General features: G+C 42.2%; 8 protein-coding genes and 1 long non-coding RNA gene across 10 annotated transcripts; 5 read left to right on the top strand and 4 right to left on the bottom strand.

Moving 5' to 3' along the window:
- The first annotated feature begins 13014 nt into the window (after window positions 1–13014).
- Window positions 13015–16680, top strand: LOC114427963 (uncharacterized). Its single transcript, XM_028396212.1, has 9 exons — window positions 13015–13070; window positions 13663–13852; window positions 14003–14161; window positions 14383–14470; window positions 14560–14715; window positions 14892–15101; window positions 15265–15436; window positions 15590–15669; window positions 15831–16680. Exons 2-9 carry the CDS (start codon window positions 13710–13712, stop codon window positions 16125–16127), a joined length of 1305 nt encoding a protein of 434 aa, XP_028252013.1. The 5' UTR covers window positions 13015–13070; window positions 13663–13709; the 3' UTR covers window positions 16128–16680.
- Window positions 16681–18530: 1850 nt separating this feature from the next.
- On the top strand, window positions 18531–22887 carry LOC114427964 (uncharacterized). The gene is made up of 7 exons (XM_028396213.1): window positions 18531–18854; window positions 20077–20367; window positions 20481–20519; window positions 20597–20641; window positions 20737–20915; window positions 21099–21195; window positions 21713–22887. The coding sequence occupies exons 1-7, from the start codon at window positions 18816–18818 to the stop codon at window positions 21839–21841; spliced, it is 819 nt and encodes a 272-aa protein (XP_028252014.1). The 5' UTR covers window positions 18531–18815; the 3' UTR covers window positions 21842–22887.
- Window positions 22888–41552: 18665 nt separating this feature from the next.
- LOC114427832 (homeodomain-interacting protein kinase 2-like) lies at window positions 41553–43688 on the top strand. Its single transcript, XM_028396038.1, has one exon. The coding sequence runs from the start codon at window positions 42354–42356 to the stop codon at window positions 43686–43688; it is 1335 nt and encodes a 444-aa protein (XP_028251839.1). The 5' UTR covers window positions 41553–42353.
- A 30538-nt stretch (window positions 43689–74226) lies between these two features.
- Window positions 74227–77081, bottom strand: LOC114426968 (interferon-inducible GTPase 5-like). The gene is made up of 3 exons (XM_028394632.1): window positions 76783–77081; window positions 75392–75954; window positions 74227–75029 (listed from the first exon to the last, which is right to left on the bottom strand). The coding sequence occupies exons 2-3, from the start codon at window positions 75948–75950 to the stop codon at window positions 74404–74406; spliced, it is 1185 nt and encodes a 394-aa protein (XP_028250433.1). The 5' UTR covers window positions 75951–75954; window positions 76783–77081; the 3' UTR covers window positions 74227–74403.
- Window positions 77082–77308: 227 nt separating this feature from the next.
- Window positions 77309–80029, top strand: LOC114426979 (uncharacterized). The gene is made up of 3 exons (XR_003669415.1): window positions 77309–77449; window positions 79442–79591; window positions 79679–80029. It is a non-coding gene; the product is annotated as an uncharacterized LOC114426979 (long non-coding RNA).
- Window positions 80030–81689: 1660 nt separating this feature from the next.
- Window positions 81690–89625, bottom strand: mocs1 (molybdenum cofactor synthesis 1). Of its 2 annotated transcripts, none has more exons than XM_028394616.1 (11): window positions 89364–89625; window positions 87459–87570; window positions 86917–87084; window positions 85827–85991; window positions 85002–85063; window positions 84541–84652; window positions 84266–84378; window positions 84080–84190; window positions 83877–83997; window positions 83743–83790; window positions 81690–83606 (listed from the first exon to the last, which is right to left on the bottom strand). In XM_028394616.1, exons 1-11 carry the CDS (start codon window positions 89550–89552, stop codon window positions 82552–82554), a joined length of 2256 nt encoding a protein of 751 aa, XP_028250417.1. In that variant the 5' UTR covers window positions 89553–89625; the 3' UTR covers window positions 81690–82551. The 2 variants fall into 2 exon arrangements, with proteins under 2 accessions (XP_028250417.1, XP_028250419.1); XM_028394618.1 differs by having other exon boundaries at window positions 83479–83606; window positions 83728–83790.
- A 20412-nt stretch (window positions 89626–110037) lies between these two features.
- On the bottom strand, window positions 110038–111357 carry kcnf1b (potassium voltage-gated channel, subfamily F, member 1b). Its single transcript, XM_028394629.1, has one exon. It carries the CDS (start codon window positions 111355–111357, stop codon window positions 110038–110040), a length of 1320 nt encoding a protein of 439 aa, XP_028250430.1.
- Window positions 111358–112996: 1639 nt separating this feature from the next.
- On the bottom strand, window positions 112997–118283 carry atp6v1c2 (ATPase H+ transporting V1 subunit C2). The gene is made up of 13 exons (XM_028394635.1): window positions 118155–118283; window positions 117688–117755; window positions 117136–117221; window positions 116883–116945; window positions 116592–116686; window positions 116232–116323; window positions 116061–116156; window positions 115918–115986; window positions 114991–115083; window positions 114812–114899; window positions 114637–114734; window positions 114436–114559; window positions 112997–113086 (listed from the first exon to the last, which is right to left on the bottom strand). The coding sequence occupies exons 1-13, from the start codon at window positions 118281–118283 to the stop codon at window positions 112997–112999; spliced, it is 1191 nt and encodes a 396-aa protein (XP_028250436.1).
- An 814-nt stretch (window positions 118284–119097) lies between these two features.
- On the top strand, window positions 119098–131628 carry nol10 (nucleolar protein 10). Its single transcript, XM_028394619.1, has 21 exons — window positions 119098–119262; window positions 119461–119506; window positions 119606–119704; window positions 119789–119866; window positions 119976–120013; window positions 120747–120883; window positions 121410–121475; window positions 121569–121629; window positions 121980–122065; window positions 122249–122327; window positions 122724–122873; window positions 123413–123479; window positions 124137–124189; window positions 127306–127432; window positions 129152–129231; window positions 129306–129404; window positions 129693–129785; window positions 129958–130134; window positions 130212–130516; window positions 130774–130876; window positions 131083–131628. Exons 1-21 carry the CDS (start codon window positions 119197–119199, stop codon window positions 131215–131217), a joined length of 2145 nt encoding a protein of 714 aa, XP_028250420.1. The 5' UTR covers window positions 119098–119196; the 3' UTR covers window positions 131218–131628.
- Window positions 131629–144179: the final 12551 nt, after the last annotated feature.

The raw sequence follows: 144179 nt of genomic DNA, 5'->3' as shown, positions 1-144179 counted from the left end.
CAGGCACAAAACTACGAGGAAGAGAGTAAACACATAGTATGAGCGATATTACCAGTATGAGCCAAACTAAGGAGAGTAGAGGAGAGGTCAGAGGGTGCTCAGTGGATCATGTTTGTGCCCCCCGACAACGTAGGCCTAGAGCAGCATAGCTGTGCTAAAAGTTAAGATTTTATCAGCCCTAACACCTGTTATACCTGTGGCTGAGGCAACTATAACTACACCTATCAGCCCTACACACAAAGTCTAAGGCTAACTGTACGCCTTACTAAACAGAAAAGTTTACGTCTAGTCTTAAAGGTGGAGGCAGTGTCCGCCTCTCAGACCCAGATTGGTAACTGGTTCCATAGTAGTGTGCCTGGTAGCTAAAAGCTGTCCTCCCATTCTACTTTTATGAATCCTAGGACTACAAGTAAACCTGCACTCAGAGATCTAAGTGTGTTAACGGTCAAACTGGTTGGATGTGGTGGAAAGGCAACAGGAACAGTTCTTAAGGCATGACAGGATTTACAAGAAGTATACAGTGGAGAGATGCTATATACAACATCCAGCTTTACTGAGCTTTGAAAGGACACCAAAGAATGAAGAATCTTTTTGTTTCTTCTCAATTAAGACTTGTTTTGTGGTCAACGTTTGATTTCATCTCACACGCACATGCAAGATTCTGGTCTAATAATCATGGGTGCAATGGTACTGTTTCTCTGGTACCTGCTGGAAAAAATGTAACTCATCAATATCATGTTCAGTTTACTGGTTTATGCTTTGTATATATATTGTTTTAGTGATATGCTGAGAGCCAAACAAATTAAACACATTAAAATGACAATCTGTGTATATGCGCACCGGGCCCATGTGTGCAGACAGCAGCAGTGAATTATAAAAAACACCACCATGTAGAGACAGAAACCACATGTCATCGTGCAAATAAGGTAAATAAGGTAAATAAGGTAAGTTGGAGGGGTTGGCTGCTCCCTAATTTCAAGGATGGGGAAACACTGCTTTGTGTGTGTGTGTCATGTCGTGGTTGTGTTGCAATATGGTGAAAAAGGCAGAGAAGCAGTCTAGCAGTTAAAAATAACTGGCTATTGAAAATAAAAATAATAAATGTATTGATAGGGAGAGATGGCACAAGCAAACTTGGCAAGAGAAACTGCATGAGGATGGATACTTATATAGTGGCACTGACGTCAGGACAAGGTTGTGGTTGATTTGTTTGTGTGTTATAAATAATTGTCCAAATGCTTGCATATGGGGCCAATCTGCTGCAGCTCCTTCAGACTTAATAGCCAGTGAATCTGCGATTTCTGGTGTTTTTTTTTCACCTCCCGTCCTGAGCTGGAGCCCTCCAGCTTTCTGTAACTTAATGGGGTTTATTTCTCGAAAGATACAGGCTGGGGTGTTAACCCAACCTTTCCCCCATGCACATGAAATGAGGCATTAGTCTGGGTCAGTGAGCACAGCTCTGACAGATAAATTAAAAAGCCTGATCGTGGATTGAAGGTGAACACTACCTGCAAGCTCACACCATTGCTTTAATTGCCTTTAATATCACCCCAGGTATATAAGTTCTAGTATTTGTAAACTTAGGCAGAAAAATCTAAATACATACTAAACACATACTTTAAATTTAAACTGTAGGTGTACAAGAATATTTTAATAACTTAATAATATTTTATTGTTTTACCCATGTTTCCTGCTGTGCCCTGTTGATGGCACATGTCAGTATTACACAATGATTTAATGCCATGCTGTGCTGTACAAGCCAATTACATGTTATTTGTAATTTGAAGGACTCTTGTGTTTTGATGGTTGTCATGGTTTTAGGAGAAAATTCTAGAATATCATCGGTTGTCATGACATCCTTAAAGTTATGATGTCATGCGTAACAACCGTTGTGTGTTTAAAACACAGAAAATGTCAGGGTACTTACTCACAAACTTCATCGGAGAGGGGAGCTTTGGGACCGTGTTGAATGGTTACAGGCTTCCCAGTCTGACAAATGTGGCAGTAAAATGTATTAGGAAAGAATATCGATCGATGGCCATGAGGGAGATAAACGTTTGAAGAAACTCAGATGTTTGGATCCGGACAAGTGCAATTTGGTAAAGTGTTATGGCTATTTCAAGCAAGGCAGCTACACTTATATTGCAATGGAAAAGTTAATACAGATATACACACTACATGGAAAACCACACATACCTACCTGTGGATGAGATTCGAGTAATCCTGCACCAGACCCTGGTGGCTTTGAATGCACTCAAGAGCATTGGTCTCGTACATTTGGATATCAAACCAGACAACATAATGCTTAGTCATGAAAAGCCGTTAAAGGTGAAACTGATTGATTTTGGTTTAGCCTCTGATGTGTCAGAAATAGAGCAAGGTTTCCACATACAACCTACTGGTTACAGAGCGCCAGAGGTAACCTTGGGCCTCCCAGTGACCACGGCTGTGGATATGTGGTCTCTCGGATGTGTGGCGGCTTTCATGTATATAAACTCCCATCTGTTTCCTATCCAGGATCCATTTGAGGAATTAAGCATCATTATAAGATGCAAGGTCAGCCAGCTAAACATGTGCTGGATAAAGGGATGTACACTAAAAGGTTTTTCTGGAAGAAAAAACATGGAAAGCAGCACACATGGCAACTGAAAACCAGGGATGAATACATGACCACAAACAGTATGCACAGCGAAGACTATGGTGGTATTTCTGAAGACTTTCGTTGTGTGGATGATCTGCTCAAGATGCGCCAAGACCCAGAAACAGTCAAGAAGTGGAAAGACAATAGGGCATTTTTAAGCCTTCTTAAAAGGATGTTACACACAGATCCTGCAAAGAGAATCACGCCCATAGAAGCTCTGGGGCACCAGTTTTTGACCATGAGACACTTTCCTAACAAGAGTCCCACAGACCCAAGTGAACTTCCAGATGTTGAAGAACCCACACCTTCAACTTCCTGCAGCTTTGTTGGTCAAAACAACATTGGCACTAATACAAACAACACAAACAACAGTACACCCAAAGGGAAACTCGAGAAGTCCACTCTGAAGAGGATGACGTGGAATATACCTGACAAGTCTAGACCTGGAGATAAACCTGACAAGGCTAGACCTGGAGATAAACCCAACAAGCCTCTTTGTGGTGATAAAACTGACAAGTCCTGTCTAGAAGATAAACCGAACAAGTACAGTCAAGAAATCCACAGTCAACAACACAAGTCAGGCAGTGACAGAGAAAATACAGGTTTTAGCACAAATAAAACCCAGAAGACACTGCTGACGAGGATTAGAAATTTCTTTTTCAGGATATTGAGGCCTGAAGATGAACTCAACAAGTCTTGCACAGAAGATAAAACGAACAGGTCTAGTACTGGACATCAACCCAGAATGTCTCAGTGAGCGATTCGTTCTCTCGCACACATGGCAGGCAGCCGCATAAGCTCAGTTGGCAGGACAGGAAACAGATATGATTCGTTCACGAGTCGCCCCCGGATCTTCGTTCTTTTGTCACATGACGACCAAGCCACTCAGGCTGTGTGGCATCTGACCAGCAGCAAATGATCAGCAAACGAACGGATCGTTCGTGGATCGTTCACAGATCATTCATAGATTGCTCATTTGCTGAAGCTCAGCTCCGGGGCTGTGTACTGAGAAACAAACAAGGAAATGAATCTGATATCTGACCTCCTTCATTTGTGACAACCGGCATACGCTATCATAACTAATTAGTGGTCTTTGGTTCTTGTTGATGTGTAGAGTTATTGTGTATATAATGTAAAGTGTGTCTGTATATAAATGCTTTCGAAAATTATATGTTTTAGTGTTATTCGCCATTAAATAATAAAATATAATAATACATACTTTAATAGTTCCTGTACTTCATCCTCTCCGCTGCACATATGTGTTCATTTAATGATAAATATTTTTTAACTTTACCAGTGTGTAAGAAGCAGTTCTCCTTCTCGTCCGTCGTTCATTTGTCATGCGATAGGCTGCTCAGGCTGCACAGATCAGAGCTGTGGATTCCTTCTCGTTCTCGTTCTTCGTTCATCTGTCACGTGACGGGCTCCACACACGCTGTGTGGGAAGCAGCACACTCTCGTTCATGGCTGTTTTAGAAATGAGAGAAAAGAGGTTATTATTTCTCATCACATATAAATGTCATGTATGTATATTTGTCACCTGCCAATCTACGCTGCGGAGGTGTGGGATATCTGTGCGGAACATTTAGATGTCTCTACGGAGGACACACGGGGGGAACTCAGGAGACACACGGAAGGCACAGGTGGACGAGTGGACCTTTTCCCTGGCTGGATTCACCGCGATCTAAGTGGAATCTACGGACAATGTAGATTTACCAAAGACAGTGGATTACCCCAGGACTAAAAAGGATTTACCCGAACGACTGGAGTTTGGTGAGATCGCGTTTTATTCTTTTTTTAATGGAGCGACGTCTCACCGAGGAACTGCTGATCTTGTCCTCACGGAGGGACACGGGTTCATTTGGACCGTTCTCTCGAACTCTGAACTATAAATATTCTGTATATATTATTTGGGAACTGATCGGGTTGCACTAAACTCTGGGGGTACAGGGGAGAAGCTTTGTGGAAAAAGACCGGTTGTGTCGCGCTGCTTGTGTGCGGAGCTGATCACCTGAGCTCTGCCTGCAACACAGCGTGAACTCTAAACAATCGATCTCTGGCTCCTCTGTGTTTTTGTAAATATTGTTGGGATTTTGGTGTGGTGTGTGTGGCCTAGCCTGGCGGTTTTTATTAACAGATAAACCAGCAGCAGCAAAATAAGACCCGCCCGTGAGAATAGTGCGTTGTGCCGTTTTCCTGATTTAAAAAAAAAAACAGGTGCTTTATTGTGGTGTGTATTTGCTCTCTTATGTTTTCACATGCTTTGAATTGCTTGTGGTAGTTGTGTATTATACTTTGTCAGCTGAAGCAAACCATGTTGTCTTCAGTATTTAGTGTTTGAGAACCGCGGCCAAGGCTTCTTCAGTTCTGTTTATTCACGCAAGACTTCCAGTTACCATAGCAACACACAACGCTTCACACCTAATGCACGTCGCCGCTTGACCTATATCAATGCGCGGCACTATACTACAGAGGAACATGCGCCATCGGCTATAAAAATGAACTAAATGACTCACAATAAGATTCGTTCACATTAGGGTTTGAGAGTAACTGAATCGAGTCAGTAACGAGTCGAACCTCCCAACACTACCATCCGCACTGTGTGAAGGAGCGCTCCTCCCTGCTGCTGTCAGACTTTACGATCAGGCCTGCTCACAGTAGACCATAACTTTTTCTGCTCTTCTGTGTGTAGGTTTAAAGGTGACTCAAGTACATTCATGGCAATTGATGCTTAGGTTAGACAGACTCTCTCCTCTGATCTCCTCCATACAGATAGGTCAGTCCTATGTACCCTTATGCTATGAACAGGTCTGCTCTACATCTGTGTTTTTAATTTGACGTTTTTTTGTTTACCTCATTTTATACAGGAGCCACACCTGTGAGAAATGTGAAAATATTTGAATAATATTGTAATATAGGAATTGATTGGACTGTTTGATTTTAGCATTACTACAAGCTAGAGACAAAGCGAGGTCTGTCAGTACCAGTATGGGAGGATGATGTATGACATATAAACAAGATGAGGCAAAATAAGGGAGAGCAGTATTAGTATTATCTAAGTGAGCTGAAAAACAACAGTAATGACAGAACTATATCCAAATGATTGTGTGCAGTATTAGCTGCTAGTAGTAGTGCGGTGACTTGTCGCCACCTTGTGGACTCTTTATCCTCAAACTCAAGGCCTGCGGGCCAAATCTGGCCCGCTGTAACGTTCTATCTGGCCCACACCAAGATGTCCAAAACATATATGATCCAGCCCAAATGTTTTTTATAAATATAAGAATTTATTTTTTATATATAAATTTAAACTACCCACAATATTCTGCTGAATAACACTACAGTAATATTAACAAAAAATTATTTATTTTGTGTCGTGCAGCTCAGAGATTTGTACGGCTGTGAACAAAGGTGTTAAAAAAACAAAAAGTGAATGGTGACCACAGGTTCAAAGACACAGCAGGATATTTTGGGGAATTGAACCTGCCTGAAGTGCAAAGAAAACGGCGTCCAAAGGGAAAATAATGTCAAGCGTGATTACTTGACTAAACACGGAGTACTGAAGGATCAGAGAAGAAGAACGAGGCACACAGCTACAGGAGGCAGCTTTGTGCCTCAGTTTTGTGGTGAGTGCAACTTCATCACGTTACTATTTGCCATTTATTTAAGGGGAGGGAGAGTTGTGCGCCGTGGTGTCAACTAGTCCTGGTACTGAGATACATTGACCAACGCCACAACATTCAAGAGAGTTTTTTTGAATTTTGAAAAAGTTGATCGCCCAGGCCTATGATGGGGCTTCAGTATGAGGGGTGCCACTGGAGGAGTGCAGCGTAAGGTACAGGACATCTATTCAAACGCTCACTACGTTCACTCTTATGCCCACCAGTTAAACCTGGTAAGGCAACAAGCAAACTCGCATCCCTTAGATCACTTAGGTCACTTTTTTTCTGACATGGGAGGATTTGCTTCTTTTTTTCACAAGATCGAGCAAGAGAACCGCAGTGCTTGATGAGGTGGTGGTGCATCGACTTCCAAGTGCATCATCAACACGTTGGAATTTCAACAGCCTGTTAACACAGTGTACGAGCACAAGGATGATCTAGTGAAGTGTTTTCAGACCATACGGAATGGAGAAGCATTTGATGGCCCTACGAAGAGAGATGCCGCTATGTGAGAATGCTGGAAGATGAAGCTTTTTGTTTTTTCCTAGTATTGTGTCACAAGATCATGCCACACATAGACATGCTGTATAACCAGCTGCAGAAGAGAAATATTCAATTCAATTAAATTCAGTTTTATTTATATAGCCATTTTACAATCAGAAATTGTCTCAAAGTGCTTCACAGTAACTCAGAGCGTGAGACCCAGAGCCTGAACCCTCTTAAAAGCAAAAAACTCCCTTTAAGAGGAAGAAACCTTGAGCAGGACCCGTCTATTTAAGGAGGAACCAGTCCTGCTGCTAGTCGGCCGGGTAGAGGAGGAGAAGAAGAGGGAGACAGGACAGAGAGGATGAAGGAGAGAGAGAGAGAGGAAAAGAGGGAGACAGAACAGAGAGGATGAAGGAGAGAGAGAGGAGCAAACATGCAGAAAACATGATACAGTACAGAGCAAACATGACAGCAAGATGAAACGGTGATTATATTATAATGGATATCTATATATATCGTCAGTCTACAAGTAGTAATAGTAATTTGATAGGAATCAAAGCAAAGATGAGCAGCAGAGGCTGATGAAGTCAATGAGCACAGGAGAGATCAGGGGCCGGACTGCAGGTCAGTATGCAGGTCTTGAGACCTGCAAACAAAGAGAGAGAGCGAGAGTCAGGCACAAAACTACGAGGAAGAGAGTAAACACATAGTATGAGACGATATTACCAGTATGAGCCAAACTAAGGAGAGTAGAGGAGAGGTCAGAGGGTGCTCAGTGGATCATGTTTGTGCCCCCCGACAACGTAGGCCTAGAGCAGCATAGCTGTGCTAAAAGTTAAGATTTTATCAGCCCTAACACCTGTTATACCTGTGGCTGAGGCAACTATAACTACACCTATCAGCCCTACACACAAAGTCTAAGGCTAACTGTACGCCTTACTAAACAGAAAAGTTTTACGTCTAGTCTTAAAGGTGGAGGCAGTGTCCGCCTCTCAGACCCAGATTGGTAACTGGTTCCATAGTAGTGGTGCCTGGTAGCTAAAAGCTGGTCCTCCCATTCTACTTTTATGAATCCTAGGAACTACAAGTAAACCTGCACTCAGAGATCTAAGTGTGTTAACGGTCAAACTGGTTGGATGTGGTGGAAAGGCAACAGGAACAGTTCTTAAGGCATGACATGATTTACAAGAAGTATACAGTGGAGAGATGCTATATACAACATCCAGCTTTACTGAGCTTTGAAAGGACACCAAAGAATGAAGAATCTTTTTGTTTCTTCTCAATTAAGACTTGTTTTGTGGTCAACATTTGATTTCATCTCACATGCACATGCAAGATTCTGGTCTAATAATCATGGGTGCAATGGTACTGTTTCTCTGGTACCTGCTGGAAAAATGTAACTCATCAATAATCATGTTCAGTTTACTGGTTTATGCTTTGTATATATATTGTTTTAGTGATATGCTGAGAGCCAAACAAATTAAACACATTAAAATGACAATCTGTGTATATGCGCACCGGGCCCATGTGTGCAGACAGCAGCAGTGAATTATAAAAACACCACCATGTAGAGACAGAAACCACATGTCATCGTGCAAATAAGGTAAATAAGGTAAATAAGGTAAGTTGGAGGGGTTGGCTGCTCCCTAATTTCAAGGATAGGGAAACACTGCTTTGTGTGTGTGTGTCATGTCGTGGTTGTGTTGCAATATGGTGAAAAAGGCAGAGAAGCAGTCTAGCAGTTAAAAATAACTGGCTATTGAAAATAAAAATAATAAATGTATTGATAGGGAGAGATGGCACAAGCAAACTTGGCAAGAGAAACTGCATGAGGATGGATACTTATATAGTGGCACTGACGTCAGGACAAAGGTTGTGGTTGATTTGTTTGTGTGTTATAAATAATTGTCCAAATGCTTGCATATGGGGCCAATCTGCTGCAGCTCCTTCAGACTTAATAGCCAGTGAATCTGCGATTTTCTGTGTTTTTTTTTTTCACCTCCCGTCCTGAGCTGGAGCCCTCCAGCTTTCTGTAACTTAATGGGGTTTTATTTCTCGAAAGATACAGGCTGGGGTGTTAACCCAACCTTTCCCCCATGCACATGAAATGATGCATTAGTCTGGGTCAGTGAGCACAGCTCTGACAGATAAATTAAAAAGCCTGATCGTGGATTGAAGGTGAACACTACCTGCAAGCTCACACCATTGCTTTAATTGCCTTTAATATCACCCCAGGTATATAAGTTCTAGTATTTGTAAACTTAGGCAGAAAAATCTAAATACATACTAAACACATACTTTAAATTTAAACTGTAGGTGTACAAGAATATTTTAATAACTTAATAATAATTTTATTGTTTTACCCATGTTTCCTGCTGTGCCCTGTTGATGGCACATGTCAGTATTTACACAATGATTTAATGCCATGCTGTGCTGTACAAGCCAATTACATGTTATTTGTAATTTGAAGGACTCTTGTGTTTTGATGGTTGTCATGGTTTTAGGAGAAAATTCTAGAATATCATCGGTTGTCATGACATCCTTAAAGTTATGATGTCATGCGTAACAACCGTTGTGTGTTTAAAACACAGAAAATGTCAGGGTACTTACTCACAAACTTCATCGGAGAGGGGAGCTTTGGGACCGTGTTGAATGGTTACAGGCTTCCCAGTCTGACAAATGTGGCAGTAAAATGTATTAGGAAAGAATATCGATCGATGGCCATGAGGGAGATAAACGTTTTGAAGAAACTCAGATGTTTGGATCCGGACAAGTGCAATTTGGTAAAGTGTTATGGCTATTTCAAGCAAGGCAGCTACACTTATATTGCAATGGAAAAGTTAAATACAGATATACACAACTACATGGAAAACCACACATACCTACCTGTGGATGAGATTCGAGTAATCCTGCACCAGACCCTGGTGGCTTTGAATGCACTCAAGAGCATTGGTCTCGTACATTTGGATATCAAACCAGACAACATAATGCTTAGTCATGAAAAGCCGTTAAAGGTGAAACTGATTGATTTTGGTTTAGCCTCTGATGTGTCAGAAATAGAGCAAGGTTTCCACATACAACCTACTGGTTACAGAGCGCCAGAGGTAACCTTGGGCCTCCCAGTGACCACGGCTGTGGATATGTGGTCTCTCGGATGTGTGGCGGCTTTCATGTATATAAACTCCCATCTGTTTCCTATCCAGGATCCATTTGAGGAATTAAGCATCATTATAAAGATGCAAGGTCAGCCAGCTAAACATGTGCTGGATAAAGGGATGTACACTAAAAGGTTTTTCTGGAAGAAAAAACATGGAAAGCAGCACACATGGCAACTGAAAACCAGGGATGAATACATGACCACAAACAGTATGCACAGCGAAGACTATGGTGGTATTTCTGAAGACTTTCATTGTGTGGATGATCTGCTCAAGATGCGCCAAGACCCAGAAACAGTCAAGAAGTGGAAAGACAATAGGGCATTTTTAAGCCTTCTTAAAAGGATGTTACACACAGATCCTGCAAAGAGAATCACGCCCATAGAAGCTCTGGGGCACCAGTTTTTGACCATGAGACACTTTCCTAACAAGAGTCCCACAGACCCAAGTGAACTTCCAGATGTTGAAGAACCCACACCTTCAACTTCCTGCAGCTTTGTTGGTCAAAACAACATTGGCACTAATACAAACAACACAAACAACAGTACACCCAAAGGGAAACTCGAGAAGTCCACTCTGAAGAGGATGACGTGGAATATACCTGACAAGTCTAGACCTGGAGATAAACCTGACAAGGCTAGACCTGGAGATAAACCCAACAAGCCTCTTTGTGGTGATAAAACTGACAAGTCCTGTCTAGAAGATAAACCGAACAAGTACAGTCAAGAAATCCACAGTCAACAACACAAGTCAGGCAGTGACAGAGAAAATACAGGTTTTAGCACAAATAAAACCCAGAAGACACTGCTGACGAGGATTAGAAATTTCTTTTTCAGGATATTGAGGCCTGAAGATGAACTCAACAAGTCTTGCACAGAAGATAAAACGAACAGGTCTAGTACTGGACATCAACCCAGAATGTCTCAGTGAGTGATTCGTTCTCTCGCACACATGGCAGGCAGCCGCATAAGCTCAGTTGGCAGGACAGGAAACAGATATGATTCGTTCACGAGTCGCCCCCGGATCTTCGTTCTTTTGTCACATGACGACCAAGCCACTCAGGCTGTGTGGCATCTGACCAGCAGCAAATGATCAGCAAACGAACGGATCGTTCGTGGATCGTTCACAGATCATTCATAGATTGCTCATTTGCTGAAGCTCAGCTGCGGGGCTGTGTACTGAGAAACAAACAAGGAAATGAATCTGATATCTGACGCTCCTTCATTTGTGACAACCGGCATACACTGTCAGAAAAAAGGGTACAACTGAGGTCCATTTTTGTTCCCTAAGGTACAACTGCCGATGATTTACCATCACAGGTTCCAAGCTGATCCCCATGATACTTAAATGTACCCTTTTTGTGTCAAAATGGTACATTTAAGATCCAAAATGATCAATGGTCAACATCTGTACCATTTTTTCCACAATCAGGGGTACAATTACAAGGTGAAGCTGCCAGTGACAGTTGGGGGACTGTATGGTTTGTGCACCAGAACTGGGAAATGTATTTTGTTCACACTTTTATTTTTAATCCCAAATTTCCAATATTAATCCCAATTTCCAAAATGTAGGTGATGCGGTTGGACTAAACTTAATATTCCAAGTCACACAAAAATAAAATAAAGAAAATCAGTGGTATCACACATTACTAATATTTAAGATGAACCCAGCTACAGAACCTATTAAAATTTTACAGTAAAAAGCCCAATTTCAAAAATGATCCTTGAGATATTATTAAAGGGTTGAATCACAATGATGTGACCAATGACCATGTGACCAATAACGGCTCACACAAGCGCGTTCCTTATGCAGCAGCATATGCATGACATGACACCCGAAGTATGTTTCTTATGTCCAGTCCACTCCGTAATTTTGTTTTGGCCGTCATTAATTGCTTCAGTCGTTCTTGTTCATGTTTTCTTCCATGGCTTGTCTTTTAATGCAGGGTGCTCGGTCTCGCAGTTTTGAAGGCTTCGTTGCCTCATTTGCGAGTCTGTCGCCACATCACTCAGAGCGGACTTGGTGTGTGAGAATCACCTGTTGCAATAAATCCGCATTTTAAATAGGACTCCTGATATAGTCTTTTAAATGCGGGTTTCTTTTTCTTTGAAGGGGTAGGCTCCTCTTCTTCTGTCTCCTCGTTAGGCCTTTTCCCCTTTCCGAAGAAGCTCTCCAAAGACGTTTGTTTTTTATTCATTTTTGCTGCTTGTGGGCTTAATTTTGGGGTTCCGTATCCCGTGACCGAGACAAGCGTCTGGGCAGGTGCTTAAAGGCACAGGTGGATGAATCTGATCGATTTATAAATGAAACAGCTTGCAGACTCAGATAATGAATAATATATTTTTTGCTCAGTCTTTCTGTGCGGCCCGGTACCAAATGACCCACGGACCGGTACCGGTCCCCGGCCCGGTGGTTGGGGACCACTGTGCTAGGTTACAGCAATATTAAATTTCAGTACGATCAGTGCAATCGTTTTAAATAATTTCTTATTAGTTAGTTTGAGTTTATTGATGGAAGCTAAATATATTTTCAAATCTGTTACTTTAAAGTTATGCCAAGAGGGTACTTTGTTATTCCATTTAATTTTGTGTATATAATATTTTGCAAGGATTATAATTATTTGCTAATGCTAATTGTTAGGTAGCTAATGTTAGCTAAAAATTGCTGACATCATTGCCTGGCTAGTTGACATACGTAGGGACGATCCATAAATGGAGGTTCTTGAGCAGAGCTCTTTAGTGCGCCAGTTTTGGTCGCATATGCCAGTGAATATGTTTTTTTCGCGATTGTCAGATTAAAACAGAATCTGTTTTAACGCGGAATATTGCGGAATTTGGCATAATTTGCAATGCTGTTTTCGTGTGGAAGAGGAACCCTTGTTTGGGTGCACGATGGGAAGCAAATCCGGGTGACACAGCAAGCCCCTTCCACAGACTGAGCCCCTCCCGCTTCATAACAATGTAAGCAGTGAAGTGTCTGTCGGCTCTGCCTTCGTCGAGGAAAAAAGCAAAACTTCGCGCTAACCCCTCCATACACCGCCTAGTACAATGATAATAGCTCTGATAGGTGGAACACTTGAAGAGAGAGTAGCTCACACTGTTCTCGTCGCTTGCATCGTTGCGTGTTTGTGTATGTATGTTGGAGGGTAAATTATTGGAGGAGTGAGAGCCCTTACGGTTCATACAAGATCTTTAAACAACGCGCACGTTTTTGGGCCATGACAGCAAAGCTGCTGCGCGCTGTGTTGATCTCAATCACGATCAAGGCGCGCTGCCTCCTTACTTTACCTTCCGTGAATGACTGTCTGCTAACATAAGTCCATCCGTTAATGTCGAGGTCATTCACATTAGAATACAGTATCAAAACTTTGCTTGCTAGTTTTACGAGTTAAAATACTTGGTAAAAAACGGGGGACGTTATTTTTGATTGTCTTTTATCATCATCCTAATGGGTCAGAGCATCGTGGACTGTCGGTATAATGTGTGTGAGGCTAAACTGTCTACCTCTACTGATAGACTTAATAAAAAGAACAGCAGGTAAAGGTTACATTTAGTAAGGGAGACACAGCTGATAAAGCTGAGGGGACAGAGGCAAAGAGAGGGTGAGGAAGATGAGAGAAAGAGAAGCCATTGTACACTGTATTGTATAAAACACCTAAAATGTTTACGTTTTTATGCTTTGAAAAATAACTGTCTCTCCCTCCCTCCTCTGTTGTTTTCAGACAATGAAGTGGATGGAGAAACAATAGAGTGTGGCTTGACAGACAACATGATAGCATTCCTTTTTTCTGGATCATTTAAAAAACAGGCCAAATTCAACAAATTTGTTAAGGAACTGAAGGATGACGTTGTCACACTAACTTTACAACCAGTACCTGAAGAGCTTTATGTACAACCTTTGGCTGAAGAGAGGTAAGTTTTGTATAAATAAATAATACTTGACTGACACTTGATTGGCTCCATATCAAATTTATACAAGATTGTTGGTAGATTAAATATACCATATTCCACTACTAATGTGTTGGTAACATAAGTTCCTCTCCCTTTCCCATCCTATGTCAGAAATCAGGCAAATAGGAGACTTCCTGCTGTTTTCGTGATTCCTCCTTTTCCTAGAGACATTCAGACCAGACTAGATAACAAGGAAGCATGTCAGAAGTCATCCAGAGATCGACATAAGATAATTCGCGTTCTCCATGAAGCAATGTTAGAATACACAATGTGAGTCATAAATGTCCACAATTTAGAAGTAGCCCATATATTTGTTATAGTGTCACTGTCAGTGCTATAAGTATATACTTCAAACTGTTGAGTTCTAGAGGCAGATTTGCTCCTAACAGGAAGATCAAGGCACATCCATGATGAAAGACACTTGTGACTTTTAAACAGTAGTTATATGGCAAAGTATTCATAACACTATTCTTTTTTTTTTTTAATCACAGGTATCCTACTAATGCGGAATATGTGCAAGTAGTTAAAGCACTTATTATGAAGTACCCTTTTCTCATAGATATGGAGGGAAATGGCTATGTAAGTTACAATGTTTTAATTCAGTAATGCTTGCATGTTAATCTAATTACATTTAATTGAGTTATCATTCTTTTACTTTTTCATATTAGGATACCTGGCATCAATCCCTCAAACGCAAATTCAAAGCAGAGCGTGCACCTTTGATTCACAACGACGAGGTGAAAAGAAGTAAGGAAAAATTTGGGAACAGAGGGTCAAGAGGGTCCACGGAAACTGCAGGAACCTGTCCCAGACCTGTGTCAGAGGTGGGTGGATTCATGTAGCTAAGTTATTGTGCACAAATGGAAATTCGTTTATATTATTTGTCAACAACAGGTTTCTTATGCTGACTTACATTGTGGGGTCCATGGACATCTATGCCAGTGAATTTTAAAGGACAATGAATTGGTGTTTTTGTTTGTTGTGTTTTTTTTTATTCCAGCAGGTGCCTGCTGTAATTGGTGAGGATGCAACCTCTATTGAGAGGCATGTGCATGATCTACATATGCAGTATGAAAAGATACAACCAGACAACTCTGTGGTCAAAGACCGGATGCAGCGTACTTTTGTATGGCGTCGAAAAGAGATCACGGATGGCATGAAAGTTGAGGATGTACTGAGGAAATACCCTTTTTTGGGAACACCTTCAGGCGTAAGTGATACAAAATCATATCACTTGGAATGCTAAAAACTAATGTAACTATGAAATACAGTTAAAATGCAATAGTTTTTAGTTTTTACTGGCCTTGTGCATGAATGTTTAGATTACTTGGTTAAATGAGCAATGAATTTCCCCTTACTATTAACTCTTTCAGCTGTGGGAAGAGGTTGACAGAATCCATCCATCTGCTGTGAACCTGTGCCATCGCTTGAAAGAGGGCTTTACCTGCATAGTACCAAAAGTGATCAAGCTGGTGGAAGGAAAATCCACATTGGCCAAAATTTACTCTGAACTTAGGGAGGAACTGCTGGCAGAACAACTACCAGGTATTCTCCTGTTATTTTCTTTTTGTTATGTTCTTTTTGTGCCTACGAGTAATTAATGTTTTTTTTTTAACTCACTTATTTATTAAAAATATTAATGTTAATTTACTAAGATCTACTAAACTGACTTTAAAGGCATTTCATTGTCTCTTACAGAAGTTGACTTTCGTGCAGCGCTAGTCATGCTTCCTCTCATCTTTAAAGAAAAGGTGGACCACTTCATTTCAGTAGGACAGGTAATATTGCCCTTCTGTTTTAAAGCAGGTTTACAAAGTGCTTTTCTAATCGCTATGCTTTCATATTTTTGGATAAATTATGAAGAAGGTTTAAAACTTTGATCATGAAGCTGTATCTGTTTAATTAATCTGTTTCACCACTGTTTTGACATTTTTTGCAGCGTGTTAGTTGGAGTCCCTATCCAACTGTACAACTGGGAGACAGTGACTGGAAAATGGCCTTTGCCAGGAAGGTTCCCATTTCAGTCAGGGTGGATGGTGTGGATCTGTGCCAAGGAACAGGAGTTGAAGAGGGGGTAATTGCAGCCTTCTGTGCCTACTTTGTTTTCAACCTGGCTTACCCACCCTACTTGAAGAAGACGCTGACCTTTCTCCAACGCACTATACTGAACATTACTGAGGTGGGTGACAAGGCCCTTCCAGTCACCATTACCAGAACAATCAATCTACTCTTCTAAATATGCCTCGACCATATAGATGTCCCAAGTGTAGAAGAACCACCTTCACCTTAATGAAACTGATTCAACATGTTGGTCTTATCCATGCACATGAATCCAACTTTAATATCAATTGTGGACTAAATGGCTGTAAGACATCTTTTAAATTGTATGAGTCTTACAGGCGTCATGTGTACCGTAAGCACAGAGAACATGTGCTACCTCAGAGCAACAGCAATGACACTGACCTAAACAATGGAAATAACACTGACCTAAACAATGGAAATGACACTGACCTATGTGAGGAGGATAACTTGGACAATGATTTGCAGCCTCAGGCAGATGTACCACCTACCATGGATGCACTATTTAGAAACTTTAAAGAAAATCTTTGCAGCTTCATTCTAAAATGTAGAGAAAAAAATAACATTCCACAGGCTGTCCAGCAGGAAATTTTAAATGATATAAATTTTCTATTTAGTTATTTTAAGGAAAATTACAATGCTTTTATTACATACCATCTTCAAGAAAATGGGTTCAGTATTTTGGAGTATCCTGAACTAAGAGATGTGATACAATCAAATGACTTTTTTGAAAAAGCATCAGCAGCTGTCAAATCACCATACACGTTGAAAGAACATTGTAAGTCTAAGCTAAATTTGGTTGAACCTGTGCATCACATTTTGAGGTCAGAAAGTGGACACAAAATAGGTACATATTCTTACGTGCCCATCACAAAGGTTTTGGCACACTACTGTTCACGTGAGGACATCTTTGATGAAATTCAGGCCAACAGGCATATGGAAAGAGACACTGAATACTTGAGCAACTTCTGTGATGGTAGTTACTTCATGGAACATCCCGTCTTCAAAGATAATCCAAATGCATTACGTCTTCATTTTTATGAAGATGAATTTGAAGTGACCAATCCTTTAGGCTCAAAGCGTACCAAGCATAAGCTATGTGCTTTCTACTATACTATAGGCAACCTTGATAACAAACATCAATCAAAGCTTAAGCATATTCATCTTGCTCTTTTAGTTCGTCAAACATTTGTGAAACGTTGTGGTTTACAAACTATTTTAAAACCCATGTTAGACGACCTTAAAAAACTTGAAAGAGATGGCATCACTATCACAGTTAATGGGATTGAGCAGACTTTATATGCTGCAATAGCAACATTTTCAGCCGATAACCTTTCGGCCCACATGTTAGGTGGGTTTACTATGTCGTTTAACTCACACAGAGTTTGTCATTTTTGCATGGCAACTTACACAAATATCAAAGAAAAATTCAATGAGAGTGACTTTGTCTTGAGAAGCCCAGAGGCACACGAGTATCATCTGAAATCGTGTACCGAAAACCCTGAGCATAAAGTGACATATGGAGCAACTGGTCCTTCTCCTTTGAGTGAGTTAAGCTATTTTGATGTGACAAAGTCATTTCCACCTGATATAATGCATGACTTGTTAGAAGGAGTCATCCCACTTGTACTGAAACTAGTTGTGTGCCAAGCACACAAAGACAAACACATAACTATACAAGAAATCAACGAAGAACTGCAACATCTCAAAATTGGTCAAAATGACCAAAAAACAAACCAGTACAACTGTCAGAGAGACTAATGCAGGGCTTAGGAATTTCAGGGTCTGCTGCTCAGAAATGGTGTCTTTTTAGGCTGTTGCCTCTTTTAATAGCACACCGCGTTCCACCTGGTTGCAGTTATTGGAATGTATTCCTGCTCTGTTGTGACATAGTTGATATAGTAACTGCCCCTAAAATCAAAAGAGAACATTTATCAGTTTTGAACTTGCTTGTTTGTGAATTTTTAACAAAACTTAAGGATGTTTTTGGCAATGTCATCGCTCCAAAATGCCACTACATGACACATTACGCAAGACTTATAGCCATGTACGGCCCCCTAAGAAGGGTATGGTGCATGCGCTTTGAGGCAAAGCACCAATATTTCAAGACTGTTGCGAGTAGCTGCAGAAATTTTATTAATGTAGCAAAAACCTTAAGTGACAGGCACCAGATGCGACAATGCTGGGAGTTTTCTCAAACCAACGTTCTTGATGAATTTGAGATTGTGATAGGGACAAGTACACATACCCTACTTTCATCGCTCCCACTTGGGCTACAGAGATGTCTTGTCGATATACAAGGAAGTGAGGATGCATTTAAAAACATGCAGCGTGTTTCAGGGGTCTTTGTTGACAGTGTAAAATATGCATGTAAAGATGTTTTCATTGTTGATTACTTGCATGCAGAGGATATTCCTCTTTTTTTCATGATCAAATATATTTTAAATGTTAACACACTGTGGTTTCTGTGTGGAAAGCTTCTTATCCCAACTGTTTATGATTCACACCTGCATGCATACAGAGTCAGTGTTGATCTGGAACACTCTCAGAAAGGATGTGTTAAAAAATAACACAAAAAATGTGTTGTCACATGTTTAACACTTTTTGTGTTGATTTCAACACAAAAAGTGTTAAGAAGCCTAAAATTATTAACACACTTACTATAATGGGCAGTTTAACACAGTCTGTGTTATTTTACATGACGGATTTTAAATTGATTTGACCTTTAGTTACAGTTAATCTAGAAGACCCCTGTGCTTCAGCCCAGGTAAACCCGTGCAGTAGCAGGTTTAGGCGGGAAGGGGGCGTCCTTTTTTAATCATTTGGCCTATGCGCCACAGAGAAGATGGAGGGTGCCTCGCTTGGTCTGCACCACTACCAATCGGTAAGTATTCATTAATATATTAACTTAATATATCATCCAACTGTAATGTGTCAGGGTAAATTTGGAATGTAAATAATCCACCAACTAAATCGCATTTTAAGGGAATTCATGATACAGTTTACGTTTTGTTCAGCAGGACTGCTTTCAAGCTAGCTAGCACAAGACAGACTTCTGTTGTGGTGTTATACCATATTAACGAAATTACACAACATAAATTCGACTTGAACTTTATATAGTCGCTCGTTTGAACACGGCATGAAACCCGGTGGATATTAACGATTAATCCCGACACCGCGGTGGGGATAGCTAACATTAAATTGGGACTGGTGGTGGTGTGTGTTTTTAACGGCGCTTCGTTTTTGAATTGGGTCTGGTTATCTCCCTTCTGTTAGCGCGAGCTCTCTCCGCCGCGGTGTTGGGGAGAGCGGTGGTGTGTGGGGGAGGGGGGAGTCGACCATGTCGTATAAGACATGAGAGCGTATGTCTTACAAAGTCGCTCATATCTCAGGAATGGTAATGGCTAGAGGCGTTCTGTTTTTTTTCCTCGAAAAGAGGACACTTCAGGCTTGTGCGTTGTAAATGGGCTGTTCTATGGGCAGGTCAGTGTCCAATCAAAACTATCGAGCGATATCACAAGGAGCTCAAATATCCAATTGTAGAGCCTTTGTGCTCTGACATAGTGTATCAAAGATGTCTTCTGAAGACGAGGAGTAGCTCCCCTGACTAGCTGGATCGTCGACACGTCTGAAAAGCGGCTCTGAATGCAATAATGGGGCATAGCGGACCGTTATCTTAGTCGGAATGTGCGTTGTTTTGTATACCCCTATTATACACTCTTATTTCTTACTGGAAACGTTTATTTGGCTTATTAGCGTTACTGTGTTTTGTTACGCTAACCCGGAAGTTACGTCGAAGACGTTCCGGGTGAACAGGAGAGTTATTACTCTCAGACGCTCACAGTAAACAGCGCTCTTTTGCCACACAAATATTTCAGTGACAAAACATTTAGACATTTTAGACACTTCTGAAAATTGATTTATATAGTGACAATAAGAAATCAAGTAATAATATTGTGTAAATAAGTAATTTGATATACTTATTTGTGTTTCTGACATTTATTTTATAGAAAAAAGTGTCCCAGTTGCATCATCATTCTTTTTATGTCTGTATGCTGTGTTGATAGTTCAGATTATCTTATTGTAACTATGTCTTCCTCTTCCAGAACACACAGGATAACCTGCAACCCAGCAAAGTCCTTGTAACCACTTTTAAAGATAAGACAGAAGTTGCTAAAAACATTTTCCATGTTAACAGTGCCAAGGATCTCATTGATCAAAGCCTAGCCCAGCAAACTGGCTGTGTGCTTGACAGGTTGTTAAAGTATAATACTGATTTCATGGAATACATTGATGTTGACATGAATGAGGAGGAATTGAAGGATTTGGATAGATATCACATCTTTCTATCAACACAAGGGACCCAAGTTGAATGTGTGGAGGCAAATCAAAATCAGGTACACTTTGTTACTCTATTTCCAAAAATGGCACAAAACCAACCTGAACCTGTGCACATTCTTTATAAACTCGGCCCCTCTAGGTCAGTTAATAACATCATCTTCTCTTTAAGGCTCAACCACACACTGAAGGTGCAGGCGGTCAATGGGAGGTACGTGTCATTATGATAATGAGTGTTTACAGTCACACAATCTTCACAATTAGCATTGACATTTATTTCTTTTAAAGACTGAACCTAGTGCTAGTGAAGCTTGTCAGAGTGGTCCACTGGAGGTATTTACAATATCTATTGGTTACAGATGTTGTTTTATTATATATGGAAGAGGGTGTGTATAATGCAATATGTGTGTTGTAATCTGCTTTCACAGAAATGCCAAGGAGAAAATGATGGCGTGCACAGATTTGATGCAGCCAATCTGGTGGTGCTAATTAATAACAAAGCCCCAAGTGTACTTGCCGAATATGAAAAATCTGGAACGCTCTCTCTGGCATCCAGAAAACTCCTTGTGAGAACAGGTGTCAGCGATCTGGTTGAGCGACGGGGATTGTGAGTTGATTGATCATTCATCTAGACCATCATTTTTTATAGTACATGTGCTCCAAAATGAAACATAATAAAGGATTATCTTATCTTATCTCATAACATAATACTAAAATTTGATGTAATCTTTATTACACTATTGCATTTTAAATTTTTTTCTGGGCTCAAAATCTTCTATTTTGCTTTCAGTTACCCCTCCAATGCTGACAAACTGATGTTGGCTAAAAGCATAACAACAATCTTCCCATCATTAAAGATCAAGATACAAGAGGCGAATGAAGGATTTGTAAGTGTGAACAAATGTCATTCAGTTGATTACAATTTTGCATAGCAATATTTAGTTAAGCTTACTGTACGACTTGTTATAAATCTATTGTTAAAGATAAGTTAAGGTTAGGTATCTCAGTTTTTGAGGTAATAGAGATTATTATTATAGAGCTATTAGTATTAATTTTATTGTGTTTTCCTCATCTTATTTTTTTCTTCCTTGATATTTGATATTTCAGTTGCACTGAAAATCAAGTGAGTTAAAATGAAATGCACTTTGAGATATTAATGTTTGTGAATGTATGTTTTTGCACATTTTTAAGATTAAGATTAACTTTATTAATTGCCGTGGAGAAATTAAGTTGAACAAACAAATTTAGTAGTGTTCAACATCAATAAATTAGTCAATTGATATAATAGGTACAGAAAACATTGTCTGAAATGAGCTCATAATAAAAGCAATAGCATGATACTCACATAAAAATGGTGAAAATGCCGTTTATAAAAACTATTTCCTTTGCTTAAATGTGTTCCAGGAGCACTTTTATGATCCAGTGTCCCACTGTGGATTCATTGAGTTGAAACTGAGGAACTGCGGAGAAACCTTCATGAAGATCAGAGACGCTATCGCAAACGCGGAAAGTCCAGTGAGGCTTCTGGAGTAGCTATAACATTACAAGCAATTTCAGAAGGGGAAGAAGAGTCCGCCAAGGATTGGATAACAGCTACCAAAAGGATCAGACCATCTCCTGAGAACCTCACATCTATCAAAATGGGCATGCAGACAGACCACTCACTCCAAAACATCATTTTATGACTCACTATTGGCGCATGATGATAAAGTTTGGCCCACTTTTAAAGTTATGGTGTATGAGATTTGAGAGTAAGCATGGTCCCCTGAAAAGGCATGCTCATGTTGTGTGTAATTTCATAAATATTTCTAAGACTTTGGCTTACAAGAATCAAGTTCAAAGTGTATAATTGGAAATTTAGTGATCCACTGATGAAAAAAATGACTGTACCAAGCGGCTTTCCAGTGATGGTTGGATCTTTGGAAAAAAGTAATCTGTTAATTGAAAATCTGAAACAACATGGGTATGATATTGGCACTTGCAACAAAATTCATGTGGCTCACTCTATCTGTTGGCATGGTCAGACATATAAAATGGGTTGTGTTCTTGCTTTAAACTGTGATGCAAGAGAGGAGCGTCTGTTTGGAGAGATTTTACATATGGTTCCCAATTGTGAAAAGGAAGAGGTGCTAATTTTTCTCAAAATTTTAACTGTTAAATATTTTGATGACCATCTATTTTCATATGTGGTGGAGCGGACTGATGAGTATGAAATGATAAATGTAAACGATATAGCAGACATCAGACCCCTAGACTTGCTGTCATCTTTCAGTGGAAATGCACTATATATTAATCCCAGATACAAATTGATTGTCTAAATTTGCATTACTGTTAACTGCTTTACCTGTGACACACCTGAGCCAGTTACTTACTTGCAAAATTTGGGAGAGGATAGTTAATGGTACTGCCTGTTATGTGGTCATGCAGTTTATGATGGTGTAACCTGATGTCCCTGCAGTGATCATTTACAGGTCATCCCATTGTTTAATGTTGATGTATGTTAATGTTTGCCATGAAATTATATTTCATGTTTTTTTGCAGTGACAGAATTATTTTGAATAAAGGTCACTTGAATTCAATGCAAATTTGAGTGTTCTAGTGGGTTTTGAGCATATAAATTCTGTATTAGAAAGTAAAACGAATTTTGTATAAATAGCACATCTTTGTGTTATTTTTAACACATCTTTGTGTTGACATATTTAACTCACAATGTGTGTTAGATGTGCTTACACACTGATTATGTTAAAAGCAACACAAAATGTGTTGTCCTTAACTAGACACGCTGATGTGTTAATTTTTAACACATGATATGTTATTTTTAACACATCTGTTTTGAGAGTGAATGGAGTGTAATCAAACCAGGACAAGAAATGGACTTTCAGTCCCTTGACATGTACCATATTGAAGACAAGTTATATGCCACCCCGAGACATGTTTGAAGAAGAGATTTATAAATGTGAAAATCTGATTGTTTAATATGTTTTAATAACTTTTTCAAATCAATAAACTGGATAAAATATGTTTGGACCATTTTGTGTTGTTTTAGTACAAATTTGCCATCATAAGGTACAAATTGTTTGTCACTGGGGCAGTACCCATTAGAGAACAAATTTGTACCCTTTTCAGGGGTACATATTAGTCCCTAGTCCATTTAAGTCCATTTTTGTACCCCAGGGTGCATAAATGTCTCTATGAGGTACAAACGGGAAAGGTACAGAAATGTTCCCGGGTTAAGGGGTACAATACGTGTACCTTTGAGGGTACTGCCCCAGTGACAAGCCATTGGACCCTTAAAGGTACAAATTTAACACATTATTTCTGAGAGTGTACGCTATCATAACTAATTAGTGGTCTTTGGTTCTTGTTGATGTGTAGAGTTATTGTGTATATAATGTAAAGTGTGTCTGTATATAAATGCTTTCGAAAATTATATGTTTTAGTGTTATTCGCCATTAAATAATAAAATATAATAATACATACTTTAATAGTTCCTGTACTTCATCCTCTCCGCTGCACATATGTGTTCATTTAATGATAAATATTTTTTAACTTTACCAGTGTGTAAGAAGCAGTTCTCCTTCTCGTCCGTCGTTCATTTGTCATGCGATAGGCTGCTCAGGCTGCACAGATCAGAGCTGTGGATTCCTTCTCGTTCTCGTTCTTCGTTCATCTGTCACGTGACGGGCTCCACACACGCTGTGTGGGAAGCAGCACACTCTCGTTCATGGCTGTTTTAGAAATGAGAGAAAAGAGGTTATTATTTCTCATCACATATAAATGTCATGTATGTATATTTGTCACCTGCCAATCTACGCTGCGGAGGTGTGGGATATCTGTGCGGAACATTTAGATGTCTCTACGGAGGACACACGGGGGGAACTCAGGAGACACACGGAAGGCACAGGTGGACGAGTGGACCTTTTCCCTGGCTGGATTCACCGCGATCTAAGTGGAATCTACGGACAATGTAGATTTACCAAAGACAGTGGATTACCCCAGGACTAAAAAGGATTTACCCGAACGACTGGAGTTTGGTGAGATCGCGTTTTATTCTTTTTTTTAATGGAGCGACGTCTCACCGAGGAACTGCTGATCTTGTCCTCACGGAGGGACACGGGTTCATTTGGACCGTTCTCTCGAACTCTGAACTATAAATATTCTGTATATATTATTTGGGAACTGATCGGGTTGCACTAAACTCTGGGGGTACAGGGGAGAAGCTTTGTGGAAAAAGACCGGTTGTGTCGCGCTGCTTGTGTGCGGAGCTGATCACCTGAGCTCTGCCTGCAACACAGCGTGAACTCTAAACAATCGATCTCTGGCTCCTCTGTGTTTTTGTAAATATTGTTGGGATTTTGGTGTGGTGTGTGTGGCCTAGCCTGGCGGTTTTTATTAACAGATAAACCAGCAGCAGCAAAATAAGACCCGCCCGTGAGAATAGTGCGTTGTGCCGTTTTCCTGATTTAAAAAAAAAAACAGGTGCTTTATTGTGGTGTGTATTTGCTCTCTTATGTTTTCACATGCTTTGAATTGCTTGTGGTAGTTGTGTATTATACTTTGTCAGCTGAAGCAAACCATGTTGTCTTCAGTATTTAGTGTTTGAGAACCGCGGCCAAGGCTTCTTCAGTTCTGTTTATTCACGCAAGACTTCCAGTTACCATAGCAACACACAACGCTTCACACCTAATGCACGTCGCCGCTTGACCTATATCAATGCGCGGCACTATACTACAGAGGAACATGCGCCATCGGCTATAAAAATGAACTAAATGACTCACAATAAGATTCGTTCACATTAGGGTTTGAGAGTAACTGAATCGAGTCAGTAACGAGTCGAACCTCCCAACACTACCATCCGCACTGTGTGAAGGAGCGCTCCTCCCTGCTGCTGTCAGACTTTACGATCAGGCCTGCTCACAGTAGACCATAACTTTTTCTGCTCTTCTGTGTGTAGGTTTAAAGGTGACTCAAGTACATTCATGGCAATTGATGCTTAGGTTAGACAGACTCTCTCCTCTGATCTCCTCCATACAGATAGGTCAGTCCTATGTACCCTTATGCTATGAACAGGTCTGCTCTACATCTGTGTTTTTAATTTGACGTTTTTTTGTTTACCTCATTTTATACAGGAGCCACACCTGTGAGAAATGTGAAAATATTTGAATAATATTGTAATATAGGAATTGATTGGACTGTTTGATTTTAGCATTACTACAAGCTAGAGACAAAGCGAGGTCTGTCAGTACCAGTATGGGAGGATGATGTATGACATATAAACAAGATGAGGCAAAATAAGGGAGAGCAGTATTAGTATTATCTAAGTGAGCTGAAAAACAACAGTAATGACAGAACTATATCCAAATGATTGTGTGCAGTATTAGCTGCTAGTAGTAGTGCGGTGACTTGTCGCCACCTTGTGGACTCTTTTATCCTCAAACTCAAGGCCTGCGGGCCAAATCTGGCCCGCTGTAACGTTCTATCTGGCCCACACCAAGATGTCCAAAACATATATGATCCAGCCCAAATGTTTTTTATAAATATAAGAATTTATTTTTTATATATAAATTTAAACTACCCACAATATTCTGCTGAATAACACTACAGTAATATTAACAAAAAATTATTTATTTTGTGTCGTGCAGCTCAGAGATTTGTACGGCTGTGAACAAAGGTGTTAAAAAAACAAAAAGTGGATGGTGACCACAGGTTCAAAGACACAGCAGGATATTTTGGGGAATTGAACCTGCCTGAAGTGCAAAGAAAACGGCGTCCAAAGGGAAAATAATGTCAAGCGTGATTACTTGACTAAACACGGAGTACTGAAGGATCAGAGAAGAAGAACGAGGCACACAGCTACAGGAGGCAGCTTTGTGCCTCAGTTTTGTGGTGAGTGCAACTTCATCACGTTACTATTTGCCATTTATTTAAGGGGAGGGAGAGTTGTGCGCCGTGGTGTCAACTAGTCCTGGTACTGAGATACATTGACCAACGCCACAACATTCAAGAGAGTTTTTTTGAATTTTGAAAAAGTTGATCGCCCAGGCCTATGATGGGGCTTCAGTATGAGGGGTGCCACTGGAGGAGTGCAGCGTAAGGTACAGGACATCTATTCAAACGCTCACTACGTTCACTCTTATGCCCACCAGTTAAACCTGGTAAGGCAACAAGCAAACTCGCATCCCTTAGATCACTTAGGTCACTTTTTCTGACATGGGAGGATTTGCTTCTTTTTTTCACAAGATCGAGCAAGAGAACCGCAGTGCTTGATGAGGTGGTGGTGCATCGACTTCCAAGTGCATCATCAACACGTTGGAATTTCAACAGCCTGTTAACACAGTGTACGAGCACAAGGATGATCTAGTGAAGTGTTTTCAGACCATACGGAATGGAGAAGCATTTGATGGCCCTACGAAGAGAGATGCCGCTATGTGAGAATGCTGGAAGATGAAGCTTTTTGTTTTTTCCTAGTATTGTGTCACAAGATCATGCCACACATAGACATGCTGTATAACCAGCTGCAGAAGAGAAATATTCAATTCAATTAAATTCAGTTTTATTTATATAGCCATTTTACAATCAGAAATTGTCTCAAAGTGCTTCACAGTAACTCAGAGCGTGAGACCCAGAGCCTGAACCCTCTTAAAAGCAAAAAACTCCCTTTAAGAGGAAGAAACCTTGAGCAGGACCCGTCTATTTAAGGAGGAACCAGTCCTGCTGCTAGTCGGCCGGGTAGAGGAGGAGAAGAAGAGGGAGACAGGACAGAGAGGATGAAGGAGAGAGAGAGAGAGGAAAAGAGGGAGACAGAACAGAGAGGATGAAGGAGAGAGAGAGGAGCAAACATGCAGAAAACATGATACAGTACAGAGCAAACATGACAGCAAGATGAAACGGTGATTATATTATAATGGATATCTATATATATCGTCAGTCTACAAGTAGTAATAGTAATTTGATAGGAATCAAAGCAAAGATGAGCAGCAGAGGCTGATGAAGTCAATGAGCACAGGAGAGATCAGGGGCCGGACTGCAGGTCAGTATGCAGGTCTTGAGACCTGCAAACAAAGAGAGAGAGCGAGAGTCAGGCACAAAACTACGAGGAAGAGAGTAAACACATAGTATGAGACGATATTACCAGTATGAGCCAAACTAAGGAGAGTAGAGGAGAGGTCAGAGGGTGCTCAGTGGATCATGTTTGTGCCCCCCGACAACGTAGGCCTAGAGCAGCATAGCTGTGCTAAAAGTTAAGATTTTATCAGCCCTAACACCTGTTATACCTGTGGCTGAGGCAACTATAACTACACCTATCAGCCCTACACACAAAGTCTAAGGCTAACTGTACGCCTTACTAAACAGAAAAGTTTTACGTCTAGTCTTAAAGGTGGAGGCAGTGTCCGCCTCTCAGACCCAGATTGGTAACTGGTTCCATAGTAGTGGTGCCTGGTAGCTAAAAGCTGGTCCTCCCATTCTACTTTTATGAATCCTAGGAACTACAAGTAAACCTGCACTCAGAGATCTAAGTGTGTTAACGGTCAAACTGGTTGGATGTGGTGGAAAGGCAACAGGAACAGTTCTTAAGGCATGACATGATTTACAAGAAGTATACAGTGGAGAGATGCTATATACAACATCCAGCTTTACTGAGCTTTGAAAGGACACCAAAGAATGAAGAATCTTTTTGTTTCTTCTCAATTAAGACTTGTTTTGTGGTCAACATTTGATTTCATCTCACACGCACATGCAAGATTCTGGTCTAATAATCATGGGTGCAATGGTACTGTTTCTCTGGTACCTGCTGGAAAAATGTAACTCATCAATAATCATGTTCAGTTTACTGGTTTATGCTTTGTATATATATTGTTTTAGTGATATGCTGAGAGCCAAACAAATTAAACACATTAAAATGACAATCTGTGTATATGCGCACCGGGCCCATGTGTGCAGACAGCAGCAGTGAATTATAAAAACACCACCATGTAGAGACAGAAACCACATGTCATCGTGCAAATAAGGTAAATAAGGTAAATAAGGTAAGTTGGAGGGGTTGGCTGCTCCCTAATTTCAAGGATGGGGAAACACTGCTTTGTGTGTGTGTGTCATGTCGTGGTTGTGTTGCAATATGGTGAAAAAGGCAGAGAAGCAGTCTAGCAGTTAAAAATAACTGGCTATTGAAAATAAAAATAATAAATGTATTGATAGGGAGAGATGGCACAAGCAAACTTGGCAAGAGAAACTGCATGAGGATGGATACTTATATAGTGGCACTGACGTCAGGACAAAGGTTGTGGTTGTTTTGTTTGTGTGTTATAAATAATTGTCCAAATGCTTGCATATGGGGCCAATCTGCTGCAGCTCCTTCAGACTTAATAGCCAGTGAATCTGCGATTTTCTGTGTTTTTTTTTTTCACCTCCCGTCCTGAGCTGGAGCCCTCCAGCTTTCTGTAACTTAATGGGGTTTTATTTCTCGAAAGATACAGGCTGGGGTGTTAACCCAACCTTTCCCCCATGCACATGAAATGATGCATTAGTCTGGGTCAGTGAGCACAGCTCTGACAGATAAATTAAAAAGCCTGATCGTGGATTGAAGGTGAACACTACCTGCAAGCTCACACCATTGCTTTAATTGCCTTTAATATCACCCCAGGTATATAAGTTCTAGTATTTGTAAACTTAGGCAGAAAAATCTAAATACATACTAAACACATACTTTAAATTTAAACTGTAGGTGTACAAGAATATTTTAATAACTTAATAATAATTTTATTGTTTTACCCATGTTTCCTGCTGTGCCCTGTTGATGGCACATGTCAGTATTTACACAATGATTTAATGCCATGCTGTGCTGTACAAGCCAATTACATGTTATTTGTAATTTGAAGGACTCTTGTGTTTTGATGGTTGTCATGGTTTTAGGAGAAAATTCTAGAATATCATCGGTTGTCATGACATCCTTAAAGTTATGATGTCATGCGTAACAACCGTTGTGTGTTTAAAACACAGAAAATGTCAGGGTACTTACTCACAAACTTCATCGGAGAGGGGAGCTTTGGGACCGTGTTGAATGGTTACAGGCTTCCCAGTCTGACAAATGTGGCAGTAAAATGTATTAGGAAAGAATATCGATCGATGGCCATGAGGGAGATAAACGTTTTGAAGAAACTCAGATGTTTGGATCCGGACAAGTGCAATTTGGTAAAGTGTTATGGCTATTTCAAGCAAGGCAGCTACACTTATATTGCAATGGAAAAGTTAAATACAGATATACACAACTACATGGAAAACCACACATACCTACCTGTGGATGAGATTCGAGTAATCCTGCACCAGACCCTGGTGGCTTTGAATGCACTCAAGAGCATTGGTCTCGTACATTTGGATATCAAACCAGACAACATAATGCTTAGTCATGAAAAGCCGTTAAAGGTGAAACTGATTGATTTTGGTTTAGCCTCTGATGTGTCAGAAATAGAGCAAGGTTTCCACATACAACCTACTGGTTACAGAGCGCCAGAGGTAACCTTGGGCCTCCCAGTGACCACGGCTGTGGATATGTGGTCTCTCGGATGTGTGGCGGCTTTCATGTATATAAACTCCCATCTGTTTCCTATCCAGGATCCATTTGAGGAATTAAGCATCATTATAAAGATGCAAGGTCAGCCAGCTAAACATGTGCTGGATAAAGGGATGTACACTAAAAGATTTTTCTGGAAGAAAAAACATGGAAAGCAGCACACATGGCAACTGAAAACCAGGGATGAATACATGACCACAAACAGTATGCACAGCGAAGACTATGGTGGTATTTCTGAAGACTTTCGTTGTGTGGATGATCTGCTCAAGATGCGCCAAGACCCAGAAACAGTCAAGAAGTGGAAAGACAATAGGGCATTTTTAAGCCTTCTTAAAAGGATGTTACACACAGATCCTGCAAAGAGAATCACGCCCATAGAAGCTCTGGGGCACCAGTTTTTGACCATGAGACACTTTCCTAACAAGAGTCCCACAGACCCAAGTGAACTTCCAGATGTTGAAGAACCCACACCTTCAACTTCCTGCAGCTTTGTTGGTCAAAACAACATTGGCACTAATACAAACAACACAAACAACAGTACACCCAAAGGGAAACTCGAGAAGTCCACTCTAAAGAGGATGACGTGGAATATACCTGACAAGTCTAGACCTGGAGATAAACCTGACAAGGCTAGACCTGGAGATAAACCCAACAAGCCTCTTTGTGGTGATAAAACTGACAAGTCCTGTCTAGAAGATAAACCGAACAAGTACAGTCAAGAAATCCACAGTCAACAACACAAGTCAGGCAGTGACAGAGAAAATACAGGTTTTAGCACAAATAAAACCCAGAAGACACTGCTGACGAGGATTAGAAATTTCTTTTTCAGGATATTGAGGCCTGAAGATGAACTCAACAAGTCTTGCACAGAAGATAAAACGAACAGGTCTAGTACTGGACATCAACCCAGAATGTCTCAGTGAGTGATTCGTTCTCTCGCACACATGGCAGGCAGCCGCATAAGCTCAGTTGGCAGGACAGGAAACAGATATGATTCGTTCACGAGTCGCCCCCGGATCTTCGTTCTTTTGTCACATGACGACCAAGCCACTCAGGCTGTGTGGCATCTGACCAGCAGCAAATGATCAGCAAACGAACGGATCGTTCGTGGATCGTTCACAGATCATTCATAGATTGCTCATTTGCTGAAGCTCAGCTGCGGGGCTGTGTACTGAGAAACAAACAAGGAAATGAATCTGATATCTGACGCTCCTTCATTTGTGACAACCGCTATCATAACTAATTAGTGGTCTTTGGTTCTTGTTGATGTGTAGAGTTATTGTGTATATAATGTAAAGTGTGTCTGTATATAAATGCTTTCGAAAATTATATGTTTTAGTGTTATTCGCCATTAAATAATAAAATATAATAATACATACTTTAATAGTTCCTGTACTTCATCCTCTCCGCTGCACATATGTGTTCATTTAATGATAAATATTTTTTAACTTTACCAGTGTGTAAGAAGCAGTTCTCCTTCTCGTCCGTCGTTCATTTGTCATGCGATAGGCTGCTCAGGCTGCACAGATCAGAGCTGTGGATTCCTTCTCGTTCTCGTTCTTCGTTCATCTGTCACGTGACGGGCTCCACACACGCTGTGTGGGAAGCAGCACACTCTCGTTCATGGCTGTTTTAGAAATGAGAGAAAAGAGGTTATTATTTCTCATCACATATAAATGTCATGTATGTATATTTGTCACATGCCAATCTACGCTGCGGAGGTGTGGGATATCTGTGCGGAACATTTAGATGTCTCTACGGAGGACACACGGGGGGAACTCAGGAGACACACGGAAGGCACAGGTGGACGAGTGGACCTTTTCCCTGGCTGGATTTACCGCGATCTAAGTGGAATCTACGGACAATGTAGATTTACCAAAGACAGTGGATTACCCCAGGACTAAAAAGGATTTACCCGAACGACTGGAGTTTGGTGAGATCGCGTTTTATTCTTTTTTTTAATGGAGCGACGTCTCACCGAGGAACTGCTGATCTTGTCCTCACGGAGGGACACGGGTTCATTTGGACCGTTCTCTCGAACTCTGAACTATAAATATTCTGTATATATTATTTGGGAACTGATCGGGTTGCACTAAACTCTGGGGGTACAGGGGAGAAGCTTTGTGGAAAAAGACCGGTTGTGTCGCGCTGCTTGTGTGCGGAGCTGATCACCTGAGCTCTGCCTGCAACACAGCGTGAACTCTAAACAATCGATCTCTGGCTCCTCTGTGTTTTTGTAAATATTGTTGGGATTTTGGTGTGGTGTGTGTGGCCTAGCCTGGCGGTTTTTATTAACAGATAAACCAGCAGCAGCAAAATAAGACCCGCCCGTGAGAATAGTGCGTTGTGCCGTTTTCCTGATTTAAAAAAAAACAGGTGCTTTATTGTGGTGTGTATTTGCTCTCTTATGTTTTCACATGCTTTGAATTGCTTGTGGTAGTTGTGTATTATACTTTGTCAGCTGAAGCAAACCATGTTGTCTTCAGTATTTAGTGTTTGAGAACCGCGGCCAAGGCTTCTTCAGTTCTGTTTATTCACGCAAGACTTCCAGTTACCATAGCAACACACAACGCTTCACACCTAATGCACGTCGCCGCTTGACCTATATCAATGCGCGGCACTATACTACAGAGGAACATGCGCCATCGGCTATAAAAATGAACTAAATGACTCACAATAAGATTCGTTCACATTAGGGTTTGAGAGTAACTGAATCGAGTCAGTAACGAGTCGAACCTCCCAACACTACCATCCGCACTGTGTGAAGGAGCGCTCCTCCCTGCTGCTGTCAGACTTTACGATCAGGCCTGCTCACAGTAGACCATAACTTTTTCTGCTCTTCTGTGTGTAGGTTTAAAGGTGACTCAAGTACATTCATGGCAATTGATGCTTAGGTTAGACAGACTCTCTCCTCTGATCTCCTCCATACAGATAGGTCAGTCCTATGTACCCTTATGCTATGAACAGGTCTGCTCTACATCTGTGTTTTTAATTTGACGTTTTTTTGTTTACGTCATTTTATACAGGAGCCACACCTGTGAGAAATGTGAAAATATTTGAATAATATTGTAATATAGGAATTGATTGGACTGTTTGATTTTAGCATTACTACAAGCTAGAGACAAAGCGAGGTCTGTCAGTACCAGTATGGGAGGATGATGTATGACATAAAAACAAGATGAGGCAAAATAAGGGAGAGCAGTATTAGTATTATCTAAGTGAGCTGAAAAACAACAGTAATGACAGAACTATATCCAAATGATTGTGTGCAGTATTAGCTGCTAGTAGTAGTGCGGTGACTTGTCGCCACCTTGTGGACTCTTTTATCCTCAAACTCAAGGCCTGCGGGCCAAATCTGGCCCGCTGTAACGTTCTATCTGGCCCACACCAAGATGTCCAAAACATATATGATCCAGCCCAAATGTTTTTTATAAATATAAGAATTTATTTTTTATATATAAATTTAAACTACCCACAATATTCTGCTGAATAACACTACAGTAATATTAACAAAAAATTATTTATTTTGTGTCGTGCAGCTCAGAGATTTGTACGGCTGTGAACAAAGGTGTTAAAAAAACAAAAAGTGAATGGTGACCACAGGTTCAAAGACACAGCAGGATATTTTGGGGAATTGAACCTGCCTGAAGTGCAAAGAAAACGGCGTCCAAAGGGAAAATAATGTCAAGCGTGATTACGTGACTAAACACGGAGTACTGAAGGATCAGAGAAGAAGAACGAGGCACACAGCTACAGGAGGCAGCTTTGTGCCTCAGTTTTGTGGTGAGTGCAACTTCATCACGTTACTATTTGCCATTTATTTAAGGGGAGGGAGAGTTGTGCGCCGTGGTGTCAACTAGTCCTGGTACTGAGATACATTGACCAACGCCACAACATTCAAGAGAGTTTTTTTGAATTTTGAAAAAGTTGATCGCCCAGGCCTATGATGGGGCTTCAGTATGAGGGGTGCCACTGGAGGAGTGCAGCGTAAGGTACAGGACATCTATTCAAACGCTCACTACGTTCACTCTTATGCCCACCAGTTAAACCTGGTAAGGCAACAAGCAACCTCGCATCCCTTAGATCACTTAGGTCACTTTTTTTCTGACATGGGAGGATTTGCTTCTTTTTTTCACAAGATCGAGCAAGAGAACCGCAGTGCTTGATGAGGTGGTGGTGCATCGACTTCCAAGTGCATCATCAACACGTTGGAATTTCAACAGCCTGTTAACACAGTGTACGAGCACAAGGATGATCTAGTGAAGTGTTTTCAGACCATACGGAATGGAGAAGCATTTGATGGCCCTACGAAGAGAGATGCCGCTATGTGAGAATGCTGGAAGATGAAGCTTTTTGTTTTTTCCTAGTATTGTGTCACAAGATCATGCCACACATAGACATGCTGTATAACCAGCTGCAGAAGAGAAATATTCAATTCAATTAAATTCAGTTTTATTTATATAGCCATTTTACAATCAGAAATTGTCTCAAAGTGCTTCACAGTAACTCAGAGCGTGAGACCCAGAGCCTGAACCCTCTTAAAAGCAAAAAACTCCCTTTAAAAGGAAGAAACCTTGAGCAGGACCCGTCTATTTAAGGAGGAACCAGTCCTGCTGCTAGTCGGCCGGGTAGAGGAGGAGAAGAAGAGGGAGACAGGACAGAGAGGATGAAGGAGAGAGAGAGAGAGGAAAAGAGGGAGACAGAACAGAGAGGATGAAGGAGAGAGAGAGGAGCAAACATGCAGAAAACATGATACAGTACAGAGCAAACATGACAGCAAGATGAAACGGTGATTATATTATAATGGATATCTATATATATCGTCAGTCTACAAGTAGTAATAGTAATTTGATAGGAATCAAAGCAAAGATGAGCAGCAGAGGCTGATGAAGTCAATGAGCACAGGAGAGATCAGGGGCCGGACTGCAGGTCAGTATGCAGGTCTTGAGACCTGCAAACAAAGAGAGAGAGCGAGAGTCAGGCACAAAACTACGAGGAAGACAGTAAACACATAGTATGAGACGATATTACCAGTATGAGCCAAACTAAGGAGAGTAGAGGAGAGGTCAGAGGGTGCTCAGTGGATCATGTTTGTGCCCCCCGACAACGTAGGCCTAGAGCAGCATAGCTGTGCTAAAAGTTAAGATTTTATCAGCCCTAACACCTGTTATACCTGTGGCTGAGGCAACTATAACTACACCTATCAGCCCTACACACAAAGTCTAAGGCTAACTGTACGCCTTACTAAACAGAAAAGTTTTACGTCTAGTCTTAAAGGTGGAGGCAGTGTCCGCCTCTCAGACCCAGATTGGTAACTGGTTCCATAGTAGTGGTGCCTGGTAGCTAAAAGCTGGTCCTCCCATTCTACTTTTATGAATCCTAGGAACTACAAGTAAACCTGCACTCAGAGATCTAAGTGTCCTATTAGGAACATATGGTACAATCAGGTTCTGCAGATACAATGGAACAAGTCCACGAAGAGCCTTGTAGGTTAGAAGAAGGATCTTGAAGTGTATTCTTGAGTCCACTGGGAGCCAGTGAAGAGACGCTAGAACAGGAGAGATATGATCCCTTTGGCTGCTTCCTGTCAGAACTCTAGCCGCTGTGTTCTGGATCAGCTGCAGACTGTTGATGGTGTAATGTGGACATCCAGACAATAAAGAGTTGCAGTAGTCCAGGCTTGAAGTGACAAAAGCATGGATGAGCTTTTCAGCATCACTCTGAGAGAGGATGCTCCTGATTTTAGCAATATTATGCAGGTGAAAGAAAGCGGTCTTGGAGACCTGTTTAATATGAGACATGTCTTGGTCAAAGATAACTCCGTGGTTTCTCACAGTCATACTGGAGGCCAAAGTAATTCCATCCAGAGGTCCAAAAACAATGACCTCAGTCTTGTCCGAGTTTAATAGTAAAAAGTTGGAGGTCATCCAGTCCTTCATGTCCTTTAGACAAGCCTGTAGTCTGACTAGCGGCTTCATTTTTTTCAGGTTTCATGGATAAATACAGCTGGGTATCATCAGCATAACAATGAAAGTTTATGCCGTGCTTCTGGGTGATGTTCCCTAGAGGGAGCATGTAGGGTGAACAAGATCGGTCCAAGCACAGAACCCTGTGGAACACCCTGATTAACCCTTGTACCTGAGGAGGAAACATCATTAACATGAACAAAGTGAAATCTGTCAGATAAATATGATTTAAACCAGCGCAGTGCTGTTCCTGTAATCCTGCCCTAATCTCATGTTCTAATCTGTGTAGCAGGATGCGATGATCTACTGTTTTGAAGGCAGCACTGAGATCCAGTAGAATGAGTACAGAGACGAGTCCATGGTCTGATGCCATGAGGAGGTCATTAGTGACTTTAAGCAGTGCTGTTTCTGTGCTGTGATGGGCTCTGAATCCAGACTGGAAAGCATCGAGCAGACTGTTCCTATGCAGGTGGTCATTTAGCTGACTTACAACAGCTCTTTTAAGTATTTTAGAAATAAAGGTGAGGTGAAGACGTCCGGGTCCAGTGAAGGTTTTTTAAGTATCAGAATGATCACAGCAGTTTTAAAAGCCTGCATATCATGTTTCCAGAGACAGGTTGATTTGTCCTAATATAGAGTCTCCGATCAGAGGAATAGCATCCTTGAGGAGCCGTGATGGGATCGGATCCAAAAGACAGGTAGTAGGTTTAGACTTACTGATGCTGGTGGTCAGCTCAGGGAGGCCGATGGGCACGAAGCAGTCCAGAGGTAGATCAGGATCTGTGTCCAGAAGTAGCTGTGTATCCTCGGTCACAGAGAGATTGTGGTTAATTATTCCTCTAATAGTGGTGATTTTATCAGTGAAGAAACTCATGAAGTCTTCACTACTAAGAGCTGCAGGAATGCGAGGCTCCACAGAGCTGTGGCTCTTCGTCAGCCTGGCTACAGCGTTAAAGAGAAAGCGCGGGGTAGGCTTAGGGTTTTCTTCTGTTAGTGATGAATAGTAGGCTGTCCTAGCTTTATGAAGGACCTTCTTATACGTCAGCAAACTGTCTCTCCAGGCCCTCTGGGAGTCATCTGATTTAGAGGACTGCCACTTCCTCTCCATCCTTCATGTAATCCATTTCAGTGATCGGATATTTGAGTTGTACCACGGAGCTAGCCTCTTCTGATTTGTAGTTTTCTTCTCCAGTGGAGCAATGCTGTTTAAGACTGAGTGTAATGTGTCTGCAGTGTTGTTGACAAAGCAGTCTATTTCTGCAGGAGTAATATTTAAGTTGCTACCCCCATCAGTACTTATACATGGGACTGTGGGGAGTACTGGTAGGATTGCTGTCTTAAACTGCGGCGTCTTCAGACAGACATCTGCTGTAGTAGACCATTTCCCCAGATGCTGATAGGTCTGAAAGAGAGAAGTCAAGGGTTATTAATGAGTGATCTGAAAGAACAGGATTTTAAGAGTATTGATAATATTGATGCTGTCTACATCACAGGAGCCAGATGTGCTTTCTAGACAGTTTTCCCTGACTCAACCACCTCAGAACCTGTGAGTATCCTGCCCCCCTCTTGTTTTGTGGCTGCGGCCACTTTTGATATAGAAGGAGGCCTCCGCTCTCAGCCATCACCCTCCTGTTGCCGGACAACTGCCTGTTTGTTCCTCACCTCTGGCCTGTCACCCAGGAATCCATTGCACCTACTACCTTATACAACATCCTGTCGCTGAGGATGTGACAGGACGTCCAGGAATTTGTCAAAGCCTGCTCAGTCTGTGCCCGTGGCAAGGCCTCCCATCTTCCTCCCGCCGGGCTGCTGCGACCTCTACCTATCCCTCACTGTCCCTGGTCCCATATAGATGTAGATTTTGGGTCACAACACGGTAGGCAAACTAGGAAATTGCTTAGGGCCCGAGCATGAGGGGGGCCCTAAGACGGTCTGTTAGCCCCACCATTCAACTACAGCTGTTTTGGCGGTTCTACATTGAATTACTCCCCGGGCGGAGGTCATTAAATCAGGGGGGAAGGCTGCAATTCAATTCAATTCAGTTTTATTAATATAGCGCATTTTACAATCACAAATTGTCTCAAAGCGCTTCACAGAGACCCATAGCCTGAACCCCCTTAAGAGCCACGGTGTCAGGAAAAACTCCCTTTTAACAGGAAGAAACCTTAAGCAGGACCTGGCTCATAAGGAGAACCTTCCTGCTACCAGTTGGCCAGGGAGAGGAGGAGAAGAAGAGGAGACAGGACAGAGAGGATGAAGAAGAGAGAGAGAGAGAGAGAGAGGAACAAACATGCACAAATATTATAGAAAACAAACATGACAGGTTGCAAAATATATAATATGATGATAAATGGTATAAAAAATAATTTCCCTAAACATGTCCTTATTCAGACAAAACATTTTTTAATAAGCAGCATACACATTGTAATGTGTAACACTTTGGGCAACTAGTAATTTTGATACCTGTGTGATGGTCCAGGCTGTGTGGGCATCAAGTGAAGAGAGGCTGAATGGATGATAAATATGGAGGATGAATAATAATCACTCCCACTTTTTACTCCGTATTTAACTCATAAAAGCAGCTGACAGTGAGCAGTATTCTTACTTTATTTTAACGTTAATCAGCCTGTCATTGATGGACGGACTTATGTTTGTTAGCTAACTGACGAGCCAGAGCAGCATCATGGATGGACATTATAAAAACACAGCGCACAGCATCAAACTCTCAGTCCAGCATCTGAATGAATGAATAAATCTTTAAGATTAAGATTATTAATCCCCCTAGGACAGGGGTTCTCACCCTTTTGCAAACTAGACCCCCCCCCCCCCAAAAAAAGTTCAGTGCAGTTTGCTTTCTGTAACTTAATGGGGTTTTATCTCTCGAAAGATACAGGCTGGGGTGTTAACCCAACCTTCCCCCCATGCACATGAAATGATGCATTAGTCAGAGAGCACAGCTCTGACAAGGACAGATAAATTAAAAAGCCTAATGGTGGATTGAAGGTACATATCAACAGGTATATAAGTTCTAGTATTTGTAAAATTATCCCAATAATGTATATGTGTAGGGACCAAGAAGGAATTTTTGGTGTTTTTCACCAAACATTTTCACATTTTCTGCACTAAACGGCACACGTAGATCAACATTCCAACTGAGCACACTGAAGACCATTCATTAGTAGAAAAACTGCCCTCGTTGATGCTACGGACCGTATGGAAACAAGGCCCTTGATCTGCGTGCAGTGCACTGCGCTGCATTGACCGTGAGACCGGGAGCGTGCATGGTGGCATCGCTTCATGGATTAAATCCCAGCGCTGAGGACTTTATAGCCGGAGCTTTCGAGACGCGGGGGGAGCACCTATAGTCCGCGTGGTGGAGCACGAGAAATCATGCAGCGTTGGCAAGAGGAGGAGGCACACAGAGGGAAACAAGGTGGCAAGCGACCAGTTACAAGTGGTCTTGTGGACGCTAAAGGCAAGCCATGTGATGGTACTGGGGCCAGAGGTGCAGACATTATTCTTCCCATTGTTCCAGTTAAAGTGAAGGCTATCAAAGGAAATAAAGTTGTTGAAGCATACACCGTCCTTGATCTAGGCAGTACAGCTACCTTCTGTACTGAAAGACTAATGAATATGCTGAAACTGCAAGGCAGAAAGATAAACATTCTTCTTACAACGATGGGGAGCAAAAGAGCTGTTCCAGCTAATGTGGTGACCGGGCTGGAGGTGGGCAGTTTGACCAGCTGCAACTTCATCCAGCTGCCAGAAGTCTTCACCCAAAAGAATATACCAGCACACCAAAGCAACATTCCCAGACAAGCTGACATAGACAGGTGGTCACATCTGAAGGGGTTGACTATTCCACATTTAAATGCTGGCATAGAGCTGCTGATTGGAACAAACGTCCCACAGTCTATGGAGCCACAAGAGGTCATCAAGAGTGTAAATGATGGACCGTACGCAGTGAGAACTCTTCTGGGTTGGACGATTAATGGGCCACTGCGGGAGGGCTACATTACAGACAGCAGGGCTACAGTGGCTGTTACGTCCAACAGACTATCTGTTGCCAAGCTGGACGACCTGTGGCACCAGCAGTTCAAGTGCGACTTCCCTGAAAGCCATGTTCCATCAAGTAAAGGTCCCACCTGAAGATGCTGACCTCCTCCACTTCCTGTGGTGGACCAACGGTGATCTCAACAAAGAGCTGTCCATGTACAGGATGGTTGTCTACATATTTGGTGCCACGCCATCACCAGCTTGCGCGAGGTACGCCCTTAGGCGCTCTGCAGAGGACAACAGAGACCAGTTTGATTCCACTGCAGTTGACACAGTGTTGCAGAACGTTTACGTAGATGACTGCCTGATGTCAGTGGGAATGGACACTGAAGCTATAAGGCTGTATCAAGACCTCAAAACTATCTGTCTGAAGGGAGGCTTCAAGCTAATGAAGTGGATCAGCAATAGTCGTACAGTGTTGGCAGCTATACCAGAGGTGGAAAGGGCAAAGGAAGTGTCAGAGCTGGACCTGGATCAAGATCATCTTCCTGTTGAGAGAGCACTGGGAGTCCAGTGGTGTGTCCAATCAGACCAGATCAAGTTCAAAATCACCATTCAAGACAGACCACCAACCAGACGAAACATTCTCTCTATAGTGAGTTCCATATACGACCCACTGGGAAGTCTCCCCAGTGGTGCTACAGGCCAAGAAACTCCTTCAAGAGCTCTGCAGGTTAAAGACTCGGTGGGATGACATTATCCACGGCAGCCTGGCACATCAGTGGTGTGAGTGGGTTGACAGCTTGCACCTGCTAAGCAACTACAACAAAGCCGGCAGATTTCGGAGAGGTAACTTCTGCCCAGCTGCATCATTTCTGCGACGCAAGCCAAGAAGGATACGGTGTGGTGACCTACTTGCTACAGCATAATAGCAGCAACCAGACCCACTGCTCCTTCGTTATGGGAAAGGCTAGATTCGCACCGCTCAAGCTCACTACCATCCCTCGCTTAGAGCTCACCGCAGCAACCATGGCAGTCCGCATAGACCACATGCTAAAGAAACAACTACAACTCAGAGACTTGGTCTTTTGGTCCGATAGCATGGCAGTGCTAAAGTACATCAACAACTAAACCACAAGATTCAGGACCTTTGTGGCCAACAGAGTGACAGAAATCCTCAAATTAACTACAGTATCTCAGTGGCGACACATCGGTACACATCTGAATCCTGCTGATTATGCATCAAGAGGACAGAAGGTAATACAGTTTGTCCAATTGTCCAAAGAGTTGGACCAATGGACCTCCATTCCTCACAAAGTCCACAGAGACTTGGCCACAAAGCCCAGGCGATCTCAAAATACTTCCAGCTACAGATCCTGAAATGAAAAGGAATGCAACAGTCAACATACTTACCATGAGCAGGACTGAGCCGATGGAGCAGCTGGTGCAGCACTTCTCCTCCTGGGACCAGCTGAAGAGGGCAGTGGCGTGGATCTTGAAGGTAAAGAACTTCTTGCTGCAGTCAGTCAAAGACTCCAAGGTCCTGCAGACTAAAAGGGCCACCAGGAACCAAACAAAGATTCGGAGCAAACAGTCTCTCACCGTGGCCGATCTTCAGGAAGCAGAGCTGGAGATGAACTGAAGAAGGCAATAAAGGAGTGGAACACATCAAAAATTGAACACACCTTACTGCAGCGAGGAATACAGTGGCAGTTCAATCCTCCATCTGCATCCCATCAAGGTGGAGTATGGGAGCAACTCATCAGAGGGGGCCGGAAATGTAGGGACCAAGAAGGAATTTTTGGTGTTTTTCACAGTTTGGTTCACATGGTTTGTGGCCTGTGTTTTTTGGTGTTGCCACACCCTTTCCGGTCTTCCTGGTCTTAGTTGGTAGGAAGGCACACAGTTTTTCAACCATAGCCATGACCGTAGCCACAGAAGTTTTAGTTTCATTAACAGTTTAGTTACTTTGACCGTGCCACTTTGTTTGTTGAAGCACCTTTGGAAATAAAGCAACAAAAACTCAATGGACACTGGATTTATTTTCTGCACTATACGGCACGTGTAGATCAACATTCCAAGTGAGCACAGAGAAAAAGACCATTCAGCCGGCAAGGATACTCGCCCTTGTGGTTGTTTTCAGTTTTGTCTCTAAGACTTTCGCCCTAGTGGTTGCCTTTTGTTTCTTTTGAATAAACTCCTTTTTGAAACCAGCACTTGGATCCGATTCTCATTGCCTCATACCAGATGGTTGTCATGGTTTTAGGAGAACATTCTAGAATGTTATCAGTGGCTGTGCTCACACACTGATGACATCACTAAAGTTATGACATCATGAGTAACATCATCCATACTACTACCATACCCTAATGATGTCATAGATGCCTTTGTGGCACCATAATGATGTCATAGATGCCTTTGTGACATCATAATAATATATATGCCTTAGTATAAGTGTAAGATAACTGGTGGTCAACCTTGACTGCAGCTATTATTTTTTTGTAAAACACAGAAAATGTTTAAGTACTACCTGACAGAAATCATTGGACAGGGGGTCTTTGGGACCGTGTTCAGTGGTTACAGGCTTCCCTGTGGGAGGATTGTGGCAGTAAAACGTGTTACGGATGAAGCGATAGCATTGAAGGAGATAAAAATTTTAAAAAAACTCAGAGGTTTGGATCCAGACAAGTGCAATTTGGTAAATTTCTATGGCTGTTTCAAGCAAGGCAGCTCCACTTATATTGCACTGGAAAGGCTAAATATAAATATTCACAACTACATGGAAAACGTGCATAAGACATACCTTCCTTTGGATGAGATTCAAGCAATTCTTCACCAGACCCTGGTGGCTTTGAATGCCCTCAAGAGCATTGGTATCGTACATTTGGATATCAAACCAGACAACATAATGCTTTGTTATGCATATCCGTTAAGGGTGAAACTGATTGATTTTGGTTTAGCCACTAATGTGTCAGAAATAGAGCAAGGTTCCTTCAAACAGCCTACTGGTTACAGAGCGCCAGAGGTAACCTTGGGCCTCCCTGTGACTGAGGCTGTGGATATGTGGTCTCTCGGATGTGTGGCGGCTTTCATGTATATAAACTCCCATCTGTTTCCTATCCAGGATTCATTTGAGGAATTAAGCATCATTATACAGATGCAAGGTCAGCCAGCTAATCACGTTCTGGATAAAGGGATGTTCACTGAAAAGTTTTTCTGGAAAAAAATCCATGGAGAGCAGCACACATGGCAACTGAAAACTAGGGATGAATACATGAGCACAAACAACACAAAGAGCAGAAAATATGGTGGCATTTCCAAAGACTTTCATTGTGTGGATGACCTGCTCAAGATTCGCCAAGTAACAGACATGAAGTGGAAGGAGAATAGGGCATTTTTAAGGCTTCTCCAAACGATGTTAGACACAGATCCTGCAAAGAGAATCACACCCACAGATGCTCTGTGGCACCAGTTTTTGACCATGAGACTCTTTCCTAACAAGAGTCCCACAGACCCAAGTGAAATTCAAGATGTTGAAGAACCCACACCTTCAACTTCCTGCAGCTTTGGTGGTCAAAACAACCCTGACAGTAATACAAACAACACAGCCACATCAGTACCCCAGTCAGTCAACCCAGAAAACAACCCTGACAGTAATACAAACAACACAGCCACATCAGTACCCCAGTCAGTCAACCCAGAAAACAACCCTGACAGTAATACAAACAACACAGCCACATCAGTACCCCAGTCAGTCAAACCAGAAAACAACCCTGACAGTAATACAAACAACACAGCCACATCAGTACCCCAGTCAGTCAAACCAGAAGACACTGCTGGCGAGGTTTAGAAATTTCTTTTTCAGGATGATGAGGCCTGAAGATGAACTCAACAAGTCTTGCACAGAAGATAAAACGAACAGGACACTGTTCAGCAAGACACTTCACCCTAGCCTGTGGCGCGCCTTGCTAGTCATTGTATGACACTGCTTGGCACCAGCTGTAAAGAATCCCCTCTGGGATTAATACAGTATCTAAAATAAAAAAAAATAAATAAATAAAATCAAGACCTGGAGTAGAGAGTTAAATCCAAAAAGGCCACTTTTGAAACAAATGAAGTCAACTCAGGCAGTGGAGAATATGTATGCCGTAATGTGTAGAAAGGTTTCTTGGTTGAAAAGGACCTATCAGGACTACCTCACCCTCTTTCTCTCTATCTACCTATCTATCTATGCACATAGAGATACGTAGATAAACACAAAAAATGTTATATACAATATAACATTTGATGTGCTGCAACTGCCCCAGTGCTCAATCTGAGATAAACTTGACAAGGCTAGATCTGGGATTAAACCCAAGTCTAGCCCTGAAGATAAATTCACATTCAGCAAAAAATTACATAGGCTTCGGTGATATAATGAATATACTCGATATATCGCGACTCTTCCCCTGTGGGATGTGGGAAAACACTGCATTTCACAAAATACAACAATTTCAGAAAACAGAAAGGGTAGGGCCAACACGTCTTGATCCTGATTCGACAGAACCCATGCTAAAATAGGCTGATGTGATTGGTTGTTTTGCTGCCAGTCAAGAAATGGCACTTTGTGAATGGTCAGCTACATGGAAGTGTAGACACTGTGACCAGAGCCAGAGTGCTGCTATCAAAATAGACAGGTGTCGCGGCATGTTTAATGTGAAGAATGAAGCGCAGAATGAAGTGAAGAATGAAAGAGGCAGAGGAAAAACGCAAACGAGAGAGTGGTAAGAGTCTTTAACCTATCATCTTATTTCACCCCACGTTATGTCTATGTCGTTTCACGTTGTATCACCTACAGCACTTTGAGAAGTAGCACTCGCGTTTAGTACACGGTCTCCTTTTGTACTGCAGCTTAAATGTTCACAGAGCCAAACCAGGCAGGCAATTAAGTTGCTCTGCATAAAAGCGTCTGCAAAAAGAACATACAGTAATATAGACATAAATATAACACTTAAACACTTGGCTGCGACTCCTCAGGAAGAAGCCACAACCTCCAGAGATGAAGGTATGTGCATTATGTTTGGATTATTTACACTTAATTTACATGTATTTTTAAGGCTAATTACTATGTTCTTATACAACACAGCTCATGGGGAGCCCTGTGAGGGAGCTCAAGAGGATGCCCCAGCCAGTCAATCATCTGAGAGCACTCCACCACCTCTACTGCAGCACCTGATTTGGCAACATTGGAAGGTACTCCTAGTTGTCTTCTGAGTGATGATCCAGCACTATGGCCAAACATCATTGATGATAATAGCCGTTGTCAGCTTGTAAAAAAAGGACCAGTTCAAATCATAGACTTTGATTTTCCCAAAAACTCAGAAATGCCCCCAAGGAGATTTACAAAAGAGAACTACATGATAACTATGAAAAATGGTGAAAAAATCCAGAGGTCGTGGCTTTTGTACTCAGTAAGCAGAGATGCTGTATTTTGTTTTTCCTGCCTGCTTTTTAGCAATCGAGACAATGCTCTTAGCAGTTATGGTTATTGTGCATGGAAGAACCTAGCACAACAACTTAAACAACATGAATACACAAAAGCACACTCAGAGTCAATGCAGAAGTGGCATGATCTGCAGAAAAGATTACAAACTAAGACAACCATTGACCAAACTCATCAAAATTTAATGCAAATTGAAATGGAACATTGGAAAGCTGTAATTGTCATTGCTAGCATTTGTCATCTTGCAGAACGTAACCAAGCTCTTAGGGGGTCTTCAAATGTGCTTTTTGACTCACACAATGGAAATTTCCTGTCATTAGTTGAACTAATAGGACAGTTTGATCCCATTATGACTGAGCATTTAAGAAGGATAAAAAACAAAGAATCAAAACTCCACCATTTAAGTCCTATGCTTCAGAACGAAATCATAGATTTAGTAGGAGAAAAAATCATTCAAGAGATCCCGAAGAGTAAAGGTAGCCAAATATTACTCTGTCATAATGGATTGCACTCCTGACATTAGTCACAAAGAGCAACTCTCAGTTGTTCTCAGAATTGTCAGTTGTGAAACATCTGTTGGTGCAGCTACTGCAGAGCATTTTGTTGGTTTCTTTGACGTTGAGGACACATCAGGGAGAGGTCTGACAGAGACTCTGCTAGGCTACCTCCAGCAGCTTGGCCTAAACATTTCTGACTGTCATGGTCAGTCCTATGATGATGGCAGCAACATGATGGGTCAAAAACAGGGTGTACAGGCAAGAATATTGCAAATGAACAGCAAGGCACTGTGTGTCCCTTGCAGCAGCCACACACTTAGACACCTAGTTGTGTCAGATGCTGCCAAGTCCTCATTTTTGTTCATGTCATTTTTTGGTGTCTTGCAAAGACTTTACAAACTATTTAGTTTTTCTGTGCAACGGTGGGCCATTCTGAAGCAGCATGTCACACAACTTACTTTAAAAATGCTATCAACAACAAGCGAATTGACAGCGTAAAGGTGCTGCGATACCACTTGCCACAAGTTGTGGAAGCACTTTCAGCACTTCAAACATTTGCCATTGGAAAAATGGATTCTGAGACCATGTCATCTGCCAAAAGTCTACTCACTGAACTGAGGAGCTGGCGTTTTCTGTTGTGCACCATCATCTGGTACAATATTCTGTACCAGATCAATCATGTGAGCAAGCTTCTGCAAAGTCCAAGTGTTTCCCTGCAAACACTCAAATCTGAAACACAAGGTGTTAGAGACTATCTCACAGACTTTAGGGAGAATGGCCTGACTTCCTGTCAGTCAGATGCAGTGGACATTGCAGATGAGCTAAACATTGAAAAAAGGCAAAAAAGGCAAAAAAACAACAATTTGACTATGGGAAAGCAGAAGAAGCACAGTGCAGTCCAGATGAGTCCTTCAGAAGGGAATTCTTTCTTCCTTTAGTGGACACGGCCCTCATAAGCCTCAATCACCATTTCTCAAAAATGGAAGATGTGTACGCGCTTTACAGTTTTCTGTTTTCCAAAGATAACATGATTCAAGCAATAAAGGAGGAAAAACTGCAGGGACTGTGCAAAACCCTTGAACAAACAGTGCATGACATTGAGGCAGAGGACTTGGTTTTGGAAGTTAGTTCTGCAATTCACACCTTTCCTGACAATGTCTCCATCTGCCCACAAAACATGTTGTTGGATTTGTACAGTAATCTCAGTATTGCATTGCATCTCCTCCTGATGCTTCCAGTCACTGTTGCATCGGGTGAAAGGAGCTTCTCTGCTTTAAAACGGATTAAATCATCTTAGGTCAACTGTGTCCCAAGAGAGGCTCAGAGGACTGGCACTGATTTCAATTGAGCGTAATGTTCGCAGGTGTTTAGACATGGAAGATCTGGTTACTGCATTTGCACAAGCTAAAGTCCGCAAGCATTTCTAAGATTGTTATTGTTGCTGGTCTTGATAAAACAGCAAACAAACAAAAATCAAGGTATTTTTTTCTGTTTTATACAAAATGTTGAAAATATTTCTGATTGTATTGTAGAGTTCACATGTTTGTTTACAAGAACATCTTGATCATCTTGTACAGAGAGTTCACATTTCTTTAACCCTCATGGACTGTTTGCAAACACTACCCTTATGTGTTGTTCGGGACAAAAACGTCCCCAACTTTAACAGTTTTAAAAATATATCAGATAAATATTTTTTTGAATTTTTTTTGCATAGACCTTTTAATTAACTTTAGTTCTAATCAACAGTAGTGAAAAAAATCACCTTTTCTTAAAACATAGTCAAGTTGTTGTGCTGGTTGTACTCTACATCAGTAAAGCTTGGTTAAATTATATTCTAGATTCAAGGACTGGATGGCTAATGGAATAGCAGCCTTATGTGGGGTAATGAAAAATGTTGATTAAGATTCTCAGTCATCCAGGTCATCATAGGTAGAGAAGATTGAAGCAAGGCGTCTGGACTTGTAGAGTTTTCTTGAAGACGTTTTGCTGCTCATCCAAGCAGCTTCATCAGTTCTAACTGTTTGGTGGGGAAACATGGTTTATATGTGGTTACAGACCTCAGTGGGTGGGTTTGGGTAAAACGTAAAAAACAATAGCACTAAATGTTTCCATACTTACCTGTGAAAGGCTGTGAATACTTATGTAAATGTGATTTCTTAGTTTTCTATTTTTAATAAATTCAAAAAATGTCAAAAAACTTTTTTGTAACATTGTCGTAATGAGGTATTGTGTGTAGAATTTTGAGATATGATATTAATTTAATACAATTTGGAATAAGGGCTGTAACATGACAAAATGTGGAAAAAGTAAAGCACTGTGAATACTTTCCAGATGCACTGTATGTTAAGTTCTGCTAGATGAGGACAGAAAAATTAAAAAGCCTGATGGCTGATTGAAGGTGTATGGTAAACACTGCCTACAAACTCACACTATTGCTTTATTTGTCTTTATGATCACCCTGTAATATCAACAGGTATATGTGTTATAATGTAACTAGAGAATCATTTGTTTTCTGCTGATACCTTAATTGCGATATCTGGTGATATTAATACACAGCTTTTATTAATAGAAGTTTTAGTAAATTAAAGCAAGCTTTGTAATTTGGAGGACTCTTGTGGTTTGATGGTTTGTTGGTTTTAGGAGAAAATTCTAGAATGTCATCAGTGACTGTCATCACACTGCTGACATCACTAAAGTTATGACATCGTGCATAACATCATCCATACTTTGTGACACCGATATGATGTCATAGATGCCTTTGTGACATCATAATGATGTTATAGATGCCTTCGTATAAGTGTGTAAGATGTCATCTGCCTTATGCTTAAAACACAGAAAATGACGCGGTACTTACTAACAGACGTCATCGGAGAGGGGAGCTTTGGGACCGTGTTCAATGGTTACAGGCTTCCCAGTTGGACAAATGTGGCAGTTAAATGTATTAGGAAAGAATTTCGAATGATGGCCATGAAAGAGATACAAATTTTAAAGAAACTCAGACGTTTGGATCCAGACAAGTCCAATTTGATAAAGTGTTATGGCTATTTCAAGCAAGACAGCTCCACTTGTCTTGCAATGGAAAAGTTAAATACAGACATACACAAGTACATGAAAAATGTGCATAAGACATACCTACCTATAGATGAGATTCGAGTAATCCTGCACCAGACCCTGGTGGCTTTGAATGCACTCAAGAGCATTGGTCTCGTACATTTGGATATCAAACCAGACAACATAATGCTTAGTCATGAAAAGCCGTTAAAGGTGAAACTGATTGATTTTGGTTTAGCCTCTGATGTGTCAGAAATAGAGCAAGGTTCCTTCCAACACCCTACTGGTTACACAGCGCCAGAGGTAACCTTGGGCCTCCCAGTGACTGAGGCTATGGATATGTGGTCTCTCGGATGTGTGGCGGCTTTCATGTATATAAACTCCCATCTGTTTCCTCATAACAATTCATATGAGGAATTAAGGATCATTATAAAGATGCAAGGTCAGCCAGCTGATCACGTGCTGGATAAAGGGATGTTCACTGAAAAGTTTTTCTGGAAAAAAATCCATGGAGAGCAGCACACATGGCAACTGAAAACTAGAGATGAATACATGAGCACAAACTACAAAAACAGCAAAAAATATGGTGGTATTTCCAAAGACTTTCGTTGTGTGGATGATCTGCTCAAGATGCGCCAAGACCCATTAACACACATGGAGTGGAAAGACCATAGTGCATTTTTAAGCCTTCTCAAAAGGATGTTACACACAGATCCTGCAAAGAGAATCACACCTATAGAAGCTCTGGGACACCAGTTTTTGACCATGAGACACTTTCCTAACAAGAGTCCCACAGACCCAAGTGAACTTCCAGATGTTGAAGAACCCACACCTTTAACTTCCTGCAGCTTTGTTGGTCAAAACAACCCTGACACTAATACAAACAACACAAACAACAGTACACCCAAAGGGAAACTCGAGAAGTCCACTCTGAAGAGGACGACGTGGAATATACCTGACAAGTCTAGACCTGGAGATAAACATGACAAGCCTAGTCCTGGAGATACATCCAAGTCTAGTCCTGGAGTTATCCAAAAAAAAAACACATTTTGAAATGAATGAAGTCAATTAAGGCAGTGGAGAGTATGTAATCACAGTCAAATGCTGGTGAGCAACAATAAAGAGGATTGGGACCTTCATCTGCAGGAAAACACCTTCTAATGCTGATGCCATGTAGAAAGGTTTCTTAGGTTGAGAAGGACCTGTCAGGACTCTACCTCACCCTCTTTCTCTCTACCTACCTATCTATCTATGCACATAGAGATACGTAGATAAACACACAAGATGGTATATAAAAATATAACCTTTGATGTGCTGCGTATGCTGTTTTGTAATATATTACATCTTACACAGCAAACAAAATAACGTCTTAGCATTCAGATGAACAGATCAGAAAATGTTATATGAATTTACAGCATAAATTTAAAACTTTCAGAAACTGTGTGGTTGTGATAACAGAGCAAGTCAAGTTATTGACTCTACTGTGAAGGTGAGATCTGATCATATGTGGCAGGTCTGGTTTAGGAGCAGCAGACATCAGTAAAATGTCTGGTAGACTAGGTGGGAGCCATTTAGTGCTGATCTCAAAGGGTCTGGTAATTTAATGTTTACACAGGTTTGCAGTGCATGTCAACGAGACGTAAAAACGTGATGACGTGCCTTACGACAGATGCGTACTGAATGACGGAGTCTTTTTGAGAGAAGTGCCGCGTCTCTGTACAGCTGACAGTTTAACAACAGAGAACATTAACAAGCAAAGGGACTGATCTGCTGCTCCAATAAAACATCACAGTTTATCACAGTCTGCTCACACGGCACAAACTAATTCATGATTTACAAATGTTCGCATTTCCTGAGAGTTGCTTTTATCCAGCCGCCGGTAAAAAGGCCCGAGCAGGCTGCCGGCCAGGACGCAGCCTCCCCGTGCAGCAGGGAGCAATGAGCGTCCCTCTCTCTCTCCATCATGTCGCTTTAACTTCTCTAACGGCTCTAGCATCGCTCCCTGCTGCCCGCTTCTGCCCGCACCGCAGGGAGCGACACGATGCACAGGGAGAGGGACGCTCCGCTCCACTCCCCTGCGCTCCTGGAGCCCCCCAGTACTCCGGCACGTTCCCCAGAGAGGGACGCTCACTGCTGCACGGGGAGGCTGCTCTCTGGTTGGGCCGCCCGCACCCATGCACCCAGTCCATGAATTCTAATAGGGCTACTATACTACAACTAATAATAACAATATTTCGTGCGCACGTTATAAATAATTCGTGGCCACAATTTATTTCTGTTTTTACCATGTAAGGAGGGGCTCCGTAGTTTTTGAGAACTTCTCTTGTACAGACGCTCTCTGATAGCAGGTTGTATGCAGAAGCATGTTTAGTCTCGTAGTGAATTGTGTCGAAGTGCTGAACCGGTGTTGTGCACCTTCGGAGCCCTCTGCGTAGCTGGAACCAACAACCAAGCCCTGCAGCACCGCGTGACACACCACGATGCAGACAGAGAGTGATAATGTTCTGCTCAGAGAATCATGATGCAAACATGACACAATGAGTTAAAAACAAAAATAAAAGAATTGCCAGTTGATTTTGTATGATTTACTCTGTTTGGCTGGCGGGCCAAAAATAACACATTTTAAGATAGAAGCCGCGGGCCATAGAAAATCCTGCTACGGCCCGCGGGCCGTAGTTTGGACACCCCTGGCTTAGCCTATCATAGTCATAGAGTTCAGGCTATCCAACTAGCATGTAATGACGGTGGACAAAACAACACACGTTCTCTGTCCGACGGTGGGAGTATCTGCGCATGTGTCTCTGTGTTTGTCTGTGCATATTCAATTCAATTCAATTCAGTTTTATTTATATAGCGCATTTTACTATCAGAAATTGTCTCAAAGCGCTTCACAGAAACTCAGAGCGTGAGACCTAGAACCTGAACCCCCCTAAGAGCACTGTGGCAAGGAAAAACTTCCTTTAAGAGGAAGAAACCTTGAGCAGGACCAGTCCTGCTGCTAGTCGGCCGAGTAGAGGAGGAGAAGAAGAGGGAGACAGGACAGAGAGGATGAAGGAGAGAGAGAGAGAGAGAGAGAGAGAGGAGCAAACATGCAGCAAACATGATACAGTACAGAGCAAACATGACAGCAAGATGAAACAGTGATTATATTAGCTTCCGGCGCGGCCTCGCGGTAGCAGCCAGCCAGAGAAGCTCCGCACACCGCGGGTGTATTAAGTTGTTTTTCGTAATTTATTTCTACTCTAAACACTCTACTTCGTACTAAATCGGAGTATAAGCGGTCAGGCACTTCAATAATGCGTCTTTTTCGGACTTTCTTCGTGGTCTTCATCGCTTTTGGAGCACTTTTATCATGCCGCGTCTCGGCCGTGACGGAAACACGCCAGGGCTCCATTGTTTACACCAGGGATCAGCTGATGAATCTCCAGCACAGCGGGATGTATGGCCAGCGACACGAAATCCCCAAAGAGCTAAGAAGGAAACAACGCGGAAGCAGAGGGGGCAAAAGAAGACAGCTGAGGAAAAGAAGATACAAGCCGTATCTTCCTTCTATCGTCATGGGTAATGTTAGATCACTGGGTAATAAGATGGAAGAGTTAACGTCTCTCACAAAGAGCGAGTGTGTGTTTCGTGAGGCGTCTGTAATGTGCTTTACAGAGACGTGGCTGCACGCAAACATACCGGACTCTACCGTGAGTTTAGCCGGCTTTCAGTTGGTACGGGCGGACAGGAACTGCACCGAGAGCGGCAGGAAGGAAGGAGGGGGACTGGCGCTCTACGTGAACAACCGGTGGTGCAGCCCGGGACACGTTACGGTAAAGGAGCGTGTGTGCAGCCCGGACATTGAACTGCTAGCGGTGAGTCTACGTCCGTATTATTTGCCCAGAGAGTTCTCTCACGCCATTGTACTCGTTGTTTACATTGCTCCCTCGGCTGAGGCGTCGCGGGCTACTGACGTCATCAGCTCTGCGACCGCGAGGCTTCAGACCCAGCACCCTAATGCCTTCATAGCGATTTCTGGCGATTTTAACCATGTTAATCTGAAATCAACTCTGCCCACTTTCAAGCAGTTTGTGGACTGTAAAACAAGAGAAAACAAAACTCTAGATTTACTGTATGCTAATGTTAAAGAGGCATACAGCTCCATAGCTCTCCCTCCCTTGGGCAGATCAGACCATAGCCTAGTCCACCTCAAACCCCAGTATATACCAGCAGTACAGCGGCAGCCGGTGACCACCAAAACTGTACGGAGGTGGACACCGGAAGCCCTGGAGACCCTGCAGGGATGTTTTGAGGTGACTGACTGGGATGTGTTCTGTGACACTCACGGTGAGGATGTAGACACACTCACAGACTGTATCACAGAATATGTTAATTTTTGTACAGATTCTCTAATCCCCACCAGGTCAATACGCTGCTTCCCAAACAATAAACCATGGGTGACAAAGGACATCAAGGCATCACTCAACAGAAAGAAGACAGCCTTCTTGAGTGGAGACAGAGAGGAGATGAGGAGGGCCCAGGCAGAGGTGAGGGAGAAGATTGGAGAGGGCAAGGAGAGCTACAGGAGGAAGCTGGAGAGCCAACTTGCCCGGAACAACTTGAGGGAGGTATGGAGTGGCATGCGAACCATCACCGGCCACAATAGGATCTCTGACCAGCTGATGGATGGAGATCTGCAGGAGGCCAACCAGCTGAACCTGTTTTTCAACAGGTTTGATAGTCCACTCCCTGACCACCCTCCCCCTCCCCCTCCCTGTGATGCACCATTAACACCTGTCTATAACAACAATGTACCTCCTCCTCCCCCTCCCCCTAACCATACTAACCAGTTTCACCTCCCCATCAATAACATCACCCTGCCCCCCTTACCCCACCTTCCATTAACAACCCCCCACCCTCCCCCATCAGATCTCTCTCTCTGCTCTTCTGTGTCCACAGTTACCATCACCACAGAAGATGTGAGGAGGGAGTTCAGTCGACTACGACCGGGAAAAGCTGCAGGACCGGATGGACTCAGCCCCAGAGTACTCAGGGACTGCGCCACACAGCTGTGTGGGGTCTTCCAGCACATCTTCTCCCTGAGTCTGAGCCTGATTACTGTCCCTGCCCTGTGGAAGACAACATGCCTTGTTCCTGTGCCCAAGACCAAACATCCAAGCACACACAGCGACTACAGACCAGTTGCTCTGACTTCACATGTGATGAAGTCTCTGGAGAGGCTGGTCCTGAAACACCTGCGTGCTGTTGTGGAACCATCGCTGGACCCCCTGCAGTTTGCTTACCAGCCCCGTATTGGAGTGGAGGACGCCATCATCTACCTGCTGCACAGAGCACACACCTATTTGGAGGAGGCAGGTAACACTGTTAGAATCATGTTCTTTGATTTTTCCAGTGCGTTTAACACCGTGCAGCCTGCCCTTTTGAATAGGAAGCTCCTGGACATGCAGGTAGAGACCCCACTGGTCACCTGGATCACTAACTATCTTACAGGTCGACCACAATTCGTGAGGCTGAGGAACACCATCTCGGACACGATAGTGAGCAGCACGGGGGCACCCCAGGGCACGGTACTGTCTCCATTCCTGTTCACACTCTATACATCGGACTTCAGACACTGCTCACAGTCCTGCCACCTGCAGAAGTTCTCGGATGACTCTGCCATTGTGGGCTGTACCAGCAGAGGTCGGGAGGCGGAGTATATGAGTGTAGTGGACAGCTTCGTGGAGTGGTGCGGACAGAACCACCTGCAGCTGAATGTCACAAAGACAAGAGAGCTGGTGGTGGACTTCAGGAAGCACCAGACACTCCCTAACCCGGTCAGCATCAAGGGTACCAACGTGGACATTGTGGACAGCTACAAATACCTGGGTGTCCACATTGACCACAAACTGGACTGGTCCACAAACGCAGAGGCAATATACAGGAAGGGACAGAGTCGCCTGTATCTACTGAGGAGACTCAGGTCCTTTAACGTCTGCCAGACCATGCTGCAGATGTTTTACCACTCGGTGGTCTCCAGCGTCATCTTCTACGCTGTAGTGTGCTGGGGCAGCAGGATGAAGGCGGCCGACACCAACAGACTCAACAAGCTCATTAGGAAGGCTGGCTCGGTGCTGGGAGTGGAGCTGGAGTCTGTGGTGGAGGTGACGGAGAGGAGGATACTGAGAAAACTCCTCAGTATTCGTAACAACACGTCTCACCCCCTGCACGACACACTGCTGTCCTACAGGAGCACATTCAGCGGTAGACTGAGACTACCGAGGAGCAGCACAGAACGCCACAGGAGGTCCTTCCTGCCAGTGGCCATCAGACTGTATAACTCTTCCCCTTTCTGTAGGGAGAAGCGCTAGATAATCATGTCAGGCATCACTGTCATTCCTATATTATGTTTACTCAGCACCTTACATCTCCATATTGTATCCATGTATCATATATTGTGCTCATACTGCGTACTGTACTCTTTTTGGATTATAGTGACACTTATACTCTTATGCTCTGTACTTAACTGCATTTATTGTAACTTGATACCTCTGGCACAAGAATTTCCTTCGGGATTAATAAAGTTTTATCTTATCTTATCTCTTATCTTATCTTATAATGGATATCTATATATGTTGTCAGTCCACAAGTAGTAATAGTAATTTTGTAATCAAAGCAAAGATGAGCAGCATGCTGCTGGTGAAGTCAATGAGCACAGGAGAGATCAGGGGCCGGACTGCAGGTCAGTATGCAGGTCTTGAGACCTGCAAAGAGAGAGAGAGAGAGAGCGAGGCACAAAACTACGAGGAAGACAGTAAACACAGATTATGAGACGATATTACCAGTAAGAGCCAGACTAAGGAGAGTAGAGGAGAGGTCAGAGGGTGAGTTGGAAACTGCTCAGTGGATCATGTTTGTGCCCCCCAACAACGTAATAGGGCGGATTTTATCAGCCCTATGACACCTGTTATACCTGTGGCTAAGGCGACTGTAACTATACCTACCAGCCCTACACACAAGGTCTAAGGCTAACTATACGTGTTGGAGCCAGATTAATTTTGAATTTATTTAAATATGTTTACAATCAGAATTTATGTTGCTACTGATTGGATTGTGATTTGAATTGTTTTTGTGGATGAAATTTACTTATTGTGTAAAACGAATGGATCGCTCCTCCCTGGCAATCAGCTCTAAAACACCTGCAGCCAGGTGGGGCAAGGTGTGTAGAAGAAGGAAGTCAGGAGGAGGAGAGATACGGTTTTGTTACCGCAATTTTATTTAATTAGTTCTTATTTTGATTGATTTTTTGAAGGACAACTACGGAGAAAAAAATGTTTGTTAATAAAAGAGAAAGAGTAAACGAGCTGTGGATCTCCGCGAGTGCCTTTTTTATTTGCGAGTCACAAAAACCTCCAAACAAAGGGCCATCCACTGGCCGCAACAAGTAACAAAACCTTCCAAAAGGACTCTCAAGAAAGAAGAAACGCACCAAGTTACCCACGCTTCAGCCTTCCAGTCTTCAAACAAAGACGACGCAGCGCAAAGTGAATGCAACGGCGAAAGGATATCATTGGGAGCGTGAGTAGTAAAATCAGCTGATCGAATTTATGAATGAAAGCTATCAGCGCAGCGTGAACGGACATTCAGATGCTGTTGGTGGAACGTTTTAAGCTGATTTATGATACGCACTGAGACGATCTTTAAGAGAAAGGATGTTTGTCATAAAATGAATGGAAGGATATGCTCAAATTAAGGCTTGCTGGATTGAAGGAGCAAAATGCAGAGCACAGATCGAGCTCAAGGAGAGGAGCAATTCCAGACGTGCATAGCCACGCGCAGAGCCAAATTGGCACTATGCACGCGCAGAAGGAATGAAGTAAAGTCCGTGATGGTAGATGATGTGAACATTGATGAATTTGAGAAAAGATATTCAGCATTTGAGGAGGCTGTACAACAGTTTAAATGTGCCCATGATTCTGAGCAAAATGTTCTGTCTGAAGAGGAAAAGGAAGTGGATTATAATGATTGGTTTGAGCCAAGAATGACCAATATTGACTATTTCACCAAAGAAGCTAAAGAATGGAAGAAACATTATATTGCACAGTCTAGGGTGGGACCAATGGACAGTATTTCAAATGTATCACAGGCGCAATCTACCACCAAATCAAGGACTTCTTCTATTTACTCAGCAAGACTGAAAGCTAAAGCTGAGAAGGCAGCACTAAAGGCTGAAGCTGATGTTTTAAGAAGAAAACACATGCTGCTAGTTGAACAAGCCAAATTAAAAACCAAATTAGAGCAAACTGAGTTGGAAGCAAAACTTGCTGCATCAAATGCAAAAATAAAAGCTCTACAAGATGAGGCTGACCAAGCAGAAGGTCAAACTGATGGCATGAATGAGTATTATGAATCTCAAAAGCAAAATGTAGAACAAAACATGAAAATGAGTACTGTCACTACAGACGAAGAAGAGGAAGAAGAAAGAGAAGAAGAATTTCTAAGGATAGGAGCGGTACCAAAAACTCCACTGCAAAGAACATTGTTGGACAATTCTTCAATTCAAATGCCTACACAACACAGAGATGTGTATCATGTACAGTACCAGACAGCAGATTCCAACCACCTAACCCGGATTTCTGCTCGTAATCCAAGAGTCCAGAATAACCGGGACTCAAATAATGAACTTATTCGAGGACAAAGTGACATTGCTCAGCTAATCATTTCACAACAAAAGTTGTCATTATTGCCAGCCAGAGACCTTACAGTGTTTGATGGTAATCCTCTCATGTACCTGTCTTTCATAAATGCATTTGAGCACTTAATTGAAGAAAAGACAGAGAACAATCATGACAGACTGTATTATTTGGAACAGTTTACATCAGGTTTGCCACGTGACCTTGTCCGCAGCTGTCTGCATATGGATGTGAACCGAGGTTTTCCAGAAGCTAAACGTCTCTTAAAGGAATACTTTGGAAATGAAATAAAAATTTCAGAAGCTTATTTGGAGAAAGCATTAAACTGGATAGTAATTAAAGCTGAGGATGGAAAAGCATTACATGCATATGCAATGTATTTGAGAGGATGCTATAATGTAATGCAGGACCTATGCTACATGGATGAACTTGATAATTCCTCAAATTTGAGACTGATTGCTTCCAAACTACCTTATAAACTTCGTGAAAAGTGGCGAGCAGCAGCATATGAAACGCAACAGAGGACACAAAGAAGAGTCAAATTTAAACATTAAGTGGAATTTGTTGAAAAGCAAGCAAAAGTACTTATGGATCCACTATTGGTGACATTCAAGACTACAACTTTATGAAAAAGGTTCAAAGGCCTGCCCCAAAGAATAGAGTGATGGAACTAAAACCACCAAAACACAGGAATAGCAGCTTTGTAACTTCAGTGGCTGTAAATCTTGAAAACAAACAGTCAGAAGCAAGCCGACCTACTACACAGCAGCAGCATCTGGCAAAACCCGCTGCAATCACACCCTGTGGATTTTGTCAAGGAAAACATGTGATAAGTGAGTGCACAAGATTGAAATCACGAGAACATGAAAAAAGGGTTGAGTTCTTGAAAAATAATGGATACTGTTTTGGATGCCTTATCAAAGGACACATAAGCAAAAACTGTAAAAGAGATAAGATAAGATAAGATAAGATAAGATAAGATAAGATAAGATAAGATAAGATAAGATAAAACTTTATTAATCCCGAAGGAAATTCTTGTGCCAGAGGTATTTCGTTCTGTGCTGCTCCTCGTAGTCTCAGTCTACCGCTGAATGTGCTCCTGTAGGACAGCAGTGTGTCGTGCAGGGGGTGAGACGTGTTGTTACGAATACTGAGGAGTTTCCTCAGCATCCTCCTCTCCGTCACCTCCACCACAGACTCCAGCTCCACTCCCAGCACCGAGCCAGCCTTCCTAATGAGCTTGTTGAGTCTGTTGGTGTCGGCCGCCTTCATCCTGCTGCCCCAGCACACTACAGCGTAGAAGATGACGCTGGAGACCACCGAGTGGTAAAACATCTGCAGCATGGTCTGGCAGACGTTAAAGGACCTGAGTCTCCTCAGTAGATACAGGCGACTCTGTCCCTTCCTGTATATTGCCTCTGCGTTTGTGGACCAGTCCAGTTTGTGGTCAATGTGGACACCCAGGTATTTGTAGCTGTCCACAATGTCCACGTTGGTACCCTTGATGCTGACCGGGTTAGGGAGTGTCTGGTGCTTCCTGAAGTCCACCACCAGCTCTCTTGTCTTTGTGACATTCAGCTGCAGGTGGTTCTGTCCGCACCACTCCACAAAGCTGTCCACCACACTCATATACTCCGCCTCCCGACCTCTGCTGGTACAGCCCACAATGGCAGAGTCATCCGAGAACTTCTGCAGGTGGCAGGACTGTGAGCAGTGTCTGAAGTCCGATGTATAGAGTGTGAACAGGAATGGAGACAGTACCGTACAGTACAGTAAAAGAAGATTAATATGTCAAGCATGTCAAATGAAGCATCCAACAATACTTCACATAGAAAATGCAAAAGTGAAAGAAAATAAAATAATTGAGACACAGGAAACCCCAATAAGTAGTGCCCTCATTTCAGCTGGAGATGTAACTGGGGCTGGAAAAGACTGTGCTCTGGCAATTGTTCCAGTTCGTGTGAAGCTGACAAAAGGGAGCAGATATATACTCACCTATGCATTTCTGGATCCAGGGAGCATAGCCACCTTCTGCACTACAGGACTTATGAATCGACTACATGCAAGAAGACGCAAAACAACAATATTGTTGCAGACAATGGGACAGGAAAACCCAACAAGGACCTATGAGGTCACAGGACTAGAAGTAGGACATCTGAATGGAGATGCATATTTGGATCTCCCAAAAGCTTACACTCAAAGTAAAATACCTGTATCCAAAGACAACATCATCACCAAAGCTGACTTAAAGAACTGGCCACATCTCAGTGAAGTGCAGCTGGAAGAGATTGATGCTGACATTGAGTTTCTGATTGGCACCAACGTTCCAAAAACCATGGAACCTTGGCATGTTATTAACAGTGAAAATAATGGACCCTATGCTATAAAGACACTGTTAGGATGGGTTGTAAGTGGACCACTAAGAAACAGCCCCACTGCAGACCACTCAGGATGTATTTCAGTAACATCAAATAGAATCTCTGTGTTGGAACTAAAGGATCTGCTCATAAAACAATACAACCAGGACTTCTGTGAGAATAGATATGAGGAAAAAAATGAAATGTCCTTGGAAGACAAACAATTCATGAACATTGCAAGAAGCTCAGTAACCTTTAAAGAAGGACACTATTACTTACCTCTGCCATTTAGAAGCAAGGACAAAGTTATGCCAAATAACTATGAGATGGCTAAAGAACGCACACAAGGTCTTAAAAGGCGCTTCAAAAAGGACTCTGTATTCAGAGATGAGTATACAGCATTCATGATGGATGTACTCAGAAAAGGATATGCAGAGAAAGTGCCACAGGAACAACTGAACAAAGAGGACAGGTGTGTTTGGTATATACCACACCATGGTGTTTGCCATAAGAAGAAACTTAAGCTACGGGTAGTTTTTGATTGTACTGCCTCTTTCCAAGGAACTTCCCTGAACAGAGAGCTCCTTCAAGGTCCAGACCTAACCAACACACTCATTGGAGTCTTATTAAGGTTCCGGCAGGACCAGATTGCTGTCATGGCAGACATTTAAGCGATGTTCTACCAGGTCCATGTCAATGAATCTCACAGAGACTTTTTGCGCTTCCTGTGGTGGCCGGATGGTGACATCAGCAAAGAGCTGAGGCGTACAGAATGAAGGTTCACCTCTTTGGAGCCATGTCATCTCCAAGTATTGCCAATTTTGCCCTGCGCCAAACTACAGAAGATAATAAAAAAGATTATGATGATGAAGTGATCACAACCATCCAGACCAATTTCTACATTGATGATTGCCTCAAGTCACTAGCCACAGAAGACTGTGCTGTTAAGCTATGTAAAGATCTGAGCCAGGCTTGCCAGCAGGGAGGATTTACATTAACAAAGTGGGTCAGTAATAGCCACAGAGTATTGGACTCCATCCCTGAGTCTCATAGAGCAATACAGGTAAAAGAACTGGATCTAGATAAGGAGCGAATTAAAGAGGAAGGTCCAGTTGAACGTGCACTTGGAATGCAGTGGAACATCAAGAATGATACTTTCACCTTTAAAGCAGCTATCAAAAACCGACCTGCAACCAAGAGGGGAATCCTGTCCATAGTAAGTTCAGTTTATGATCCATTAGGTTTCCTAGCACCATTTGTACTCAAGGCTAAACAAATCATGCAAGAACTTTGCAAATCCAAGTTGGGATGGGATGAAATAATCCCAGAAGAATATGCAAAGCTCTGGCAGAAATGGTTGAGAGAACTAAATCAGCTAAGTGAACTCCACATAAAAAGATGCCTGAAACCAGGAAACTTTGTTCCACTTAAGACAGCTGAACTACATCATTTCTGTGATGCAAGTGAATCAGGCTATGGTACTGTGAGCTACATTAGATTTACAAACCACCAGGAACAGTCCCATATTGCCTTTGTGTTTGGAAAAGCCAGAGTAGCCCCCATCAAGCAGATCACAATACCTCGACTCGAGCTCACTGCAGCGACATTGGCTGTAAAGATGGACCGGATGCTGAGAAAAGAGTTACAAATACCACTCAAAGACTCAACTTTCTGGACAGATAGCACATCTGTATTGAAATACATTCACAATCAAACTACAAGATTTCACACATTTGTGTCAAACAGACTTGCAACAATCAATGACCTGTCACAGCCCAGACAATGGCGACATGTCAGCTCAAAGGAAAATCCTGCAGATAATGCTTCACGTGGACTGCATGTACAATCCTTTCTGAGCTCAAGATGGTTAAAAGGACCAACATTTCTGGAGAAGAACAAAAGTGAATGGCCAAATACTGCACAAAATCCAGAGGAGATCTCATCAGAGGATCCTGAAGTGAGAAGAAGCATCACAGTTAACAGTTTAAAAGTGGAGAACAGAAATCCAGTGAGCACACAGATTAACTACTACTCCTCATGGAACAAACTCCTAAGAGCAGTAGCCTGGATACTGAAGGTGAGGAAAAGGCTTCACATGATAAGTCAGGGGAGAAAAGCCAACTTAGGACATGCACAGAAGGAACCCCTGAAAGCAAAATGGAAACAACTTAAAGCAACTAACAGCATGGAAGCTTTAAATGTCGAAGACATTAAAGAGGCCTATCTGAGCAACACTGTTACTTCAAACAGGAGATAGACCTCTTAGAAAACAGGAAACCACTTACCTCAAAAAGCTCAATTTACAAGTTGGACCCCCATCATCGACAACGGCATCTTAAGAGTAGGAGGCCGGATAAATAAAACTGTTATTCCAGTTGACCAGAAAAATCCAATCATCCTACCTAAAACTTCATGCATATCATTGCTTATCCTTCGCCACATTCATCACCAAGTAGGCCACTCTGGAAGAGGTCATATGCTCTCTCGACTAAGACAGAGATTCTGGCGACCACATGCAAATTCTCTAGCCAGGAAGATTATAAGTCACTGTGTTTTCTGCAGACGCATGCAGTCAAAACCCACATATCAGAAAATGGCAGATCTGCCTGAAGATCGGATATGGCCAGATCTACCACCATTCAGTCATGTGGGCATCGACTACTTTGGACCTATAGAAGTGAAAAGAGGCAGATCACAAGTGAAACGATGGGGAGTCATTTTTACTTGCCTTGTGAGTCGAGCAGTACACCTGGAAATGGCTCACTCTCTTACTACAAACTCCTGTATAAATGTGATTCGCAGGTTCACATGCCGAAGAGGACCAGTCCTTAGCATCAGAACAGACTGCGGAACTAACTTCATAGGAGCCCAAAGGGAGCTACAGGATGCTCTAAAAGAGATAAATCATCAAAGAATTCAAAATTCACTTCTGTCAGATGGAGTTAAATGGACCTTTAACCCTCCTCATGGAGCTCATCATGGTGGGGTCTGGGAAAGGTTAATCAGACTGGTCAAAAAGATTCTCCTCTCTGTGTTAAAACAACAATCACTGGATGATGAAACTCTGGAAACTGCACTATGCGAGGTTGAAGCTATCCTGAATGATCGGCCCATCACATCCATCTCTAGTGATCCTAAAGATTTAGAACCACTTACACCAAACCATCTCCTTCAGCTGAAAACAAAACAACCTTTTCCACCAAGACTCTTTGTAAAAGAGGATCTTTATTCCAGGAGAAGATGGAGACAAGCCCAATATCTGGCTAATCTTTTCTGGAAGAGGTGGATAAAGGAATATCTTCCTATGATGCAGCAAAGAAGCAAATGGCATCATGAAAGACGGAACCTTCATCCTGACAACCTTGTCATCATTGCCGACGACACAGCACCAAGAAATTCATGGCTCATGGGCCGTGTTGTGAAGACCTTTCCTGATGCCAAAGGATTTGTCAGAAGCGTTTTGGTAAAAACCAGAACTACTGTACTTCAGAGGCCCATAAGCAAACTGTGCTTGCTAATGGAGGCAGTGGACTGACTGACATGATAATATTGGAATTTAAAATGAAATGGATTACCGTCTGTATGAAAGACTTCTGTTATAATCTAGAAAATGATGATTTGATTATCGTTATGGCTCCTTGTAAAATAATTTAAGTAATTGTCTTGCTGTAGCTGTAACAATTAGGGGCTGGAATGTTGGAGCCAGATTAATTTTGAATTTATTTAAATATGTTTACAATCAGAATTTATGTTGCTACTGATTGGATTGTGATTTGAATTGTTGTTGTGGATGAAATTTACTTATTGTGTAAAACAAATGGATCGCTCCTCCCTGGCAATCAGCTCTAAAACACCTGCAGCCAGGTGGGGCAAGGTGTGTAGAAGAAGGAAGTCAGGAGGAGGATAGATACGGTTTTGTTACCGCAATTTGATTTAATTAGTTCTTATTTTGATTGATTTTTTGAAGGACAACTACGGAGAAAAAAAAATTTGTTAATAAAAGAGAAAGAGTAAATGAGCTGTGGATCTCCGCGAGTGCCTTTTTTATTTGCGAGTCACAAAAACCTCCTCCAAACAAAGGGCCATCCACTGGCCGCAACAATACGCCTTACTAAACAGAAAAGTTTTAAGTCTAGTCTTAAAGGTGGAGGCAGTGTCTGCCTCTCGGACCCAGATTGGTTACTGGTTCCATAATAGTGGTGCCTGATAACTGAAAGCTGGTCCTCCCATTCTACTTTTATGAATCCTAGAAACTACAAGTAAACCTGCACTCAGAGATCCAAGTGTCCAGTGCAGATACAATGGAACAAGTCCATGAAGAGCCTTGTAGGTTAGAAGAAGGATCTTGAAGTGTATTCTTGAGTCCACTGGGAGCCAGTGAAGAGACGCTAGAACAGGAGAGATATGATCCCTTTGGCTGCTTCCTGTCAGAACTCTAGCCGCTGCATTCTGGATCAGCTGCAGACTGTTGATGGAGTAATGTGGACATCCTGAAATAAAGAGTTGCAGTAGTCCAGTCTTGAAGTGACAAAGGCATGGATGAGCTTTTCAGCATCACTCTGAGAGAGGTTGCTCTTAATCTTAGTAATATTACACAGGTGAAAGAAAGTTGTCTTGGAGGCCTGTTTAATATGAGAGACAAACGACATGTCTTGATCAAAGATCACTCCGAGGTTCCTCACAGTCGTACTGGAGGCCAAGGTAATTCCATCCAGAGAGAAAGTATTATCTGATAATGTAGTTCTGAGATATGGTCCAAAAAATATTAGGTCCAAAAACAATGACCTCAGTCTTGTCAGAGTTTTAATAGTAAAAAGTTGGAGGTCATCCAGTCCTTTATGTCCTTTAGACACACCTGTAGTCTGACTACCGGCTCAGTTTCCTCAGGCTTCATGGATAAATACAGCTGGGTATCATCAGCATAACAGTGAAAGTTTATGCTGTGCTTCTGGCTTTCTAGAGGGAGCATGTAGAGGGTGAACAAGATCGGTCCGAGCACAGAACCCTGTGGAACACCGTGATTAACCCTTGTAGGCGAGGAGGAAACATCATTACCATGAACACTGGACTTGCTTTATGTAAACACCAAGGAGGCATATTCTGCACCCCCCCCCCTCCCTCCACTGGGAAGAGCTGACCACAACATAGTCAATCTGCAGACTGTGTACACTCCTGTTGTGTACAGGCAACCAGTGGTCTCACGCAGAGTGAAAAGATGGACTGAGGAGAGTGAGGCTGCTCTCAGGGACTGCTTTAACACCATTGTGTGGACAGACCTTTACGACCAACATGGGGAGGACATCAACACAATAACAGACTGCATAACGGACTACATAAACTTCTGTGTTGATAATACTGTTCCTTCCAAGGAGGTATGGTGTTTCTCCAACAACAAGCTGTGGATTAACCCTGAAATCAAAGCTCTCCTGAAGGAGAAGAAGAGAGCTTTCAGGTCAGGGAATAAGGTTGAGCTGAGAGCTGTACAGAGGGAGCTGAGGAGGAAGATCAGAGAGGGAAAAGCCAGCTACAGGAAGAAGATGGAGGAGCAGCTGCAGCAGCAAAACATCAGCAGGGTGCGGAGAAGCCTGAAAACCATCTCTGGCTACAATATACCCCATTCACAGGCTGAGGGGATGAGAAGTGGGTCAATGACCTAAACCTACACTTCAATAGGTTTGATAAAGCACCCATTTCTCCCCCCCATGCAGTCACACCTCCACTCTCTGACTCTTGGCCCTTGTTCCTCTCCCACAGCCCCCCACACTCTTAGGCATCTGGTCCAGCTGCTTTCCTTGTCTTTGTCTTCCTGAGTTCTGTTCTCACCTGGGCTGCTGTGAAGGACAGGGGCGGGAGTGGGGGGTGAGTGTTTCTGTGTAGGTGTGAAGTGGTTTGATGTTGTGATAAGTAACTCCAGGCTCCTTAAGTCCTGTGCAAACGAACTGTGTGGGGTCATGGAGCATGTCTTCAATCTGAACCTCAAGCTGGGCACCACAACTCTGGAAGACCTCCTGTGTGGTACCAGTGCCTAAAACACCACACCCCAAAGATCTCAGCAGCTAGCCGGTGGCTTTGACATCCCACCTGAAGACACTGGAGAGACTGGTCCTGAGACACCTCCGCTTCACAGTGGGCTCCTCCATGAATCCGCTGCAGTTTGCCTGCAGGCCTACTAATGCTGGAGTGGAGGATGCTGTCACCTTCCTGCTACATCGAGCTCTTTCTCACCTGGAGAACCCTGGCACCACTGTGAGAATCACCTTCTTTGATTTCTCCAGTGCTTTCAACACCATCCAGCCGGCGATCCTGAAGGACAAACTGGAGCAGACAGGGGTGGACCACCTGCTGTCAGAGTGGATCAGGGACTACCTCACAAACCGACCACAGTATGTGAGAGCCCAGAACTGTGTGTCTGACCTGCTCACCTGTAGCATGGGTGCCCCTCAGGGGACTGTCCTGGCCCCCTTCCTCTTCACCCTCGACACGTCGAACTTCAGACACAACTCTGACGGCTGTGTGCTGCAGAAGTTCTCTGACGACACTGCGATTGGTGGATGCATCAGTGACAATGACGACGTGGACTACAGAGGACTGACGCAGAACTTTGTGGACTGGTGTCAGCGAAACCACCTCCTGATCAATGCAGGGCAACCCAAGGAGATGGTGGTGGACCTTCGCAGACGGCACTCTGCCCCCCCTCCAGGGAAAGGACATTGAGCAGGTGGACTCTTACCTGGATGTTCACCTCAACAACAAATTGGACTGGACTCACAACACAGGCTCACTGTACAACAAGGGCCAGATCAGGCTCTACCTGCTGAGGAGACTGTGGTCTTTTGGAGTGAAAGAGGCACTCCTGAAGACCTTCTATGACTCTGTGGTGGCATCAGTCATTCTGTACGGTGTGGCCTGCTGGAACAGCAGCATCACTGAGAGGGAGAAGAAGAAGCTGGACAGAGTAATCAGGAAGTCCAGCTCTGCCCTGGGCTGCCCTCTGGCCTGCATGAGGTGGGTGACAGGATGGTCCTGACAAAACTGACATCTATGCTGGACAATGAGTCCCACCCCCTGCAGGACACCCTGTCAGCACCACAGAGCAGCTTCAGTAGCAGACTGCTCCACCCTCGGTGTGTGAAGGAGAGATTCAAAAGGTCTTTCCTTACTGCTGCTGTCAGACTGTATAATATTTGATAGGTGCAATATTCACACACCGCAGTGTACAATAAACTATTTATTTAGGTTCTTTGATGCAGTATGTAATTTTTTTTTACAAACCACTTCTACCTCCACTCACCTGTGCAATAACTGTTAATATGTAAACTGTTTTTTGATTCTATTGTATATTTTTATTAGTAGTTTATCTTACTATGTACTGTATATAGCTTCTTTTGTCTTTTGCTTTCTGTATCTGCCATTGCAAAAATGCAATTTCCCTATTGTGGGACTAATAAAGGTATTCTTAATCTTAATCTTAAATTCACTTGGGAGGACACCAGGGACAACAATCTGGCCTTCTTGGACTGCACGGTACCCATTGAGGAGGACAGGAGCCTCAACGTGGAAGTGTACAGGAAACCCACACACACGGACCAGTACCTGTTGTTTGATTCACGCTACCCACTGGAACACAAACTGGGAGTCATCAGGACCCTGCAGCAGAGCACAAACTGTACCAACCAGCTGAGAGGGGAAGAGGAAGGAGCAACTCCACTTCAGGAAGGCCCTGCAAACCTGTGGCTACCCCAAATGGGCACTCATCAAAGTCACAAAAAAAAGAACCCCTAACAACAAGAAGGACAACAGCCGACGGAGAAAGAACATCTCCTTTCCATATGTGTCAGGAGTATCAGATAATCTCGATAGGATCTTCAACAACCATGGCATCCCGGCCCCTTTCAATCTAATGACAACACTGAGACACAAACTAGTTCACCCGAAGGATAAAACTCCCAGGGAGAAACACAGCAATGTCATATATGCAGTCCAGTGGAGTGACGAATGCTTTGATCTGTACATTCAAGAAACTAAACAACCACTCCACAGAAGAATGGCTCAGCACAGGAGAGCCACCTCCACAGGACAAGACGTAGCTGTTCACCTCCACCTCAAAGAGAAAGGACACTCCTTTGAGGACAACAATGTCCACTTCTTAGACAGAGAGGAAAGAGAAGCCAGTCAAGGAAGCCATCTATGTTAAGCTGGAAAAACCTTACCTTAACAGAGGTGGTGGCCTCTTACATCATCTTTCTACCACATACAATGCAGTGACTCCATCCATTCCCAGGAAGTTTGCACATACTCACAGAAAGAACAAAGGGCTGTCAACCAGTCCCCCTCCGGCAGTCTCATAGTCATTAGCCAGTCGTTAGACACACCTGGCCCAGTCAGCCAGAACATCACAGGTAAGTATGGAAACATTTAGTGCTATTGTTTCTAAGTTTTTACCCAGACCCACCCACTGAAGTCTGCAACCACATATAGACCATGTTTCTCCACCAAACAGAAGTGATGAAGCTGCTTGGATGAGCAGTGAAACGTCTTCAAGAAAACTCTACAAGTCCAGACGCCTTGCTACAATCTTCTCTATGTATTATGACCTGGATGACTGAGAATCTTCATCAACATACAGGAAATATTCGAACGTGAAATACCCCCTCGAGAGTAAGACCGTGTTTTTTGGACACATACCTGAGAAATGGCCAAAAAAAGATAAATACTTAATAAATGTTTTGCTGGTGGCATGTAAAAAGAGTATTACCAGGAAAGCCCAACTTTAAACAAGGATGGATATTACAATGAATATTTGTAAAATGGAAATAATAACAGGATTAGTTTTTTTCTGTTTTTGTCATTGTTATTGCTGCTGCCTCTGCTTGTTTTTTTAGGGCCCGAGCACCGAATGGTGCAAGAGCCCTATTGAAACCCTTAGGATTATTATTTTTGTTTTTTTTGTTATTGTTAGAAAAATAAAAATAAGAATACCATCATGGCATTTAAGGCGGACAACAGATGTGTAGGGTATGTTAAATTCTGCTGGATGAGGACAGAAAAATTAAAAAGCCTGATCGTGGATTGAAGGTGTATGGTGAACACTGCCTGCAAACTCACACTATTGCTTTAATTTTTTGGATTGCTGCAAGCAAGCAATTTCTGCATCATTTTTAACATTGAACTCTATGAGAAAGGGTCATCTGCAAAATGTATCTCCTCCTACAAATTGCAAGCTACAGACTCAATTTTAGTGGTTTTTGAGGTCTCCTCTGCTGTTACCATGGTGACAGGCTGACACACAGATTAATAAACTAGAAAAGGGCATTTCCTGAAGAAAATGCAAGTTTGCTGCAACTGAAGCATTGCTTTGAATGCTGATGTGAAGGATTGCTCTGAATTGCTGAAGAATCAGAGCAATTCAGAGCTTTGTATGCCTCTGTGTGTCAACCTGTGAGACAACACCTGTGAGAAATGTGAAAATATTTGAATAATATTGTAATGTAGGAATTGACTGTTTAATTTTAGCATTACTACAAGCTAGAGACAAACAGAGGTCTGTCAATACCTGTATGGGAGGATGTATGACATATAAACAAGATGTGGCAAAATAAGGGAGAGCAGTATTAGTAATATCTAAGTGAGCTGAAAAACAACAGTAATGACAAGATCCGGATCTGGGTGGACTCACCTCACATCAGACTGCTGGTGGCATTTAAGGATCACTTGCTCCTCCACTCCCCTCTTTCAGTGTACCTCTGTGGTAGAACCGTTGTCAGTAGAAACTATGGACAGAGCTTCCTTGAAGTCACCCCTTTGTTTCTGAAGAGCCTTTTTGAGGCTCGGTGGGAGGCTCCGGGATGCTGTTCAGGGCTGCTACTGATAGTCTTGATGAGTATACAGACACTGTGACGTCATATATTCAGTACTGTGAGGACAGTATTGTGCCAACACGCACCAGGGTGAGTTATAACAATGACAAACCCCAGTTCACAGCTAAACTCAGACAGCTAAGGCTAGAGAAGGGGGCTGCTTTCAGAAGTGGGGTCAGAGACAGTTACAAACAGGCCAAGTACAGGTTTAGCAGGAAGGTGAGAAGTGCTAAATCACTGTACTCTGAGAAAATCCAGCAGCAGTTCTCTGCTAATGACTCTACCACTGTGTGGAAAGGACTGAGGCAGATCACCAACTGCAAGCCCAAAGCCCCCCACTCAGCTGACAACCTGCAATTAGCCAACAGTCTGAATAAGTTCTATGCTTTGATGGACTATCAGCCAGCCCTGACACCTCTCCATACCCTATCAACACAGACATCCACATCAAAGTCCTCCTTGCCCTCTCTCAATCCTGGAGGAGGATGTTAAAGGTCAAGGCTCCTGGACCAGATGGTGTTTCCCCCTACCCCCCTACTCCCTAAGACACTGTGCAGACGAGCTGACTCCAGTGTTCACAGACATTTTTAACACCTCTCTGGAGTCATGCCACGTGCCAGCCTGCTTCAAATCCTCCACCATAGTTCCAGTTCCCAAAAAGCCAAGGATCACTGGACGTAATGACTACAGACCTGTGGCACTGACATCTGTAGTCATGAAGTCATTTGAGCGCCTGGTGTTGCCTCAAGACCACCACAGCCCCCCTCCTGGACCTCCTGCATTTTGCCTACAGAGCCAACAGATCTGTGGAGGATGCTGTCAACTTGGCCCTTCACTACATCCTGCAGCATCTGGACTCCCCAGGGACCTATGCTAGATGGGTACCAGCATCACCAGGACCTCAAGTGGGAGCTCACCATCAGCTCCCTCATCAAAAAGGCCCAGCAGAGGATGTTCTTCCTGCTGAAGCTGAGGAAACTCAAGGTGCCAGCCAGGATGGTGGTTTAGTTCTACACAGCAATCATTGAGTCCATCCTCACCTCCTCCATCACAGTGTGGTACACTGGGGCCACTGCCAGGGACAAGCATAGACTGCAGCGTGTTGTGCGCTCTGCTGAGAAGGTGATTGGCTGCAGCCTGCCATCTCTCCAAGACCTGTACGTCTCCAGGACTCTGAGGCGTGCAGGTCGGATCACAGCCGACCCTTCTCACCCTGGACATGGACTCTTTGAGCCACTCCCTTCAGGCAGGAGGTTACGGTCCATTCGGACCAGAACCTCACACCACAAGAACAGCTTCTTCCCCTCTGCTGTTCGACTGTTGAACTGTAATTAATACACTGCTCATGACTGACTGCTTGTCATTTCATAAGGACACTTTATTATAGTCACTGCACAATGATGAAGTATCTGCACTGTTTACCTCCATCTTGCACAACTTGCACACCAGTACCACCTCACTGATCCATGTGATACCTATTACACTGTTACACTCTTTCATATCAGGGTCTATGTTTGCCATTACAACCACCACTCATGTTCTGTTCTGTTCATTGTATGTATGTAATGTCATGTCAATTTTTAGCTTTACTCTTAGATTACATTGTTTACCTTGTTTACTTGACCTTATTTTATCTTATTTACCTTATTTTTTATCTTAGTTTTATCTTATGTCATGTTATTATACGTTTTATGTACCACCAATCACTAAGGCAAATTCCTAGTAATGTGCATCCTCTTCACTTACATGGCAATAAACACAATGCTGATTCTGATTTAAAATGAGTACAATTGACACTTAAGAGAACCTATCATTTGAGACCAGAATGGTTTTGTACCATGTTGTAAACATGTTCATTTCTGCTGTGAAGTTGGCCATTTTAACATAGGAGTCAATGGGAAATGACTCGCTTTTGGAGCCAGCCCCCAGTGGTCGTGGCATGAACTACAAGTTTTGACACTTCCGCATTGGGTTTCAAGTCTGACCCCCAAAGGTTGCTGCTTGGGTAGAACTCAAGCTGTTCTTTTGAACTTTGGTGTCATATATTTGTGCAGAAATATAGAAAATCCTACATGTTGAGCACTGTAAATAAAAAAAAAACTCATACCTACAAGAGAGTAAACTGTGGGAAAGCAGTATTATCAACACTGCGCTTGTTTTTTTTCATAGCTATTAAATATCCAGACTGTCCAGTGGATCACAGAGGTAAATAAACATCAGAAAAACCAAACTGACAAATGTGTGCTGTAACAGAGGAAAATTTTAATATTTCTCACCGAGTATTAGAAGCAAGTTTAAGCCCAACCAGGCCCCTTAAACCTACCCTCATCTGTTACCTCCTGCAGTTACAGCTGTCATGGTTTATTCAAAAATATTTTGGGCCATTTGTCCAGTTTGAACAAGTTTAGTTGCTGAATAACTGGGAGAAATCACTGTGTGGAATCACATCAGTAATTAAAAAAACTTGAATTTGACATGTTGACAGCAGCATTCTGCAGTTCATCCAGAAGAAAGGTGATGGAGGTGTGCTCTAAGGGCAGCAGGTTGAGGTCAGCTTTGAAGCCATGATGCAGCATCCTGCAGCACCTCCACAGTCAGATGTTGTAATTGTACCTACTGAATGTGAAAGTGTAGAACTTCACCTTGTGTTAGAATATGTTATAGGGTGCTTTGATCATTTGATAAAAAAATCAAATATGGTTATAAAAATAATTTATTGATTATACATAGGATTTTATATTTTTTGTATCTGTTGTAGTTCTGCACAGTCACCACTGGAGGTCAGTAATCCCAGCACATTGTTACAGTCAACTACAGCCTAACAGTTTAACATTTTGCTCACATCCACATGAATTCAAAGTTTATTTTGAATATTATAAATAATATATAATTGTAGGATAAATGTTGCATATTGATTAAAATAATAATTAAAAAGCTGTGCATTAGGCTACATTGGTTTGGTTTCTTTACAATATTACAGTGAGGTGAACACAGTCTTTAAACACTTCTGTGCATATTTCTCCAGTAAATTTACCATAGAACAATAATTATTCAACGAGACTTATGTTTAAGTGACAGACAAATTGACCAATCCTATCCTAGAAGTGGGCGGGCTTTGTTATTTCTCACTCAGACAACAACAACAAACAAGCTAGCTTAGTTCATGATGGTACATAGAAACATCACTGACTGAGACATAATAACTAAATAAGAAATTTCACCATTGTCCAGTTTAAATTTCAGTGGGAGTGTGGAGTTAATTTGGAGCAGTTAACAGGACATTAAAGAGACATTTAAATATGGAGAGTTAGCAACAGCAAGGAGCAGGAGCTGCACTGCTGGGATTGTTCGCTGTTTGGCGCTGGACTCTCAGACTTGGTCTTCATTTTCTTTGAGTAGAAACTGCTGATGGATTTAAAAGCAAAGCAGCGGTTTCATCAACTACTTCATCTAAAGACAGGAGGACGGACTTCATTTTCAAGTACTAACCATCAAAAGGTCAGTTATTTAAAACCTTACAGGTCGCTGTGCTGACTGGTTTCCCTCTGGCTGCTGCTGCTGCTGTTTGCAGTCTGTGTTAATGTTTATCTGAGAAAAGTCATGATGCTGAATTATCTGTGTATTTACCAACTATGCCGTCATCATAGTGTGTGTGTAAGATATTTGATATTTGATCATAGTGCTGGTTTGATGTGGTTGTGTGCTCGCTGTTCACCCTCCATGGTTCTGAAGTGTGGCCGATGGCTTCTTAGCTGTGTTCATGCTGCTGTGTGTAGTACAGATGAAAAGTAGTTTAGTGTGGCAGCAGGAAGGAGGTGACTGTCAGGCTCTATGCACCCAGACTGTGACGTGTCAAATGACCAGCGTCATTATCAGTGGGTCTGTTGCAGGTGTGTGAGTTACACTCATGAACAGGTGTGCAGAGCCGTCAGAGCTTCTGTTTCTATAAAGCACAATAAATATAGATTGTAATTAAAGATGTTAAAAGAAGATTTACTATTTGCTTCACTTTTAGTGAATTGTGTTCACTGGTTGGCCAGTTTTGTCTTTTTGTCTTTATATGATGTCAGGACTAACATATTTCTGGCTTTGAACGCAATCAGGTTAACTAGCGCCATCTGGTGGCTCCTGATGGTGTACTATGACGGTGTAGATAAGTATCAGAGAGGTTTGTCCTTTCACCTGTGTTAGCTGTCTTAGCTTTAATATAGGCTATCCTTCATCGGTCTTTTTTTTTTAACCCCTGAAGCAAAGAGAAACTGACATGAGACCCACAAGTCAGAGATTAACCAGCTAACCAAATCAACAAACATTTTTTAAAAATCACAAAGGATAATGGCATGATTGTGTTTTCTTCAACCAGTATCTCCGATTCATTCGAGCAATTCTGTTTTCTGTAGGTTTATAGATACAGAACAAAATATCAATGAGGAAAAACCAGTTTCAAACAATACTCAAGTTTTAGTGTCTTAGTTTGTCTGTGCCAGTAAAGAACATTTTATTGGTCATGGATACTGAAATTTTAGGGTGTACATTATATTTTCTCACAGTCAACAGTGAAGAAAAACACATCACATATGTTACAGTAATAGGTCATCTATGAACAACCTGTTGGTTAAAATGTGAACTATGTGAAGTATGAGGCCTCACTCTGAGGTGACTCTTTTAAAGACTCTCTCTGCATCTTCAGCAAGCACATTGAGGAAAAACTGCAGAGCTCTGTAGGTTGTGAAGGAAGAGAGGCCCATTGCTATTGGGATTCCAACTAATGGAATGAATCGTGTTCCTTCCTCTATTGCCAGCAATGCAGCTGTGCCTGCTAATGAGGACAACACCTTCAGGACAAGATCTTTGGTTATTTGTTTTGCTACCAGTTCAGAAACAGCAACGTTAACCAGATCACCATATGGCACACCTGACCTGGCAGCGAGTTTTTTCATTGTTGAGACATCAAGACCAAACCCAAAGACATACTGTGTGATAGCAGCAGCCAGTATGCCTACATCAGCAGCAATAGAAAGACCAGGAACAGGAACAGCTGCTCCAGCTGCAGATGCAGCAGCATAGTATTTAATTTGAGACATAAAAGCCTCTTTCTTTTTCTCGATGACCCTCAGATTGACAATGGGCATGGCAAACAGCAGAGCTTTCCTCTTGTGTTCAGGAAGTTCTCTCTCTAATGTCTCCTGTAGCAGAGAGAAGTCAAACTCATGGAGCTGAAAGCTGGACACCAGGAAGACCTGTGGAGACTCAAAACCTGCATCTTGAAGTCCTGTGTTATAGAAGCAAAAAATAGAAGTAGTTAACAATGTTAGCCATGGGAAGAAACAAATAAATAGATGTTTTTTAAAAAAAGATCAGGACCATGAAAAGAGGTCAGGACCTGTCCTCTGTGTTTCCATTCTAACCGTATACTGTATGTAGCTTTAGATCCAAATACAGGCAAAAACAGGCTGATTTAATTAAAACAAATCCCAGTCCCAACAATTACCTAATGAGGGGTTGGAGGATTGTCCGACGCATAGACATGAAAAGTACTAAAGAATTTAAATGATCATTTAATAATAATAATTAATTTGCTGCTTGTTTGTATCTAATGTTTGAACTGATTTTTAATGTATTGTGCACTCTTACCTTGAATGCAGTTCTCTCTGATTTTTATCAGAGTCGTAACTCTGTCAAACTCTCTCTGACTCCTTTCTTCATTTTGTAAATCACTGTCGATCTTTGAGCGGACAAAGTAGAACCTCTTCCCCATCTTCTGAATCTCCAGAGCAAGTTTGACATCATTTTCTCTGAAGCGAGTGGCTGAGACAATGATGAAGAAGTCAAACTTCTCCAATCCAACATGCTCCAGATACTTGTCAGCTGGAAACTTGGTGGTGCCGATACCAGGGAGATCCCAGAAGGTCACATTAGGATAGTTTGGATGGTGGTATTCTGTAACCTCTGTGGTGGTTTCTACACAACCAGTGGGTGCAGCTCCCTCATCTCTGTTGTCTAGGCCCCTGAAGGCATTAACAAAACTGGATTTACCAGAGCCACATTCTCCAGTGACAGCGATGTTGACAGGTGTGTTGTTCTGCTTGTCTAAAAACTCATTGATCTTTTCTACAGCCAGGGTTTGATCACTGTTCTGGAGTACTTCTTTAATTACTTCTGCGAGTGGCTCAGAAAAAGGTAGACCAGCCATTGTGCTGTTTGGTAACAGAAGAAAAGGTAACATTAGAATTATAGTCAGAATTGTTTTTTTTCCCCCACCCTCTCAATTAGTAGCAATATGAATAATATAATCATAATAAAAGCATTTATTAATCATAGTAAAGCAAGTTCTACTTAGTTACATACAGCACCATCAAAATGATAAATCAGAATATTAACAGATACTTACACTGGAATCCTGCTAAAACAACCACTGAGCAGCAGCGGCACCTAAATCTACACTGATATTTGTTAGACAAAGCTAGGCTGTAATCAGCTGTCATTAGGTGGGAGAGGTAGGGTAGGAGATTTTGAAAACTCAGTGAGAGTCAGCCAGATTTTGAAAGTAAACACACGCCCCTTTCTCTTGGTGCTCACCCCGAACCCGTGCCTCCCAACCAGTCTGTGACTTCGGCCATCATGCACGTACCTCTCTGGTGTGCACAGAGCAGGAAGAGAGTGACAACCAGCCAATACTCTGCGCAAGTGTGCCTCGTAGGATTGGCTGATGTTTTTAGTGTTTTATAGCTTCCACAGATGATTCATGTTCTTTGTTTTAAAGCAAAACTGCAGAACCTCCCATTACTTGTAAAACTATAAACAGAAACTTTAACAACAACCCAATTATCATGTCACCTATGCTCGGAATGCAAGTTGACAAGAAGTAGGTGGAAGAGAAGCTTCAGGAGAGGGACAGAATGAGACATCAGGACACAAGTCATAATAGTCTAGTAATGATCCAGGTATGCAGTTACCTCAACACTGTTAACAAGATTATTGATAAATGATTGAAATGATAAATTGCAATATTAGCAGATACTTACACACAGAGACGTTTCCTTTGTGAAATAAGTTCCAATGAGGCGTTGTTGGGGGAAAAATGGTTCCCCCTAGTTCGGGTTGCAAACAGACTCGGAGACAGAGACAGGTTTACTTGGCCAAGGAGAAGTGCCTCACCGGAGTGCCGACAGTTCTGGCTTTTCCGGGGTTGCTTCCTTTATTTATACACAGTGTGAATATCATATGGGTGTAGACATCTGTAAGCATGTTTCCTGAGATAAGTATAGCAGAAAAAACGAAACTGCCAAATAGGGTAATAGATCATAAATGGGGAAGCATACATGGGGAGGGTCAGTACATTTATACTGAATCTAACATAGTTTTCTTCTAACAGGCGTATGCAGGTCAGATCAACTACCTGTTATAGGATTTCATCAGAATGCAGTGACCAATGAAAACGCTTCAGGTGGCATAATCTAAGCCAATCAGTTCTCATGTAGGAGGTGATGTTTGTAAAACACCTGATTTACAAGAAGTTGTTATTATCTTGCTATAGCAGAGCACTATACCAGTATACCAGCTTAAACTGTCTTTCCTCCTCTAACAGACAAAATGAAAAGGTTCTGTCAGCTGAAGCTCAACTTTATAAAAGAGAGAGGAGACACAGGAGAAACAGAGGCAAGCGGGGCAGAGAGAAATCCAGAGATTTAGGTCTGTAAGTGTGACCATTTGTAAAACATTTTGGTTATTTTTCTTTAAGCATTTACTGCATGGCCTCTGTTGCATCGGAATATTATATTTGCTGCACACTTTCCCCATAGAATCAGAAAATGTGTAATCAAAACACAGCCTGTACACATCTACAAAATGCATCAAAAGTATTGTCTTCATATTAGAATATTGGCAGGTACTTACAATGTTGAAAAGGTAAGAAGGTCAGGTTATATAGCTGTATGCTGAATTCTTTTTCTAAGAAGCAATAAAGGTCTTATCAAAGTTCACCCCTTCGAACCCGAATGAACATTGAACATTGAACCCACAACTTAACTTAAATACCTTTCTGTATGTAGAGGTAACAGATAGCGAAGGGTGAAAGTATTTACTTTGCACTGTGTTACCATGTAGCGTGTGTTCACATATATTGAAGTTTGTTCCTATTCATTTTTATACATATACATTTAATATTTGTAAGTGTTTATTACTCAATAATGTGTTTTTATTAGTTTTCATGTAAGGAACTTTTATAGAAAATGAAAGTAAGTATACTGAATGTATTAAGAAGGTTGGAATGTTATTCTTCTCATATAACTTAGATTTGTAGCTGACTCTCTCTGTCTCTCTTGTTTTCCTGCTCTCTGGAGAGAGCTCCGGTTGGTGCGACATGGTCATAAATTCAGACTAAGGACAGCAGCACCTTTGACCTGATAAAAGCCAGATTCTAAAGGAATGTGTTTTTCTCCTGAGTGCCCCATGTTATGGTCACCCCTAGATCGGACTCACAACCTATGAGATTTAAGGAATTGAAGTTTTACCTTATTTGGCAGTAAACACTAATAGTCTATTCGCTGTATGACCCAGGGTCTGCAGGGGGGGCAGTAGATGCCCCTGTTGGCCGGCAGGCAGGAACGCCCATGGGGTATAACAATGTGTGAATTCCATGTCCAGTTGTTGATGAGTTGTTCTTTGTTCTTCATGGTTGTTCTTGCCTTGTTCTTTGTATCTCAACAACCCAGAGCTCTGTGACTCAGAATCTGCCTCATTGTTTAATAAATTATAATCTTGAGACCAGAATTTATCCTCTCCTTCCTTACAAACTAATTTAGGGGGTGATCAGAAGGAAACAAAGGGATTTTCACCCCGACAATTTGGCGCCCGAACAGGGACTCGAAAGGAGTGTGGGTCAAACAACTGAGAGATATAAAGTTATGAAGTAGGAGTACTTCACTGCTGAACTTCAGTATTAATGATTGATTTGGTGCCACTGTATTTGATCCTGAGAGACAGGGAGCCCTTTTTAACCTGCAGTGGAAGCATGGCCTCTCTTTCTGTGTCTCGCCTCCACTCTCCACAGGTTTTGAGTCATGTATCAGTTTTCTTTGCGTTTAACTTGTGGACGAGTTCTTTTGTGTTAATTGTAATTTAGCAGCCACTTGTTCGGTTTATTTGTTTGTTTGTTTTTTGAAATGACATGTTTTTTCCTTTCTTCATGGCTGTGCCTAACCTTGAGAGTGGAGATGAGCGGAGTGCAGCCAGGTGTTCCCTAGACCTTGGGACTTAACATTGATAAGTAACAATAAGTCCTATGCAGTTTATACACTCTCATTTGCAAGTCACACAGTCTGAACCAGTCAGTTCTCTTCCTACCTTCCTAAATACTTCCTAAATACCCGATTTACAAAAGTACATAGGGAACATAACTTGATTGTATTGGAAATTGCTGCATTCTCATACATTGACTGGACAGTCAGTAAACAGACTAAAATCTGCTTTTGTGTGTTTGATTTCATGTGTTTCCATTTCCTCCTTATTTTGTTGTGTTTCTCTTATCTTACTTCTTCTTGTTTCTCATTCACTGTGACTGCTTGCCTCATCCTAATTATTTCCATAAGTGTCTCGTCACCCACGCCCTGTGTATTTAAACCATGTACTTCACCTTTGTCTTTGTGACTGTGTTTGTTCCCTGTGTTGCTTCCTGTGATGTAGTGACACCACCTTCCAAGACGTAAACAACGTGAGCATCTGTATTATCTCGTGTACTGGCACGCAACAGAATCAGACTGAAACTAATTTACCAAGTCCCATCTGAGAGAAACAGTGAACGCATAAAACAACTGCGATATGATTTTTGTGCAGGTAAGCTATAGTATCATTGGTATTGGAATTGTATACTGTAGTGCTGTGCATGGGCCTGCTGTGCTGCATTTGTTTTGTCTTTTCCAGAGAGTGATGGAGCTAGAGGCAGATGCCGTGGGTCATGAGCTGATTTTTGTGGATGAGGGCGGTTTTAACCTTAGTAAAACGAGGAGACGTGGCAGGAACATTATTGGACACCGTGCCATAATCAGTGTCCCAGGACAACGTGGTGGTAACATAACTATGTGTGCAGCTATAAGTCAAAATGGTGTTGTTCACCACCATGCAACCCTGGGCCCATATAACACTGCACACATTGTTACATTCTTGGACAGACCATATACTCACTAATGTTCAGAGACCAGAGCAGACCAGGTACGTCATATGGGACAATGTTAGTTTTTATAGGGCTGCTTTGGTCCACAACTGGTTTACAGATCACCCACTCTTCACTGTACTCAACCTCCCGTCTTACTCTCCATTCCTGAATCCAATTGAAGAGTTCTTCTCTGCCTGGCGCTGGAAGGTCTATGACCGTCATCCCCATCAACACGTGGCTCTTTTACAGGCAATGGAGGAGGCATGCGAGGATATGGACCAGGCATCATGTTCGGCCCAGACACGGCACTCCAGGAGATATTTTCCCCGGTGCCTTGGACTGGAAGGCATCGCATGTGATGTTGATGAAATTCTGTGGCCGGAGCCAGAGAGACGACAAGACTGATTTTGTTTGTTTGTTTTTTTTACTGTTTCAGTGAAATTGTATGTTTTCTTGTGATTGTTTTGATGTGTGTGAATAAACATTCATACTTGAAATTAGCTGTTGCAAGAGGCCTACAATGTTTTTCTGATTTGGTGTAAGGTTTTTGTGTGTGTAGAGTTTTGCACAAATAGCCAATAGTTACAAAACATGTGCTGCAGAAATGTGTTTGTAACCTTGGCCAGATCTGTGCCACAATTCTGTCTCTGAGCTCTTCAGGCAGTTCCTTTGACCCCATGATCCTCATGTGCTCCAACATGCACTGTGAGCTGTCAGGTCTTCTACAGACAGGTGTGTGTCTTTCCTCATCAAGTCCAATCAGTGTCATCAAACACAGCTGGACTCAGATGAAGGTGTAGAACCATCTGAAGGATGATCAGAAGAAACGGACGCAGTTCAATATATGAGTCACAGCAAAGGCTCGGATACTTAGGACCAGATCATAGTTCACTTTTCTTTTAATACATCTGCAAACGTCAACAACTCTGTGTTTTTCTGTCAATATGTGGTGCTGTGTGTACATTCATGAGGAAAAAATGAACTTGAATGATTTTAGCAAATAGCTGCAATATAACAAAGAGTGAAACATTGAAGGGGGTCTGAATACTTTCCACACCCACTGTATATCCATATTATTCTGATCAAAATAGCCTACTCCAGCAACCATTACTGAAAAATAAACTCCAGTTCAAATAATGAAAGCAACAAAATGGACAGAGGTTGCAAAACAGGGAGTAGGAAATAATGTAGGTGTTCTCAGCACGACATTTTTGTGAAGTTGGAAGAGTTATTGAGAAATTCAGGTTTTGGGTGAGAGAGTGACTGACTGACTGACTGTGTGTGTGAGTGAATGAGTGAGACAATAAGATAAATTGGGAGTGAATGTGTGAAAAGCTAGTGAGTGAATGGATGAGTAAGAGATGAACCAAACAGAGTTACGAAAAGTGATTATCTTACATTAAAAACACTAATAATATATGCCATCGATCTTTCCTATTTATGGCAGGCATTATAAGCCTACAGGTTGTGGGCTCCAATTCAACCAAGTGTCAAGTTTAGATCGCATGTAATACCACCCTGTCACAGTAAAAAAATGTGACAGGATGGTAAATTTCAACCTTAAAGGCAGGGTAGGAGATTTCATTCTGATGCCTTTTCTGTTGCTGATTTTGTAAGTTTGCCCACTAACAAAAAAATAATCAGTCTATAATTTCAATTGTAGGTTTATTTGAACAGTGAGAGAGAACAATAACAAAAATCAAAATCAAAATAATTCAAAAATATTTGAAGTATATCTGCTTGTGCAGAGCCATTAACTGATATTGTCTGATTAATCTGAGAAGAAATAAGGAAGAGGACATGTTGGTATTATGCAGGTGAGGTGAGAGACAATAGTAATAGCAGAGCAGCATCCAGTAATAGAACAATGGATTTAAGTTCATGTACTAGATCTCTCAAATATTCATTGGATTACTGGCTTAAAAGTAGCGCTTGGTACTGTAGTATGTTAATAAAAGGTAGACCTGAAACAAAAATAACACTGTCAATAAATCATATAGCTGAGAAAACCACTCTGTTACCACTCAATCACATTGTAGCACAGTTTAATATAGTTTAATTTGCATTTATTTCTCTCAAAAATCAGCAGTGCATAGATGGGACTACTTCATACATACTGTATGAGAATGCGTGAACCAAACAAATTATTACATAAATTATTTACAAAATAAATGCAGTATAACTGATGAACTGATGATGAAAAGTCTAAATATCCAGAGCTTCCAGTGGTTCAGAGAGGTAGTTATTAACATCTGTATCTGTTGGGCTGTTAGTAACAGAGGAACAACTTGATATTTTACAGCCTGAGATGAAAAAAACACCAGGACACTCAAACATAGTCATATGTTACATCCTTCAGTGGCAGCTGTCAGGTCAGGCTTCATTCATATTGTTATTATCATCAAAGTTCATGTAGGTCAATCAAGAAACATATTCAACAAACAGTAAACAGCATTCTCAGCCTGTTCCACACTCCAGACCTCCAGAGGCTGAAATGTAACACTGCTCCGCCCCCTAGTGGCAAAAACAAATAAACCTCATGTATGACATTGCTGAATAAACATGAACTCTGTTTAGAGGACAGGCAGAGAACACTAAGAGGTTAGTAGAAATGTTGTGCAGTCTTCATGTTGTTTCATGCTCAGTGTTCCTGGGTTGAATAACGATGGAAGTCCTTCTTCCCGCCTGTTTTACTGACCAGTTTTACATCTGTGATGATGATGTCATGGCTCACTGCCTTGCACATGTCATAAATGGCGAGTGCTGCCACAGACGCAGCTGTCAGAGCCTCCATCTCCACTCCTGTCTTTCCTGTAGTGCGACATGTTGCTGTGACAACAGCAGTGTTCTGCAGCTCGTCCAGGCGAAAGGTGATGGAAGTGTGGTCTAAGGGCAGCGGGTGGCAGAGCGGGATGAGGACTGAGGTCTGCTTTGAGGCCATGATGCCGGCCACTTGCGCCACTGCCAAGGCGTCGCCTTTGGCCAGCTGGTTGTCACGGAGTAAACGGAAAGCGGTGGCACCCAAGACGACAGTGGCACAGGCAGTGGCTGTTCGACTTGTGGGAACTTTCCCTCCAACATCCACCATGGTGGCTCGGCCCTGCGCATCTGTGTGCGTCAGCTGGGCTTTGGACTCTTCATCAGTGTTGGGGGTGTTTGTGGCTGACTTACTCTGATCAGACTGGCTGACAATGGAAACTTCTCTAAAACTTTGACTTTGGCAGAACCTAACACTATGGTGGTTAAGACTTATTTTGGGCTTCATTAGCTGTGTAAAAACAGGTAATCCTGGGATCTTCTGAAAGTGGCTCTTCAGAGCATTAGGACTTCTGGTTTGTGCGTACCTGAGACAGTCTTCATTTGTGCGTTCAGTCTTTGTGTAGTTAATGACACTTTTAGAAAAGTCTGAGGAGGGAAGGGGTGCCACACTGTGGAGGTCATCCATCACACTGGGTTTATTGTTGATATGTGTTTTAACACGAGTCCCCCCAGTTGATAAGGTTCTAGAGCAGAAATCTTGGGCTGCCTGTGTTGAAGCATTGCAGTGTGGAAGGCACAAAAAACCTCTCTCCCCTCCCTTCTCTGTATTCAGGACTCTCTTGCTGCCTGAAAGGCACATGTGACTAGCAGCTATTGGAGATAGGAAAGCCCTCTGGCTGTCTTTAAGCTCTGGCAGAGGCCTTAGGGATGATGTGTCTGTTGAAATGAATTAAACAGATTAAAATGTATAATCAGTTTTTGTGACTGTAAATAAAGATGCCATGAAAAAAGCATGGCTGAACAGAGACAGAACAGAGTGGGAGATATTTGTACGTACAGCCAGGTCACCCACCAATGAGGATCATAGGCCTGTTCTTCATCTGAGAGATACTGAACATGCCTTCAGAGAAAAAAGAACGGATCACTCTAAGTAACACAATCATTTCTACCTGTACATCATAAATATTGTAAATGATGTGCTCTTACCTGCATGCTGTTTCTTCTTCCTGCCCACAGCAGCTCCAATAATTTGCAGTAGCTCTTCATCAGATGCCCCAGAGCGCAAAACATCTCTGAGGGAGACCTCCGAGTTACCAAACAGACACACCTGAGAGCAAAAAGGAGGTGTGTAAAAATACTATAAGACCAAATCTGACCTCATGAAGGTTCTCACCGACTAATGGCGTTACCTTGAGGTTGCCATCGGCAGTGATGCGTAAACGGTTACAGGAGCCACAGAAGTGCTCAGACATGGAGGTGATGAAGCCCACCTGACCTTCGAAGCCTGGCACTTTAAATATCTGTGGGATCATGATGATAAATAATTAATTTTTGCCATCGTTTCAAATCCAAAACTTGAAAAATGTATTACAGACCTTGGCAGTTTCAGTGTGTCCAGACTGAAGCATCTCCAGGTTTGGCCACTGCTGCCGGATGCGATCCAGCATCTCCTGGTAACTCACCATCTTTTTAAAGTTCCACTTGTTGCCTGCAGAGAGGATAGGACTCTGTGTCGATGTTCAGCATTTCAAAGGAATACGTCTTTTTTATTTGAGTATGCAGAACACTAGCTGTTTAAGACTCGCAGCAGCAGTTTAATTCCTACAAATGTCTAAACTACGTAAAAACATTGAATGAAGTAAGCACTCACCGTCAAATGGCATGTACTCGATGAAGCGCACCTCCACAGGCTTCTTCTCGGTCAGTGCCACAAAATCTAACAGCTCATCCTCGTTGAGACCTCGCATGACTACACAGTTGATCTGCAGAGGGCGGCGCACAACAATAGACTGCTGATTACTAAGCTGTACAATCATCCACAAACCTGTTATGTAACTGTAAGGATGTCAAAGGCCAGGCAGAGACTAGACAATTTAGCGCCCCACAAGAGTCTGCACTAGTACTGAAAGAAGTCATGTGACAGGTGCATCTGTTGAAAAAGTTGTCCCTACGAACAACAAAGGATTTATCATTGTCCATTTCCAACTTCTAAATGAGCTGTCAAGCTGAAAACTATGCTGAAATTTTGAAATCCCCCAGAATCCTGATGTAGCACAAAACATAAATGGTAAAACATTTGATGCAAAATTACTTAGAAAAGATGAACAATACCTTGACAGGATTGTAGCCCAACTCAATGGCCTTATCAATGCCCTCCATGACTTTGTGGAACCCTATGAAATAATGATAAAATGTTTAAACATAGAAGTAATCCTTTAGCATCAGCGAGAGCTTTTCAACATCAAACTGTCAAGGTATATACATATATATATATGTATATATGTATATATATGTATATATGTATATATATACTATATGTTTCTATTTATCTGCACAAAATCTACAAAACCCGGCAGCCTAGAAGGCACAGGACAATATTTGATGCCACGTGCTTTACTTCAAATCCTAAATAAACAGTGTGAAGAGACAAGGTTCCTTTCAGGCTGTGTGTAATATCACCAACACAGGTTAGGTGCTGTGGACTGGCTTATGTAACACGTTCTACCCCTTCTTCATTTCCTAATCTCAGTCAACCCATCTGTGTCTGCCTTCTACATGCCAACCACCCAGAGCTCTGCCCTGCTGTCACCTAGAGTACAGCTTACAGCCACCTTCTGTAGCCTAGTGGGACAGACACATAACAATATGATATATGACATCATATTGATATCATAACTGATTTAGACTGTCAGCAGCTTGTAGAAACAGTGCAACCACTGCTTTTAAGAGATTTTACAAAGTCTCAAAGACACTGTGGGCAAATCAGCTCAGATTGAGACTTCACAGGACAACAGATGCAATGGCTCCCACTCATGCAGATTTGAATGACTACTTAGTGTGCAAATGTATGCTACATATATACTGTATATCAATATTTATTTATTTTTTTTTAAATTACACAATGATCTTAAATGTATGTCTATATCTTTTCCATACCTTTCCGTCTGACGATGAACTCAAATTTGGCAGGTACCAGTGAATCCAGGCTGACATTAATCAGGTCTAGGCCGGCATCCTTCAGCTTAGGCAAAAGCCTGGCCAGGTTCATGCCATTGGTTGTTACTGCAATAGTCTTCAGGCCCTCCAACTTCCTCAGTTCAGCTAAAAAAGAAAGTGCAAACATGGGAACAGGGAAAGGTAAGAGGAGAGAGAATGAGTCAATATGGGGATGTGTGTATAGTACTCTCCAGAGGCCACCTGCATACACTGCATAAATAGTTTTGTTAGGTGAGGCTAAACTGCACCTTAACCCCTTTCTCCACTGAGGTTTGTACAGAATATAAAAACATAAATACCTTATAAAAGGCTAAGCTAAGGTGCACCAAAGCTGTGACATCCCTCGCTGAGGAGCACTTACAGCTGTCAACCTCCACTGACCATTAGTAAATCCCTAATTTGAAATTTGCTACTATTGTAGTCAGGTCAGCAACACTTCATTAACCTAATTAACTGGTGTATTAAAATGCTTTAACACTCCATTGTCATGTGTCATAAGAAAACAATACATTAGATCAAGCATTAGGCCTATTATTCACACCAGTTAACTTTTATTAAGGTCATGTGAGATCTCAGCTGTGGCCCGTCACATGACACCATGTTCTTGATTTTACCACCTAATGGTCGCATGAGGACATAGTTGTAATGGTTCATTAACAATTGAACTGTAAAATTAAAAGGATGTGACAGAGCGTCGTTAAAACCTGCACACAGCTGTGGTGTAACAATTTACTCTCTCTTCTATATCTTAACCTGAAAGCATGCATGAAAAATCGCTGCTCCTCCCTCTCTCTCTTCACTTTAGTCCTAGTCACCAGCACATGAATCATTCATACCCTTGGAAACCAACCACTGATTCATTTCTCTGAAAAGAGTGTCACTACATCTACTTAGTCATCAAGTAAAACTGTACACACAGTTAAAAAGTGTTGAAACAACTTAAAACACAGCTGTTTTCTGGGTTGCTGTTATTTACACCCTTATTCTATATAAAGAATAATGAATGAAGAACAAAGCACGAGTTCCTTACTGATGACATCCAGCACATCAGGTCTGATGAGCGGCTCCCCTCCTGTGAGCCGGATTTTGTTCACTCCCTCTTGCACAAAGAGGCGAGCCAGGCTCAGCACCTCAGAAGTGGACAGCAGCTGGCCCCGTGGTGTAAGCTTCACCCCCTCCTCCGGCATGCAGTACTGACCTGAAAATGGGAAGGATGTAATTCATCATTCACACGTATACCTTGAGCCTACAAGAGCTCTACTACTGTGTAACTAATCTTCTGGCTGCCATTGAGTGACTTAACTGAAGCCACAATGTGATGGGATCTAGACATAATATCATGGACATGTTATCAGGTGTTGTCATCTCTGCTTTTCAAGGCTATACCGCCACTGCACACAAGCATGTTTATGTGACCTGCACTGAGCATGAGCACAGACTTAAACCAAGCTGGAATCCTCGTTTCCTCATTTTGATCCAAATCAGATAACAGAGCTGTAAAAATGACACTTGTCAGCAAGTATCCAACTTCCTCTCTACTAACACAGCTTTATTAATATTGCATCTACTCACAGCGGAAGTTGCATTTTTCAGTCAGGGAGATGCGCAGGTAGCTGTGCCTGCGGCCAAAACTGTCTGTCAAGAATGCTGAAAAGGGTAGTATGTTGTTGTCTGGCAGCCTCTCCTGGGGATGAACAGGGAGAGGTAATGATAATCATCAGACCATCTAGATATGGATGCAATTTCTTGTGTTGTAATGTTTGACGTTCTTTAGTTCTTAGTCACATGGAGCACAGAGAATGGCACAAGGCTTTGTAAATGCCTCATGACCTTTGACTGTCACACCAACAGCCTGCTGTTATGTCAAAAATTATCAGCACAAATGCAAGCATGTGACTTGGCAGTAGGTTGGTCACAGTCAAGTCACTGATAGGACACTGCCGCCGTACTTTAGTAAAATATTGTCCTTTTCAGTCACACTGTCACAAATGGTTACAGTCCCTGTAGGTTAGTACATAAAATCCATGTGTGTTTTAGAGATTGTACTTTGTTCTGCCAATCTCTGTGCTGTATACAGGCCGACATACCTAAGGATGTACACTAGAGGGCTGCAGTGACTGCTAAGGTGGAGGACAGGTGAGTTTCCTTAGTGCTCCTGAGTGAGTCATAGACAGGCTACTGTGTGCTCGTACAGCTGTCTGACGTTAGCAACCTATAAACAACAGAGGCTGTCGCCTAGTGCACCACCTGTTGGAGGGGGCGCTGCTGCAGGTAGAGTCCGCGAGATTTGCACCAGCAGGATTGATTTTGCCTCATGCAGGAGCGGGTGGTCAAGGAAATAATACTGGGTTCCGCAATTAAACTCGTGGAGAGCGTGGAGAGATGTGAGGAGTCAAAATGAGGTTTTTAAGATGGTCAATACAAAGTTCAAGCTACTGACAGGTTACAAGGCAGAGAGAGGGAGTTTACTTGTTGCAAAAGCTGTGACAGAGTTCTGGTCTATGCTGGTGATCCTGGTACATCAGGTCAGGAGAGGGAGGAGAGGCCATATGAAATCTTTATTATTTTCTTAATAAAAACTATGTAATGTATTGTCTTCTTTATGTTTAATCTCATAACTCTCATAACTCAACTCTTATAGATATTAGCCCTCATGGATTAATGAAGCAGCCTATCTGTCTATCTAGATCTAATAACTCAGGCCTTTTGTTGAACTGATCATAAATAAAATAAAATAATTATCCATCCATCATCTGAACCCGCTTTGTCCTGCAGTGCAGGGTCACAGGGGTCTGGAAAATTAAATAACTATATAACATAAAATCATATAGATAAATAACCTCATTTTTTAACTCAGGGTAAAAAAATGCAACTGAACCATACCCAGTAATCAGCATTTTTCCCTGTTGGTCACAAATAAGTAACATATTAAATATTGTCCTGTAAGTCGGGCTACTCACAACAACATACCTCCTAACTTTCTGAGCCCAATAATTAACAAACAGTACAGCAAACACTTAAGTTACTTATGATATGAGGAAAGAAAGGAGGAGGAGGAGGAGCTGGTAGTTAGTGTAGTTTTACTACAGTTTTCCTGGGACTGCACCCCTGCAAGTGAGAAGCAAAGGGGAGAAGGGGACATTGACAGGACAGGACAGGACAGGACACTCCATGCTAACTTGACAACTTGAAAGCCCTGAATAAATGCTGGACTGTATGAGACGTCCTATTTACTGCACAGCACCCCTGTTGTTGTGAACTTGTAGGTGGGACATTTAGTGGCGACACAGTTAGCTAGTTTTAGCCTCAACTGGGCCCCTAAAGTGCCTGGGGCTTGCAACTGGAAGACCTTGTCTGCTTTACTGTAAATAAATATTAGCAAATGTCTCCTGCTATCAGCCTGTTGTTACACCGAGGCAGGGGAAGGCCTCAGCTAAATGTTTCAGTCCATGAGCTGTGTATTGGAGGCAGTGTTACCTGTCTTCTGCTGGTTTTCAGAGATGTAGCGAAGTTTGGAGCCGAGTCTCTGAGTTCAAGTTCATTTTCTTTATGCGTAGCACTAGAGTACATCCGCTCGACCTTCCCGTTCCCAAACAGTTTTCTGGCGTTTGTCAAAATGCCGTGTCTTGCCATCAAAGAGCAGCGCAGGCTGACATGTGCAGCCATTATGTTATTTTTTGACAGCTCCGGTCCGGCGTGTTGCTTACAGAGCTCCTACCGTGAGCTGCTCTGCAGTCCAACATGTCTGGGTGTGGACTGGAGGATTTTAGGGGCGGGGATACGTCAGCCAATCACAACAACGGACACAGACTCGTGGTGCATACTGGGTAATGTAGTCAGTAGGATAACAGTTATAACACTTTCTAATAGTAGAAAAAAGTACATTTTCATGAATATAGAAGTCATATAAAGTTTAGTTTGGAGCACTCATGTGGTTATACTTTTACATTTTGTGTTTTCCATAAAGTTCTAAGTAGTTTTAAGTAAAATTAATTATCTGATATTAGGTCAGCCATGTCTCTGGGGTAGCTAGGGGTTCCTGCCAAATGTTGTTTCAGTCTTGCACAGTATTGGGTGTCCTCTCTTTTGCACACATGCATTTGTGTATTTGCTGAGAAAAGGGACACCAGAGTCAGCAGAATGTTATGTTATATAAAATGTGGCCCAATTCCACTCTCTAAAGAACAGTCCGCTGGAGGAGAAAGAAATACAAACACAGGCAAGATTAAGTGTTTATTTTACATTTAACCTACATCAAGTTCCAATAGAGCGTCTCTTATTAGGCCGCTGAGTATCTGGCATTTCCATCCTGGAAAAGTGAAAAGAGCATAGCCCATAGTTTCACCCTTTTGTCATTTGTGTGCTGTAACCTGCTGTTTCCATCAGGCATAACATTTTAGGTCCCACACTTTAGAGCCCAGAAACAAAAGCAGCCTTTACCGTCTACACAATTCCATTAAGAAATCACTCAGTGAAGATTTATTATTTAAACATAAAAGTACAAAAGATTCACAATAGTTAGTGCTCAACTCAGATCTCTTGGAGGGGGGAAGGATTTTTAAAAGCATTTTTGTTTAGGTCAGCATTGTTGCTTTTTTGTTTTGCAATATAAAGCCTGCTTTAACCACTAGATGGTGGTATAATCATGCATTATTTAAGAGTTCATAAGAAAATAAAATTAAAAAAAAGAAACATTCTAACTGATTTGTTACATAAGGCTAATAACAAAGGACATTCATTAGTTTTGAAATTTAAAAAATTATTTATTTTCAGAAATTATAAATAAAAAACATATTTTTTGGCAGAGCTCTAATTCTAAATGGATTAATGCACCAGCTGTCCCAGCCAAAACATTAAATTTAGGCTAATAATTACCAACAAAATATGTCAGTGCAAGTTGCCCTGTGATGGACTGGTGACCTGTCCAGGGTGTGCCCTGCAATGCAGTATTAGTAGTATGGAACATGTAATATCTATATAAACATGCTTCCCTTCTCACCCTTACGGATGGTGTGTGTGTCTTCCTCAATCTCGGGTCCTCTACCAGAGGCCTGGGAGTTTGAGGGTTGTTTGCAGTATCTTAGTGTTCCTAGCACTGCGCTCTGATGCTCTGATGAGCTCTGATGTTGTTCCTGAGATCTGTTGGAGCCACTCTCCCAATTTGGGGGTCACAGCACTGAGGGTTTCAATTCCCACGGGGACCACTGTTACCTTCACCCCTTCCACATCTTTTCTAGCTCTTCTTTAAGCCCTTGGTACTCCAGGCCATAATCGGCACAGATCTTCCTATACACTATGCCAGCCACTTGGTGATGCTGTTCCATGTATGCCCTGCCTGCTAGCATCTTACAAACTGCTGTTATGTGCTGGATTGCAAGTGTTGGGCTGTAAGCACAAGCCCCACTTGTGGACGTCGGGCCCTCATACCACCCTCATGGAGTCTGTTTCTGAGCAGAACCATGCATATTAGTGTCCTGCTGCAGGTCATGTTGGAGGGCTCTGGCAGTGCTCCTCCTGTTCCTCCCTGCACAGAGGAGGTAGAGGTCCTGCTGCTGGGTTGTTGCCCTCCTACGGCCCCCTCCATGTCTCCTGGTGTACTGGCCTGTCTCCTGGTGTCTCCTCCATGCTCTGGACACTGTGCTGACAGACACAGCAAACCTTCTTGCCACAGCTGTCATTGATGTGCCATCCTGGATGAGCTGCACTACCTGAGCAGCTTGTGTGGGTTGTAGACACCGCCTCATGCTACCTCTAGGGGTGAGAGCACTGACAAAATGCAAAAGTGATCAAACATCAGCCAGAAAGGATGAGAGCAGAGAGATGGTCTGTGGTCAGCACCTGCAGAACCTCTCCTTTATAGGGCTGTCTTGATAACTGCCTCTCATTTCCACCTGTTGTCTGTTCCATTTAACAACAGCAGCTGAACTGATTCACAATCAGTGTTGATCCTAACTGGACAGGCTGTGACTGACCTGGAGTCACATTGTGTTCTTTAAGTGTTCCCTTGATTTTGTTGAGCAGTGTATGTATTGAAATATTCAGACCCCCTTACATTTTTCACTCTTTGTTATATTGCAGCTATTTGCTAAAATCATTTAAGTAAAATTTTTCCTGATTAATTTACACACAGTGCCCCACATTGACAGAAAAACACAGAATTGTTGACATTTTTGCAGATTTTTATATTTGTATATACATAGTCCAAAGTATTCAGACCGTTTGCTGTGACACTCGTGTATTTAACTCAGAGTATATTTGACTCTGAGTCCAGCTGTCTTTGATGATACTGATTGGACTTGATTAGCCACACACCTGTCTATATTAGACCTGACAGCTCACATGGTGCACCATGTGATATTTCAGTTTTTCTTTTTTAATAAATCTGCAAAAATGTCAACAGTTCTGTTTTTTCTGTCAATATGGGGCGCTGTGTGTACATTAATGAGGAAAAAGTGATATACACACACACACACATATAGTCAAAAATAGTATAGGACCAACTGTTGGATCTGCAGACGGCTTCTGTTTCCCTGATGAGGGATATTGTATTCTAATCAACACACCTCACTTGGACTAAAAAGCAGTTTGTATGCATGCAGGGTATACTTTGCAGCTCCCTGCTGAGATCAGCCCTACTAGTAAGTAACTCTGTCAACAATACTTTATTCACAGAACTGAATCCTGTTAAGTATGAAAATATTGTGCTCACTGTACATGCAATCCACTCTCAGAGTTCTGTGTGAGACAGACTTTGTTATTGTGTTCACTGTCATTTCCTTTCTCTGAACAGCGAGGTGAACTATATTCTAACTGGCTCAGTGCACATTGTGGTGAACCCATAGGTCACCTGAAATGATTTTCTTAATACCTTGGTTCAGAGAACACATCAGAGGAGTCCAGCAGTGGGAGGTTCAAGGCCCTCACAGGTTACAGGACTCAGTCCAGTAATGAGTGCAATGAAAATGTTATTGTCATGATCCTCAGTTCAGCTGCTCTGGTTTTCACTTAAATCCTTAGTTTTCCTACTTATTTTGGTGTATTTTTTTCCTGGTATATTTTGCCCTGTTTTGGTTATTTCCTGTTTTATTTTGAAAGTCTTGTCTCCCCTGTGGATTTTACTCTGTGTTTTCCGCCTTTGTGATTGTTTGTCCCGCCCTAATGTGTTTCACCTGTGTCTTTAAGCCCTGTGCTCCCCTTTGTCTCTGTCAATCCTAAAGCCTCCAATACACTGTGCGATTTTGGGGAAGTCTGTGTTTAACACCACTCTCGTGAAACCCAGTACACTGTGCGATTAAAGACGCCGCACGACAAAGCTGAAATTTGGCCCAACCCAAAAAAATCGTACGACTAAAAATTTGGGTCAAAATCGGACCAAAAACACACAGTGTATGTCCGGCTTTACTGTGTTGTTCCCTAGTTGCAAACTCTTGCTCCATTTCCCACAACAAAAATCAGTTATTGCCTAAAAAACTGCACCTCTATTTAGCGTGACCCAAGTATGTGTGTGTGTCAGTTCAAACTGATCACCTATATCTTATCTTACCCTACATGGTGCTCAGATAAACAACTCCACAGATTAGCTGTTGCAGTGTGACACCACATGGTGTCTGCCATATGCAAATTCATGTTCCCTGTTTTTTTTTTTTTCAATAGTAAACGACGCCCACACAGAACACTGCCGGACCAGGAGTGGGATGTGAGCCTATCATTTGAAGCATCTCTTTCAAGACTGGGTGCTGGCTTTAAATACCTCTGTTTAATTGCTGTGTCATGACATGATAATTACCACCATCATCCCAGCCATTCAAACATGCAGTCTACCTTTCACTTATTTGTCTGTTGGCATGGTGCTACAGAGAATTGCAGTTTGACAGTGAAATGATGAACAGGTGGCTTTTAAGGAATAGTTTCAACTTTCAAATGGGGAGTATTGCACCACTTCATTCCAGTTTGGTTAACACTTCCATCATTAGTGCTAATGTACTCCTCACACCTAGCCAGACCACAGCGACTCAGTCCATGTGTGAGACGTTTAATGGCTTTGACAAGGTTCAAATCTGTTCAGACTCAGATATAACACTGCTGTGCACCTGTAAAAGGGCTGTTTTACAGCTTGAGTAGAGTGCGATTCTACCTGAAACTTCAAATTAATAATCTCAAATAAATACCCTGATGCAGTTGTCATGGGGCTTTGTAGCAAACCTCTGCCACATTATAAATGCAGTGTGTAAAACCTGCATTTTAAATGTGATTGCCAAGGCAATGACATTCTGCACAAGCTTTTACCAGTATTAGCTGCCTTTCACATGGATGACTACTTCATCAGCTAAATGCTGAGGCACAAAGACATAAAAGCATTTGGATGGAACTTTAAAAAAAGCCTGCTTTTGAAAAAAGAAGAAAGAAGGTGAAATTTAGTGAGATTCACGTGGATTGAAGAAGTCTGCGTGTTTCACAGGCTGGCTGTGTTCATGGAGCTGGATGCATTTCAGGTGCTAAAAGGAGAAAAGCAAAAGAAACCTGCATGAGCCATCATAAACAGAGATGGCTTTGGAAACGCAGTGTTGGAACAAAGAATCTTACAAATACAGTGTGTAGTCAATAACCTGTATGACCAATACATGTACTCATTTCTGAAAGCATCATTTACACATACATCACTTGTGATTTTTAGTGAAGAAATCTTAGTTGTGGAAGAAGTATTTAAAGTGAATTTTTGCCATTTTTGTGTTGATTCCAGCTAATGTTGCTATGGTTAGTTAAAGCTGTTGAAGACAGTGTAATAGTGCATGTCTCAGGATCCTCTTGTTTATAACATTCAGTTATAGATTGGTGTCTCACACCTGTTGTACAGCGCCCTCTATGTACAAAATGTAGTTACACTTTTTCTAGCCTCCAGATGAGCCCATGGCCCAATCTCAGGCTTGTTGCACCTCATTATTTGTCAAAATACTTCTCAAGTTTATGGCCTTGATACAACTGTTACTCCTCCAGGTGGAGTTAGAGCCTCCCTGAACCTCAAATCAAAGCATGATTAGTTTGCGGCTCACCCTCAGGTCACACTTAAAGTGGATAACCTATATAGAAGCTTCACCTGAACCATCGTATATACAGTATTTTGTTTCACTGCTAAACATTAATAGAACGTCCTTGTTTTATAGTAAGATTGTGTGTCTGTGGGCTCATTAAAACCGTGTGGGCTTGCAGGCTGGCTGTGTGTGTGATCAGAGGATTAGAATGTTAAACATCAGTTCAAACTGTCCTTATGTCTGTGGTCTCTCACATTTTTTAAATTGATTTATCTAGAGTGTACCCAGCCGAACTACTCCTCAGCTGCTAAATGTTCCTCTGTGTTAGCCAACTGTGTGTGTGTGCCTGAGTTGGTCGTGTACAGTGGGATTTAAGAGCACTTTTGCCAGTGACGACTTCCTGCTATGGCTAAAAAAAACAGCACTAAAACATCACAGACTAGTTTTCTAGTTATTGATTTATAATAAAACATTGCATGTCTCACTGATGAAGGCAGATTTTGCCTGTGAGAGTAGAGGAAAGCCTCATCTTTCAGCAGGAAAGACAAACAAACTGAAATGAAATCTGAAACTTAATGAATTTTCTACAGATAAGAGTTCTTCTGGCAGAGCTACACCCTATACATCCCATCTGATATTTCTGCAAATAGGGTCCTCAGTAGTACAGCATGCCAGTTAAATTAATTTCTACCCTGAAGCGAGAACTCATTGCGATGTTGGCATCAGTGAGCCGTGCTCAGTAAGCAGGTGGCGCAGGTCTATGAGGCTATTTAGTCATTAGTCATCAGCATTTGTCACGCCATTTGGGAGCCTCCATGTTTTTTGTTGCTTATATGACGAAGGAAATTGTTCCCCCACAGACTGAAACCTGGCAGCCTCTGAGCCTCAACGCATGCATCAGAATGAGGTATTTAATGGTGGGAATAGAAAATAATAATGAATGACGATGAGGATATGCATGCTTCCTCTGCAGACAGGAGCAAGTTGGTTTTTAGCCTTTTTAAAAAAGAAGACAGAGCTCTTTCACTCAGCCAGGTTGAAGCACATTCATGCAGTTTGGAGCAAGGCTGCAATTATGTGCTTTTAGACTCTTAAAGTGAGCTCATGTTATTCTTTGTTAGTACTAAAAAAGATCTAGCTTTATCGGTTTTTACATGGTTATCACACACAGCCAAGACTTTGGTGGAAGTCTGATTATTCATGTATTTTTCACTGTCATCTGCCATGAAGACCAGTTTCCTCACAGGACGGAGACATGGCAGCTGACATGTCATAACGGATGATGATGAGAGGCAATCTGATGTTTATGAATTCCATCAGTCTAGCTGACTAAATAGCAGCATGGTACTGACAACTCAACACCCAATACATGCCCACGAAGTATGCTGAATTATTGAGTGTGTGTTTTGAAGAGGGGCAGGGCCAGTGGACGTTCACAGGGTATAAAGTTTGGCCTGATTTTTAATAGACATATAGTGACATCTTAAGAGAGAGGGAGGACAGAATAACCATTCTAGGATTATCATTCTTCTATGAATCACTCCCCCTGTCATCGACAAGGTCAGTGGGACATCCACTGGAGACACATCAGCAGTAGCTTCTGAAATATGGCTGATATATGATGCTGCAACTACAGCTGTGTGTGTTAATACATGATATGAGGAGATGCATTACAGCAGATTGGCTAAAGGTGACTTTCATGATTACGCCTCAGCTGTGTTATTGCTTGGCTGCTTTCCGTGCTACTACATACTGGATCACATGTTCTACATGTTGCTCCTCCTCCTTTCCACATATCTATAAGCAAAGCCTAAACAATGCATTGAAGTTACATAAAAATGTGCGGAACTGTAGAGATCTCATTCAACTGCTGTATACATAACTGGAACTCTCAACCTGCCATTGGAGGCTGGACACACTCCTACCTGTGGATCTCTCTGTGTGGTATTTGGGTGGCTGGTTTCCAGATTGTCCCTCGCCAGATCGTCTTGTGTATTACTCCAAGGGTTCCAGCGATTACTGACTTACCTCCTGTGTATGAATGATTCCTGCCCTTGTTTTTTTTTGGTCCTCGCCCACTTATTGAGTCCTCGCCTGATCTGCTCTGACAGTAATAACAGTATATAAAAGCTTATAGTTTGGGTGTATAGCATGAAAAAAAGGTTCAAGTGCTAAAACCTGCAATTCCCCTCTTTGCCCCTAGGTGGTGTCTTTAATGACACACACCTCTACTGCCTTGAAACTAAAAATGTTTAGGATATGTTTTGGATATGTTCCTCCTATATTTTAGGGAAACAAGGCTTCCTAACTTCCTCCATCCAAATAAGCAATGTGGTGGAGCAGGCTGACAGCATCCAAGCAGCCACATTCTTATTGTGCAAACAGTTACACCATAATGGAATTTAAATGGGTATGTTATATACATAATGATGGAAAAAGAATCTCTTTGGCTGTTCTTATATAGCACTGTTCTCTGCTTGCTCATCGGTATTCAAAGCACTTGTACCACAAGTAGCTGAGGGTTAAGTGAGTTTGAATCACCAGCGTCATGGTTTGTGGATAACTGTTCTACCACCCAAGCCACAGCCACCCATGGAGAAGTATTCATCAATCATGGTAATCCCATATATATATATATATATATATATATATATATATATATATATATATATATGATCTCTCATTTACCTATAATATACCTATAAGTGAGGGCCAAAGCTTCATTTGTTTAGTAATGATAACTTTTAGTTGCATCTTAGATGCCATTATCATAGCTGCCATCAGCTATAGAAAAATAATTAAAAAAATTCCAACTTTGATGCCTTTGCTGGCAGTTTGAGCTCCCAAATGCAGTTTTATGTGCAGTGACCGCTGCTAGTCATTGGCCTTGACCTTGATATTGTCTATCATTGAGCAAATTGGATTAATGGCTTCATAGTGAGCTGGAGGATGGAGTCAACAGGGGATAAGCATTAACAATAATCAATATCCTCCAGAGCCGGGCGTCTTTGATATCCTGAATTCTTTTGGGGACGAGTAATTGTTCTTTGACTTGATGTTCTCAGCTGTGGGGTGCGGGGACTTCAGCTCATGCAGCAGTTAATCCTCAAGCTGTTTATCAATTCTCTGCCAGAGTGGGTGTTAGCCACAGGAGACGGCTCAGAAAATACCGGCAGGTAAAGATGGTCAGAAATGAAAGGAGGACAGCTGCAAAATAACATCAAATGATTAGAGCTCTCTTCCTACCGATGGACATCGATTACAACCATTGATTGTATAATCACAGTAAGCCAGGCTATGGAGAGGCTGATGCAATCATGCAAAGTAAGGATTGTGTTCATAAAAATTTCAGTTTGTTTTTATCGGTGCACTTTGACTTTTAAAGTGCTGTAATGATGGTTTTTTGGGGTTTTTTTTGTTTTTTTTTTTTGGGGGGGGGGCTGATACTAAACATCTTATTTAAAATATATATATTTCTATGGTTTCTTTTGGACACCTGACACTACAGACTGATGTTACATAATTTATGTGGGCAGACGATGGAAGTGGAGATTCAGCGATTCCATATGTGATGTATTAAATATCAAAGTTTGGGTTGAGAGGCACAGCGGGAAAAGGCTGACTTGGCAGTGGCTTGTCGAGCTATTGATTACTGTTGAACTTGGTCAGAATTCCTTCAGATGTCAGTGTGTCTGTTCAAACACCCCGCCATGTTCTGATTTTTGAGTTAGAGCCAGCTTACTGACGTGTGTTACTCAGCAGTCTGGACTCTCTTCCACCCTTTTGGCTTCTTTAAAGGAGCTATTATTAACTCCTGTAGAGGTGAAGCACTTACTAGTCCTCAGAGATTAATGAAAAGGTAGTCAGCATGTGAATAATTTAGCTTTGTCCTCTTCATTCATTGCTGAACTCAATTTGGACACACTTAACCCCCGCAGTCTCCTCTGCTGAAACACGGCAATGATTGCAGTGGTGAGGGTTTCATTACATGACTGTGCCGGAGCTCTGTATTTGTTGCGGAAAGAATAAATAAATTATGAATTAAAAAACGGAAACATAGGATAATGTGAAAGAAATGAGAAAGCGAGAAATTTAAAATTCCAAGCATCAGCAGTTCAGCGGTGCTATTAGCTGTAGAGGAAACCATCATTTAGACATGCGCTCGCCGGATTTCAGTTTCAAACCATCACTTAAGAGAATTTATTGAACTGCTTAGAATGCCATTATGGAAATATTTGTAAGTAGTTTTCGAATATTCTTCAGGACCAAATATGTTCATTTTACAGAGGAAAAATGTTGCAGTGCGGCAAATGTTCTGAAGTAAAGACACCCGATGTTGCAGGATTGAAAACAGTGTGTGAGAAAGCAGGCATGCAGCAAGAAGCAAAAAGGGCCCTTGCCAACAGTCTGCTCTACAGTGTCTGCTCTCTGGGTGAATATATATATATTCAACCATGTAGAACAGCTGCAGAGACACAAAACTACCACAAGCAGACATAAATCTACTACAAAGAGACAAAATAACCACAAATAAACAACCACAAATACACAAAACAACAACAAAAACTGCAAAGAGACACAAAACTACCACAAATAGACACGACAACAATCACAAAAGCTAGCTGCTTACCTGTTTCAGCTAGCTTTCTTACCTTGCTTGTTCCTATTTAGTGTTTCCTTGAAGGTAGAATTTGAAAATGCAAGTTCGACGTTTCGTTTTAGTTTTGAGTTTTAACACACTCATTCATTACACACACAGACACACAATGACTGACCTAGGTGTAGAGCTGGATTTGATCTTAGGTCCTTCAAGTTGAAGGACAGCATCATTTTCTTCTGGAAGCTGAAGCTGCACAGTTAATCTTTACAACTGTCTTGTTGTGCGTTCACATTTCCCGGGGTGTGCGTCTGTGTGATATTTTGAGGCACAAACATTTCATATACAGCCCCAAAAAAACTATAAATGTAAGCATAAGAACATGTGTTGGTTGTGTCCTCTTCCTGTGCGATGGTGGAATGAGGACATGTTAATGCATGATGTCAATACATTGCTAGAATATCACCATCTGCCTCCAAGTAAAGGAGAAGATCCTTTCCAATCTCTTCAGTTCTTTGTCCTCAGGTGTTCTGAGCGCTGGAATTGCAGCTATATGCACACATGTCCAAAAGTACACCATGGACTAAAATATTCCCATCGTTCCCTTGAGCAAACATTTTGCATGCTCACTGCAGCCTTGCAGCCGTGACATTTTAAAGAGCAATCTGCAAGTATGAAAGCATGAATGTGTATGAGAAGCTAGCTCAACCATGTGATTACGTTTCCTCCATGTCCTGGGCGGTATTTAGAAAAGCCCTAAAACAGTTGAGCTATGGGTGCATTATCCTCAGCCGGGTTTTCCAGAGAATCACAAAGTTGTGTGTTTGTCATGGTTGAGGAAGTACTAATAATTTAACACAGTGATGACAGTGCTCCAGAATCTCAGCTGCTGTGTAAAAGGGGATTATCAGTCAAGGAAATGGCTCTAAGTGGGAAACAAAACGTTACATTACAGCTGAAGGGAGCAGCGTTTACTATTAGAATATTAGAATTTGTTTTGCTTATGTAATTATTTGGTTGCTGTGTTATGTCATAATGTGAGGCAAAATCTGTAAAATGTTATTTCGTTAAAGCCGAATTATTAGTCTGCTGTTGCAGTGTTAGTGTTATAAGAAGATGTTTTTATTTACGAGAGGTCGAAGGTTTTTTTGTTGTTGTTTTTTTAAAACTTGGTAAGAGGTGCTTCAGTTCTCACCTTGTGTTCATTAACACCTAACTAGTAAGCAAAGCACTCCCCCATAAAGGACCCCAAGACAAGGACTGGCTTAAGAACATATTGATGTTTTAATATTAATATCACAACATACAAGAATATGGAACTAATCAAATGACTCAATGCACTCTCACACATTACGAACACAATTTGTATATTCAACAGTGCTCATGGCACCTTGTGTGGGCAGGTGTCAGGATTTTCATCAGACACTTGGTCCCTCCCAGTGGAACTCAAAGTGTTTGTATCCACCTGTCACTCAAAGCTGTCACTTCTAAATATCAGAAAAAGTTATATTAAAAAAATACATATTTAAGGAATCTCATTATAACGTGATAAGACGCTTTCTCGTTATAACGAGATACATTTTATTGCTGTAATAAAAAATTAACTGTTTATAAGTAGCCTAACCTAACTGGTTTGCTGCTCACATCGGAAAATGACTCATTTACAAGATTTATTTAAAAGGTTCTATTTCATGCTTGGATTAAGACATGGGGAGATTCTCTCCTTACGGCGCACAGTGGACGATACTGTGATCGCAAACCGGTTAGGTTAGGCTACCTATAAACAGTTCATTTTTCATTACAGCTATAAAATGTATCACGTTATAACGAGAAAGCGTCTTATCACATTATAACAAGATAAGTTTTGACGTTAGAACGAGACACGGTTTGACGTTATGACAAGATAATATGTCGTTATAACGAGATAATATGTTGTTATAACGTGATAGCATTTGACGTTATAACGAGATAGTGATTAATTTTTTTTCTACTGTGGCAGTTCAGCGCTTCCGTACATTTTTGTACAGTTTTTTTAAATAAAAATTGAACTTATCAACAGTTTTGTGTTGTTTCAGAGTGTTTTCAGGCTGTAAACGTTTCTGCTGTAAAGTTGTACATTTTAACATGGAGGTCTATGGAGATCGACTCATTTTTGGAGTCATAAAATGTGTAAAAAGAGTAGAAAGATAAGGGGAAAAAAAGGGGGAAGAAATTGCAGTTCCCCTCTTGGATTATATTTTGTCAGACAGCATGAAAATCCTAGAACCCCAGAATATGTGTTTATAAAAGATTGTGTAGAGGTGACTGTGGCACTGGATAACACACCGAGGATACTGGTGCACTAATGAACTGTGTCACCAAAAGAACATGGACACCATGTCTAACCATATCCTGCTGGTCTGTTTTTAGTTTCAAAAGTGTGTAATCCTAATGCTGCAGTCGACTAGATCTGCACCTGATGATTGTGTGCATCAATCAATCAATCAATCAGTCAATGTATTCTGACATTGTATGTACAATCTAGTGGGAAAAGTCAGGAGAATGTTCCTGTTTCCAGACTAACTGTCCCAAACTTCCATTCATGACTAATTCTTGCAGCTTTGGAGCATATAATGAGAATTTAGATGGAAACTTGTGTGTTTTGTCTGCTTCCTGTTTCAACACACAAAAAGCCCACACATGCAATCATCCATATGGACGATCCTGATCACCACAGTGTATCTGTAGCTCTTACTTACTCATTTCTAATATTTTTAATCTTTTTTATTACTTTGTCAAATGTTCGATTTCTATATTTCACTGTGTATTTTGTCATACACCCACAAACAAGGCACAAAACACTAAGATGTCAATCCGCCAGTCAGTCAAGTACTCTTAAAAGCTGCGATGGCATAAATTAGAGCCTGACACAGAGGTCAGTATGTGTTCAGAGCCGACGGGACAACCTGTACACCCCCTGCCAGCAGCGCCCTTTCGCTGAGAGAACATGCATTATTGACCAAGACGTGCTTTTCAAAACTAAAAAAAGAGAGCCACAAAGAGACTCCAGCGTCGGCACTTGAAAACACGTATGAAAGAGACCCTAAAAACTAGACAGAGTGACCAGCTGTGAGCAAGTGGGGGGCGACAAAGACTACAAAGCAGTCATTGAGCAGGAAAGGCTGAGTGCTCGCACTGTATCAGACCAGCAGACTGAAAGGTCACCATCCCACTGCTTTTACAGATTCATTTTAAAGATCAATAATTTAGCTGTCAGACCACCGTTTGATCAAAAGTAATGAAGTGTTTCTCTTTCAGTTAAACTGCAGCATTTCTTGATAACAGTGGGTTGCATTTCACACTGATAGAGCGCCCTGCCTATCCTCTCGACTAAGGCTGGGAAAGCTGAGAGGGGTGACACCGAGCAAGATGGAGACATGAGATTCAGTTTCCGTCAGTGAGCTCCGCAGGAATCCACATGCAGAGAAAGTGAGACATTACTGTGAACTTTCTGCTTCTCAGACTGGAAATGAAATTCACATACTTGAACTGTTGGTGTTTTCCCGAAAGACACTGCCAGAAATACATCAAGGCCTTGAGTCACTCCACAAGTAATCCATCGCCAGTGAGTCTCCCTTCTGTTGCCTCACATCTAACAATGCAGAAGTCTTCCCCAGTAGCACCAGTGTCACGGCTGTTTTTGGCATCAGAGACATCACTCCTTACTTTGACAAAAATCATCTTATGTTAAATAATACTTACAGCGTCATCAAACAACATTGTCTTCAAAAATAAACTGGGCTGCCTCACATGAAATGCTTGATTCTGATTGCTGCATTCTGCAATACGCAGAACAGACTGTTGCTATGGATGCAGGTCTGATCACTGTGGAGGACCACGTCCAATCTGCTAAAAAAAGTAAATATTACCTTTCATATGGATGCAGTGACAGTGGAGGTGTTAGCTGGGCTGTCCTTACTTCCTCACTGATCGCATATTAAAAACATACAACTTTCTGAATATGATCTGTCAAACAATACCTATGTGCTAAACAATCTTCTGAAGTGATGACAGTCTGAGTCAGTGCTGAATGTTAGGATGTGTGGATGATGAGACATACAGAGGTGTCAGTGAGACATTCGTTTGTGTTTGCCATATATATATGTATATACATATATAGTGTGTGTGAACAGAAATACACAAACCTTTCATATTAAACTAAACAAAGTGTTCTAAACAGACGGGTTGTTCCATCTCCAATGCTTTCAGGTCATTTTAATGTGTGATCCCATGATGCTTGTTGTCAAGCAACCATACAAGACTGTGTCATTCTTTTTCCAATGAAAGCTCAGACACACACACACACACATGAAAACAAACAGTTCCAGAAGGTGTGTGCGGTTGAGTGTAGCATCTATAAATATATGGAAAATGAGTTGTTATTATTTTGCAACTCTTTTTACTTAATCTGTTTGTCTGTGCTCTTGACCTGAAGCTAAATAGAAGATGATTACACTTGTGGTTGTGTGTGTGTGTGGACTGTGCTTGGCTGTGAAATGTGTGTGTGTGTGTGCTGCAGCTGTGCCTTGATGCACCTGTATTGCTCTTTGTTGTGTTATGTGGATACCCCCTGCAATTTTTTGCCCCATAGGCCTACAGCATGACCATGTACTTCTTTCTCAGTCAAACCCATAAAGAGCATATGAAGGAAGGTTCGGAAAAAACAGCGCAGGTGTAGCAACAGGTGACTATAGAAAAACCTCTCTGTGATGTCACCCCTGGGTTTTCTGAAGTGTGGTTGGTTGCTTCTGGTTTACAGAGCAGACATTTCCTGTTTCTATGTCACATGTACTTTTTCAATGCTTAAGTTTGTATTTTTGTTTATATTCTTGTAAATATGTTGACAAAATCTTAAATAAAAGCATTCAAAGATAACCTAGGTAGAGATACATTTAAACATCCTCTCCTGATTGCCTGATTTTTGTATGACTCTGTCCTCACTCCCATATCCAAAAAAGGTGGAGCATGGGTGGAGCTAAGGTGGGCAGGTGACGTCTTAGCCATGATATCAGAAAGTTGTTTATACCTGGCACCTAGTAGTAAATTATATTAATGCTTATATCTATTTGTATTTTTTAGGCTGTATTTAACATATCGAGGTTAGTGCTTCTTTAGTGTTTGATAGAAATCTCAAGATGTAGTTACTAACCTTTGCCACAAGAGGGAGTATCTTCCTCTAGCCCTGTCACGTGGCAGTGAGCTTCTCAGACGTGGAGCTCCTCAGAGGCATCCTGACAACACAGTGTCCCGTTTGCTTTATATTATCAGGTAAGAAGACATACGTGAAAATGTACACATGAAAGTAGAGATAGATAATCACAAGAACTGTGAGAAAGTACGGATGTTTCAGTGTAAACTTGTTAGCCGTGTAGCAGGTGAGGTAACTTATGGATACAACAAATTTGCATTGTTGAAAACAGCTGTTAAACGGAGCTGTAGGGTTAGGGTTAGGGTTAGAAACAGGATGTGCTGCCCTGTTAGTTAGGTGTGCAACATTTTCTTCCACCATCCAAAATTGAGAGTTGTGATTGGCAGATGGCTTCCAGGCAGACATCTATGGCAGTCCTGTGGTGGCAATGGGAGAAATCCACCACCCATTTAGCAGATTATGCGGTCATTCATTAACCATGTAAGACATGCTCTTAAGCAGCAATCAGAACAGTGAATTTAAATGCAAGCACAAAACAGGTGTGGTTCCTTAGGTGGTAATTTATCCGCTCTGATATATGACCGTGTGGATGGAATCTTATTACATAGGCACTTGATCAGATTTCAAGTAATACAACTCCTTCCCTATTTTCAACTCAGCAGCACCTTTAAATATCTGTAATGATTCATTCTTCTGATGTGCATTAGATAGGGGAAAACTACATTGTGTAGATCTATTTAATATATTTGAATGAACTGCAAAGAATTCAATGTGGGAGTCCAGTCTGAAAGCAAAAGGCTTCTTTGAGGCAGAATAATGAGAGAGAGACTGTTATTTAAAGACTGGAGCCATGACAACAGAAGACCACTGCTGGTGAGGGAAATTAGTTGTGCTTTTTTGAGAGGGAACGGAAAGCCGGCGAGGATGCGATGGTGTAATAGTATGGCTGACATCCTGCGAAGGATGTAAGGACGGGTTTTTGCGTTGGGTACAATGAATTTGATGCTCAGGCGAAAGGCTAAGAACCCGTGTTTGTCTGGTAACACAAAATGCAGGAACAAATCGATTTCATTATAGAAGTCAGACAGAAGTATGGCATATTTACACAATCATGAGAAGGTCTGAGGTCTAAGAGGGGTGTTGTTTTGTGTGCATGTGATAAAATGGTAAGATGTAGATGCAACACAAACAAGCCACAACCACTGTAGATTGATCCACACAGACTTTGGATGGATGAGAAGCTTGTGTTGAGCTGAGAGGATTAGTATGGTGGCCGTGACTTTCTGGAGACCACTTGTCTCTTTGAAAGCTGGCATAATGATTGGCTAGATGTGGTGCCTCGCTGGCCAATCAGATTAATCATCACCGAAAAAACAACCTTGAAAATAACACACTAAGCTGTTATTATTGTACAGTACTGCAAACAAATAAGTGTTGATTTTATGTGTTGGCTGATTTTATGCAAGCAATTAGTTTGTTGCAATTTGTGGCAGCGGGTGTTTATAGTTTTTTGGCAGCAGACAGTGCATTGGTCTGTGTATGGGGAACACTGGCCTAAGAATGTGAGTGACTGAACTGAAGGCCCGATACCTGGTACCCATCCCTAAAACAGAGAGTACATGTTTCTATAATATATTTTTTATTGTGTTGTACAAGTTTTTATATTTCCTTAAGATAATATTTTCATGTGTTATTTATTTAAATAATATGGTTGCTTAATATAATCATCACATTACATGTCCAAAGAATTTAGTAGTCCATAGGGCCCCAATGGTCCCTTCTTGCATAGGGCCCCTATAGTGTCTATCAACGGCTCTGTTTATAACTCACTAGTTTTAATTATATTAGAAGTTGAAATTATGCAAAATTATGGATGTGGCCATTTTGAGTCTGTATGGACTTTTGATGTACATGGCGCCCAGGGCCTCCCACAGAGACTCAAAACAGCGCTTCAACAATTGTGTGTGTTACTGTTTAAAAAAAAATGTTGCCATTGTGCAGTGACTCCTGGTTTATGTGGGGCAGGAAAGAGTCCACCTGGAACGTTACCAGGAGAAGGAGGATTGTGTATAAAGGAGCCTTGATAAATGGCACAGACTTATTGTACCACCATGACGGTCTGTCTACAAATGTGTCCTTGGAAGGCCCCTGAATTGGGACACAGTACAGTTCCAACTTCCCAGCTATGTAGGCAGCAAGCTAACGTAGATATATAGGATATCATGGTACCTACCTGTTTTATTTATATATTTCTTTACTTACAGTTTTATAAATGAATCCTTTATAATATGCACTTTGTGGGGAATCCCTTTTCTCAAAAACAAAAATACATGGATGCACATGACTTGGTGTTGCCATGTGAGACATGTTTTACAGCTTACTATATATTCCCAAACAACCCCCTCCACACCTACACCAGCTACTACTTCACTATTACCAGTGGGAGCCAATTAAAAATCTCCAGTATTTAACCATTCTTCAATTGAAAAACCATTTAATGTGAAACCCCGGATGCACACATGCACCCTGAGACTAAAGATCGTGGGAGACCTCTTGCGTAAAGCATGAAAGCACAGTGGGAGAAGCCAGGTATTGACATGAAGGTTATTGTGTCTTTGATGTGTTTGTTTACAGGTTGCCGTTGGACAGACAGACAGACAGGAAGAGCCACAGCATGTTCGTAGTTTGTTTCAGTTTCTCTCAAGGTCAATACAGACTCAGCAACTTGTAAGCATCCGTGCCATACAGTCGTCTGAGTGAGTCATCTGTAATGGCTGCTGATGCATAACATATGAAGTGCTATATTTGGCTGAAGTCCATGTCAGCTAAATTAACTCAGTTTCCCCTTTGCCCTCACACGCATATTTCAAACTCGAATGTCAAATAACAGTTATTGCTTCCATTTCTACCTGCAACGCACATGCTTCGCCTCACTTGCACATCTTCAAATTGTGGCAGCGCTAACGCCTTACATATTTCTGCGTCTGATCACTCTCACAGGCGGAGAGGCTGACAGATCGTCATCTTGACATGGGAGACGAGGAGGTGGAGGCAGGACAAAGGAGCAGAGAAGGAGACGGAGAGGCAGCAGTGGGTGGGATGGTGTGTTTTTCAGCGTTGTGAGCATGTGTGGGTGTATGTAGCCGTACTTTGAAGTGTTTTTTCCCTCTGGGGACAGCAGTTTCTCACAGACCACAGCTTTGGATCATGTCATACGTCACAGAAACACACACAGCGGTGTGGAGATGAAGGTACATATAGCTGGGTACCCACCCCCCAACACACACACACACACACGAATATGTCATTCACAGCTTTCATTTTGATTACAGACAACACTGACTTGGTACAGTCACCAAATCTCAGTGCTACAAAACACTGTTGGAGGAAAGAAACACAACAACACAGTGGCTCTGTGAAGCAAGCAAAAAATATAGTGTGTATGTCCTAACACATGGGGTAGGGAATGACAAAAGCACCAGGATGTTCTCCTTTATCCACAGATATTTTCCTTTGTATCTGTGTGTCTTTAAATGGGTTAATTTTCCTTAATAAATGTGCAAACTTCCCTTAATTGATGCATTAAAATGTAATCAGTGAAACTGTTGCAGGCGTGCCTGTGTTATAGTTCATTATATCCTTTATCCCTTTATGTGTATGCATATTGAGCTGCAGTATATAATAGATAGACTATTGGCCCCATGGCCCTGGTTTCTAATCATCATCATATGTCCTTGCTGCTCTGTTACAGCTTTTAGAATTCAGTTTCCTGTTCATAGACTCCTAAGAGTGCCTAAGTAATGTTCATTTTTGCTAATAAATTGTCACACATTTGGTGACTTTGTGTGTGCTGAGAGGAACTAAGAGAATAAAAATACTTATTTTAAAAATAGATCTGTGTTCACACCCCTGCATAAACACCCCTTACAAACTGCTGTTAAGCATTTACTTAGTTTCTACATTTACTGATTTCCTTTGCACTCTTACAAACTCAGCCAGCACCAAAACGAGCACGAGGCTTTTTTCTCCCTGATGACTCCCTCTCTTCCTCTCTTCCTCTCTTCTTCCACAGTATTTTAACAGATTTGCACAGCGACAGGTGTTGCTCTGTCTTTACGTCTGTTCTGACTGAAAGCTTGACATTAATAGTTTGTGTTTGTGTGTGTGCCTGTCACACTTTTTGATGCTTGCGCTGGGGGCTCACCCGTAATGGGTAAAGGGAGATTTTTGAAGTGCTTGCCTGCATGTACCAAATGACAGGGATGCTCCACGCTCTGCTGCGCCTGCAGTGCTCTGCTGCACAAGATCCAAGATCCACAACATTACTGTGTTAGAGCTTTGTATAAACAATGTCCCCGCCGTGTCAGTGGCATTGACCAATAGAAACAGAACACTTTTCCACATTGAAGTAAATGTTGTGTGCAAATGATGGGTTACATGGGGCATACAGTCATTGTTTCATTCTTCTTTAGTGCTTCAATAACACATTAGACCACCGGTATCCCTCTGTATCACAGCTACACACACCATGTCATACCTCACCCTGTGGATGGAGAGGTTTCCCAAATTCTTTGTGTCTATATTCCCACTTTGAGGGAATACACAGACACACCACAGCATAGATACATAAATCAGCACCTCAGATAAAAGTGCTGAAACTGAATATCAGATTGCTTGTGGATGAAAGCAGCAACTCTTATCAGGAGTCACTTGAGGTTTGACGTATCTCTGGTCTTGAGGATGTAGCATGTTTCTCAGTGACTTTCACTGCCTGTACTGTGAGAATAACCACATCACACAACTTAATCTGGTCAGTGACAAGCACATTTTCAGGCTTCACACAAATTATTCCTCTGCGGCTAACTGGAATAATCAGATTAAATTGATCAAACATTCTAAATTGAGATTTTCACATTTGCGATGATTTACATTGAAGCCTGTTTCATTCATATTGAAGAATGTTTATTTTCTGAGCCAGACATGCACAGTACATTGGAACAGATTTTGTTTACATTAATCATCACTCTTATACTCTGCAGTGTATCGGGACAGAATTCAGTTGTAACTCCTATAGGCGCAGTGATCCTCATTTGTTTCATGCACAATTTTAACAGCCTTTACAAGGACACAAATAAACAGGAAACTGGACCACGGACAAAAACATCACAGTCCAGTGAAAGCAAAGAACAGCTGTGTTGTTGGTTTTATGTACACTCTTTTGGGTGCTGTGCCAAAGCATGTCCTTCAAGTGTCTTATTGAGGTCTTGATAGCATGAGTTTGATATTATTATACACACATTGTTTTTATACCAGCTAACAGAGAGTCTGCGTAATCTTTTAATTCCTACTTTTTCTGCGCGCCTCTCTGCCGGATTTCAGCTCCATCAGTTCCACTTCGCGCTTTGCTGCGGTCTCCAGGACTTTCTGCTTATTGTAGAACACAACAAAGTTGTTGATGATGGGGTGGATGGGCAAGGCAATGGCAATCACCCCGCAGAGAAAGCTCACGGCTGCGTTGCACTTGCCGAGGGTGGTTTTTGGGTAGATGTCTCCGTATCCCACCGTGGTCATGGTGATGATAGCCCACCAGAATGACTGTGGGATGCTCCTGAAAAGGGTCTCGGGGTGGCTTTGTTCCATGGTATAGCCAAGCGCCGAAAACACGAAGATCCCAACGCCCATGTACATGAGGAGCAGCCCCAGCTCTTTGAGGCTCCTCTTCAGAGCGTAGGTCAGAGTCTGCAGTCCGGAGGAGTGGCGCGCCAGCTTGAAAATACGCGCGATGCGCATGATGCGGAGCGCCTGGACAGCCTGTTGTACGTTTGCCAGCTCCATCATGGATGAGGTGCCGAGGTAGGTAAGTGACAGCACCACGTAGAAGGGCATGATGGCCATAAAGTCTATGATGTTCATGATGGAGAGCACAAAGTGCAGCTTATTCGGAGAGGAGGCGAGGCGTAGCAGGAACTCCGCGGTGAACCACAGCATGCAGGTGGTCTCGATCGCCTCCAGAGTTGGATGCTCCACCGGCTTTCCGTCGGCGTCTGTCACCTGTAGCTCCGGGATTGTCCCCACACACATCACCACAGCCGAGACCAGGATGGAGAGGAAAGACGCGATGGCGATGACGCGCGCCGGCAGTGAGGACCCCGGCTTCTCCATCAGCTTCCACAGGAACCTTTGGCACCGCTGGGTGCGCGTAGTGCACTGCTCCACCTCCATATCCTCTAAGATCACCTTGACTTTGCTTGCAATCTCTTTCAGCTCTTCCTCCTTCTCATTTAAGTAACTTTTACAACATTCATCCAAAACACTTTGGTCTATTTTCCAGAACTCCATCTCTTTGATGAAGCAGATCGGGCAGATGCCGCTTTTTATGTGGATCTCATCGAAGTAGTAAACATCGATGATGCACTTGAACGCATCAGGATCTCGGTCAAAATAAAACTCCTTTCTTCCCGGATCGAAGTCATCACAAAGCGATGAGATAACCTCAGCATTCTGAGATGAGCAATTTAACAACTCCGCCAGTCTGCTGTCCGGGTAGCGGTTCAGAACGTCCCCGAAAAGCACCACTCTGACACCGCCAATGTTCACAGCAATCTCTCCCTCTGCGCACAAACCAGCTCTGTATCTTGGCTTCGGAACTGTCCACATTGTATTAAATATTTGACAACTTAAATATTTATCCTAAAATGTAAAAAGTAAAGCCTTCTAACCGGAATTAGTGGCCATTGTCTTGATGCGTAAAATGTTCCATCTCCCTTCCTTTGCAGTGAATGGCACAGCTTGAGCGCCCAGCTTTTCCTCCTAACACTTCGCTCTCTCTCTCTCTCTCTTTCGCTCTCTCTCTCTCGCTCTCTCTCGCTGTCTGTCTCTTACAGAGAGAGAGAGAGAGAGGAGGGAGCATCCTCTTGTAGGCCTTTTTCTCTGTGCAGTCGTAAACTTGTAAACAGTTCAGTCAATAATTAAAACTAATTTCACAAAATCGTCATCCTCTTAGCTTGATGAAGGAAAATGTGGCACATTGTGCATTATAGATTGAAATAATTTTTTGATAATATTCAAAGAAATCCTATCAACATGCACCGTTATGGATTAGGTGTGTTTGGATTAGGTGTGTTTTGAAGTGTTAAAGCCATACACACTGCAGAGACAGTGCACTCTCTGGTGACCATGGGCTGCATAGCTTGGGAAGCAACTGGTCACACTTACTCAATATGTCTTGATACACAAACAGAATTTCCAATAATCACTGTTGTCTTGCTTTGCAGTTGTGGTCAGTATCATCAGATTTTGTTGTATGTTGGCTAAGATTTTTTTTTTACACACAATTTCCAAGACTTTACTGCAGACACATTATCAGGACATTCGACAGGGCTAGAATGAGTGACCAGGTTTCCAATGTCCCTAAACATAAAACCCATAATAACAAAAAAAATGTGCACAGGACTCAAAACTTTCTTCTCTGATTTCATTCTTTGCAGTAAAGTTTTCGTCTTTCCAACACTGACAATTAACTCACAGTATTTCAGCATTGCCCTTATACCCTTTGGAGTGACCCAAAGCTGAGCCTGAATTCCACTGGACTATAACGCTGCCTGACTTATAATTAAAAGTGTTTAAAACTAGAGTTGTAGTCCTCTGCACACTGTCACAGTGAAGGTTACATTTTGAGTGAGGCCACCTATAGGACATAATCACATTCACAAAAATGGACACTAGCTTCATGACCTTTTACCACCAAATTCCAACAGTCATTCTATCATTGAGTCCAAGTTTGTGCTCATATAACATGTTCATGAAAATATAAAGACATAATGCCCTCTGGGTTTAGCTATCAGTGGCAAATGGGCATCTCCTGGTTCCTACATTACCCACAATTCCACTGCACTGCTGAGTGTTCAGTCTCATGTGTGTTATGTTCACAGTTCAGGTAGGGAGACAGCTTAAGAGATCTGGTTTGAATCACATTTTATTAATATGATGGCTTTAAGTTTTCTAAGAAGAAAAGGCTCACTTAGAGGCTGTACACTGACATATTTACATACATCAAAAAATATACCTACTGCTGTGGGTTGCGTTGAGGTGAACCCAGATCCATCCAGGGACAAGATTATTTACACCACCATCACGTAAAATGTCGAAAACCAAGATATTCAAGGCTAAATTATCTCCTAGATGTTTTATTTTAGTCTTTGCTGTGTGTGTTCCAGGTTCCGAGTGACGAGGTCTGGAACTAGTCCCAGCTAGGCGACGGGGACCCTCTTTCATTCGCTGGTCATAAGTCTGACTGCTAGCTGATGTCCAACACGTTGGTGCCGATATGAAAGCAGATGTAAGAGAGGTACTCCTGCTGAGACAGTCCTGGGATGTCACAGCTCACCTGCTGGGCAGATAAGACACAGTCACACACACCTGGACCCAGAGAAAGTGTTTGTGCACCAGGCAAATTGTGTTTCTGGAATGCACCATGGTTTTGATTTTGCATGCAGTAAATGTGCTGCACATAAACGCAAATTTCACTTTTCCATGTGTGGTTTGGCAAAGCTGTGGATGAATTTGCATGAGACAAATGTCATTTTCATGGAGGCTGAACAGCAGATGGTAGCTGCTCTTCACTCGGACATGAGAATCTGGACAAACACTTAACTTCCTGGATTATTATTGAGCCTTTGAAAGTAGGAAAAACAAAGATGAATCCTAGCTAAGGAGATATAATATTCTGTTTTTGAATACAGTTGTATGTGTTTTTTATCAGACTTGACAGCAAAGACTTAAATATAAAGTAAACTGGGGTAAAAGATGGAAAAGGGCCTCCCAACCAGTCTGTGACTTCGGCCATCATGCACGTACCTCTCTGCTGCACGCAGAGCAGGAAGAGAGTGACAACCAGCCAATACTCTGCGCAGGGTCCACCCGGAGGATTGGCTGATGTTTTTAGTGTTTTATAGCTTCCACAGATGATTCATATTCTTCGTTTTAAAGCAAAACTGCTGAACTAATCGGTTGCTATCAGATTGTAAAGAGAAGTTACACTAATTTAACAAAAAGTGAATCAGAATGAAATCTCCTACCCTACCTTTAACATTATGTTCCACCATGCATTGTGTTAAGTATCTACATGTAGCTGATGGCTTTGCCCTACATATTACCTTCATCTTTAAATGGAGAAATACAATCTTTGTCACAAAACTGATGAGTAAAATAATTGGTGCTAGATTTTTGCTGGGTTTGTTTTTCTCCGATATAGAAAGCTGGTGCACAGAAAACTGTGCAGACTCAGCAGATCACAACAATCAGTGTGTGTATCGGCAAAATGCTGCATGGATTCACATCCTACTCAGACTCATTTATGCCCCATAATGGGCATGTGTCAGGTTTAGGGTCACATTCTGAAACTTTAATTTAAAAGCAGGATTGGTGATCACATTGTGTATTCATACAGACCTGAGTGGCTTCAGTCAGGTAATCTGGATGTAGCCACAGAGTTCTGCTAATGCCACTTTAGGATTTGTCTGCTGTGCTTTTTTAGCAGCTAGGTCATGTGACCTGTATTCCTCTGTACAGAGGATAGTGGGTCAGAAAAGTAAAAAAAAAATCTATGCTGGTCCCTCATGGCATTCCTATGATATTGACCTTGACCTTTGACCTCTGATTATGAAAATCAAATCAGTCTCATTTTTTTTGTTCAGTTCAGAGTTATATTCATTCATATTAAATCAGGCCTCTTACATCTGTCATTCTGGCTGTGGGGTCCAGATGCACGAAGAGCGAGGCGAGTTCTTCTCTCAGTTTGTTCGAGCCTTTCCTGTCAGTCTGCAGCAGGAGAGCCTGATAATTCACAGGTAACCCATACCTGCAGCAGGCATCAGAATGAGTCCACTTACACACATTCATTAATACAGAGAGAGAAAAGATCTGGTCAGCACTGACCTGAGGACGGATTCCACAAACACCCTCAGTGCTTTCAAGTGAATCCAGGCAATAAACATCTCACTGAAATTCACCTTCAGCCAGCGCACAAAGATCCCCTATGGAGGAGGCATGCACAATGATAATACACAACAGCACGTACACAGAAACTCCATAAATATAACGTTTGACTCACATATTGCTCCTTTTTCTTCGCACTAAGCTGCTTCAGCTCCTGCTGCTGCTTCTCCTCCAGTTCCAAACTGTACTCGCGCACGATGAACCTAAGTGGATCACAGGCTACACTATGGTAAGACACACAGACAACACTGCTTTGACTCGTACTGGTACGTGCTGGAAAGTCATCCTGCTTACTTGCTGTCCTTGGCCTTGTCTTTGAATTCACACACGTCTCTTTTGAAAAGGGTCACAGAGAAGACTGCCCCCTCTCTGTCCTCGTACAGCTTCCTGCAAAATGAGTGACGACACGCAGCAACGGGTGAGATCACAAAAAAAACCCAAAATACAGGACTCATTTGGAAATTATTCAAAGTCGGTTGAAGTTGGACACACTAATAAATCAGTCAAATGACGCCCACACTGTGTTGTGAAGTCGACCTTGTATAGCCACATTAAGACACCGTTAACTCACTGTTCACTGTCGAAGACCTAGTATTATGCATGCCTGTTCCCTGTGACCTATGACCTATGTAAATAAACAGCGATCTGTTTAATTCTTTCTTGTCACAGCAACACATACTCATGGCAGTCATGTCACGAGTCCAGCTGCCTCAGTTTAAACTCTTGGACACCCTGGTAGCAGGTTTATTCAAAGTAAATCAGATCAGAGCTTTCAAGCACACTAGAGATGAGGTGATAATTCAAATGTATCAGCAGAAGTTTGTATTGCTTACAGCTCATATACACTTCATACTATAATAAATATATATAAAAATATGCAGAAAAGGCTCTGAACTGACAGGGTGTGATCTGTAGCTAAAGCTGGAGGGTAGCTCCCTTATCTCTTCAAAACTTTTTTTTCAGCTGTCACTATAGAGTATCTGCTTTATTCCTTTGTGTGATGCCATAAAATAAATCAACTGGCTAGACTTCATTCCCTGAACACATTCCTTCCCATAGATCCAAACCACCCAGACTCATACTTTCTCCCGGTAATGGAACACCTGTGGTTACACGCCTGACCTTTTAGATCCTGAGAACAGGCACTCAGAGCTTTGTACTTGCACTTGGATCAAGTGGAGCGGCTTGTCCCGCAGCCAACAGAGCAAAAAGATGGCTCACCTGCTCGACCGCGGAACCACGAACTCTGACAGGGATTCATAGGTCCCCTCCCACTGTGAGTAGCTCCCTCTGTGATCAGAGATATGCACAGAACCCATGTAACTACAGCCACAGCACAGCACACACACATGTTTGTCACTGACCTGGTCACCACTACTAACAGTGTGGTCAGGTACTCTGAGACCACGAGGTCTTCTTTCCTTACAATGCCATTCAGGCTGCGAGTTTGCAAGTTACCACTGGAAAGATGGACAACACGGTCATTGTATGTAAAGTTTCATATTATATGTTTTTTTTTTTAAATTGTCACTTACTTTAGTTTGTTCTCAAGACTTTGCAAACTGGATTTTATATTGTTGTATGAAGAAGAACGGGATTTTAATTCTGTCTCCACCTGAGAAACTTCCTGACACACATGCACACATAAACATCATCAAGTTCAATTCAGTAATCCTGCATCCATAATGTTAGCATGCACATACAGAAATAGAACAAGTGTTTATTTTTGTCTTTCTGCAGTCAGGATTTGTTAAAACCTTTTTTAGATTTGTGTACAGATCCCCTCATAGGTATGTCCTGTTTACTATGACAGATAGGCTACATCCGTAACACTCCATCTGAAACTAATCATCCTTAAAGTGACAGTACAGGCATACCATCCATCATGTATGTACCTTGTTGATGATGTCTGCCAGGCTGGAGAGAGGCAGTGCCGTGGGATACTTGGCTTTATCCCACTGAAACTTGCTCATGTAGCTCAACAGGTCCACTGAGGAAAGAAAACACACACAGGAAGTCATAACCTGACTATAACATCACATGACATAAATCAAAACACAATGGCACATGCAACACCATGCAGCGGAATAGCAATGTTTATCATGGACAACAGTACTGCAAATGTTCACACTTCAGAGACTCAGCACTGCACTGCACACCATCATGGATAGCAGGAGATGAAATACCCCTCAGAGACTTGAGGTAGGCTTTCAGGGGCGGCAGAGCGGCTTTTTGATTATCGCTGTGGTCTGATGGAGGAGAGTGATCAGAGACGCTGGTTAGTCTGGTTGGTGTTGCTCAGCCGTTGTCTTGTGGGCCTAAAGAGCGTGTTGTGCATATGGAAGTCCTTTGCAACATGGTCTGTGGCCACTGACTTAGTGAGTTTCTATACGTGTGTGTGTGTGTGTGTGTGTGTGTGTGTGTGTGTGTGTGAGTCACCTCCATTGGCCAAGGCATTTTCCAGCACTTTGTCAGTGGACTGCTCCATCACCTCCCTCATACACTGACATGTTTTTTTGATCACGCTGATCATGCAAGAGGCAGAATGATCACAGAGGGTATTTGTTATTTATAAGGCTTCTTCCTTTCTGGACATTTCTTTTCTCTGAATTCTTTTGCAAGTGATACTGAGATACACAATGAACAATTCATGTGGAATGTATTTGTCTTCTTAACTTAAAAGGTCTCAGATTTAAGAAACAGATCAAAATTCCAAATATATCTCATTTCGATGCTGTAAATAGACATTAACATCCCCACTTACACTAAGCTGGCTCAGGTACACAAACAATGAATTTCAAATCAGGAAGGAAAACCAACCGTCAGCTGCCCCTGACCATTAATTAATCATGGCACCGACCGCACACAACCTCAGTGTTACTAGTCTTAATGAAGGACAAACCTGCACATTAAGCTACAAACATCCAATCAGACAAGCAGGCAAGGTCAACCTTCGCCATGTTTCATCACTTTTTGTTTTGTTTTTTTTACCTTTCAGTCAGCGAGTCCAGTTTTGAGAGATCATCTGCCACACAGAGCAGACTGTCCAGTATTCCCACCTGGGGTCAGAGCATAGACAGAGCAGCAGACAAAGCTTAGCGGGTGTAGCTACGGGCTTTTAGCATCTTTTATCATTCAGCCAGTGTCACCACATTCACAGGGTTTCTAATTTCAATAGAACTCAACAACAAGCGGTTAAAATGCAATTCCTGGCAGGCGAGGTGAACATTGATCACGTTGAGTGAAATGGGTCAGATGGAAATTTTGCCTCAAACTGTAGAAAGCAACCTGAGCCTTTATCCCTTCACCAGAGAAGGACACCAAACACCATCACTCTCCTCAACGGCACTCTACTGTACAGCTACAAACACAACAAACATGCACAGTGCATTGTGCATGTTTGTAAGTCCTTGTCCTGTTTTTGTATTTATTATGGGATGGATGTGTTACAAACTCACCTTCAGATCTGGGATGGAGAACTTCCAGCAGGAGGCCAGGTTGGTTTTGGCAATGGTGCGCTTGAGTTTTTCAATACTGGCTACACTAGTCTTGTCCAGTGGGACAGAAATCAACCAAAGGTCTGTCATGACTCCCGGTGCCTTGTAAAAAAATATCCTCCCACCTTTTTTTTTTTTTTTTTGGCACCAAACAGACTGTGGGTCCAAAGCAAAGACACAATAATAGTTAGACTAATAATTTTCTCATTCAGATATAGCCATATTAAAATTGTTTTATTTATAAATACATAATAATACAAAAATAAAAGAAGTCTGATAAGAACAACCTTTCAGAGCGGGCTCTTACCTTCAGGTTACCTTCATCCTGTGACGGTCCCTGTGAGAGTCTGAGCTGCAGCTCCACCTGACACTGACTGACAACCTGCCTACTGTCCTCTACTGTCTGTCACTAGAAGCTCTTGCATAACTGCCGGTGGTCTGATACATACCAAAATGTGCGATGTGCCATTTGTTGTTGTGCTGTGTTATATTTTTCTCTATTCTTGTACACATATGTATTAATAAGTGGAAACAACTTTTAAAACCTTTAAAAATGAAATACACCATTAGACACTTTAAATACACATATGCCCAGATTGGTGTTTGTTTATTCATGTCTCTGCTTAGTTTGTATGGTAGGTGTGTAGATTTTCTTCCAGAAATTTACAGTAATTTTAACTACCATGTAAATTAATAATTTTGTATATTTTACAATAATGAATTATATAGTATCTACCCATAGCGTAATGGTAGAAAAAACTGTACTTGTGTGCATTGTGAATATTTAGTAGCTATTTTAATAATTAAATCAAAATTATTTTTCGCACATTTTAATGAAAGTTGGAACTATGTTGTGTCGCTCTTTCGTTTCTAGCCGGAACCTTTTCACCAAACGCAGCAGCACTTCCTGTTTTTACTCCGAAGCAACAACGTGGGTTCCGTACAGCTCACCGGTGTGTTGTAGCAGTGTTATGAGTGAACAGCGTGTTGCTCATTTTCTACAATGCAGATATCCAGTGTGAATGATGTGAAGATTTACAATTTAAGCCATGGAAAGTCTCTTCCAGAGGTACGTGTGGCTTGGTGCTAACATTTCTGTTTCCGGTTATAAAGTTACTGCTTACATTGAGGCCAGCTAGCTAGCTAACAGCGCTAGCTGTGGGAAGAGTACTTATTTCTGACATTAAAGATTTTTTAATTATATAATCATTATTTTATAAAATTATTTTTATTTTATCTATATAATCTCTCTATCTTGTCCATGCAGTGGCTGTCAGACCGGAAGAAAAGACAGCTCCAAAAGAAAGATGTTGGTAAGTTTACTGCTACAATCTTATCAGCACAGATTGTTTTCTTCTTCCAAAATGTTTGTCATTATTCTGACTGCTGTGTGTTTTTTTTGGTTTTTTTAGACGTCCAGCGCAGGATTGAGCTCATCCAGGACTTTGAGATGCCCACAGTGTGCACCTCCATCAAAGTGTCCAGGGATGGTCAGTTCATCCTGGCAGCGGGTAAGACAGCAGATTACAACAGTCAGATTGTCTTCATCTGCCAGTCCAGAATGTTCAGCAGGGTGTTTTATTCTATTTCTTCAGGCACTTACAAACCCAGGATTCGCTGTTATGATACATATCAGCTGTCCCTGAAGTTTGAACGCTGTCTGGATTCAGATGGTAAGAAGGAAAACACAGTTACCTGTTGCTTGACTCTGTCTGTGGTATAGTGTATAGTGTGTGCTGTGGCTATAGTTAATGTGATGAATTTCTTTTCTCTGTCTTGAAGTTGTGGCCTTTGACATCCTGTCTGATGATTACTCTAAGGTAAGACAATGAAGTCCTTTTTTTCCCATTTCTATACATATGAATGTGTATTAGCACAAGATGGTTAATTTGGTTTATAATTTTATAAATCCAGAGTTTTATGATGACCTCTCTTAAAGAAATATTACTTTACCAGCATTGGTACATGACGCGCTGGTCAACTTACCAGTTAAATGATTGTCATTACTATCAAAGTAAAAGATTGGCGCTACTGATTTTATCTTAAACAACTTTCAGAAGCTTGCCGTCCATTGTCTCCTTAAAAGTAACTACAGCTGTTGAACAATGTTATAAAGTAGGATGTAGGTAAAAAGTCTGTTTCTGTATGTCCATAAAAATATTATTTCTTTATGGCATCAGCAAAACTCATTCATCTTCTGCAGATATGGACTTCAGCACATATAAAGACAGAACATGTTTTCAACTTTGCTTTGATCACACAGCTTTAACCAAACCAAAGTTGGTTTGATGTCCATTCCTTGTGGTTCTTGGTCCAGGCAGTTCTCTGCAGCAAGACCGGACTCACAGTCTGCTCTGAACACTTGATGCCGAGATGTGTCAGCTGCTTTACATTAGAGTAACTCTGATGTCTGAGCTGTGATGTCATTAGTTTGTCACTCTGCTGAACTCTTGGGCTGCCTGTCCTGAGGCTGCTCTGATGAGTTTTAGTGCTTTAAGTTTTTTTCTGACTATACATGAAGAAACTCTCACAGTCATTTTCCTGTGTATGCAGCTGGTGTTCCTGCACTGCGACCGCTACGTGGAGTTCCACTCCCAACACGGATTTTATTACAAGACACGCATTCCAAAGTTTGGACGGGACTTCTCTTACCACTATCCATCCTGTGACCTTTATTTTGTAGGGGCCAGGTAAGGCTGCGCTGAGAGACACACACTTTGATCTGTTTGTTTTTGGATTCATTCTCTGTGTCTGTGTAAGGCTGGCTACAACATTAGGTTTTAAAATCTTAACCGTGTTATAAAATGTAAGATAAGATCAATTCTGTGCCAGAGGTATCAGGTTACATGTATTACAAGTATCAGTGTTCGATGTTTTTATAATCTTCCGAAAACAAAATACTAGATGATGACTGTGAGACCAACACACTCCTGTCATTTGCAGCAACAGTTTCACTGTGGTAATTGCACAGACATGAGATCTCACAGAAACTCAATGGATGAAACGTGATTTCAGAACAAACACAAAACTGGCTGTTGTGGCAGTGAGAAAAAGAACACGCCCTATTGTGACATGTCTCACGAGACATTTTTAAGGCACTTTTGTTGCTGCCATAACTCCGTGAGTTGGTTTTCTTTTGATAGATTCCAGTCGGCCGAATTTGTAGTTCATCGTGTTGGTGCTGCTTCCCGGTCTAATTGTTGTTATATCTAATAGTTCAGAGGTGTTCCGACTGAACCTGGAACAGGGACGCTTCCTGAACTCGCTTCAGACTGATGCTGTGTAAGTTTTGTACACACACTGATAATCTGCCATTTCCTGTCATTTCTCTCAGCTGGTGTTCATGATGCCTTTTTGTCTTGATTTCTTGATCAGAGAGAACAATGTGTGTGACATCAACCCCGTCCATCAGTTGTTTGCCACAGGAACCTCTGAGGTAAGTGCTGTCACATGCATGGTGAGAAATGAGTCAGACGTCATCAGCACACACAAAAAAAGAGAGGAGAGATGGTGTGTGTGACCATCCATCACTAATTTAAGAGAAAAGATTCAAAGTTAAAGGTTTAAAATGAGCTCCCCTTCTCTTCTTATTGTTTAGTAGAAAGGATCACACACCAGCTGGGCTGACAGACATAAGTGATTTATGAGTGTTAAAGTTCAAATATTTTGAAGCGTTACCTCTCACATTTGGAGCTGCCCTCTCAAATGCTGCCTTCTTGTCTTCTTATTGATCTTTTATTCGGTACCAGTTGCATTTGTCTGACATTTCCTTTGTTGGGTGACCAGGGAAGGGTGGAATGCTGGGACCCGCGAGTGAGGAACCGAGTGGGCATCCTGGACTGCGCCCTGAGCAGCCTCACGGAAGGCACAGAGTAAGTACCAAGCTGTCACGCCAGGATGTCGAATGAGTTCAGCCGACGACGCATATGTAGCCACATGGCGCTTTGTGTTTCTGCAGTATCTGTGTATGAAAAACAAGCTGCAAGCTGTAGGTCATTATGGCACATGATACTTGTTCAGTTAGCATCATGGTGAAATTGTGTGTTTGTTGGCAGAGTCCAAGGTTTGCCTTCAATCAGTGCGCTGAAGTTTAACGGAGCTCTGAACATGGCAGTCGGCACCAGCACAGGCCAGGTAAACCCAAAACCCAGTTTTATTTAAAAGTAGTCTTATTATTATTGTTTTTTTGTCAGAAAGCCGTGTGATCCTTGCGGCTGCCTTGTCCTCCTCGTACTCTCTGTTGCTGTGTCAGCTGCACACATGGTGACATTCCACCTCTTCTTCCTGTGATTAGTCACAATGAAGTGACCGATACAGTTACTGACATGAGTTCAGTTTTCACTAAAAGGTCAAGCTCAGTACTTGTGAGGTGAAGGCTTTCAGTTCATCATATTCTCCTAACAAAGGTCCTCATCACCAGAACAGATGCGTTATACTGTATATTTCTGTTCTTTGACAGCGTGCTGCTGTATTTCCTGCAGAATTTAAAGACTTCAAACATTTTCTTTTCTTTTTCTCTCTCTGCTACAGGTGCTGATGTATGACCTCCGCTCCAGCCAGCCGCTGCTGGTTAAAGACCACTTCTACAACCTGCCAATCAAGTCTCTTATATTCCACAACCCTCTGGACCTGGTTGTGTCTGCTGACTCCAAAATAATAAAGATCTGGAACAAAGACAATGTGAGTATGAGTCCTTACAGGATTGTTTTTACAAAAGTACATGTCATTTTTTTATGTGTATTTTGGTAGGAACTTGGTTTTCAAGTTTGAAAAATATATAGAAATATACTGTATTCGACTGGGATGCTGGCATCACACACACACTCATAGCAGGACAGTGAACGTCACACTGTGAAGCTCTTAGAACGGACAGCAACATTTAAAGACCTCAGTCCTGTGGGAACTATACACAGACTCCACCACATCTCTGTTTATGATGGTTTATCATCTGAAAAGACCATAAAATGCTGAGTAATGCATGCTGTCATGTGTGGTAAGAGCGGCGTGGCCTCAGACGCTGAGCTGTGTGTGAGTGCATCTGCAGTCAGCATGTGACAGAGTGAGTGGAAAACTCCTCTTGTCCACAGGTAGCTCGTGTGTTTATAATTCTGTGACTTCTCAGCAAACCACAGTTCGAGCCCCGAGGGTTGGATTTATTTGTCCTTCTTTCAGCGTGGATGTAAACAAATTCAAATTTGACTCTCATCTCTCCACTACAGGGCAAGTTGTTCTCCTCCATACAACCTCAAACCAACATCAATGAGGTTTGCATCTACCCTAATTCAGGTAAGAATTATACACACACATGAATAGCACAATATACGTACACCACACTATAGTATGTTAATGCAGAAATAGCTTAAATATTTGTACACATTGATAAACTAGTCTGTAAAGATGAATAGAAATAATTTTGTTTAAAAGTAGCTGTAGCTGTGGCAATTTTTGTCCTCTGGGTGGCGCCATATTACAGTAGAGTTTACACCCCGGCCCTGACAGCCACTCTGCCTCATCTGTCACTGCTGCCAGTCACTTTCTATAAGACTGAACTAGAACCAAATCTAAAGTGAAGTCAGGTGAACACTGAAGTCACTTTGTATTCCTTTCTTTTTTGGGTTTTCTTAATGAGATTTCATCCCTAAAGCAGTTTTAAATAATGACTTCGCAGCATTAATCAGCTTATAAATGATGCATGACTCTTTCTTTCTGCCATAATAATTCTTTTTATTTATACTCTTTCTATATAAGGCAGATGAGGACAAATTAAAATCCTAAACAACCACTATTTCACATGCCTGTGGTTGCGTTTTTATGTGTAGAAGAAGCCTTAGACCTGCATGACCAGGACTAAATTCTGCATTTAAACCTTTAAACACATTTAAACCTTAAGCTTTTAATGAGTGTCCTACTGGTGTCCTCACATTGTTTTAACTTCTTCTGCAGGTATGCTCTTCACTGCCAACGAGGATCCCAAGATGAACACCTTCTACATCCCTGTGAGTACATTTACAGCCTCTTACACAGCTGACAGAAACACACACATTATGACTCGGGGAAAGGACATCTGATGTGTGTGTGTGGGTGTGTGTGTATACACACCTTGGTGATTTAGTGGTGTGTGGAGCATTGGATGTTCCATTGGATGGTGCTTGTTGTCATCAACAGTGTGCTGTGTGTCTCTGATAGAATCTTCCCACGTGTGTTAGAGTGAATGTGATGTGTGTATAGTAAACTTTGCTGTGTGTACGCTCCAATCACAGTGGACATGGTCAGAGTCAGGTTATTCAGTTATTATTCCGGGTGGTGCTCTGTTGTCTTTCTGTGCATAGACATGTTTTTGTTCTTAGGACGTCTTGGTCTGTAATTGTGCTTATTTCTGTTTGTACACAGTGTTCTAAGAAAAGCAGTTACTAATGTGAGGACTGAACATGCAGTATGTTTTGGGAGGCACTTTAAACGTGACTTTTTTTACGTCATCGGTAAACTTCCTGGAAACACGGCACACGCTAAGACTTGTTTAAGCAACTTGCTACGTTTTATGTCTGAAACAAAAAGCCACTCCTCGCATTCAGCAATTCAGCTGATTCAACTGATGAAACCAAAGAGTGTCGGCGAGCTGCACACTGGAATCTGTTGACTTTGGCCCCAGCAATGTGACGTCATCTTCTGCGTCAACAGAGGGATTGCACGAAGCAGACAGAGACACATCATTTAGGCAGCAAAGGTCCACCCAGCTACTTTCATAACCAAAGGTTTCTAAACTACAGGGATGGTCTGTGTTATCACACACATTACTTCACCCTATTTCTCTAAAGAGTTTTTGCATCAGATTTAATGTTTCTTCTTTAAGATGTGAAACGTAAAGAAATGAAACACCTCTTAAATAAACATTATTACAGTTGATCTCTATTAAACTGATTATAAATTGCACAATGGCCTTTATTTAGCTGATACATTTTAAATTGAAAGTTTGTTTTAGGCATCGTTATATCAGTGATATCAGTCAAAGTTTGGGATTTCAGACTCAGGGTTAGGATATGGCATGGCACGGCGGTGGAGTGGAGTTTGCACGGTCTCCCTGTGCGTGTTTGGGTTTTTACCCTGGGTACTCTGGCTTCCACCTACATTAAAAGACTTGTTAGGTTCATTGGTGACTCTAAAGCTGGAGCCATACTCCGCGAGAACAGAGAACTTCCCCCTGCAGACGTTACGCCCACAAAATGACATGATTTTCTCTCTCGGACCACCCGTTGTGCAGCGCTCTCGGACACATGGCCCGGGCAGAACTTTTTCTCTCGAGGCTGTGTGTCAACCATGCTGTGATTGTTCGGAGTTTATTGTGGGCGTGTTGAACACACAGACAGAAGGAGGAAGTACAGCAACGATGGACAGTTTATATGAGAAGCTGGCAAACACGGAGCGTCTGTCCAAAAGGTGGCGATAACAACTAATCCCAGTATTGATCACGGCGTTACAGTGGCTCGATGCGCACATTAAACACCGGGAGACGGGATGCATTATTGCAGACAGTCAGCCACACGTTCATAGAATTAAACTCCAGAGGTCTGCTACAGTCAGCTACACTGATCTTCTATCTATTGTCATGCTGTGCGCCCTCTTCCCTGAACATTATCAGCTCGTTAGGCCAGGTAACCACGACTGTGCTCACATTTACAATACAATGCATTGTCAACCTTGTGTGACGTGCGCTGCGTAGGAGGGCCCTATAAGGAGTTCTGCACACACACGTCTCGCGGAGTACCTCCGTGCCGAAACTAACTTTTTTTTTACTCTTACCACCCGTGGAGCGAGTTCTCTGTTCTCTGTTCTCGTGGAGTATGGAACAGCCTTAAGTTGCCCTTAGGTGTGAATGGTTGTTTGTCTGTTGCCATGTGATGGACTGGTGACCTGTCTTGGGTGTACCCCCACCTCTCACCCATGGATAGGCTCCAGTCCCCTGTGACTCTGTACTACAGGACAACACAGGGTTCAGAGGATCGCTGAATAATTTGACACGGGATGCCATCCTAGGTCCGCTTTCTCGTGCAGTTGTTCCACACGTGTGAGTGAGTGAGACAACAATGACAAAACTGAAAATTACATTTGTTGGCAACTAATTTTTGTCAGTTATTTACCCCATGTCATATGTCTCAGATTAACTGAAGCGTATTAATGAATCTTCTGAACTTCATGCAGGAGTGTGGACTCATTTATAAGATAAAACTTTATGAATCCTGGAGGAAATTCTTTTGCCAGAGGTCACAAGTTACACAGTTAGTTAGAATACAAGTGTATAAATTTCAAATCCAAATTGAAAGTACATATGAATATACTAAAACAGTATGACTGTACACACTGTGCAAATAAAGGGCTGTATCTTTGTGAAAATGGCACGTAGGAATAGCTCCAAGTGTTTTAAAATAAGTGCTCAAATTAAACATTTGCATCTTCTTAGCCTCTGCAAACCTGTATTTTATCTCTTGCAACAAAAAACATTTTTACAACAAATTGTCAATTCATGGTTGCACTGAGAAATGCATAATTTTGTGTTACTTTGTGAAGTTCTGGTGATAAAATGTTATGATTATAAGCTCACATCAGATTTTCCAGTAGAAAAAATGATGCATTTAAGAACCATCAGAACGTTTATAATCCGACGGTTCTTCCTGATTTCACAATTTTAATGATGAATGGCTAATTTAAGCAGCTTGTGTTTTTTAAAGTACCATTTAAACCCGACTGGTGGAACACTAAACAAGAACTTTTACAAGAACTTAAAACTTTTTTTTGTATTGTATCCATAACAACAGATGTTAGATAGTAGAATGATGTGTTGACTGTGTTTTATTGTTGTGGACACCTGAAGGATTTTCAGTGAAAGTGCAGCAGCAACACTCTGCTGCCCTGATGTTTTCACTGTATCACCAGTGTCTGCTTACATGTCAGCGTACACCCATGTTTCTCTGGAAAAAGGCACGGGTCACTCCTTTCTTACTGGAACAGCAACATGACCTGGGACTGTTGGTCTATTTCTGTTTCAACAAATGCACGATAGGTTTCAGACTTACTCAGCAGTCTAAACATGTGTGTGTGTCTGTGTGTGTGTGTTCAGGCTCTGGGCCCTGCGCCTCGGTGGTGCTCCTTCCTCGACAACCTAACAGAGGAGCTGGAGGAGAGCCCAGAAAGCACCGTGTACGATGACTACAAGTTTGTCACCCGGAAGGACCTAGACAATCTGGGTGAGACCTGGCAACCCGCACATATGGGTTAAACGCCCTAAAGTGGTATGCACTATTTAAGGAGAGAACACAGAGCTCAAAAGATCCCCGAACAAAGAGGGAGTGTCTTCCACACCCTGAAAGTTGCACCCAAAAGTACGAGTCAAGGCCTCTCCGTCGCCTTGGGGGTTAGTCCGGACGGCTAGACTACCCAAGTACAGGGGTTGGTTGAGAAACTTTATGTAAGAAGAGTAGCATGTGTTGGGAGCAAGGAGGGTTAAGGGAGTGGACACTGGATGGGTTGAATGAACACTGGAATGCAGGCTCAGCAGTAAAGAGATCAAATGACAAGAAGCAGAAAGGTGGTTGGCTGATGTGGAATAAAAGGAGAGAAGGCGGTAGGCAGGGGCACCGCGGTGTTGATTTACAGGAGCCCAGTAATGCAGCCCTGTTATGTAACCTCGAGGTGGCCCTGAGTGCAGCCGGGTCCATCCTGGGAAAAGCGGCTACCTACACATTGTCTGTATTCTATCTGACTACACACCAAAATATGATATTTCATAAACACCACAATCATTTATATTTTTTTAAGCCATTTTACCCATTTGAACACATCATTGTTTGTGTTTATTTACACCTTTAATCACACTCCCTTCACCTTTTCTTTTACCTTTTTGTTGCTAGTTGATGAAACTTAATTCTAAAACCGGCTGGACTAACAGTTTACACACCGCTCTGAGGCTGCAGTTAGCATTCTAGTTTAGAATCGCAATGCGAAAATGCTGGGTACGTGTGGTATTTGCTTACCAACTTGGATTAGCATGTTGTAATCATCTCCAAAATACAAAGTGCACCTTACACTGATTGAGTTCTGCAGGTGTTTATACAGAGAGCTTTGACAAATTATCCTGAAGGAGACACGAATGCGTGTCCAGAATGTCATCAATGACGATAATGAATGATGTGTTTATGAAATCTGAAAGTGATCACTGTGGTAATGCTAAACTTTTGATCTGCTTTCAGTCAGGCATAGTCTTATTGACAGCACAATATATTTAAAGTGTATTTTGACATTTCTCTCATGATGAGGAGCAATCAGGGAACCAGAATTCTTTAGGGTTCAATGTCAGGTTTATTTATTGAGCACATTCATAAGGCCACAGCCTTAACAGTAGAATCCATCCATCTTCTGTTAACCCGCTTGTCCCGCAGTGCAGGGTCACAGTGGTAACAGTAGAATACTTAGAATAAAATCAAACTAATAAAATACATAAAAGAGATTATGTGCAATACAGTACAATAAAACAAAGGTACAATCTTAAAGCATAAAACCCCATAGAGTTGCCTATACTCAGGCAATGGCTAAGGTGAACAAGTGTGCCTTGAGTAAAGGTTTAAAAGTGGGGAGGCCATTTACTGACCGCACAGCTAAAGCTTCCACAGAGTGGGAGCCACGACTGAGAAGGCTCGGTCACCTCCAGGACCACTTGGTTAGCAGACCTAAGGGCTCTGGGAGGCTGGTGCAGTGCCACAAGGTCTGATAAATATTCCGGGGCCAGCCAATGCATGTACTTCATTCTCTATGAAATAAGATTTTACAAGGAAGTTTTAGACTAAATCCAAGTTTTCCATAAATGTATGTTTGTTTATACAATATTCTGGCTTCACAAATCTTTACCTTACCTTAGCTTTTAAACATATTTTTCCTTCAATGTCTGTTTCCCCTATTTATTGTTACAGGTCTGTCTCACCTGGTGGGATCATCCCTCCTAAGAGCCTACATGCACGGCTATTTCATGGACATCAGGCTTTATCACAAGGTAGTGTTTATATATCTCAAACATTTGTCAGACTTATTGAGATAAAACTCATTATGTTGGTGGTTTGCTCACAGGTCAAAACCATGGCAAATCCTTTTGCATACGAGGAGTACCGCAAGGATAAGATCCGCCAGAAGATTGAGGAGTCCAGAACCCAGAGGGTGCAGGTGAAGGTGAGAGATCACTATGTCCTTTACATCTTTTTTTTCCCTAGTATCACATTGTTATTGAGTGCTTTCTTGACGAGTCAGTCCTACTGACAAGCATTAAATGAACCTGTCAGACAGGATCGTGCTGGTTACTGCTGGCTCAGTGTTTGTTTCCTCACACTAGTTTCACAAGTGATGAAGAAATGTCTGTATACTTGATTGTTGCTCAGTCAGTAATAATGTGTAATTGTTCCTCACACTTGAAGCTGATTGGACCCATTTTCCTGTGTGTGTGTTTTTGTTCTGAGACAGAAGCTGCCCAAGGTAAACAAGGAACTGGCTCTCAAGCTATTGGAGGAGGGTGATGACGAAGCAGAAGAGGCTTCTAGGAAAAAGAAGGGCAAGGTATAAAAACACGATTACAACATGAAGACAGTGAGATCTTTCTCTGTGCTCCGACGTGTTTCTGTTCTTCTGTCCTGTGTGGCATTGGGAAAAGGGAAAACACACAATCGCCCTCAAATGTACTTAACCATCAACCCTAAATATTTACACCATCACCACTTTGTCACTCCAGGCTCTCCCTAGCATCCTTGGAGACGACCGTTTCAAGGTGATGTTTGAGAACCCAGACTACCAGGTGGACGAGCAGAGCGAGGACTACCGCCTGCTCAACCCCATTGTCTCCAAGGTTGCACAAAAAAGGAAGAAGAAGCTGCGTTTACTGGCCAAGGAGTCCGTCTCTTCCCAACAGGTCACACTCGGATTTAGCTATAAATTTACATTCACCATGCTATATGATGCTGACATCCTGTCCTGTGTCCCGTCCAGGTGGCTGAAGACGAGGAAGAGCCAGAAGGGCAAGGCAGCTCCGAGGAGGAGAGCTCAGACGACGACAAGAGCTGGGTGGAGGAAGTGAGGGAGCAGCGGAGGCTGCTGCGCCAGGAGGGCAGAGACCGCCGCCGGCAGGAGAGGAAAGACGCGGACCGCAACACCGTCCTGCTGGACAGGGAACAGAACGGATCCACAGACACGGCCGAGAGCAAGAAGACAAGCCAGCTGCAGTTTTACCAGATCAAAGCTGGAGAGGAGTTCAGAAGCTTTAACGACATGGCCCGCAAGCAGAAACTGCAGAAGTATGTCTTAGAAGTGTATTAAATGCTGTTTGATGAGGGCTGCTTCATTGTGTGGCAGACTGTGATTCTGTTGCTTCAGGGTCTGCAGCTGTTACAGGATCAGGATCACCATAAAGAAACTTAGAAAATACAATACACAAGCACATATAAAGCTACATGTCAGCATGTTATGTCACATTCTGGATACTGTGTGATATTGTATCCGAGGATCATATGCGAGTTTTTGTTTTTTTTGTTTTTTTCTTTTGTCTTTCTAGGGCTTCTCTGGAGGACCGCCTGAAGCTGGAGGAACACTCTGGAATCAGCAACATGGCCGACACTGCAGTGGGCAGCAAACAGCTGACCTTTACACTCAAAAAGGTGACACTCCAAATCACCAAAAATAAAGCGTTTGCATCAATAACATTTTATAAGAAAGAAAAACATTCTGCATACCTCTGTGCAACCAGAGGGCCATGATTGATGTGTATACAAGCAGTACGCCCATGACATGAAATCTGCAAGGTTTGGATGAATTCTGCAGGCAGAGTTTACCTAACGGCATATAATTCTGTCATCCTGTGCAGTCAGAGAAGCAGAGGCAGCAGCAGCAGGCAGAGCGGGACCACCATGCAGAGAGGAAGAAGCTGCGCCGCTCGGCCGGACACCTCAGCAGTGCCCGTGGGAGAGGATGGGGCGGCAGAGGAAGAGGCCGCCGCTGAGGAGAAGGGCAGCAGATTCCTCTAATCACTCTCTAATGATGTGTAGTTTCTTTCAGTAATCAGCCCTGACAGGAACAGGAAGGACAGTGGCCCACAGATATGGATGACAGGACTCTGATCCATCTGTTTACCTGTTTATGTAGATAAACATAAAGTAAAACTATGACCTGTTTTGCTGCCAGGATCTACACAACACCAGGACATTACCATAAGAACCTCGACTGCATACTGTTTAGCAGGCGCTGCTCCAGGAGGAGGACTCTAGTCTGAGGACAGTTTGTTTCTGGTGTCTGGTTTAACTCCTGTGTGTGTGTGTGTGTGTGTGTAACAAAGTTTTTTTTTTAATGCTGTTCTATATTATTGTATATGTGTTGGTAATAACAACACCTGTATTATACATTTGGTACAACATTTAACTGTCTACGTTGTCTTTTTTCAATCCAAACTACCTTAACACTTGCATGCAACATTTGATGTGGATCACACCCTACGTCAAGGAGAAGAGAGAAAATGTGCATGAGGCAATTTTTTTCCCCCTTTTACCAACGACTGCAGTTCTTGGAAATGAAAGGACTGCCTGGGTGTCCTGCCCCATCCCCCATGCGTGCTGACGCCGTTAACCCCCTCTGTTCCAGCTCCTTTCAAAATGTGAGGGAGGCCCATGTCAGCCCTCAGCTTACAAACCAAGGCCCCCTGCTTTATTTGAACTTGCTTCATGTCATCATGGCCCATCTGTCTGGTTTTGCAATGGCATGAAGCTATCCTAAACCAGCATGGAAGCATTTCAGACGTAGTACTTACCGGATGGATTTTGGGACATTTATAGTGCTGCTTTAAAGTTTGTGAACCCTGTTTATGTTTTTGCATAAATATGACCCAAAACGCATTTATACGAGTCCTGAAGTTGAAAGAAACTATTGTTTCTACAACCTTTTAGTTGGAATAAAGGCAGAACTTTAACTCCATCATTTTAGAACTTTAACTTGTCCTTTAGGAATTCTTTTGTAAGGCAATTTGTGTGGTTTTCTCATGCTTCGCCTGAGCTCACAGCTCTGACATTTCCTTGTTGGACTTAGTCGGTTGAGTAAAGTGTGTTTAAGTGAAGGTGTGACTCTGTTGCCACAGTCACAGTGAGGGATCGAAGAAGGCACATATAGAAGGTACATTTTTAACATATCGCAGGTACGCAGATGACAGATGAGTGAGATGTTGAGCCGTTGCTGCGGACAGGCAGGAGCACAGGGACAACAGAAGGCTGCAGCTGAGATGGAAGCAGCAGTGTGTACAGCAATGACAGAACAGGGAGTGAAAGGAGATGATAAAAAGCCTCTAAAAAGTGTGATTGCAACAGCGGAGAATAAAGTTAAACTAGAGAGAGAGAGAAAGGAGGAGATTAGGAGGAGGATATTAGATTATTAGTGTTAGAGACAGTTGAGTTGAAGAAGGCAGTGAAGGATATCTTATAAGCATATCTGTGCTGCATATATGATGATTGTAAGGAGTCTGGTAGTACCACTGACATTAAACAGGAAGCAGAGAGCGAGGGAACTCAAGGGGCGGAGATACTGCCTCCCTATTCACCAGCCTCTGCTGTAGCTTCTGCTTGCCTCAGACCCCACTTCCTGGGATGTACCCCATCATGACTGTCCTTGATGGGAGTGGGCGAGTAACAGACAGACAGACAGGAGTGAACTCTAGTCAACTTGGTGCCCAGCAGCACTGGTATAGACAGGCAACAGAGGAGGAGCTTCCCCTGTTGCTTCAGCAGGCCCTGAAAAATGACCCTGATTTACCAGGAATTGATTCTATTGCTTGGGAGAGACATGTTGTACACCATATGAATCTACACACTGACAACACTGACAAAGAGACCATGGAGATGAAAGGGCTGCAGACACAATTATTAAAGCTGCAGTTAGCTCAAGCTAGAAAGGAAGCAGCATATCAGAGGAAAATGAAGAAATACACCCCTGCATCACAGAGGGTGGTTCAGCCTCAGCCTGCTCCCCCACCTTAGCCACAGTCCCCAGTTGTGGGAAATCCTGATACGTATTTAACCCCATCTTGGGTCACCCGCACCCACTATCATGGTGGGTGGGGTCAATACCATAGAGGAAGGGGTGGGGTGATGGCTGTCAAAGATCACACCGGCATCTCACTTCATTCCATCGGTTGGCTTCTTTTGACTTTTTAGGAGACTTTTTCAGGAGAGGTTCTCCTCCTAATGAGAGGGACTATACTGGTCCATCATAGCAGATACATTGTTTGTGACTGAGGAGGGAGTAGCTGCTGACGTATAGTTAACACCAGAACAGTTTTAAATGGCTCAAAATGGCAGATGATAGTGTGCCACTTATTTGCTTAGTCATTGTATCACACATAATATTACAGAATTAGGCTCCATGGTTAGGAAATGTAAAGCTATTTCTAATAAACAGGCTATCACAGAGGATAGGTGTTTAGAATTCCTCATCCTTTAAAGCTTATTAGGTTACCATTCACACAGTAGAGGCATAAAAAGGCTCAGGAGATGTTGCACTGTGCACAGACCAAATCTATATGGGTTCAAGTATTATCTATTGTATTGATGTTGTGTTAATAACGCCATATAATGTATACCCTATGAGCTTCTTACAGGTCGACAGTTTCCCGGACCAGCTGGCCGGCTGAGACCAAAGAAGTATGCAGTATGGTATTAATATAAACCATAATATAATGAATTTTAAGCTTTGGTGTTAGTATTTGTATTACAGGTGAAAGGAGAGATGGAAAGTACAGACGGAGCCACACACAGCCGAGTGGGTCCTTCTGAAGGAGATAAACAGGAAGTGGTCGGAGCCTAGGTGGACAGGACCATATCAGGTGGTAGAGAGGACATCCCATGCTGTGCGGCTGAAAGGGAAAGGAGACATCTGTAGGTAGTCTACCCTACTTGGTTAAAGTAGATGAGACGGTGAATTTCTGCCGACGTTAGTGAGCGGCTATCCAGAGAATGCACATATATGAGCAGCGGGGGACATCATCAGGATCAGCGTGGGACCGAGAGTGATAGGCGAAGTTAAGGGCATCACTCCACAGTCATCAGTAAGGTCACCTGTCGAGAAGGAGGTCTAAAAGTTTCAGGAGCAGAGGTTCTGGTTCCTGTTACCAAGAAGACTCCAGCTGACAAGATGGGACTGTGGGGTAACTAGAGGGTGTTGGGACTTTGTGTTTTCATGTCAGTTAGTTATTGTATCTTTGACTTTAGTTTTGTGTGAACATAATTATTTTGTAAGTCTTCCAGGATCCAATGGTAAGTCAAATCCAGGGCCCAGCACACGCAGGGTGAGGAGAGCACCAGGGACAGGAAGAGATGCATGTGTGAGAAACGGGGGAGGTATAGAGTTAGACTACTATAAGGGTTCAGAGTCCTCTTTTATCTTGGACATAATGCGTCGTGGAGACAGTATGGCGTCTATGTTTGTGGGTTGGGGTGGCCAGGGGCCTGGAGATGGTGTTCTTCATGGGAACATGTATGGCAGCACACAAATTAGGCACCTAAAAAAGCTAAAACCACCTCAGGTGGGCGGATCTTGTTAAGTGGGTATTTCCATATACAAAGGGATTGGACGCAGAATCCCATTATGTTATCAATTATTGGCCTGGACCACAACCCTTATGTTAAACCTTCTGGAGTGCCTGGCCAATGTTGGGACTCCAAACCTGATAATTTGTATATTGCCGTGGGAGTAGACATGAAAGGCAGGGATCCCGTAGGATTAATTAAGATTAATTTGCTAGATAAACCCACACTGATTAACCCATCGCCGACCCCCTTCTCAGAAGGACATTGTAGTCATGATTACACTAAGCTCACCCCGTTCGATGTATTAGCGTTATCTACCGGTTATGAGGATGATAATATTTGGCTCAGATGGATGGTAAAACAGGTGAGGGAGCAAAATATGTCAGATTATGTTGCCTGTGCATCAGCGAGGCCCCACCTGTACACTGAACCTGCCCCATTATATCCAGACGATGCATGGGGATTTGGTTGTATTATGGCTATGACACGTGAAGTCTCCACACCAAATTGTACGACGTTGTCCTCCTTATTCCCGCCAATTAGTGAGTAAACTAAAACTGGACCCTTCAAGCCATGGAAGGGTACTGGTAATTATACATGTTTCAACATGACGGGCACAGGAACGGTTAATTATGGAAATATTGATGTATCATGGTGTGAGACGGTGTTGCAGCGTAATACTTCGGTTTTAGGATCAAAGGCATCATTTGTTTGTTTCTCTGCGACTAGAAGAAAAGGGTTTATGTTCTATGGTTAGATTGATGTCTCCATTGCAGATAGTGGGTGAGAAAGCTGCCATCCCAACAACGAGGAAACACGGCGCTGATGGCGGCGACACGTCATCATGAAGCGGTACGCAAGTCACTTTGACTTATCTCTAAGCAGCCCCACCTACATAGATGCAATAGGGGTGCCCAGAGGCGTTCCGGATGAATTCAAATTGGCTGACTAGGTTGCAGCAGGGTTTGAGAACATTCCTATTATCTCTGCTTCATTTCCAGTGACTCCTAATAAAAATGTCGATAGAATTAATTATTAATATTATTATTATTATAATGTCCTCAGGTTGGCTAATTTAACCAGGGATGCTGTAGAAGGTTTGTCTGAACAGTTCGCCCCCACCTCTCTGATTTCAGTACAGAACCGGATGGCTTTGGATATGTTATTGGCAGAGAAAGGAGGTGTATGTGCTATGTTTGGGGAAATGTGTTGTACTTTCATTCCCAATAACACTGCTCCCGACAGTAAGACCCAAGACCCAAACCATGATACTACCACCACCATGTTTAACAGATGGAATAGGTTCATATAATGGACTGCAGTGTCATTCTTTCTTCAGTCTTCTCGTTTAAGCCAAATAACTCTATTCTGGTCAGACTTGGATAGATTAAGTAAAACAGACTCACTGAAATTTCAGTTGATTTAAAGACAACTCTACAGATGGAGTCTAATTTGTCTGCTAATCCTTTAGGTCTATCTGCTGATGTTTTGTGTCGTATTTATGCAGAAATATAGACAATTGTACACAATTATTCATAAACTTTCAAGCAGCACTGTATTTGTTTGTATTTGAAATTAGATGAAATCAGAAGCGTGAGGTGCTTATCAGAGTTTCGATAAATTAAGTATTAAGTAGTGTGCTGTATATGTGTTTGTTCAGCCTTTACATCTGCCAGTCACAGTGCTGTTTAATCTTTAACACTCCCATGAGGACATGATTCTCATTTCAGGGTTCCTGGGCTGAACAGGAAGCCTTAAGATTTGCTGTTTTGTCATCAGTACAGAGTGAGTTTGATGACAAAGCTTCAGCCCAGTTCACTCCTTTGTGTCAGGATGTCAGTGACACTGTTTCACCATGGAACAAATAAACATCATCTAGTAAAATGTTATCCGGTGTAGTTCCAAGCGAAACGTCCTTTTTTTGTTTGTTTGTTTGTTTGTTTTTTTCCCCCTCTTTCGCAATGCTTCAGCTTCACCATGACAACTGCCAATTAGGCCACAGGAAGTGGGTCAACCAAAGCCAGTACAAAGAAGAAGGAAACTGACTGGACTGAATTTAAGCAAGAGCAGAAGATTTGTTACACATAAATAAAGCTCTCGTCGCCTTCATTGAACCAGCCTGTCTGCAGAGATCTGAAGTTGATCTGCACACCTGCACCATGTGGGAACACTGTAAAAGTTGCATGTACACACATGATTTTGTTTTATGTGTTCCTGGATCTGTTTCAACATATTTCAGTGTCTCTTTGAGGCATATGCAGTTTTGTTTTATTGTTGCAAATTGCAATTGTTTTGGTAGTGTGTATTTAATGTGGGAGTCCACCCAGAAGATAGATCCTAACAAATCTGTACATGTCTGAGGCACACATCCAGATATTCTGGACTTAATTTGTCATCAATGAATGAAATGTGGACTTGTGCACATGTGAATGGTGGTGCAGCTGTTACCACATAAAGAAGGTTCCTGGTTTGAATCCTGGTTTCTGTGTGGAGTTTGCATGTGTGTGGGTTTTCCAGCTTCCTCCGACATGCCAATACCACCAAAGACGGCACTCTAAAATTGGCTGAGAGAGTGAGCATGACCGTAAATGTCTGTGTGTCTGTCTGTGTTAACCCTGCTATAGATCTGGAAACGTGTCCACCCCCTTTTGCCCATTGACAGATGACCTATGACCTTTTTTTCTGTGTGTATGTAGTTACTCCTAGTCTTTCGGGGAAAAGGACACTTTTTTCCAGTGTTTCTTATCCATGCAATACTCAAGGTTGTTCACTTCTTTATCTGACAGCTAAGGAAGTGTCTTTTTTTCAAGTGTAAATTACACTCACATGATCAGCTTTACAATGCAGCTGCTTTTCTTTCATTTACCTGTGCAGGCCTCTGTAGGTGGTCTGCCATACATGCAGCCGTATGCACTTTAGCTTCTGCTTTCACTTTCATCCAGCAGCAAAAGTTGGAGCCGCGACGCCCCAAAAACACTGTAAAGCCTGTAGAGCCTCGTCTACAGCAAAAGGATCAAAGCAGTGAAATGTGCTGATGTGGCAGGTTCGCCGAGATTCAGGCCAACCCAGGAACGCACAAAAGAAGTTCCAGAGTGAACAAACTCTGTGCAACTCGGCCTTGAAAGAGATGATGAGTCAGCAGAGAGACAGATTAAACAACTGTCCTCTCACCTCTCCAGGAACAGAGCTGACAAGTGGGCAGCTGCAATGAGGCTATAGTTTTATTACACAGGTCAATGAATGTATATCCTTTAACTGAAGGTGAAGGTAATCTAAACATGTTGGATACATTTAGGATGAGGTAATCGACTCTTTGTTTTCACACTGAGACAAGTGTGGGTGGATTTTAAGATGAGTTATCTTTGTTAATGCAGTCCAGCAATTGATGCTTGTTGTAAATTCAGTGTGACCTTCAGATTAGACACGCATGAAGCTACATGATCACTGTGACATTTTACAAAGAACTGCTCCATTATTTGTCTGGAAGTCAGCTTGTGCGCTCTGCAGGAGTGAGGAAGGTTCACAGAGCACTTTATTAAAACCTAGGACTTTGATGAGCACAGTAATAACTGTAACAACTGTCATATTAATCCATTGAAAGTTTCCTATGGTCACCTCTGAAGGGTTTTTGGCCCATAGCAATAGAAAGAGATATCTAAATGAATAGTACAGTACAGCCTGTCATCTTATATCTTTGGACCTTTTTGCCCTGTTTAGGTTCCCTGAGCAGTGGTACCATAATATCTTGTATAGATGTGCACCTAAAATCCTCTTTGTGTTGCCAATCTTGACCGAACTTGTATTAGCTACAGAAGCATTCACCTCTGCTCAACCTACATACACACAAAACAATGCTAGTGTTTAGGAGAAAGTGGAGCATCATGGTGTTATGCAATCTTTGTAGCAACAAGCAATTATTAAATGTCCTTTATGTAAGGGTCTGGACCATGGGCCCCTCAATGGCAGGCCACTGTTAGACCTCCATTGGCCTCAGTTTCAGTTTTTCATGGCTATTACCAGATGATGGATGATGTGTATCCATCCCGATGTGACCACTGAACTCTTTTCTTTGAACTTTTGCTTTGTGACACAGTGCTAGAATATGTGTAATGTAAAACAGTATCATCGTCCTATGTAATAAAGTGTTTAGTATCCATTATGCAGAGATACTTGCATGCTAACATGCAGCAGGCTAACGCTGCAGTACAAGGGCAACAGGCCACCATCACAACACACACTCTGAGTTGACATAACAGGAAAGGTATGGGTGTTTCTAAAAGTATTAACAATGTCAGTGCTTAGGTCAAGTGTCCCATAAACTGTGACAGTGTGACAGCAACCCAGCACACACAATGTGACATCTAAACAGACACATCTGGTGTTTCTTTGTAATGCATTGTAAAGTCATCATAATGAAAGAAGACGTCCCCCTAATGCATCCTAAATTAGGCCACATATCAAATGTTAGCACCTCACCAAAAGAAACTTGACCTTGTTAAAACTGTTAAAAGGAGTCATTTTGTACAAAATGTAATGTCAGCCTATTGTCAAGATGTAGAAGGACCCAAATGCAGACAAACTGCCCACCTCCTGCTGGCCCCATGGAAGATAACGTTGGTAATTCAGCCAGCACCCTGAGAGTCCCAGGACCAACGGCTCAGTCAGGAACACACAAAGAGAACCCAGATGGCTCTGTAGAAACCTCGGGACCACCAGCTGGCACAAGAACACATGAAGAGAACCCAGTCGGTTCCATGGAAGGCTCAGGACTAATGGCTGGTTCAGGAACATATGAAGAAAACCCAGCCGGCTTAATGGAAGGCTCAGGACCATCAGCTGGCCTAGGAACAGATGAGAAGTTGTCCCCAGCTGGCTCAGGCGAAGACAAGAAGCTGACCCCAGCTGGCTCAGGCAGAGACGTGCCACTGACCCCCGCTGGCTCCAGCTGGGTGGCTTCAACTGGAATTGAGGCCTTGGCTTTGGCTTTAGCTGGAGCTGCGGCTTTGGCTGGAGCTTTGTGGTGGAGTTTTGGCTGGATGCCGATGCCGCTGATGTCTCTCAGATCCACCACTCAGTGAGAGTGGCTTGATGGGCAGACAAGTCACAGCTAACCGGGGTAGCTGCCCAGGCTTAATGTTTAACAAATTGTCAAAGAGAGATTGTCAAATCTTTTTTATCAGGCGAAGAGCCTGTAGAATCATTGGGTTGTGGAGTTGATATAGAGTCCACCAAGTCCATGTAGGCTTGTATTTCTTACCTCCACTCCTCCAAAACCTCCCTGACAGAAAGATAGTCCCCTGGGCCAGTTTGTACGGTACAAGACCATAGAAAACCAACGAACAAAATAAAGACCAGGGATCATGACACCCATTAAGTATGCAGCTGCTCAGAAACACCTTTAACACCACACTTAACACTGCTCTGGTCCCCAACTTAACACACAGGAAGTGTGAAGTCAAGCAGATGGACACGGCCACACATGTACAGAGACCTAAGTAGTAATTGTGAACGTGGGCCAAGTGGGGGCCAGAAACAAAATCTGGGGCCCTGTTTTGCTGAGATGAGCTGTGACTACCTCTTCTTGGAACATAGCAACCAACTTTGAGCCGAACTCTTTCTTCAGAATTTTAGTAATATTACAGAATCACAATCTCAGGATTCTGACCTTTTTTTAATTCTGAGATCATAGTCATACTTCTGAAGAAAAATTCTTAATTCTTAATCCCAAGAGGTGTGATGTTAATCCCAAGAGGGTTTTACAGTAGTCTTAATGCTCCTCCACACTGTTATGTGTGTAAAGAAAAAAAAACCAACAAGAGTTTAAACAAACATCCTGTATTCATGGTGCAAATATGCCTGTTAATATTTATAACTGTTACAGCTAAGCTAACAGACTATTTTACAATGTACTCAGGTACATGTAGTACTGTCTACAGCACATTATTATGCCATCACTTCTTCTTAATTTATATTCCTTGAAAACCTATTAAGATTTAATCTGCTATGTCTGTTGGCTCAATAGATATCAGACACCAACAAGAACAATCCTTTATTTGGAATTTGTTTTGAAGAAATTGTGAGAACACGCCTGCCGCTCCACCTAAATAACAAGGCGCTGACTGTCTGTGGCTTTCATGAAAATACAGATCCTCACATTTTCCTCCACTTATCCTGGAATGTCTTTGTTACTGTGCTCGTTTAATGTGCTGCACCTTCATCCCTTCTCATGCCTTCCTGCAGTGGGGCAAAAAAAAAATCTGCTATGCACCTTTAGGGGCCACGTGCTTCATCTCTGTGACTGGCTGATCATGGTGCAATGGATTTAACTCTGCTCCAGCTGCCAGGTTGGAGCCTGTGGTGTCATCAGAGCTTTATGTTGATTATCTATTTAAAGTCGTCACGTCTTACCTGAATGGACGAATGAGTGAAGTCAAAGAGTAAACCAACACAACAGGCACCATCTGTCATAGAAGCATTAAGATTGTCAGTCTCATCAGTATCCATCTTGACCTGGTCGGCTATATTGAGGTCAAGCTTTTATGGATTTAGCCTGTTAACCTCTAATGCTGCAATCCTTGACCCTACCCCCCTGTGCTGTGAATGAGTCAGTTTAACTCAATGAATAAATCAGGTTTACAAAAGTCCATATGGCTAACTGGCCCCTTTTTTATCAAGTCCTCAAAGGTTTTAAGATTATTCAGTATTATTATTAAAATAATAATACAAATGATTCTTCTGCAAATTACAAAAGGTTTTCATATTTTTAAAGCATTTAAAATCAAATTTAATCTGTAATCGTGAACGTTAGTATGTGAACAGACCCAACAGTGACCCCTGTGGGACTCCTTATGTGCAGATTTCCTGTTAATTACCTCTTATTTAGTATGCTTCAAAATTCAACCCTGACCTGTAAAGACCAATTAGGCCTTACCTGGAAAACGGTTCCAACCACAGCCATCTTGAGCTGGTCTTTGCTGCCAAAGATATGCCCCTGATGGTTTTTCTTCAGGTTTTGTAGGCTCCAAGCCAACTCTCTGGAAGAAATAGTGCACAGATGTTGCTGCAAACATGCAGCAGCTGACTCAGATGGAAAAGATGATTGGATGCCGTCCTTTGTTTAGAACTTTGTTCATTAAAACTTGGTAGTTGGCTTTTTTCTGTTGGTGAGGTGTAGCTAGGGCATAGTAAGCTCTTACTACTAAAATGTATTTTGTCTCCTGTTGTGGTTTACTTGCGTCTTCCAGTTTTTGGTGATTGCTCTTGATGTAAGAACTTTCTCTTTGGAAGTTTGTCTGGTTCTTGCAGGGCCTGGTTCTTGTTGGCTTTGACCCTCTGGTGATCAAACCATTGACAGTTTCAGTAAGAACCTTATTGTGCTTCCGCCTGTATCACCCTTCTCCCACAGTCAAGGTGGGGTTGAGTGTGCTCCTCAACGCCTGTAAGAAGATCGCCCTTTTTCCACCAGATCTTTAAATTAGCTTGGGGTTGGTAGAGGGGCAGTAAAAGCACACAGGAGGAAAGTCAACTTTCCTTGGTCCCTCAGGGTTCCTTCTAGAACAATAGACTTTTCAATGCATCCACTGACCATCAGAGGGAAGTCCTACTGCCTTCACACAGCTGTCTTCTTCTGCTGCCTTGCAGACTCTTTACAGCACAAGTATTCTCTTGACTTTTAGCATTGACCTTGTGTCAATTCCTTGGTGAGAACAGGCTGTATCTTGAGAGTCATCCAGTGCTCCTCCAAGCAGCTTCAACAGTTCTGTTTGGTGGGGAAAATGGTTTATATGTGGTGGTGTCTAACTTTTTTCTTTTTAAACAGAGTTGTGCCAACGATTGTCATACTTGTTCCATACTTGTTGTCCTTATGGTACAGATGAAGTAGAGTGCTATTTATTCTTTTTCTATTGGTCCCTCTTGCTACAGTCAAGACAAAACATCCCACACATACAAGCTGCATAACACAAGATGATAAGTTGATGGAGCAGGACAAGCTGACTGTGATGTTTCATTGTGCTGCTACAGGCTAGAGGCAGCAAAGTCAGAACACTGCACAGTATCTTGTGGGTGGCCAATAACAATCATCATCCTTGTCTTTGGTGAGGCCTTGTAAATGTGGGGGTTAGGCCACAATGGTCCACAGTAATGATAACAGAAAGTCCACACACAGCCAGAGATAGACATTACAAATAGAGGAGAAGGAGAAACACAGACATTCTATGGGATACAGACAAAAAGAAATGAAAGAGTGAAGAGGAAGAGTTTTATACATTATTTGTTTTATTTTTTTGGGGTCTTGTGATTTTCAGCTACTCCGTAAGCATCTGCAGAAAATGAATGAGTCTCTGAGTGTGTGGGCCCACTTCCTCTCAGGAGGTGAGGCCTGCAGCCTTCTGGAAGTTCACATTCGGGGCAGGAACTAAAAGGAAAACTGCAAAACGATTGCAGATTATGTCATCGTGCTATTTTACCACTTAACCTCATTTTAACTTTTTGAAAAGGGCTGCGCTTTTTATTTTTATAATTAAGACAGGTTGGAAAAAATGACCTCATTCACCAACCCTGCAGAGGATTTGAATGGAAACCCTGTTATGCAAAATGCCATCTTGATTGTGACCTCAAGACCTGGAAAAGATATTAAGTTAAGCCCACAGATATGTGGTCCTCATGAAGCTCTTAAAGCTTCCTGTTAGCGTCCTGGAACTGACGCCCGTGCAACATTTCCACATGTACGGCTGGGTCGCACTGACCAAACTTTCCTCCATTTAGTAATGTCTGCTTTTTGGATGGATTAGACTGTGTGGTAAGGGGAAAAAATGTCTGGGGTCTGGATTAATAAGAATATTACTGCTTCTTTTAAACCCCTGTATATTTTTTTTATTCATGAAAAGCATTAAATCTGCCACTTCCTTAAAGAAATAGGCTGCTCATGATGAATTCAGCAGAGCTCTTGTGCTTATGTTGACACCTCGTCATCTTGTGACCTGCTTTAATCTCATCAGGGAGGAGGTCAGAATGAGACTGAGCAGTCTGCTGCCGCCGAGCCGGGTCACCTCACTGAGCCCGTGCTGCGAATCAACAGCCAACAGACTGTTGCAGTGAGCCAGCATCTCAGAGATTAACAACAACACACTACAGGATTCTTCCTGTGCTGATAGTCATATAGTGTTGTAAAGAAACATTGGAATCAGAAATATGAGGGAACAGTCCCAAACCTGAACAAATTCTATTTTATATTAAAACCTTCTATTTTAAACTTTAAAGTCAGCAGTTGTTGGCTGCACTTCTGTTAGGCACGCCTGAGGATTAATTTATGTATTCTTATGAACCATGGTGTCAGCATTTACACAAGCAAAAAGAAGTTTGAAATTTGCATTAAAAAAACTGCCCATATCTATTG

This window comes from Parambassis ranga, chromosome 22 (genome assembly GCF_900634625.1).
Source record: "Parambassis ranga chromosome 22, fParRan2.1, whole genome shotgun sequence".
NCBI classification, from domain to species: domain Eukaryota; kingdom Metazoa; phylum Chordata; class Actinopteri; family Ambassidae; genus Parambassis; species Parambassis ranga.
This window is presented reverse-complemented; position numbering and strand designations above follow the sequence as displayed.

Excerpts from the sequence above, each read along its gene's own strand:
- LOC114427963 (XM_028396212.1), top strand. The coding sequence starts at position 13,710 with ATGATAGCATTCCTTTTTTCTGGATCATTTAAAAAACAGGCCAAATTC. Across the intron at positions 15,102-15,264 it reads TTTTGGGAACACCTTCAGGC|CTGTGGGAAGAGGTTGACAG; the intron begins GTAAGTGATACA and ends TAACTCTTTCAG. Across the intron at positions 15,437-15,589 it reads GCTGGCAGAACAACTACCAG|AAGTTGACTTTCGTGCAGCG; the intron begins GTATTCTCCTGT and ends TGTCTCTTACAG.
- LOC114427964 (XM_028396213.1), top strand. The coding sequence starts at position 18,816 with ATGGAGGGTGCCTCGCTTGGTCTGCACCACTACCAATCG. Across the intron at positions 20,368-20,480 it reads TGGAGGCAAATCAAAATCAG|GCTCAACCACACACTGAAGG; the intron begins GTACACTTTGTT and ends CTTCTCTTTAAG. Across the intron at positions 20,520-20,596 it reads GTGCAGGCGGTCAATGGGAG|ACTGAACCTAGTGCTAGTGA; the intron begins GTACGTGTCATT and ends TTTCTTTTAAAG.
- LOC114427832 (XM_028396038.1), top strand. The coding sequence starts at position 42,354 with ATGTTTAAGTACTACCTGACAGAAATCATTGGACAGGGGGTCTTTGGG.
- LOC114426968 (XM_028394632.1), bottom strand. The coding sequence starts at position 75,950 with ATGGCTGGTCTACCTTTTTCTGAGCCACTCGCAGAAGTAATTAAAGAA. Across the intron at positions 75,030-75,391 it reads CAGAGAGAACTGCATTCAAG|GACTTCAAGATGCAGGTTTT; the intron begins GTAAGAGTGCAC and ends TCTATAACACAG.
- mocs1 (XM_028394616.1), bottom strand. The coding sequence starts at position 89,552 with ATGGCTGCACATGTCAGCCTGCGCTGCTCTTTGATGGCAAGACACGGC. Across the intron at positions 87,571-89,363 it reads TGAAAACCAGCAGAAGACAG|GAGAGGCTGCCAGACAACAA; the intron begins GTAACACTGCCT and ends GTTCATCCCCAG. Across the intron at positions 83,998-84,079 it reads CTGCCGATGGCAACCTCAAG|GTGTGTCTGTTTGGTAACTC; the intron begins GTAACGCCATTA and ends TTTTGCTCTCAG.
- kcnf1b (XM_028394629.1), bottom strand. The coding sequence starts at position 111,357 with ATGTGGACAGTTCCGAAGCCAAGATACAGAGCTGGTTTGTGCGCAGAG.
- atp6v1c2 (XM_028394635.1), bottom strand. The coding sequence starts at position 118,283 with ATGACAGACCTTTGGTTGATTTCTGTCCCACTGGACAAGACTAGTGTA. Across the intron at positions 117,222-117,687 it reads CTGGACTCGCTGACTGAAAG|CGTGATCAAAAAAACATGTC; the intron begins GTAAAAAAAACA and ends TTGCATGATCAG. Across the intron at positions 116,324-116,591 it reads TGGCAGACATCATCAACAAG|GAAGTTTCTCAGGTGGAGAC; the intron begins GTACATACATGA and ends CATGTGTGTCAG.
- nol10 (XM_028394619.1), top strand. The coding sequence starts at position 119,197 with ATGCAGATATCCAGTGTGAATGATGTGAAGATTTACAATTTAAGCCAT. Across the intron at positions 122,066-122,248 it reads AGCCTCACGGAAGGCACAGA|AGTCCAAGGTTTGCCTTCAA; the intron begins GTAAGTACCAAG and ends GTTTGTTGGCAG. Across the intron at positions 130,877-131,082 it reads TGACCTTTACACTCAAAAAG|TCAGAGAAGCAGAGGCAGCA; the intron begins GTGACACTCCAA and ends CATCCTGTGCAG.